The sequence below is a fragment of the Eurosta solidaginis genome, chromosome X (assembly GCF_040869045.1).
Source record: "Eurosta solidaginis isolate ZX-2024a chromosome X, ASM4086904v1, whole genome shotgun sequence".
Lineage (NCBI taxonomy): Eukaryota > Metazoa > Arthropoda > Insecta > Diptera > Tephritidae > Eurosta > Eurosta solidaginis.
This window is the reverse complement of record NC_090324.1, coordinates 44,201,027-44,345,205: the sequence shown is the minus strand read 5'-3', so window position 1 is coordinate 44,345,205 and position 144,179 is coordinate 44,201,027. Positions and strand designations below refer to the sequence as shown.

General features: G+C 38.8%; 1 long non-coding RNA gene and 1 pseudogene across 1 annotated transcript; both read left to right on the top strand.

Moving 5' to 3' along the window:
* Positions 1–34,270: 34,270 nt before the first annotated feature.
* Positions 34,271–140,015, top strand: LOC137234280 (uncharacterized). The gene is made up of 3 exons (XR_010947763.1): positions 34,271–35,578; positions 35,662–35,973; positions 139,789–140,015. It is a non-coding gene; the product is annotated as an uncharacterized lncRNA (long non-coding RNA).
* On the top strand, positions 100,981–111,521 carry LOC137234409 (tRNA-dihydrouridine(20a/20b) synthase [NAD(P)+]-like; annotated as a pseudogene).
* Positions 140,016–144,179: the final 4,164 nt, after the last annotated feature.

The following is a 144,179-nucleotide window of genomic DNA, read 5'->3' as shown; positions in this document are numbered from 1 at the left end:
GAGTGGGGGCTGAGGCGTAGGAGAAAAAGGGTTACAATGGGGGTCATACTATTGTAACGCTACGTTACAGTCCCCCTCCCACTTCGGTTGACGGAAAGCTGCTGTGAGGAAAAGGAGTGTCATGCCAGGCCTGGCCTAGCGGTTGTGTGTGTGTAGTTATGCCAGCTTTGCCGGTGTGTATGCGGGCATCGTTTTATTGACATTTTTTTCTTCATAAAATATACAGAGGCATTTCATTTATATCTAATTAAGTAAATGCTAACATTAGGGGGTTAATAAATTTAATTTTCCTTAAAACTAAGGGTGTATAAAAAGAAAGATTCCTGAGGTAATTTTTTTGTTGGGGCGGCGGAGAGTACTCAACTATTATCGTTTTCGTACTGTACCGCGTCCCCTTTACTGTGTGCCTTATGGCAAAAAAAATTCCTCTTCAACTCTTAGAGACCAACTGTACAGCGAAAAACGGGACATTCATATGGCTTAGCAGCTAAAGGCTTGCACTGATATGAATGTTGGAGATTCGAGTTCAACGTTCAGCTCCCGAAAAGCTAGCTGAGGAAGAAGTGAAATTCAGAAACATGTCCTAGTAACCATCGCCGTTTGTAAACTTACAATTTTTCTCTAATATCAATGTGGTAAGTAATTCAAAGATAATAATAATGTAACAGTATAAGGTAAGTAAATTATGGATCTTCTTCTGTTTTCGGTTGCTGCTTCTCGTCGTCGTCTGTATATTTTACTAGGCGTTTCATCCCCGCTATGGTCACCAGCGCGTGGTCTTCAGTTTTGCTTTTCACCCTCACTTGTTGGCCCTTCCACGCGAACGTACAAGTTTTGCTGCGTTCCTTGCGGCGCCGGCTTAGTTTCAGCTCCCGAAAGCATGTTTCTGGATCCGTCTTTTCTTTCCCTCTTTTTGTCTGGGTGTTTCTATATTTCGCGGTGTGCGTTCGCGTTCGGCTTGCATCGGCGTTTGTTCGTCGTTCTGCGGTTCTTTTATCGCCATTAAGGTGTCGACCAAGGGGCCCGTGGAAGATTTGTACCCGTTGTATTTTGGCCTTGTTGGGTGGCCATGGGGTTGCTTCAAATGAGGGGCGCCATGGGCGGATCGGTTTTGGCGAGTCTGGTGGGGCTTGTTGGCGGTTTTTTCTGCCCATGTTGTCGATTGTTTCGCGTTTCCTGGAAGTAATAAGAATGCGTAAGTACTGTATTTTAAAATTCGCAAGGCTTTAGATCTTGTAAGTGCGCGTGCACGGGTTGTTTGTGTAGTTCGGCATGGGCCAGTTTAACCGTATTTATTGAGATGTACTCTACCACCAGGTATGGGCCGGAAAATTTCGGTGCGAGTTTTTGGGCAAAGCTGTTTGCTGCTGAGGAGAGAGGGTGATCTCGTTTCATCACTCGGTCTCCTATCTTTGGCTTCCACGGCCTTCTGCGCAAATCGTAATATTTCTTCTGCTGACTTGAAGCTTCTTGCAGGTGGGTCTTTATTTCTTCCCATAGCTTGGTGATGGATATCGGTACTGTAGGTGGCTCCACTGGTTCAGCTCCCTTCGTTCGTATTTGCTGTGGTGCTGTTAGGTTCCGTCCGAAGTGGACTCGTGGCTTGCTGTATTCATTGCGAACGCGATTTGGGGAATCTCTTGATCCCATGTGCGGTGGTCTTCCTTGTAACGCTGCGCTTTCATTGTCTTGATGACCCGGTTGGTTCGCCCCGTCGGCTTCCCGTGAGGTGCGTATGCTGCGGTGAACTTATGTTCGATGCGGTGGTCGCTCAGGAATGACTTCAACGCTTTCCCTACGAACTGCTTCCCATTGTCAGTGGGGAAGATCTTCGGGCAACCAAATCGGTATATTATTCTTTCTTTCAGCGCTTTGATAACGCTGGCCGTTGTTGCTTAGCGTACTGGGATCATCTCTAACCATTTGGAAAACTTGTCCACCATGACGAGGAGGCACATGTTGCCTAATTTGGAACGCGGTAGTGGGCCGATGAAGTCGGCGGTTACGATCTCCCACGGTCGTGAACATTGCATCGTTGCCATCAATCCCGCCGGTCGTCTCTGTTCTACCTTGTATTCGGCGCGCTTGATGCATTTCCGTACATGTTTAAGTACATCGCGGAATATTCCAGGCGAGTAATAATTTTCTTGCGCTCTTTTGAGTGTTTTCTTCGCGCCAAGATGACCGCCGGCAGCGGCGTCGTGGACTTCTCGTAGGACGTCTTCTCGTCTATCGGTTTGGATACATAGTTTCCATTATGGCGCTCGCGATATTTGGTTTTTTTGTGGGAAGTGGCGGAAGAGGCCGTTCTCTATCACCTGGTAGTCTGGGTTGGCCTGCGGTTGCTGATTTACTTGTTTGGATTTCTTTCCATACCAGTCGCTCGCGTAGGTGTCTATTGTGTATAGTGTATCCGGGTCGGTAGATGACAGCGGGCACCGGGAAATCGCGTCGGCTACAACATTTTGTGCTCCCTTACGGTATTGTATGTAAAAATTCTATTGTTGTAGCCATTTTAGTGAATAGTGATCCGTGATAACAGTGAAACGGTATCTCTCCAGATATGGTCTCATTTTACGTATTCCCCACAGCACGGCTAGGCGTTCCTATTCGGTGGCCGAGTATCGTTTTTCAAGTTCCGTTAAGCTACGGCTGGCATAAGCTATTACGTTCTCTTGGTCGGAATGGCGTTGGTAGAGCACGACGCCGAGTCCTTCCCCGCTCGCGTTGGTTTGTAGAAAAAATGGCTTGCCGAAGTCGGGGCAGCAGAGTACGGGTGCATTGGTGAGCCGATCGAAACGGCGATACAACGAAGCGAGTCGAACGAAGCGGCGGAGTTCTTTGATGGTTCGCGGCCCCGGCATCTCTTGTACTGCCAATGTTTTCCCGGGATCGGTTTGGATTCCTTCGGCCCTGATGATGTGTCCCAGATACTGGAGTTGTTGCTGTACGAAGCTGCATTTGTCGAAATTCACCTGCATTTTATGTTTCTGGAGTCGCTCGAAAACTTCCTTCAACTTAGTCATATGCTCCTCGAAAGTGTCTCGCAAGACTATGATATCATCTAGGTAGGAGAATACTTTAGGTTGGGGTTCCGGTCCCAGTATTGAATCCAGAGCGCATTGGAATGTGGCCGGAGCAGAGTGTAGGCCAAATGGCATAACCTTCCATTGGAACAATCCCCTGCCAGGAACCGTGAATGCGGTGTATGGTCGCGATGCTTTGGCGACCGGAATCTGCCAATAGCCGTTCTTCAGGTCAATAGTAGAGATGAATTTCGCTTCCTTCAGCTGGTCGAGGATGGCTACAATTTGCGGTAGTGGATACGCATCCGGTTCGCTGGCGGCATTCAGTTGACGGTAATCTATGCACATCCTCCAAGTGCCCTGTTTTTTGCGGACTAGCACGATTGGCGAGCTGTATGCGCTTCGCGATGGCTCTATTCTTCCTCCCCTTAGTAACTCGTCCACCTCCTCGTTGATGACTTGTTGCATGGCCGGGTTGCGGGGTAGTGTCGTTGCTTCAGTGGGCGGTTGTGCTTGAGGAGAATCGTATGCTCGGCTGCTGTGCTTGGTCCGGTAATTTCGTCAAACCGCTCTTGGTGGTGTGCCACGAAGTTCCGCAGCTCCGTATCCTGATCGTCGCTCAAGTGTTCTCGTCTCGCTAAGGCGCATAGCGTGTCTAGTTCGGGTGCTCTCTTGGTCACGGTGACTTCCAATGGCTGGCCATCTAGCATAAGGATGATTCCCCTTTTCCGTAGGAAGTCCATTCCCAGGATTACCTGCTCAGCCAAGTTCGGGATGACGGAGAGCATTGTATCTGTTGTTCGTCCTTGATGCGCAATTTTTGCAGGGTAAGAGTTTGAGGTAAAGACGCCCGTCTGGTCTGCCAGCTGGATGCTTCGCTTGTTGGGGCACGCCTTAATGTTGTTCTTTTGCAGGTGTTTCCGTACGGTGTCGTTCACGTAGGATAGGGTGGCGTCAGTATCCACCAGTGCGCGTACGCTCATGCATTCGATGACCACTGGTATATAGAATCGGCCATCTACTTGTGCTTTTGCGGCTGGTTTGTTGGCGGGTGGTTCTTTGCGGTTTCCTTTAATAGCGTTGGGCGGCGTCCCGGAGGCGTTCTCGGTAATTGGGGTCATCGGTGGGCAGGGGCAGTCTCCGGAGAGGATATTGTCTTGGCCACATCGGGAGAAAAACTTCCTCCAGGAGGCCTTGCATCGGAAGCGGTGGTGTCCGCGTTCCTTGCAGCGCCAACAGCACTCCTTGCTGTCGTATTCCATGTGCAGGTGGTATAGGCTATGGGCCACCATCTTTCTCGGTTTTGCCTCCTCGCCTCTTAGCAGCTCATACTCCTCCGTTAGTTCCAAGAGTTCCTCGATCGTCCTAAACTGGCAGCGTTTGACGAAGAGGCGGTATTCCACGCGTAGACCGTCGTAGATCTGTTCTAGGTGGTTCTCCTCACACATCGTCGGGAGCTGGCGGATTAGTGTTTCTAGTGCGAGGATGTAGTCCTTGTCCTTTTCGCGGCCTTGTTGGTTGCGTTGTCGGATGGCGTCTTCCAGATGTCGTAAGTGACGCTTAGGTAAAAAAAATTCTGCACCTCTCTCCGAAAATCGTTCCAACGGTATATGTGTTGTTTGCGGAAGCGGTACCATTGTAGCGCTTTCCCCCGCAGAAGTTCCGGCAGCGTTGGGACGAGCCGATCGACGGGGATGCGGTAACACTCGGCGAGCTCCTTTATCCTCTCAAGAAACTCGTGCAGCGACTCTTCGCCCGCAAAACGCAAATCCCAGCGGCGAACGGTGTTCATCAGCTCACCGTCGCTCATTTCGTTCGTTTCTAATGGTGTGTTCGTCGAAACCGCCCCGGCAGTGTTGGTGGTTGTGGTGTTTGGTTTTCCACTGTCATCTGCGGAGGAGGGTCCCTGCTCGGGCGCCATTTATGAGGTGGGTTTTGTCGAAGGCTGAGGTAGCACTCAGTCAATCCAGGGTCAAGTAGAGGTCCCACAAACCACCACTTAATAAAAACACAGTTGTTATGCGTTAATGACGAATACACACACACACACACGGCTTGACGTATGGTGAGGGCAGCAGCTTTCCGTACAAAGATGGCGGGGACGGGTGGCGAGCGGCGGCTAACAGGCGTAGTAATAGCGGAGGGGTCGGTACGGTGGTTTAGCGGCGGGATCAGCGCGGCGGCCGGACGGCGGACAGTATTGGCGGACGGATTGGTACAGTGGTATGAGCGCAGTTGCTGGACGGCGGACAGTATTTGCGGACGGGTTGGCACAGCGGTATGTGCGCAGTGGCGGGATTAGCACGGAGGCTAGACGGCGGACAGTATTAGCGGACGGATGGTAGCGGTATAGACGTAGTGACGGCACCAGCGAACTGGATGGACGGTGATAAGGTGGCGGCGGCTAGCGGTCGTCGTAGCAGCGGTGCGACGGCGGTTGGGTAGCGGGCAGCGGGCAGCTGACGGTTGTCGTAGCAGAGGCGCAACGGCGGTAAGATAGCGGGCGGCTGACGGTAGCAGCGTAACTGCGGTAGGATAGCGGGCGGCTGACGGTTGTCGTAGCAGCGGCGCAACGGAGGTCAGATATCGGGCGGCTGACGGTATCAGCGCAACAGTGGAAGGACAGCGGGCGGCTGACGTTAGCAGCGCAACGGCGGTAGGATAGCGGTCGGCTGACGGTAGCAGCACAACGGCGGTAGGATAGCGACAACAACAAAGAGGCAACGGAGCGCGTACCAGTGGTGCGTTCAGGGCGAGGTGTCAGGACAACCTTTCCGCGTGATTACCTTCTCGGGGGGGTTTCCAATGGCGGCTGTTGCGGGTGGCTTCCGATACGGTCGCTGTCCCAGTGGCGGCGGTAGAAGGCTCCTGCGAGGAATGAATAGAGTTTGGGTTAGTGCCGGTCCGCCAGCTGGACACCACCGCCTCCATGCCCGCACAAGTGCAGGGCTGGACGCGGAGTTGTACCAGCAGGAATCCCGTCGGCCGATCCAGGAGCTGAGGGGGGAGTGCACCTTACGGCACAGCGGTAGCCAACCTGTAGCTACTGGACTGGTCGACGGCGCACCGGGGCGGAGGGAAAAGGGCCGGATGGTCATGAGGCGGCGAGCCACCCCCCCCACCTAGCTTGGACACGGGCGAGTAAACCATATTGGCGACAACCGCTGTCCCCGCAAGTGCGGGTGACCCGTTCCCTGACAGCGCCCCTTTCCACTCCGTGGTGTGGTTGGCTCGCTCGCTAGCTGGACACAACCGCCTCCATGCCTGCACGACGGCAGGGCTGGACGCGGAGTTGTACCAGCCGGGTGTTTGTAGGTCGATCCGTGGGCTGAGGGGAAGTGCGCCTTGGCGGCACAGCGGTAGCCCCTTTAGCCGACGGGTCGCTCTACTGCCTGATCCAGGACTGGGGGAAGGGATTTATTGGCCGAACGGCGGCGAGCCCCCCCCCCCCTTACCTGGATGGAACACGGGCGAGTAAACCGTAAGGCGACAACCCGTTGTCCCGCAAGCAAGGGGTGACCAGTGCCGTGGCGGCAACCCCTTTCCCTCTGGAAGGGGATTGGCTCAGTCGCTGGACATCGCCCACCCCGTGGTTGCACACTAAGGTAAGGTGCCGGGGGGCGGTGCACCAGCTCTGTTCTTGCCGGTTCGGTGGCTCCGAGGAGGGGACTGGGCCCGAAGGCACCACTCCACGCAGCTGCCGAACCGGGTCGGACGGAGCCTTAGCTGAGAGGGAGGGGCGGGGTAGGCCTAAGGCGGCGGGCCCCCCCCCCCCCCTTACTTAGCTGGGACACGGGCGAGTAAACCACGAAGGCGACAACCCGTTGTCCCCGCAAGCAAGTTGTGACCAGTGCCGAGGCCGCACCCCTTCCACTCAGCTAGTCAGAGGAGTGGCTGGGTTGCTTAATAAAGCAACCACTTCCTTTGACTAACCTGCGAGGAATGAAGTGACAACAGCCAATTCGTCCTCTTTTATACTGTTTTGAGTTGGCGTGCCGTGTACAAATTATTGTTATCGCCCAATGCTATTCGCATGCATTGGTACGTAACTGCTGATGTTGGCTACCTGTTAATGTGCTATGTATGTATACTCTCAGGCGTAGGTGAAAAAGGGTTAGAGTGGGGGTCTCAGGCGTAGGAGAAAAAAGGTTATAGTGGGGGTCATACTATTGTAACGCTACGTTACAATGTTGTGGAAATTAATGTAGATATTTCGTAATATTCAAATGAACTAAATTTGGAATATTGCTTACCTCACGTGGACGTTGGCAGGATGTTTTCGCTTAGACGGCTGGATCTAAAAGAGGCCGCGCGCTTGGCAGAGAAAAGCTATGAGCCCACTATACGGCCACTTTCATTGAGTTTCCCAGCCGAAAGTTGCTATATAGTCGGTCCATAGCAGTAAAGTAAAGAAAAGTTTAAAGTAATGTGTATAAGCTATTGTAGCTTATACATATGAATGTGGGTGTGTATTTGTGAACACACCTCTATGAATGCATTGGTTAACTAAGAACATTGCTACGAGGGAGGGCAGATATATTCGGCCTGTGGCCTAAACACCTGGTTTGTGACAATTAAGCTAGAACTGCCTCAGCATTTCGTTGTGCTCTTTAATTCCATTATGGAGATGGTGTTCGGGGGTCATAAGGAGACATCCGGTGGCAGTTCTGATTGCAGCATTTTGGCTGGTCAGTAGCCTTTTCCAGTGTGTATTTTTAAGACCAGGCGACCAGACTGGTGACGCGTAGCTCGTGAGCGGCTGAACAATTACTTTGTACGTGGTTAGCAACGTTTCTTTATCTATTCCTTATAGGATCCCTTTGTAGGATCGTGCCGATTTGTGGCGCTGTATGCCACCCAATCAATGAAGACCAAATGCGTTTCTTAGATGATTTTGTTCATATTTTATAGGAAAATATAAAATTTTACAGCAGTAGAAATAGGCTTTTTGGCCATTGTTTGCTTAGTGCAAAGTTAAATTAAAATCCGCTATTACGGCCCAACGTTTCGCTAAGCACCTTAGCTTCTTCAGGAGCGTAGCTGAATTTATTTAGTAATTTTTTTCACAAACAGGTAATTTTATCACAACAATAATGTACATAAAAGAAAGTTATTAAAAGAATTTTCGGTTAAAATTAAGCAAACAGATTATTTTAGTAAAAAACTTAATTATATAAATGTAGATTACATCGAAGGTGTCACAAATTACACAATCTTAGTATAAAGTATCCAAGTTATGCATGGAAATTATATGTATTAAAAATGGTACTAGTCATATGTAGTACACTTGTTATTAAACTGAACTTTGATCATCAAACATAATTGGTAAGTTTTCTTTACATATGTACGTATGTATGAAAGGGTGTATTTAAATGAATACATAAGAATATGACATATAAACAAAACCATATAAAAATAGAAGATACGCGGCGGAGATGTCAGCTGGGTCTTCCTTTCTATTGACAGTTCTCTCTCCATTTTGCATAATTTATAAGCTTTCTGTTGTGTATCTCACTTTTTCCCGTCTTTTTTTGTCCAATATTCTCGCTTTACGTAGATCAACAGAATGTCCGCTTTCCATTTTGTGTTGCGGTAGCGCTGTATTATTTTTCTTTTTATTTATATCCGACTCATGTTCTTTCAGTCGAATACCCAAGGTACGCTTTTTTGTACCTATATATATTTTATTACATTTTTCGTTCTCAGTTCCTTTACAAGGTATTTCGTCTACTATATTGTTGTGTTGTGAAAGGGGGATAGGGCTTTTGTTTTAGTGAAAATACTTTGTTGAGTTCGATTTAATTTATAAGCCAAGCATGGTTATTTTTGTTGTATGGTATATCAGAGCCGAAGTTCTCTGTTAATTTTGGTATGTAAGTCACACTGAAGAATTTCTTCGGTTGGCTTGCAATGTTTTTTGTTGAGAATCTGCTACTTTTGTTTTCTTTTTGTGCTATCTTCTGCTGTATAAGATTTTGTATTATGGTATGTGGGTAATTATTGTTTTTTAAAATCTCACGGATTTTATTTATGTATATTCCAAAATTGTTTATGGCTAATATTTAGTACTTTTTCGATTAAGTTGGATGCCGTGTTGACTTTATATTTGAACGGTTGGGCTGACAGAAAATTTATAAGGCGCCCCGATGATGTTGGTTTCGTATACCAGTCTAATATTAATTCTTTTTCCATTCTATGGATCCTTATGTCTAGAAAAGTAAAGTTGCCGTTCTGCTGTATTTCAGATGTGAATTTTAGCTTGTTATGGTATTTATTTAATGTGTCTAATATAATGTTCAAATCGTTTCTTTTAATTATTGCAAGGATATCATCCACGTATTTGACTATAAATTGTATATTAATGTTATATTTTTGCTTAAGTTCAGACATAGTCTCATTTAATAAGTCATTCATGACTATGTCGGCTTTGGTTGGATAGAGGGGATTACCCATGGGCATACTAGACGTTTGTGAATATAGTTTTTCATTTCAAATTTTGGAACTTAATGTTCAAAATATATAAAGCTTGTATTTTACAATCCAAGGTAAAAAAGGATAAGTATTTTTGTTTTCGTGATGGCAGCTGCGAGTTAAGGTTGTGATGACAGTTGCAATGGTGTTGCCACAGTATATGGGGAGAGTGGTGAATTTTATTATGAATAATTTTTACATGTAGATGGCGCGGCAACATCCCGCCGGCCTTGAGAGAACCCAGATTATCTCAACTTGATGACTGCTTACAGCAGGTATTATTATTTTCATTTAAGGTATTGTCCTGGACTGGGAGCGGGCATAGCTTTGAAAACGCTATTCGCATAATGCCCTTGCTCGTATTTATTGTTGCTAGCCACACTATCCTTTCCTGTTAATAAACTGACGATACGACCCATGCTCCATTTAAGTGGTGGAGCGTTGTCATCCTTTACTAGCGCCAGTGTTCCTACTGGGATGTCCTCATGCTTAAAGATGCTCCACGCGATATCAAATCGGCTGGATTTTGCTTGAATTTCACATGCGACCATGTTGCATGAGACGTAGCATCATTTACCTTGGCGACGCGATTTCAGACAAATGTTTTGAGCTGATGTGGAGGCATGCGCACCCATGACAAGACCATGGTGGAGTCGGTCCAAATTATTACTTTATCAAATTGAAGTTTTAATGATTTTGAAATTTTAACTAATAATCTCGTACCTACCATCGCCCCACATAATTCAGGTCTCGGTATGCTGATTGGTTATATGGAATCAACCTTGCTTTTAGCGCACATTAGTGAAGAAGAAGAACAAGACGGTCGTTTTGATACGTGCTCCGTGTTTTTATTAAACAAAAAAATAGTAAACAACATACAAAAGCGCTAAAAAAAAACGTACAACATCTAACAACAGGTGCGGGAAGCGGTATTCAAGTGGACAAATCTAAAAATATAGTTTGGGAGAGTGGAGTATTTAGGTGGTTAGTAATTTGCAAAAGCTATCTGCTGTGCTGCCATTACCACAGTCGGTGCGCTGCTAACATCGCCAAGCATACTTTCACACAAACGCCTGCTGATACGCTGAGTACGGGTGAGAACATCAACAACCTGTCAAGTCGCTTTGTTGCTATACTGTCGCTACTAATTGTGCTCTTTATTTTGTTTTTTTGACTTTTCTTTGCTATCATTAACTTAGCGCGAAAAATTAGCGCCTGATAAGCATTGAATTTGTTTACAAAGGTGAATGATAGAAAGGGCAAGTGGAAGACATAAAAGAGTGAAAAGTGTCAGCCTAAAACAGGGCTGCCATCACGGTAGAAAAATATATATTTATACATATTTTTTAGGTTATTTTTTCAAACTAGTCTTGCGAATATTTAAAGTTGTGTATCACAAAGTTGCCATGTAAAGTTGCATATCTTTTACATTGTCTTATAAAGATATACATTTACAATGCCAGCAGAGTGCAAAGAATGTACTGCGAAACTGCTTCAGGTAGATGAGATAGTAGCATGCTCTGGTGGGTTTGGCTATAGTTTCTGCTTGAAATGCAGTAATATTAAAAGAAATGAAAAAAAAAGATAATAGAAGATAATATGAACATAAAATGGTTCTGTAATGTATGTGCATTATCGGATACCAATACTAAATTTGTGGAAATTAAACATTTGATTAATAAATGTGAAGAAACAAAAATGAAAGCCGTTGATATTAAACAGATAGTCGAGCAGATATTTTGTAATAAATTTTCCCAGATTAAAAGTAGCATTATTACGGACTTCAACTCCCTTTTAGAGCATAATATAGAAGTAAAATTGATTGCAATGAAGAATGAGATAGTAAAATATTTATCTAATGAATTAAAAAAGAGCAATGAATTGCTTAGCGATTTACGCGTGGCAAATGATCAGCCAGAAAAACTATCTTATGCTCAGGTCGCTTCTGTAAATGAGAATAAAATTGTCATTAAACCGAAAAAGAAGGGCAAAAAAGCTAAGGAAACCAAGGAAGCTCTAAAAAAAGTTGTCGAACCTACCGAAGGCCTTGTTAAAAATGTTAAAGAAGTAAATAGTGGTGCCATTATTGTAGAATGTAAAAATAAAGACGCCTGTGAAAAAGTCCAGCTAAAGGTAAGAGAAGGTATTGGAAACGATTACGAAGCAGAGAAAACAAAAAATAAGGATGAAATAAAAAAGAAAATAAAAATTGTTGGTTTAACTGAAAAAGTTAGCAATGAGCGTTTGGTAGAATGCTTAACTAAGCAAAATGACTCATGTAACGGAAAGGATTTTAAAGTGTTAAAACTGTATGAAAATACCAATCGTAGAGAAGTAAGCTACATTGCGTTAGTGGAAACAGATGCAGTAACATTCGATAATGTGTTGCAACAAAAGAAACTATATATAGAGTGGGATACTTGTGTCGCTTACGAGCATATAAGTGTTTTGAGGTGTTTTAAATGTCTGGGATATAAGCACAAAGCAGCTGAGTGCACGAATAAAGTAGCTTGCAGCAAATGTGCTGGACCCCATGATAGCAAAGAGTGCACATCTAACATTGTTAAATGTGTAAACTGTAGCGAACTTGTTCAAAAAAAAGTTATTGACGTCGATGTTAGCCATTACGCTTTCAGCAAAGATTGTCCTGCGTATAAAAAATATTCGCAGCCAAGAAATAAGGCACGAGTTTAGCAACGAATACCAGAGGAGCTAAGTTGTATATATTTAAATATTTGTAGTATCGTCGCCAATAAAGCTGAACTAGAGCGTCTGATAGATGTACATAAACCACATTTAATATTTTGTTCGGAGACTTGTTCGACTGAAGAAATAACGAATCAAGAGCTACAGATACAAACATATAAACTTGTACGGTGCGATTCCCACAGCAGGCACACAGGCGGTGTGCTAATATATATAAATGAAACAATTGAATACTCAATAAGTTACAACAGAACATTAAACAAGAACATCTGGTGTATCATACTAAAAGTTAAAAATATTTTCCCCCAATATCAAATAGCTCTGATATATCACTCACCGAGCTCAAGTGATGCAGAATTTATAACGTACTTATACGACATTTTAAATAATAACTGCGTAACACAGGATAATATTATCTTCGTGGGCGATTTCAATATAAACGTTTACAAGAGCACAACTTATAGTAAACAGTTAGTTGACTTATTTCGATCCTTTGCTATGGAGCAAAAAATAGATTTTTATACACGAAAGGGCGATAAGACAGATACATTGATCGACTTGGTATTTACAGATAGTAGCTCTATATCATGTTTAAAATTAGAAGAGTTTCAGATTTCAGATCATGAAACGATTAAATTCAAAATCAAATTACATAAGCTATTTCAGATGAGAACGAAGAGAACAATAATTTCCTGGGAAAATTATACAAGCGACAGCCTTGTTAATGAATTACGACAGCTTAACTACACTGACTTTGAAAATCTGAGCATCGAAAATAAGGCAACATTCCTATGTAATACGCTATCAAGCGCAGTGACCACCCTGACATACTCTAAAGAAGTCAGTGTCAAACTTATGAACAAGTGGTATGATTTTGAGCTGGCTAACTTAAATAAACGTAAGCTAAATCTTTACAAGATCAGCCTATCCACTGGAGAATGGTGTGAATATTATATTCCGAAACGCCAATATAAACGGCTAATTAAGATAAAAAAAGCCAAGTACATGGAAAACAAAATCAACTATAGTGCTGGTGATAGTAAGGTCATGTGGAAAAACTTGAAAAATTCCATAAGCATGGCTAAAGAAAATAATGGTATTAAAAAAATTAAAATAAACGACCAACTCTACACAGAGGAAAATGAAATAGCGCAGTCTTTGAATGACTATTTCATTGATAGTATATTGGAGATTAGCATGAATATTCCTACTTCTTTTAGTAATGAAGGTACTATAGATGAGCAAAATGGCCGTAATGTTTTTAAGTTTCAGAAAGTTTCCACTTCAGAGATAGTTGATATAGTAAGTAAGTTTAAAAATAAAATTGGAGGGAAGAAACTTGTGTCGGAAGGAGTCGTTAAAGATTCCATAACGTATACAGGTTTTTTCTATTCTCAGCTTGTTAATGAGAGCTTAGATAAAGGTCTCGTTCCTAGTTTATGGAAATCTTCTATAGTTGTGCCATTAGAAAAAGTGAAAAATACCATCAAAGCTGAGGAGATAAGACCTATTAACACGTTACAATGTGATGAAAAAATTTTGGAAACAGTGGTAAAAAATCAGCTGGTAAAATATTTAGAAGATAATGTAATTATTATACCTCAACAATCTGGTTTTCGAAAAAAACATTCATGTGAAAGTGCTTTGAATTTGGTTTTAGCTAACTGGAAAGAAGACTTAAGCAGGAAAAAACACATATTACTGTGTTTTTGGATTTAAAGCGTGCATTCGAGACGATCGACCAAAAATTAATGCTGAAAAAGCTTTCTTGCATTGGCGTTTCTAGTATAGAACTAAAATGGTTTCAAGACTTCCTAATTAACAGATACGAAAGAACAGTGATTGGAACGTCCGTATCGGATAAATGGGAGGTACCTGTTGGTCTACCTCAAGGGTCTGTGCTGGCACCCATAATGTTCAATATATATATTAATGATATAACTAGCTCCATTAAGCACTGTGAAATAAAATTGTTTGCTGATGATACATTGCTGATGATAAGTGGGAACAATATTACTGAAATATATGCTAAGCTACAAGAAGATCTTAACAGCGTATATGGTTGGTTATGCGTAAACAGACTAAAAGTGAATGTCAATAAAACGAAATTTATGGTTATATCTAGACGCAATTTTCAAAACAATGAGCTACAAAACTTAAATATAAATAACGAACTAATTGAAAAAGTCAGCATTATAAAATACTTGGGAATAAAAATAGATGATAAGCTGAATTTCAACGAGCACGTGGATTATACGGTAGGAAAAATAGCGAAAAAGTTATATTTTACACAACGAACCTGCAAATATTTAAATAGAAGGTATAAAATCATCGTCTACAGATCTATAATCGAACCTAATTTTATTTATTGCCCAACTATATTTTTCATCTTGCGAGATAGTCAGATATACAAGCTACAAAAGCAACAGAACCGCGCTATGAGATTCATTCTCAAAAAACGGTATGACACACCTATCAGAGACATGCTATGCTCTCTTAATTGGCTTAGCATTAGACAGCAACTTTTTTATTATACCATAAAATTTATTAAAAACATAATAGAAGGAACTTTGCCTGCGTATTTGAGGACTAATATAAAATATGTAAAAGATGTGCACTCTGTAAATACTCGTAATCAAAATGATTTTAATCTGCCGGCTTATAAAACTGAAGCAGACAAATGTAATCTGTATTATAAAGGTCTTAAATCATATAATGAACTACCGATTGATATTAAATCATGTCATTCCAATAAATTTAAACAAAAATTGTACAATTATTGCAGAACACTACCAATTTAGTGCTGGACAGGCGGACTTCCATAGCATCGATAGAAGTGCAGCGAAACTATACTGCTGTGTAGCGCTAAGACTTCCAAGCTCTTGTGCGCATACAAAAAAGGTTGCCGAAGCACATACTGAAACGCATCACTCGATTAACTCAGTGCATCGCCGTGCAGATGTTGCCTTCGCGCTTTACTAACATGCGTAAAATGCCTACATACTACATAATCGCAAAGCTTTGTTCGCATGATCTGGAAGTCTCCCATCCATAGTACTCCAAGGTAGGACATAGATGTAACTATTCTAGATTGCATAGTCCAGAAGACAATTATAAACATGTAAAATAGATTTAAGTTAGGCTTAGGAAAGCCGTAATAAATAAATACATTATACATTATACATTATACACAACAACTTTACAGTAGGTTCGCCATCTCTGCTACATGTACGAATGTATGCGCAGGCTCCGTATGCTGCCTCACTGTCCTCACAAAATATATGAAGTTCTAATTTGGCATTGCCATAGCCCAGAACATGGCATAGAACCCTTGTTTCATGAAGATATGACAACGATTGAAGAAAAATTTTCCAAGTTGTGACTATATTATCTGGTACTGGGTCATCATAACTAATCTTACAGAGCCACGGGCTTTGCAATAATATCTTTCCAATTATAATTACGTGACTCAGTAGATCGAGAGGGTCATAAATTGGGAAACAATTGGCAAAATTGATCGTTTTGTTATGGTAGAGACATATTTCTCAATAAGTTTTGATCGAAAATTTTCGTTTAGAGACAGACTTTTTTAGCTGTTGGTACTTTCCATTACACCCTCGGAAATGTCAGGTAAATTAGAGGCCCATTTATGCAAAGGAAAGCATCCGGATAAGCAGATATTAGCTACATTTTTACACGTTTCCATAAGTGTCGATTTTGAATCCCTCCCGGTAATAAGGTCGTCTACATACAAATCCTCTAATATAATTCGGGCAACGTCTTGATTGTCGCATTCCATACCCAGTTGTTGAAGACACCGTATGCATAGATATGGAGCTGCTAACATACCATACGTTAAGACGTTGAGTCTGTATATATTAAGGGGGTCTTATTCATTCTCCCGCCATAATATTAATTGCAAGTTCCTCTGATCTTCCTGCACTAAGACTTGCCTGAACATTTTCTCGATGTCGGCACATACGACATACTTACACTGCCGAAAACGTAAAAGAATGCAAAATAAATCATTTTGTAAAGGCGTCCATATCATTTGCATATCGTTGAGTAATATGCCTGTGGATGTCTTTTCACTTGCATTAAAAACGACGCGCAAAGTTTTAGTGGTACTTTGTTGTCGGAAAACACCATGATGCGGTAGAAACATATACAGTTTCTCATAACTTTCGATTTTAGTCATGTGATCCAAGTTTGCGTATTCTAGCACAAGTGTGCTATACATATTTTTATACACAATGGAACGGCTTAGTCTGCGCTCTAACGATAGCAATCTAGATTTTGTAATTTCAAAGCTGTCACCTAACGCGTGAGCTAATTCTTTCAATCGAACGTGAACCGAAAAGCGTTCTTCGGGAGGATAGCAACTTCCTCAATTTCCAAAACCTTCTCAACTGATCGATAAGCTACATGGTTTGTACGAGATTACACTGAACCTTATTTTTACGTACATTATTGCACATGACACTTGAAATAATCCATCCTAAGATTGTATTCTGTAGATATGGACCCGTGCTTAAGAGCAATAAATCCCAGAATATGTCTGCACCTAAGAGGATATCGATTTCTGACGGCGAATAAAATGACGGATCTGCTAAAGCTACGTTTTGCGGGATGTTTAAAACTTTATAATTTGTGCTGCTTGAGGGCAGCGAAATAGCGATGCTATTCAAAACTAATCACTTTACGACTGTGTTGTAATTTTGATATCGCAAGACTCTGTTGTATGGTTGACTGAATGCCCTATCTCTGCGATGCGAAAAGTGGACTGTATCCATTAGGCGTTTATTTTACGACTTAAATCGTTTGTTACGATGCATTGTTGACTACCACTGTCTAACAAAGAGCGAACTAGTTAACGCCGTTAGAATAAACATATATACATACTACACACACATAATTATTGTTTGTAAACAAAAATATCAGTAAGCAATTATACATACATACATACATACCACACTCCCATAATTATTGTTTGCAAACAAAGATTTCTATAAGCAATAGCATATCAGTTGTTTGTCTCATAAGTAACAATAGCCATAAGATCACACTAAACACTTAAACAGTTTTAAGAACTTTGTCTATACAACAAACAATAGTAAACCCAAATAGCTATCTACAGTCGTAGGTAAACATTAAACAATTAACAAGGGGATAATTCCCTGCGATAAGAACCGACGTATATCAGTAGTATAAATATAACTAAGATTCATGTAAACAAGCAGTCTAAGAACATCAATAAAGAGCACGCACTTCGGCGTAGTGAAAATTATATTTTTTTTACTCATATCGTATAAGCGATATTAACTAGGGCTCGTCCGTTCTTTTCTGAACAAGCCATATCCTGCATTACAGGACAAAAAATAAAAAATTCCCCGTTCATAAAGAAGGAAAAAAACTAGATTCCTAAAAAATTGGGATAATACGGATAAGTCTTGAAATATAGATAATCCATCCAAGCAGCGCTATAAGTGAGATAAAGAGTGAATTCCGAAACCAACGGACAACACACTGGAGTTACGAAGAAAACGGCAAAAGTTTTTCCAATCATCACGTACATCGCTGAACATCGACTACGAAATGGCCGCACAGGAGATAGCAAACCTGGGGGCACATATATCTGCCTTGACCACAACCCTGAATGAAACCCAAGAGAGGATGAATTCTCTTGAAACCAATGGAACAGCACAGTCACAGATCAATACCAAGACTGTGTACCCAACATTACTGATGCGTCGCAAATTAACTTAGAAATTTTTAAATGCTGCCAACATTCACAGGCGATACGAACAATTATAGATCGTGGAGAAAACGTGCCTGGACACACATGGAAAACATCAAGAATTACGCCACTACACCCACGTATTACATGGCACTCTCGATTGTATATTCGAAAATTCAAGGAGATCCGGCCGATATTTTAATAAACCACGACACCAAATTAAATTTTTATTCTATAATAAATCGTCTGGATTATACTTATGCGGACCAGAGACCTCTGTATGTGTTACTCGAAGAAATGAAGAGAATAAGGCAGGGGAAAAGAACCCTGGCGGAGTTCCATAGCGAAGTTAGTAAATCGCTTAACCTTGCGCTCACTAAAGTCGAGATGGATAGCTCAGGGAATCCATTAGCCATGAAGGAGTATGTAAACCAGGAAGTTGTAAGAACATTCATTCTTGGCCTGAACAGCAAATATACCAGCGGCATCCTCTATAGCCGCAATCCAAAGAATTTAGAAACTGCTTATGCTATCGCAAGTACGATACGCCACGATAATGTGAACTCACAATTCGACGCTCTGCAATATAATCAGCACCGACAATATAATACATGGCAGTATCAAAACACAAGCAGAAGATATCACGAGGAACCAGAAAGATACAGACCTAACGTGCAGGTGCAATATAATCAAACTGCGCCAAGGCAACATCACCAACCAATGGACGTAGATCCATCAAATCAATACAAGAGACCACCACAACAAAACAGCTATAACCGTCAAATGCAAGGACTACCTCCAAATAATCCATTACGTGGAGATCCTCAAAAAAGAGAACGAAATCCGTCATCTCGCTATTTCAACGCACAAAAGAAGGTACAACGTGTTAACCAAACACGCGACGAAGAATTACAATCACTTGCACCGGAAGATGACGAATATGAAACAGGAAGTGTTTTTTTTAGGCGTATGAACGTTTTTCCGTGTCTGCAACGCCACTGCAGGGATACAGGCAAACTTATCAACATCCTGATCGACACCGGAGCAACAAATAATTATATAAGTGAAAAATGCAAAATCGGTAAGCCTATATTAATCAAGCCAGTAAAAGTAAAAACCCTTCATCGTTACTCAATAACTAAATCAAAATAAAACATAATAACATTATTAAAGCATAATCTCACATTTTTTGAAACAGATGCATTAGAAGAATTTGATATGCTTCTGGGTGAACAGGGACTTAGAAAAATCAAATCAGAGATCAATCTTTTCTAGTACAAGCTCAGTAATAACTACAGGGCCAAGAAAGAAAGCGAATCTGTGCAAAAAATTAATTATACTCTTAATAGTGAAAAATATAGGTCAGAAATCGAAGAAATTATGCAAAAAAACGAAAGAACAAATGAAGTGCTACCATATACTACCACGGTTCAAGCTTCCATTAGAACGAAATCAGAAGATCCTATTTGGACCAAGCAATATCCGTACCCCATATCGGATAATGACTTTATTCACAAAGAAATTAACAAACTTTTATAAAATGAAATAATTCAACCCAGCAAAAGTCCGTACAACTCTCCCATTTGGACAGTCGCTAAAAAACGTACCGATGAAAAAGGGAAACCTAAGCGCAGAATGGTCGTAGACTTTCAGAAGCTAAACGCTCAAACTATCACAGATAGATACCCCATACCCTATGTAGCTATGACCATACAGAATTTAGGTAAGGCAAAGGTATTTACTACTTTAGATTTAGAGTCTGGCTTCCATCTGACCCTTATTAATGAATCTGACAGGGGAAAACGGCCTTTAGTTTAAATGGGACTAAATACGAATTCCTTCGTATGCCGTTTGGCCTGAAAAATGCCCCATCCATTTTTCAAAGATGCGTGGATGATATCCTTAGACCATACATCGGGAAGTTTGCGTACGTTTATATAGACGATGTTCTCATTTATTCTTCCTCTCCCTAAGAACATATTGATCATATCCGCATAATAATAAACGTGCTTCACCAAGCGAATATGAAGATTTCCAAAGAGAAATCTCACTTTTTCAAAGATTCTGTGGAATACTTAGGGCATATAATTAAATACAACAGGATCACAGTTGACCCTACAAAAATACAAACTATTAAATATGTCCCCTTTCCCACAACACTGAAGTAACTCAGATCCTTCCTAGGTCTCGCTAGTTATTATAGAAAATTTGTACAGAATTTTGCAGCCATCGTCAAACCACTCACTACGTTCCTCAGAGAGAACGGTGGCATATCAAAGAATCAAAGCGCAAAAATAAAAATCACCTTAGGCGAACTTGCACTAGAAGCACTGAATAAAATAAAAGAGGAACTGCAAGCACAAGTTCAACTCTTCCAACCAAATTTTAACAAACCTTTCGAATTAACCACAGATGCTAGTAATTACGCTATAGGAGCCATATTATCTCAAAACCGAAATCCCGTATCATTTATTTCACGAACACTCAGCGAAACAGAACAAAATTACTCCACGAATGAGAAAGAGCTACTCGCAATTGTATGGTCACCACAGAAACTACGTAATTACTTGTACGGTATAGCAGATTTAACAATTTACACTGACCATCAATCTTTAATCTTCTCTATATCAGAAAAAAACCCCAATACAAAATTAAAAAGATGGAAAATTTCATTGAAGAATATGGGGCAAAACTCGTTTAGAAACCCGGACATCAGAACGTTGTCACTGATGCACTTTCTCGCCAGCAAATAAACAACACTGTAAACTCTGATGACTCACAGCATTCAGCACAAATCTCCCCAACACAAAAACTCAAACGAGTAAAACAACCACTAACCGAATTTAGAAATCAAATTATTGTAAGACAGTCAGATCAGAACCCCATCAAAATATCCTCACAAAACATATTTTCAAACAGCCGACATACAATTTTTTTAACACCAAAACTGAATTGCTAGATAGACTAAAAAATATAATTAGAACAAAGGTAACTAATGCCCTGCAAATAGACGAGAAAATATTATTTTATGTCGAAAAAGACATTATCGACACATTTCCAACCGTATCGATTGTACTAGCGCAAAAATTTGTTGACGAGATCATCGAAACCGAACAACAAGAACAAATCATACACAATATACAAATATCCTATCCTCGAAACTAAATGTAGCCTATTTAATGTATATCCTTTAGCACATAAGCATGGTAAAATTAATTTAGACCCTAAGATCGCAAAATGTAACAAATATCAAAGAATATCAAAATGTAGAAATTATATGAGTAACTTTATTTGTAAGTTCGAACCCTCTGATAATTATACTATGAAAATATTAGAAGACAAATCAGCACAATCCATGAAAATAATGCTCCACTCCGCATCCTAGAGACTGGATATATTTTTACAGATTACCAACACACTTGGAATAACATGCATACATATGTATATCAGGCCCTAAATTTATAGACTTCAATGAATCTACAACCATCGATAATATCACATATTACAATCATCAACGACAACTCAGAGAGCAAACAATTTGAAGTACTCCGCATTCTTTCCTCAAACTCAATCTAAAAATTCAGCAATATCCAAAAACTCTCAACATTTTTGATACCTATTGAAGTAAACCAATTACATTTTACGTTCTTTATCATAATGGGTTTCCTTACTTTAACAGTTATCACTTATGGTATGGTACATCTCTGCCGATACTATGAAAATAGAAGAACGCTTCACATACAAAGGCAAATTGACGAATTACGCTCCGTTTTAAGAGGGAGGAGAGTTAACGCCGCTAGTATAAACATACATACATACCTACAAACCTACATACTACACACACATAATTATTGTTTGTAAACAAAAATATCTGTAAAGGCGGTGGCACAATGACATTTTTCATATAGATTCGTTTAACACAAGCTTATGCATTCCAATAACATCGCCACAATCAACCAAGATGTTGCGTTTGTAAATATGAAGGAACTTCAGACTTGGCAATTGAAGTTTATTACGCCTTGCCCATTCACATACAAAATTTCGTGAAGCACTGTTGGAACATTCTCTCTATATAACAAAAATACTTGCTAACATTTTTTGTGTCGTATTCGATTGTAATATTGCAGGTTTTAATTGTGAAAAATGTTAGAAAATTTACCAACCAGTGGCAAAATAATTTCACTTGCAAAGTGTGCGCACACCCTTAGCCAAAGCAAATGTAAAATTCTTATTCTATGATCTGCTTGGAACAAAATTGGGGAGTTGGCTACTTTTCAATATCCGATGGCGCTAGTGTCGCTCATTCTAGCATTCTCCATAAAAATACATGCAATCTACTCATAATGCATAAGCATGTGTTAAACTCATCTATATGAAAAACTGCTTATGTGTCGGAGGTGTAAACAATTATACATACATACATACATACTCCACACACATAATTATTGTTTGTAAACAAAAATATCTGTAAGCAATTATACATACATACATACACACTACACACACATAATTATTGTTTGTAAACAAAGATTTCTGTAAGCAATAAAATACTCTTTGTTTTAAAATATCTATAAGCAATAGCATACCAGTTGTTTGTCTCATAAGTAACAACAGCCATGAGATAACACTACACTAAACACTTAAACAGTTTTAAGAACTTTATCTATACAACAAACAATAGTGAACCCTAATAGCTATCTACAGTCGTAGGTAAACATTAAACAATAAACAAGGGGATAATTCTCTGCGATAAGAACCGACGTATCTCAGTAGTATAAATATAACTAAGATTCATGTAAACAAGCAGTCTAAAGAATATCAATAAAGAGCACGCACTTCGGCGTAGTGAAAATTATATTTTTTTTACTCATATCGTAAAATCGATATTAACTAGCGCGACAACGAAAGAAAATTCTCATTCTTTGTGTGTGTACCAAAGATGAGTTGATACGCAACTCTCATTTTTTGCGCTCTCACGAGGAATTTATCTCAAATTTGAGCTGGCAACAGTCACATATAAATCCCTCGCGCCAGCTGAAGCGGCTGCCAGAACAAAAAATGTGCCAGTTAAAATGAAAAACGGGCCAAAAATTTCGGTAAACTTTAGTTTGACCTACAACTGTAGAAATGCGTTCAAAAATTATGGGAAAAAGGATAAAAAGACTTGTATTGTGTAAATATTAATAATTCGAAGGCGGAGGGTAAATATTACTTCCCATTCAAAAATTATCACTGAAAACAGGTTTTGTAAAAAAAAATACAATGTATTTAATTATATAAACCTTTTTCTTGCCATTGTGCGCATTAAAAATTTAATAAGAAATGATCTTGTCTTGTTGCTTGCTAATAAGCAAAGATGATTTGATACGCAACTCTCTCATTTTTTGCGCTCTCACGAGGGATTTATCTCAAATTTGAGATGGCAACAGTCACAGATAAATCCCTCGCGCCAGCTCGGCTGCCAGAACAAAAAATGTGCCAGCTAAAATGAAAAAAGGGCCAAAAATTTCGGTAAACTTTAGTTTGACCTACAACTGTAGAAAAACGTTCAAAAATTATGGGAAAAAGGATAAAAATACTTGTTTTGTGTAAATATTAGCCGTGTTTTTTAACACGCGCGTATACGTTTCGTTTGCGCGTGTTAAAAAACGCCTATCTTCGCTTAGATAATGCTTAGGAGACCCATCTAGCGGCTGTGGTAAAACAACTAGCTACAGCAACAGGGTGTAGCGAAAAGCGGAGACGCAACGCTCTGATGGCCATAGGGTATAACATATAGCTGAATCAGTTGCGATGAATTGTGGACACACATATAATACATAGAATTAGTGTACAGGGTGAAACAAAGACACATATTTCAGTTACATCTGAGTATAATGCGTATTGAAATTTAGTAGGACAAAATTTATGCGCAGCAATTTCAGAGGTGTATTTATAGTTTGTCTCTTAGCAGTCAATATAAAGTTTAAGGGTAAACGGATATACGCGTGTTAAAAAACACGGCTATTATTAATTCGAGGGCGGAGGGCAAATATTATTTCCCATTCAAAAATTATCACTAAAAAAAGGTTTTGTAAATCATTTTGATCACAGAACCTGGAACGTCAAACATTTAGGATAAGCCCTATCCATTAAATGATGTTAACTATTATATCGTAGGTCCGATTTACTGAAATTTCAAAAGAATATATGGTTTTCACTGTGAGTTAAATGCGTTACAATATTTGACTAATTAATTTAATCAAAATGTAAATTTTACTTAGATTTGTTTATATTTGACTCTAACTAGTCATATTATTGCAAAGTAAGTTTAAGGAAATGACTATTACGACTATCATTTTATTAAATGATTGAAACTATAATCGCCGAAATGTATGTCAAAAATCCCCATATTCAGATCTATTCATTTTTGTTTGGAGTGGCATCATTGACAAATGTTATAAAAAATGTGCATTTTGACAGCGCTCTCTCGAAACAAAGAGTTGGAAATCCATTCATCTATGGTGTGTACCATCGCTGGCCTGCCTTGTGTTTGCGCGATGGTTGTTGGGCCCAAAGATGACTTGATACGAAACCCTCTAATTTTTTGCGCTCTCACGAGGGGTGTATCTCAAATTTGAGCTGGCAACAATCACAGATAAATCCCTCGCGCAAGCTGAAGCGGGTGTCAGAACAAAAAATGTGCCAGCTAAAATGAAAAACGGGCCAAATATTTCGGTAAATTTTAGTTTGACCTACAACTGTAGAAACGCTTTAAAAATTATGAGGAAAAGGATAAAAATACCGCTTTTAGTGTAAATATTATTAGGTCGAAAGGGGGGGGGGGGGTAAATATTATTTCCCGTTCTACAGTTATCACTAGAAAAAAGTTTTGCAAATATGAAGTCCCGCTGCAACCAGTCCATTTATCCATCCATTAAATGATGTTAACTATTATATCATAGGTCCGATTTACTGAAATTTGAAAAGAATATATGGTTTTCACTGTGAGTTAAATGCGGTACAATATTTGACTAATTAATTTAATCTAAGCGTAAATTTTACTTAGTTTTGTTTACATTTGACTCTAGCTAGTCGTATTGTTGTAAAATAAGTATATAGAAATGAATATTTAAGACTATCATTTTATTAAATGATTGAAATTATAATCGCCGAAATGATTGTCAAAAATACCCATTTTCAGATCTATTAATTTTTGTTTGGAATGGCATCATTGACAAATGTTATAGAAAATGTATATTTTGACAGCGCTCTCTCGAAACAAAGAGTTGCAAATCCATTCATCTATGGTTGGGCCGGTATGTATGCAATTTGTGTATATATGTACGTCGGTATGTATGCATGGCTATCACCATGCACTGTGTTTGCACGGTAGGCCAGTAATATGCAGTGGGTACATATAATCCGTAGGATGGGCGTTGTATGAGGGATAGATATTGTAGTGTAGCATTTCCTACGTTACAAGGTATTGTTGAGCACACAATCACACCACAACAAATAAACACAAAACAATAAAGGCACCGAAGCAAGAAGCGCTCAAAGAAGGTGAAATGACTAGAATCACTGACTTGTGTTTGCCTCAGGCAGCCACACAATTCGATCAGTAAAAACCAAGCTCCCTTCTGAATGAACACACAGCACATACACATATATTAACCAGTAAGAGTAAAACCAATATGCTGGTAGTGGTTTAGTAGTTGATAAAAAAGCGATGAGGTAGGACGTATGCATGCATGTTTGCTAACACTCGAAAAATAATTTGTAAAATATCTGTTTGGAAAGCGAAATGAATAATAACTTCCTCTGTTATTGCTACTCTCCTTGTTCAGGAAATACTAAACGAAAGAAAATAATTACGTATGTGTATGCGCGCATAATTATTTCACTAGTTGACGACCACTGATATACACAAACATCCATTTTGACAATATCTTCTCATGTACCTACGAACTATAAATACAAGACAAACGACAACAATATATCAGAACAGAAATTGACACTGATGATGACACAACGCTAAAGCCGGGTTGTCTCGAAAACTAATTTGACAAGGGATGAGGGCAAACAGTTCCAATATATATCAAATAAACATTTAGTGGTATATTGCTTTGGTACTATTTCGAAAGCCACCATGTAATCATCGTCAGGCAATTTCATAATGTTATCGAAGCTTTCACCGAGCGTCGAGCATGGACTAACTCGGTAAAACTGCAGTTACCTTTAAAAATAGGTTCAAATTGTGTTGTTATTGTAAAAATGAGATTAACTGAAATAAGCAAGGAAACAAAGTCAAGCAGGATAGCATAATGGTTAAGGCAATTGCAGTTTCATTACGAAATTTTCTGAGAAAAATTATGTGGTCTTTTTCGAAATGGTACCATCGCATTATGTCAGTAAATGTATATTTGTTTTCAGTTTATTTTAAAAACAAAAACTTTTGTCAAACTAATTAATTCTTTAATAAGAATAAAAGCAAACTTGTTTTGAGATAAGTCAAAATAAGCTGTCTTAATGGACATGATTGCTGTCTGTTGGACTGAAACTTTAAGCTGTTAAAGCAATTTATAAATAACCGTTTATCTATAATATAATCTAACATATTGCAGAGACAATGTATTTCAATAATGAAGTTGATTTTTTGCTTTTCACTGCAACTAAATTTTTTAACTCGATAATTTTGTGCCGTATATTAAGCATCAGCCAGTCGCAAAGATCCTGAGCAAGATATATAATTGTGCAAGTAAATGAACAGCTGAGTATAAAAAGTTACACATTCAATCAAAATTTAATATGTGTTTTTTTTTAAGATATCACTGTAATCTTAGAACTAGTTCTCATTTTCGGAATCAGAATCTTCTGAAATTTTGGGTTCGGGTAAAACATCACGAACCTCACTGATGCCCTCTAGATTTATATAAAAATAATCATGTCGTAATAGTATATCCAGTTTTTGACACATTTTTATAAAGTCTTTTAGTTTTACCTCGGCGATAGGCAACGGCTTCGAATAAACCAGTTTGCCTTCAATTAAACGACGACGACATTTTTTTCGGATATTCAGCTATTGAAAATTCTTCATCAGTAGTTATAACTTTTTTTTGAAGAATACCTTATACCTTATCCTTTGTGTATCTCAACCAGCATGTATCGCGCATGGGTAGTTTTATAGCTCCCCATGTAAAATATATATTAATGAAAAAATCGTCTTACAATTGTGTGGGCATATCGAAAGGTTTTGATGAGTTACGAGCTCCTCTAATGATTTATGCCCTACCTTTAGGCACGCATACCGGAACATTCTTCGCCTTTCTTTCAATTTTGGATTGAATTGAACCACACTCCATTTCTGTGTGACCGGATTCAATAAATTTGTGGTCGATCGTTTTGATTGTTGGGTGATTTTGACACAGGGCCTTGCACATTGCCACAAATGTTTTTTAATTTTTTTGCTGCCCTCCACATTTATATGACATCATGCTTGTTTGCAACATTACGAATTTGTAAATATTGTTACGAATATTAGCAAAACTGAGGAGTGCTGCCATCTCCAGGCCGATGCTAAGCAGTGACGTGAATTCACATCAATAATTCAATCATTACGTATCTACATAAACGAATCAATAATTGCGTCTACACATATGTACACATTCCGACGAGCAACATTTACATACAAGGCAGCGAGAGATGAGATGTCACACACAGATGAATTTACTTATACGCTTATGTGTGTGTGGGAGACTGTAAACTACAAACTCACATATGTACATCTGAGAAGCGCTAAAAAGTAGACAATTGTAAACAAGTAGAAACTATATGAGAACTATACACACACGAATATAGTTGGTAAGTTCTGGAAATGGAAGAGCCTAGAAGTATGCAGCGTAAACTATAAAAGCGGGGCAGGCGAGTAAGAAGGAATTCAGTTTGATTTGAGTTGTCAAGCAGTTGCGATTAAGACGATATCTAGCGAGCAATAGCAGTATTATTTTGAATAGTAGAGTTTCATTTGAGCTATCAATCAGTTTGGTTGTTAAGCAAGCTAGTTGCAAAGTATAAGTGTTATTGTGAAGTACTTTAATAAAGGCCATTTTTCCATTTTTCAATATTGGAGTTATTTATTCAACGGTTTAGTGATTCGAACTTAGCAGAGGATTGCAAATAAGAGGATTTGCAAGCAAATTCGTTACAATTGGTGTCAGAAGAGGAATTGTTGAATAAATTCCAGAAGACAACAAGGACATGGCAAAGTTCAGTGAATTGAAGATCCAGCAACTAAAGAAGGAGTTGGAGAGCCGTGGATTGAATACAAGTGGCGTTAAACCCGAACTTCAGGCACGGCTACGAGAGGCAATGGAAGCAGAGGGAATTGATGTGGACGAGTATGTCTTTTATCCTGATGAGGACAAGACAACAGCAAAAATTGAAGAGAAAAATGAAACACCGCAGACAATGGCGAACACAGACTTGAATATGATATTGGCTGCAATATCGGCACAAATGTCCGAAATGTCATCACAAATATCCACCAACATGTCATCACAACTGGAAGAACAAAAGACAAATATAACATCCCAACTGGAATCACGTATAGCATCCCAACTGGAGTCGCAAGAGATATGTATAACATCTAAGATGGAAGCACAAGAGGAGCGCTTATCATTGCAGGTGGTGCAAATGTCTTCGCAGTTGGAAGCACAGGAAGCAAGGGTGACATCAAAGCTGGAAGCACAGGATACAAAAATTGTGCAGCTCGAGAACAAAATTGATGCTGAGATAGAAGCTGTGAGAGGTCGTATACAGGAGTTGCAGTTAAATCGCCCAACAGTTTCAGCGAGTAATCCAAAGGTAAAGACACCATCCTTTGACGGTTCTGTTCCTTTTCAGGTCTTTAAGCTACAGTTTGAGAAGACCGCAGCAGTGAACAACTGGAATGTGGAAGATAAAGTTGCCGCGCTCTTCGTAGCATTGAAAGGACCAGCTGCCGAAATCTTACAGACGATTCCAGAGTACGAACGGAACAGTTATGAAACATTGATGACTGCTGTAGAACGACGTTATGGAAGCGAACACAGGAAACAGATATTCCAAATTGAGTTGCAAAACCGTCACCAAAGAGCGAATGAGACTTTGCAGGAGTTTGCCTCGGATGTTGAAAGGTTAGCTCATCCCGCAAATGCGGACGCACCCGTGGAATACACCGAGAGGGTAAAAATCCAGAGTTTCATAAATGGCATACGGGACGTGGAAACGAAGCGGGCTACATACGCGAACCCAAAGCAAACATTTTCTGAAACGGTATCCCATGCATTGACTCAGGAAACGGCGTCATTATTGAGTAAACCAGCATACAAAGCTCGCCGTGTGGAAGTAGAAAGGCCAGAGTAGGTAGACGCAATATTGGAGACACTGAAAGGATCGCAAAAGCGAAGTGAAAAAGTTATCAAATGCTTCAAATGCGGGAAGTCCGGTCACATAGCACGTCATTGCGATCTTGGTCTTAATAGTTCCAACAATGTGGGTGGCCGTAAACGCAAAGCTGGAGGAGATGAGAAAGAGCGAGTAAGAGGTAGAGAGCTAGATCCAGCTATTGAATGCCCTGTGATATCTGTGTCGCAAATTGGTGGAAAATCGAGCAGTATTACCGTCAGAGGGAATGTGGATGGTAAAGAACGAGTACTGACTGTAGATACGGGCGCATCTCATTCCTTGATCCGATCTGACTTGGTCAACAGGAGAGTAAAACCGTTACCTGGAGCAAAGTTGCGTACGGTCACTGGCGAGTATAACCAAGTTCAAGGCGAAGTGGTATGTGAGGTATTAATTGGAAAAGTCATGGTTCTACACAAATTCGTTGTGGCGGAGATCGTTGATGAAGTCATATTGGGAGTGGACTTCTTGGTTGACCATGATGTCAGGATCGATATGCGAAGAAAAATTATGCGCTATAAGAACCAGGACATACCACTTAACTTTAGTTTGGAAAAAGGGTTCAGCAGTAATCGGGTACTGGTGGAAAAGACTCGACAAAGACCACGAAAGTCAAAGGCAAAGGTTGATAGATCGAATGGGCCAAATAAATCAAAATCAAAAGTACCTGCGAGAGAAACACTGGCATCGACAAAATCTAAAAGACGCAGGAAAACAAAGCAACGAATTTTCGAGAAAGAATGCGAGGGTAGTTTCAAGCCGGAGCGCACTACTGTTGTGAAATGTGGGAACGATACCGATTATGCAAAGAAAATCCGTCCAGCGCAAGCTCTACGAAGTGGTTCATTGACCAAACAACAGAGTGTGAAAGAACGGCCCAGGGAAACGAGCAGTAAGATGAAACACTGGCAGGACAAGAACTTCAATTCGTAAGGTTCCTTGGCGGGAGATTTGGTAGTGTTAAACAACCCTCACCGGCGGAAAGGTGTTCCAGCCAATTTACGGTGCAGTTGGGAAGGCCCGTACAAAGTTGTGAAGAAGATCAGTGATACCATTTACCGCATACAAACCACTGGGAAACCACGGATTAGAAGGGTGGTACATTTGGAGATGCTAGCGGCGTTTAGATTGGGAGATTTGTCTGATCGGGACGATCAGACTTAGGTGGAGGGCAGTGTTAGGAATATTAGCAAAACTGAGGAGTGCTGCCATCTCCAGGCCGATGCTAAGCAGTGACGTGAATTCACATCAATAATTCAATCATTACGTATCTACATAAACGAATCAATAATTGCGTCTACACATATGTACACATTCCGACGATCAACATTTACATACAAGGCAGCGAGAGATGAGATGTCACACACAGATGAATTTACTTATACGCTTATGCGTGTGCGGGAGACTGTAAACTACAAACTCACATATGTATATCTGAGAAGCATTAAAAAGTAGACAATTGTAAACAAGTAGAAACTATATGAGAACTATACACACACGAATATAGTTGGTAAGTTCTGGAAATGGAAGAGCCTAGAAGTATGCAGCGTAAACTATAAAAGCGGGGCAGGCGAGTAAGAAGGAATTCAGTTTGATTTGAGTTGTCAAGCAGTTGCAATTAAGACGATATCTAGCGAGCAATAGCAGTATTATTTTGAATAGTAGAGTTTCATTTGAGCTATCAATCAGTTTGGTTGTTAAGCAAGCTAGTTGCAAAGTATAAGTGTTATTGTGAAGTACTTTAATAAAGGCCATTTTTCCATTATTCAATATTGGAGTTATTTATTCAACGGTTTAGTGATTCGAACTTAGCAGAAGGGCAAATAAGAGGATTTGCAAGTAAATTCGTTATAATATGTACATGACGATATTTCCACACTACATCTTTTACCTTGAGTTTCATCCCACAGATAGCAGTGTCCTTCAGCGTTGCCTGCGTTATACACAGTTAAATATATGCGAATAACACCACAATTTGCTTTTATTTAATTGAATTAGAGGTTTACGCCGATCACTTAATCGGCGACGGCGGCGCAGGTTCTATTATATACCGGCGGCGGCGGCGTGTGCGGTGCGCCGGCGTACGCCGGTGTTCTTACTTTAAAATGCTTGATATTTCGATTTAAAAAATAGTATTTATGAAAAGGTTTGCTTGTATGTATTTAAGGAAATCAACGTGTTGGCCATTTCGGAAAGATCCGAGGTTTTTGCCTCAAGATCTAGCAGACTGTTCAAACATTTTCAGGAGTACCTCCTTGCGGAGGGATTGTCCCTCGTTCACTTGCTCCAGAGAGGCTTCGAACCTAGTTCCGGTCTTTGAAATTGGTACTGCTACGTCTGCTGAAAAGCAATAGAGATACATAAAATAGCCACACTTTTGTCTGCATAACCCGTGCAAAGCGTAGTTTCACCTAGAATTAACTCCTAATAATCGTCGTGAACACAAATTCTTTAATTCATTTGTGGCTCCTTGGCGGCCACGCACAAAGTTGACTTACGGTTACTATTAATGGTCTATTAATACTCATGAAACTCGTGGCACAGGGCGCCTCCAGTTTTTTCGGCTGTTTTTAAGAGTTACTATTCCCGATGGGCGAACAGTAGCAATCCCGATCACCAGTCGCTACCAGGCCTTCTGACCCTTACACCATATGCCAGCACAGAAGCTATAGGACTGCGACTTCGAACTCATACCTTCGTCGACGTCATTTTCCTAGCAGCTCTAGCTGTAGCTGCGAATACTTTCCAACGGATGCTTTTGCCGAGCTACACCAGCGAAACAAATTGAAAAGTTAGGGAGTTCGGCCAAGGATGCCGTCATTGCGTAATGGGTGAAAATCGTATAATCCTCGGCGCATCTATATAATTAAAATTTTTAAAATGTAGACCAGAGTTTGTAGACAATTGTGTTCACCTCATTGATTTCAATAGTCTTCGTTAAATCAAAACGATATTTTAGAATGAAAGTCGACCGATTTTAAGTTGAATGATGTTTACTGCTCTTTTCCGGCCTAATGATATAAGAGCTCATTATGGATGACCGCGTAGCTTCAGTTTTCAGACTAGTACGACTGTCCACTTCGTTAGGGTAGTAGCACACACGGTCATTTTTTCCCCTGTCTTGGGAAAGCCTTTGCTTCACCACTTTGAGTGTTCTTGCGAAGGACAAAGCGTCACCTGGTAAATATATGTGCCTACGTATTAACATTTGTAAAAGGAGCCGCAACGTGTAGGTGATATTTAAACTTGGTTGATAGGCTGTAATCAATGTAATTCACTCCTAGGGAATAGTTTTGAATAGGGCCGCCAACTTTATGTCAAACCGGGAGACTTGGGTGTTGAAGGATGAAGTGTTAAAATTAAAATTAACATTTCAAACGCTATTGTATAGTTTCGCAAATAAACAACAGATGTTTGAACGTAAGCCCAAGTGATTTTTCAAACCCTTCTCATACGTACATATATTCTCAAATTAAGTATGAGGTAGAAAACATTTCAAAGGAGTGTTTATGCCTCTAAAACCTACTAAAGGATTTTGCATCACTGATTTCGCTTATTCTTTCAACCAATCGCAATTTAAAATTTAAAAAAAAATCGGAAAAAATATGCAAAGTGATTATATAAATTTATTATATAACGTTTCTTTTAGTGTTTTGTTTTAATAACTTGGTGAATTGGGTGATGCCAATTCCGTGTTATGCTGACATCGAAAACGCTTGTTTTTTTATATAACTTTTGAACAGTTAGAAAGAGTTAAATTTCGCAATTAGTTTCTTATAACTGACAGTGATGCGCATCCGTTGATACCACCTTCGACCATATCCGACCAATTTTCGACTTGAACAATAAATGACTTAAACAGTCTTAAACGAATAGAAAATATAGTACCGCGCCGGACGCCGCCGCCGCGCCGATATTTTTGACATTCAGCGGCGACGTGCGAAAAAAGACCCTAATCGGCGGCGTATATCTCTAAATTGAATATATCCTACGAATAAAAAATTAATTACAGTTCATTGCCCTCCTTCGAGATGCCTCCGATATTCAATAGCGTTATTATAACACACAGCAAAGTAGTACCGAATACCATTTTTTTATTGTTATATAAATAATTAAACATTTTAAATAATTAAAATTATTAGTAAAATGGAGTACGAATGTGTGCTGTTCTTAATTTTTTCCAAATATTGTTGAGCCATATCAACATACGTGTCATATAAACAGGAACAGAATTACTTTGTTGCCAGCCAGAAACATGAATGTGCGACAAATTATTTTGTCTGCCTCAACTTTGTGTGATTGAACTATACATTCGTGAAAAGGGTCTCAAACACAAAATCGGAAAAATAGCACATTCATTCTTCTGGCTAGCGAGCGAAAATATAATCTAATGGCCTGAATTTGTTTTATGGCTTTATTTCAGACGGTGCAATTGCAATTGATTTTTAAATTCAAATTGGCCAAAATAAAACAATTTTTATAAACAGTAAACGTTCCAATAACATGTATGTACATTAGACTGGGTCGATTTATTAATCGATATCGCGCCAAAGTTCCACTACCATACCCAAAAGGAATAATTTTCGAGCCTGCGAAATTTCATTTTTTTTTACTTTTTTTCGACTTTGATTTTTAAGGTTTTTTTCATGACCTACCAAATAAATTTTCATTTCTTTGTAAATATTTAATTTTTTAAAAAGTAAAAAAAAAAATGAAATTTCGCAGCTCGAAAATTATTTTTTTGGGTATGCGTAGTGGAACTTTTTTTCCTGAGCCCAAATCCTATCGAAAAATCGATGGCGCGATATCGGTTAACTTTCGTCCATACAAATCGACCCGCCCTAATTTGCATAAACTAAAACACATTAAAAATCTAAAGTATACAAATTTCTTATAGGAAACAAAGAGGCCTTCAAAAGAGATGCAAGTAACTATAGCACGGCAATTAGGATTAGAGCCAACTACCGTGGGAAATTTCTTTATGAATGCACGCCGGCGGTCAATGGACAAATGGCGGGTTGATGATTTGAAAAAAAATATGGATATGCACTACCACGATAACGATAAAGGGGTTATCGCAGGAAGTTTAATAACCTACAATAGCAGTAGTAATAACAAAGATCTAAACGAAAATTGTCAGCACCACCAACAAAATCAGCGTCATTTATCAATTTCACCACAAATTAGGGGTATTGTTGAAGGTCCAGATATTGAATTGGACTTAGAACGTGATGATTTTGAGCTTGGAAGTGAACAAGATTTTGATCCTATTAATGACGATATGTTGTGACAGCATAGACAATTGATAAGCGACAGCAAATATCACCAGGAATCACGCAGCGAAAGTAAGCAAATAGCAAACATTAGGGAGTTCCAGCAACAAAAGCACCAGCCTAGAAAACGACGGCAAAAAAAAAATATATTTTCAGGCAGTACTACAAAACGCCATGCAAATGAATTTGGTAGGCAGAACAATAAACGTAGCAACGAAGGATCATATTGGAACGAAGCAACTTGGACTTTTAGCGAAATTCTGTTGAACAATAAAAAGTACTTAGGAATAGAAAAGCTTGAAAATGTCAAAAGAACTGCATTTTATAAAAACAGCGTTTGTTGTCATGACAAGATTTCATATAAGAATTGGTTGGATGGAATGCAACTTGATTACATATTGCAATATTTGGCATTAGATAACATTTGTTCTGAAAGCCATTTGCTCAATATTAGTCCAACTTTTATCGTTGACGACGACGTTTACTGCCAGCATGCATATATTTCATTGAATACCAAAAAAAAGGAAACATTTTTGACATCTGGTGGATCCAAGTGTGATAATTCTAATCAACGGCTGGTAGGAGTTGTGGGTGTGAGTAAAAGAAAGGAAGAGAACAGTTGTATTTTAATCATTATGAAATCCTCCTACAATGCAAAAATCAAAGCAGATGCGGTTGTTAAAAAACTGGCGAATAATTTTTGTTTTCAATCTATATTAAAAGACTACGATATAGGTGACTTAAACAATCACCATACAGCTAGATCTAATATTGTGGGCAGTAATTCAACTGAACAAGGTTTTTTTTACAACCTCAATCAGGTTCTCAAGTATTTCTTGAAGATATCAATCAAAAGCCGGTATTGCAAAAACATGAAGGGTCAAAAAAAACAAGGAAGTATTTTCTTACTTGAATATACCGTCTGGCGTGTTGTCACGGTAAATAATTTCACAAGTTACGCTTTTGATAAAAATTTAAAAAAATATTTACCTAACTGCGTTCTTCAATTGCATACATGCAGGTGCAACCAATTTATCAGTTGGGTTCAAATAGGAAGCATCGAAAAGTTACAAGGGTTAGAAACATATCTTCATCAAACGCAGTCACGAAGAAATCCGATGAAAGAGTCACAAAATTGTACAATTTACACAATTGCTTAGATGAAAAGATGATGGAGCAAAGTAAGAAACTCTAGCAGCTCCATGTCAATGTAATCAGCATTAATATAAGTGATGCCATCAAATATTTGAATGAAGACTTTGAAGACCTGAAAGTTACGTTATTCTGCCAGCTGCAGATCGCGAAAACTATTGAATTCAAAACCGAATAATATGTAAGTATTATGCATGAAAATCGATAGGCATCGCGTATATTTATTGAATTATCAGTAAAAATTTTAATGATTTTATGAGTATTCCGCACTGAGACTAGTATGGGATAATTGTCTGCAGAGTATCAGAATGTGTCGATGGTGTAATATATGTAACACATTTTTCCATAGTGTGGTTTTTTTTATACTCAGTTGAGCAGAGCTCACAGAGTATATTAACTTTGATTGGATAACGGTTGGTTGTACAGGTATAAAGGAATCGAGATTGATATAGACTTCCATATATCAAAATCATCAGGATCGAAAAAAATTTTGATTGAGCCATGTCCATGTCCGTCTGTCCGTTAACACGATAACTTGAGTAAATTTTGAGGTATCTTGATGAAATTTGGTATGTAGGTTCCTGAGCACTCATCTCAGATCGCTGTTTAAAATGAACAATATCGGACTATAACCACGCCCACTTTTTCGATATCGAAAATTTCGAAAAACCGAAAAAGCGCGATAATTCATTACCAAAGATGAATAAAGCGATGAAACTTGGTAGGTGAGTTGAACTGATGACGCTGAATAGCAAATTAGTAAAATTTTGGCCAATGGGCGTGGCGCCGCCCACTTTTAAAAGAAGGTACTTAAAAATTTTTGCAAGCTGTAATTTGAAGATATCATGATGAAATTTGGCAGGGACGTTACTCCTATTGCTACATGTATGCTTAATAAAAATTAGCACAAAAAAATTTTTTTTAAGTCCAATTTTAACATAAAATTTAATATCTTTACAGTATATAGGTAAATTATGTAAACATTCAACTCCATTAATGATATGGTGCAACAAAATGCAAAAATAAAATTCTATACCAAATAGGAAAAAAGGGATGAAACATGGTATTTGGATTGGTTTATTGACGCAAAATATAACTTTAGAAAAAAACTTTGTAAAATGGGTGTGACACCTACCATATTAAGTAGAATGAAATGAAAAAGTTCTGCAGGGCGAAATAAAAAACCCTTGAAATCTTAGCAGGAATACTGTTCGTGGTATTATATATATAAATAAATTAGCGGTATCCAACAAATGATGTTCTGGGTCACCCTGGTCCACATTTTGGTCGATATCTGGAAAACGCCTTCACATATACAACTACCACCACTCCCTTTTAAAAGCCCCATTAATACCTTTAATTTGATACCCATATCGTACAAACCCAATCTAGAGTCACCCCGGTCCACCTTTATGGCGATATATCGAAAAGGCGTCCACCTATAGAACTAAGCCCCATGCCCTTTTAAAATACTCATTAACACCTTTCGCTTGATAGTCATATTGAACAAACGCATTCTAGAGTCACCCCTGGTTCACCTTTATGGCGATATCTCGAAGAGTGGAACACCTATAGAACTAAGGCCCACTCTCTTTTAAAAAGACTCATTAACACCTTTCATTTGATACCCATATCGTACAAGCAAAGTCTAGAGTCACCCCTGGTCCACCTTTATGGCGATATCTCGAAAAGGCGACCACCTATACAACTACCACCACTCCCTTTTAAAACCCTCATTAATACGTTTAATTTGATACCGATATCGTACAAACACATTCTAAAGGCACCCCTGGTCCACCTTTATGGCGATATCTCGAAAAGGCGTCCACCTATAGAATTAAGCCCCACGTCCTTTTGAAATACTCATTAACACCTTTCGCTTGATAGTCATATTGTACAAACGCATTCTAGAGTCACCCCTGGTCCACCTTTATGCCGATATCCCGAAAAGGCGACCACCTATACAACTACCACCAATCCCTTTTAAAACCCTCACTAATAAGTTTAGTTTGATACCCATATCGTACAAACAAATTCTAGAGTCACCCCTGGTCCACCTTTATGGCGATATCTCGAAAAGGCGTCCACCTATAGAACTAAGCCCCACTCTCTTTTAAAATACTCATTAACACCTTTCGTTTTATACCCATATTGTACAAACGCATTCTAGAGTCACCCCCGGTCCACCTTTATGCCGATATCTCGAAAAGGCGACCACCTATACAACTACCACCACTCCCATTTAAAACCCTCATTAATACCTTTAATTTGATACCCATATCGTACAAACACATTCTAGAGTCACCCCGGTCCACCTTTATGGCGATATCTAGAAAAGGCTTCCACCTATAGAACTAAGCCCCACGCCCTTTTGAAATACTCATTAACACCTTTCGTTTGATACCCATATTGTAAAAAACGCATTCTAGAGTCACCCCTGGTCCACCTTTATGCCGATATCTCGAAAAGGCGACCACCTATACAACTACCACCACTCCCATTTAAAACCATCATTAATACCTTTAATTTGATACCCATATCGTACAAACCCAATCTAGAGTCACCCCGGTCCACCTTTATGGCGATATCTAGAAAAGGCTTCCACCTATAGAACTAAGACCCACGCCCTTTTAAAATACTCATTAACACCTTTCGTTTGATACCCATATTGTACAAACGCATTCTAGAGTCACCCCTGGTCCACCTTTATGGCGGTATTTCGAAAAGGCGTCCACCTATAGAACTAGGGCCCACTCACTTTTAACCCCTTTCATTTGATACCCATATCGTACAAACAAATTCTAGGGTCACCCCTGGTCCACCTTTATGGCGATATCTCCAAACGGCGTCCACCTATGGAGCTAAAGATCCCTCTCTTTTATAATACTCACTAACACCTTCACCCTGCCACCGTGGTGTGATGGTAGCGTGCTCCGCCTATCACACCGTATGCCCTGGGTTCAACTCCCGGGCAAAGCAACATCAAAATTTTAGAAATAAGGTTTTTCAATTAGAAGAAAATTTTTCTAAGCGGGGTCGCCCCTCGGCAGTGTTTGGCAAGCGCTCCGGGTGTATTTCTGCCATGAAAAGCTCTCAGTGAAAACTCATCTGCCTTGCAGATGCCGTTCGGAGTCGGCATAAAACATGTAGGTCCCGTCCGGCCAATTTGTAGGGAAAATCAAGAGGAGCACGACGCAAATTGGAAGAGAAGCTCGGCCTTAGATCTCTTCGGAGGTTATCGCGCCTTACATTTATTTTTTTTTAACACCTTTCATTTGATACCCATATTGTAGAAACAAATTCTAGAGTCAACCCTGATCCACCTTTGTGTCGATATCCCTAAATGGCGTCCACCTATAGAACTATGACCCACTCCCTCATAAAATACTCTTTAATACCTTTCATTTGATACACATGTCATACAAACACATTCCAGGATTACCCTCGGTTCATTTTCCTACATGGTTATTTTCCCTTATGTTGTCACCATAGCTCTCAACTGAGTATGTAATGTTCGGTTACACCCGAACTTAACATTCCTTACTTGTTTTCTTTAACATTAGTAGTATGTAAATGCCGGTTCCAGCTCAAATGGTGCAAGAAAAAGTATATACACGCCGACACACATATATATACAGCAAAACAATTTCGTTGAATACTGTTAGGCGCGCACGTTCTTAAGCTTAGAGCTTTTTGTTTCTGTTCTGGCCGATGTATAAGAGAAAGCTTAGAGCTTTTAGGTTTTAGCAGAGCTTTGCCGTTCAGGAGAGGATCGTTAAATGGGGGGCCCTACATTTTTAAATGGCCGCAAATTTTTAAATAATAACAATATTTCTAATGGGTCCTAGACTTCACCCGAGCGTTTTAAGTAGTCCCATAGATTTCTAATCGAGCGATCAATCCCCCCACCCCCCTCTTTTTTCTCGTCTACAAAAAGTAGCAGTTGGACACCTGTAGTATCGTTCAATCCCAAACCCCAACCCTCAACCTCCCATCCTCCAACCCCCAACCTCCCAACCACCAACCACCAACCCCAACCCCCATTTTTCTCGTCTACAAAAAGGAGTCGATGGGCACTTGTAGTACCGCACCCCCTTTTTTTCTCGTTTGCAAAACAGGCCTATCGGGCACCCGATCAGGGGCAGATTGTTAACTAAAGGTTATTTTATTATTGAACTCATGATTTTCCATTATTGAACATTTTATTTGTTTTTTATTAGGGTATAAGTTTGTATATACATACTTACACATATGATTGTTTGATTGTAAGTTTGTGTACACATGCTGATGCTGGTTTACATATATATGTATATGCATATATATATATGCATGTGAGAATTTCATAATTAACTTTTTAACATTTTTATTAATTTTTTAACACAATTGCTAAAAGTTCGTCATTAAAATCCATTTTTAGTATAATTAAAATGCCTAGTTCAGCATTTAATTTTTCATGTGAAGATGATGATGTTATTATTGTGGATTGCATTATTTCGGAAGGAATTGGAATTTTGTCTCCTTTTTTAAATCGAGGGTTGAGTGAACAATTGCGAAGGAATTGCATCAGAAAACAATGGAGGAATAACAATATTTGGGTATTTGATTTACAAAGACTTCGTGAAAGTTTTATACAACAATTACTTACAGAACAGATGAAATATCATTTTCATTAAATACTTATGGAACTTCTAGAAAATTTAAAAAGGAGACAACATTTGAAGGATTTGAAGTCAGTATATAAGCATTTAAGCTAGATGCACATTGTGCTACATATGCCACAAAATTTCTTGTTGCTGTAAATTTTGATGATTGTGTAGTAATAAAAGAAACGATATGGTTTTAAATATTTTTTATTTTAATTTTTTTATATTTCACATAAAATATATTATTTCAAATTATAGTATTTGTATATTTATAAATAAAACATTTGTTTTGACTAAATTTTATAAATCCATATAAACTTTTATGTGTCTAATACGAGCAAAACCAACGATACCTTTATATTTGAATACAATTTCTAAAAACTCATTAAGAAGTTTATCTTCAGAGATCCACTCAATATCACAACTAACATTATGTTTTTTAGTTGAAGTTCCAGTTGGTCATCGAACCACTGTTGTATTAAAAACTTAAATTTTTGAATATCTACATCAATTTTAAAATTAACTTCAAATGAAGGAATTTTTTCCATCTTATCATTTAAATTAATTTTTCCAACATTTAGTATCTAATATTGCAGTTATAGGAACAGTAGCTACTGTTGGCTCGCAAAAATCAATACAATTATTTACATTCTTGGGTATATCTTTTGGTTGGATGACTTTTTGTATAGAACCTTCAGTTAGTTTTATCTTTGAAGGTTGTTTTCTCTTGCGCTTATTCTGCTTATCAAATTCTTCTGCTAGTATTATCTTTGAAGGCTGTTTGCCCTTACGCTTATTTAATAAATTTAGTTTTTGAAGCTGCTCATCAAATTCTTCCGCTAGTATTATTTTTGAAGGCTGTTTCCTCCTACCCTTATTTAATATATGCGGCTCCACTTCAGTTGTACTTTGTAGGGATTGTATGGGCTCTTCTAGTTTTTGAAGCTGCTTATCAAATTCGTCTTCATAAAAACTTTTTAACACCTTATCGAATTCCCCTTGATCGATCACAAAATTAAACAATTGGTGTTCGTCATCAAAGTTTATTAATTTTCAGAATCTACGTTAATGTTATTTCCATAAAGATATAATTACAAATAGCTCATTACACTTTAAAATTCATATTTATATCTCCTCGAACAGTAGCAATTGTTACCATACTGATAACAACCATTGGGGGTCCTTAAACATGACAGCATATAAATTATATATATATATATATACATATATATATATAATATATATATACAAACCGCAAAATACATACCGACACAGACACAACCATCCATATACATACATTTAGATAAGGGCTACTTGTTTCAATGTATATAAGTTGGACATCTTTTAGTAAAAAAATTTAGTAAATTGTTTAAAGCCGCTAAGCACTCATCTATATTTCACGGATATACATTTGATAAGGATTTTCAGCCGTGTCTAACCAGGATCACTTCAATAAACAGTAATAAACTATACTACTTATACATCGTTACTTCTTTAACACCGTTGATTATTGTAGGCATATTCCACATTATGAATCAAGTTCTTAAGGATTTAAAAGCACTTTCAAAGAAAAAAAGCTCGAAAAAGCCAATTAATAAAAAAATAGAAATGTATCCATGTAGTTCTTGTGAAAAGATATATACTCGCAAGAGGAGTTTAGTTAGACATATTGCAAAGAAACATCAAGTTATAAAAAACCCGCCATTTTTTGCGAGCAGTGTAAAATTCAAGTGAAACAAAACACACTTGAGAACAAATATACATAAAAAGAATTGTATGTATAATGTAAATAGTAATGTTAAATGTATTAACGCTATGTTTAATAATCGTATTGAGACATACGTTTCGAAAACGATCAACCCAATGTTTTAATTGTTGAAAATTTTTTTGAAAAACATTGTAACGAATTACCTGCACTTTAACAGAAATCTATAGAAAAGCATGAAAGCATCAAACTTAACTTTGAGTTATTTTTATTATAACATTAATGACTGAATCATTTATGGAGAACAATAATGTTGGTGATATAATTAAGGAAAAGTTTAGTAAATTGATTGAAAAATGAAAACATTTCACGAGCGAGATTGTGGTTGGAGTCTAAGTGAAATTATCCATCTAGAAGTAAACATAAATAAATATCAACCAATTAGAGGCTCATTATATTGTAACGAATTTTACTTGCAAATCCTCTTATTTGCAATCCTCTGCTAAGTTCGAATCACTAAACTGTCGAATAAACAACTCCAATATTGAATAATGTAAAAATGGCCTTTATTAAAGTACTTCACAATGACACTTATACTTTGCTACTCGCTGGCTTAATAACCAAACTGATTGATAACTCAAATTGAACTCTACTACTGGCCGCCAGATCGCGTGCTTAATCAATAACTGATTGATTGCTCAACTCAAACTGTATTACAGCGCCTCTTCATCTGTTGCCTTTTATACCCTTTGGTTTCCTCGTTCGAATTTTTCCAGAATGTATTAGCATTGTCCATGAGCTCTCAAACTTCTCAGCTGTAACTAAAATTGCACAATTTTATACATCTTTTAGGCGCTTCCAGAATCTACTAGTCCAGTAGCTCTCAAACTTCTCAGATATATGCATGTGTTTGCGCATTGACTCTCCGCTGCTCGTATTCGTACATGGTACATATGTGTAGACGCAATATCGCTCTGCTGCAAACCTCGCAGTTCGCAATCCACTCAGTGACCGATTGACGGCAACCAACCCAATAGAATCTCTGTTTAATCTTCTCAAGCTTCTTCGTGATACCAAGATGACCTCCGCTTGGACAATTATGCAGCTCGCTGAGCACGTCAGGAATCCTCTTTTTGGGAACAACTATCAGTTTATTCTTGTATTTACCATCCTCACTCTCCCATACTCGATGAAGGCAACCAGATATCAATTCTAAACTGTCATCTCTTCTCTGTTTGGTCTTTCATTTTGTTCGAGCCCTTGCATAACACGTGACAGATCTGCATCTTCTAGCTGGCACTTTCTTAGCTGTTCCTTGTCCCATTCATCTGTACATGTTATATTCATTAGCCGGACATCTATAATGTCTTCTTTAGCCTCGGCTTTTGAACAGTGCTTGCATTCCAAACTACATGGTCTTCGTGACATTGCATCAGCATTTCCATGGGTACTACCTTTTCGATGCTCAATGGAAAAGTTGTAGTTTGTAGTCGCTCGATCCACCGTGCCAATTGTCCTTCCGGATTACGGAACTGCAGAAGCCATTTCAACGCTGCGTGATCTGTCCTGACACGGAATCGCCGGCCGTAGAGGTATTTGTGAAAATGTTTAATGCACTCTACCAATGCCAACAGCTCTCTCCGCGTAACACAGTAGTTCATCTCTGGTTTTCCAATCGAACGGCTGTAATATGCAACTACCTTCTCCTGTCCATCGACCAGTTGTGATAAAACGCCTCCTATAGCATATCCACTCGCATCTGTATCTAGAATAAATGTTGCTCCTGGAATCGGATATGCTAACATTGGGGCAGTGCATAAACGCTCCTTCAATGTTTGGAAAGCCACTTCTTGCTCCTTCTTCCATTCAAAAGCTTTGTTTTTTCTTGTAAGCTCATGGAGGCTATGGGCGACGCTGGAAAATTTTGGTACAAATCGGCGGTAATATGTGCACAGCCCTAGAAAACTTCTCAATTCATGTAGGTTCTGTGGTCTTGGCCAATCCTTTACTGCCTCTATCTTTTCATTCGCTGTACAGATACGTTCTGTAGTTACCTTGTGGCCCAAATAATTTACTTCCTTTTTAAACAGCGTACACTTTTTGGGACTTAACTGCAGACCAGCGCCAGCTATTCTCTGGAAAACTTCCTCCAAGTTCTTAAGATGTTCATCAAAACTCTTGCCCAATACGATGATGTCGTCCAGGTACACCAAGCATGTTTTCCAATGTAGTCCTTTCAGTACCTGGTCCATGAGTCTCTCAAAAGTAGCTGGTAAATTACAAAGTCCAAAAGGCATCACTGTAAATTGCCAAAGACCATCACCGACACTGAAGGCTGTTTTCTCTTTATCTTCCTCCTTTACCTCAACTTGCCAGTAGCCGCTTTTCAAGTCCAGTGTGGAAAACCATTTCGTACCAGATAGCGAGTCCCGAGTGTCGTCAATTCTTGGCAACGGGTAGCTATTCTTTTTCGTACCGTCATTCAACTTCCGGTAGTCCACGCAAAACCTCATTTTTCCATCCTTCTTCTTTACAAGTACTACCGGTGAGCTCCATGGACTAGCTAATGGTTCGATGTCGCCGCTGTCACTCATTTCTTGTATGATTTGACTCACAACTTCCCGCTTCGCTAGTGGAACACTAGGTGGAGATTGACGGATCGGCCTCGCATCTCCAGTGTCAATTTGATGTTTCACAACATTGGTGCGGCCTGGTTTGGAACCATCCTGGTCAAATATGTTCGCGTATTTTATGAGCAGTTGTTTTGCCTTACTCTGATAGGCTTCCTCTAGCCCATGTGTCCATGCCGTGATATCATTTGAAAGATCAGTATTACTAGATGAAACGTGTTCCTGGAGCTGTTCACAGTTAATAACTACTTCGGCCTCTTGGCATCTTCCCAAAATAGCTCCTTTGGTCAAATTGAATGGTGACTTGAACTCATTTAGTACTCTTACCGGAATCCGTCCATCTTGTTTTGTCATAGCCAGGGTTTTTCCTACAAGTATGTTCAGTGCTGATTTATTTGCTGCTTCGACAACCCACAATTTGTTTGTCTCACAATCTCCATCAACCTTTGCCCAGATGACTGCTTCTGATTTTGGTGGTATTTGCTGACTCTCTTCCACCAGCACTCGTTTACTACTGTAGCCTCTCTCGTAGCCGAAATTAAGTGCCACATCCATGTTCTTATATCGCATCGTCTTGCTTTGCATATAGATTTTGATGCCTTGGTTGATTAAGAAGTCCACTCCAATTATGATTTCATCAACAATACCTGCCACTATAAAATTGTGTAGTACCGTGACGTTCCCAATTGCTACTTCACATTCTACTTCTCCAATTACCTGGGTGTCTTCTCCAGTGGCTGTACGCAATATTGCTCCATGCAATGGTCTTATCTTCTTGTTGACTAAATCCGCTCGAATGATGGAATGAGATGCACCCGTATATACATTCAGTAAACGTTCTTTTCCATCCACATGTCCTCTGACAGTAAGATTGCTCGACCTTCTTCCAATTTGTGAGATAGAGATTATGGGGCATTCAATTGAGGGAGTCAGCTGTCGCCCCTTGCCGCTGACTCGCTTTAGTTTAACGATTGATTTGTCTTGGAGATTTGCTCATCTCCTTCTGCTCTGCGTTTACGACCACCCACATTGTTGGAACTGTTAGGGTTGGTGTTGCAATAACGCGCAATATGCCCTGGCTTTCCACACTTAAAGCATTTGACTGCATCATTATTCTTCTGCTGCGTACCCTTCAATGCTTCCAAAATTGCGTCTACCCAGTCTGGCTTTTCCACTTCCACGCGATGAGCTTTGTACGCTGGCTTACTCAAAAGTGAGTCTGTTTCCTGAGTCAGTGCATGCGATACCGTTTCAGCAAACGTTGGTTTTGGATTCGCATATGTAGCCCGCTTCGTTTCCACATCTCGTATGCCATAGTGTATTCCACGGGTGCGTCTGCATTTGCAAGATGAGCCAATCTTTCAATATCCGAAGCAAACTCCTGCAATGTCTCATTTGCTTTTTGGTAGCGGTTTTGCAACTCAATTTGGAATATCTGTTTCCTATGCTCGCTTCCGTAAAGTCTCTCTAAAGTGCTCATCAATGTTTCGTAGTGGTTCCGCTCGTACTCTGGGATGGTATGTAAGATTTCCGCGGCAGGCCCTTTCAGTGCCACGAACAGAGCTGCAACTTTATCTTCAGCATTCCATTGGTTCACTGCTGCGGTCTTCTCAAACTGTAGCTTAAAGACCTGAAAAGGAACAGAACCGTCAAAGGATGGTGTTTTTACCTTTGGATTACTCGCAGAAACAGCTGGGCGGTTTAGTTGTAACTGCTCCATACGAACTTTTAACGCTTCTATTTCGGCATAAATTTTGTCCTCGAGTTGTAAAATTTTTGCATCCTGCTCTTCCAGTTTCACAAAGAGCTGCGATGATACCTGTTCCGAAATTTATGCCGACATTTCAGATATACGTGCCTCTTGCGCTTCCAGTTGAGATGCCAAATATGTCTTCTGTTCTTCCAATTGTGATGTTATACAGGTTTCCTGCGATTCCAGTTGGGATACCATATACGTCTTCTGTTCTTCAAGTTGTGAAGAAATTTGTGTTTCCTGTGCTTCAATCTTCGATGTTATTCGGTTCTCCTGCGATTCTAGTTGTGATGCCATATATGTCAAAACAAAATTCAACACACAACTAACATCACAAAAGCAAAATTCCAACAAATACTTGATTTCTGCCTCAGAGAAAACAATTATTTCATATGCAATAACAAACTATACACTCAAACTTTTGGAATGCCCATGGAAAATCCGCTCTCACCAACAATAGCCGATATTGTCATGGACGACCTATTTGACAACACCATCTCGGAGCTAAAACAACAACATAGTATTGACATTAAATGTATCACCAAATTTGTAGACGAGATTTTTGCAATAGTGAAACGCAAAGACGTGAATATAATCCTCGAGACACTAAACAAATACCACCACAAACTACAATTCACAATAGAAATGGAAGAAAATGAGACCATCCCTTTTCTAGGTGTTCGCATACACAAAGCCAACAACAGTATTATTTTAAATTGGTACTCGAAGCCAACATCCTCTGGTCGCCTGATTAATTTTTTATCCTCCCAACCAAGAAAGTATAAAATTAATACAACGAAGAATCTGATACGAAAAATAATGACGATTAGCCACGAAAAATTCCATAAAACTAATATAGAAAAAATACAAACAATCTTGAAAAATAATAACTACCCCGACCACTTGATACATGAACTAATAAACCAGGAAATCATGAAAAATAGCAACTCCCACAATAAACCACAAAACGCAACAATAGAAGTAAAGAAATATTACAGCGTCACATATATCCCAAAGCTTAGTACAATAGACCACAACATACTAAAAGAACAAAACATCACCTTAGCCTACAAATCCAACAACACATTATGCGTTTATACATATACAATAATGTTTGTTATCTTTTATGAAAAATAAATAGTGTAGCCCCTGATGATGCTGGAATATTCAGCGAAACGTTGGGCAAGAAGGTAAAATAAAGCGTTTATTTGCACAAAACATAATTAGGTCTCACTAGCCTACGATCCTTACTAATATTTAATTAAAACTAACCGCAAAAACAACAAAAAAAAAATAAAAATAATATTGCTTTGAATTATATGGATACTGATTCATTCATATATGATATTCAAACTGATGACTTTTATAATGATATTCGTGATGATATTTCAATATCTTTTATTTGTAATGGGAAAATATTTTTAATTTTCCTCAGTTGAATAAGAAGATTCTAGGTATGATGAAGGATGAATGTAATGAGAAGCTAATAAAAGAGTTTAAAGGTTTAAGAGCAAAAATGTATTCATTTAAAATTGATAACGATATAAATGAAACTAAACAAATTAAGGGAATAAAAAATTGTGTAACTTCTACATTGAGTTTAAGTGATTTTAGAAAATGTCTGTTGGAAAATAAATTGTATAATGCATCAATGTATACATTTAGATCTAAATTACATACGGTTTGTACACAAAATATTTATAAAGTAGCTCTAAGCAATATGGATGATAAGCGAATAGTACTTTACTGTAATACATTTAAGAAAAACATTAATAAACAATTATTATTGTATTACATAAAAATTACTGTGTTGTATTTTTCTTTCTGCTCATAATTTTAATGTATTGGCGGCTTCAGATCATATAAATAGAGGTCGATATCGAAAGGTGTTCGATAATTTTATATAGCTATAAAAAATCTATAAAAGAAGTATACCCCACAAGATTCTTATCAGATACACACAACTAATAGGTAACAGATTTATCAGATTCTTATCAGATACACAACTGATAGGTAACAGATTTACCAGATTCTTTCAGATACACAACTGGTAGGTAACAGATTTACCAGATTCTTATCTGATACACAACTGATAGGTAACAGATGTTTTTCTTCGGCCACTCATTAAGAATCATATCAAATAATCATATGACTGTATTACCAAATCTTGTTAAGATCAGGAAAGTATTAAATGAAAAACTTAAAAGAATGAAATTGAGAGAATTGGATAGAATCAACTTGTTAGAGGATACAGACATTCTACTAATTAAGACTGCCTCGGACGTTTCATGTTCATAACGAAAACTGGTCCCGCAAACACTTTGTCAAATGTACTTCCCTTATCTTCCTTTTCTGAAAAGCAGACGCACACAATAGATTACATTTTTTCTTATCGCACGCACACAAAAAAATTTGTTTCACAATTTAAGCAGTTGATAACTCCACTGATTATTGTATGCTTATCCATAATAAAATGTATGAATATATTCGATCACATGTTGCAAGTAGATTAGGCATTGCTTACTATAATGAGATGTCATGTTAAAAGTAGATTACACATTTCTTATCGCACAAAAAAGGTACTTTATTGTTCTATTCTTCTACTATAAAAGCTCAGCTCAGATCCAATTTAAATTATTCAAAATTCAAACAGCAAACCCATAATATGATCAGCATATTAAACTCAAAAATAGTAATCTACAGCGCATACATTAGGAGGGATAATCTCCCTTTTAATGATTTTGCACGATAACGCCGTATTTTGGAGAATGACCAGCAGCGTGAAGAGTTGCTTGACGAAATCGTTGAGGGAATGCTGGAGTTTTAAAATTGCAGCCGGATTTTGTTAATTTTTCTAATTTATCAATGATTGTAACAAACATTGATTGAAGTGTCACTGAGGTGGGAAATTTTCTGTCTCAGTATCACTTTGCGAAAAAGATATGGGCGCTTTATTGTCCATAAGGGTGGGCGAAATTCGATTTATGGAGGGTGCCATAACACCCTCTTTAAATTATTAAAAAATACAAATTTTAAAATTTAAAATAAAAATTGTTTTTATTTATTTATTTAAAAGTTTTATTTGAAAAAGTAAGTATTTACAGGTAGAATTTACAACGAAGTTGATTATAAATTTTTGTACAAGTGTTTATAATTTTGTAGGCTTCGTCATCAAAACGCTCTAGGTGTGAGCAATTGCAAGTGTCTGGGCCATCTGTGCTATTAGAATTCGACCAAAAACAGTTTTCACAGTGTTCATCGAAATGATTTTTTATTTTACATAATTTATCTCTATACTCAATTTTTGAATGAATTTCGAAAAGTCTTTTCCTCTGCTCTTCAGGTAAAATATGTTTAAATTGTTTCAGAAAATTAATATATCTACTGCTGCTGACGACGACGATGACATGTTTGTGATTACTGAACCTTCATATTCGATAATAACGATCAACATGAATTATTGCTGGATTTATATCGTACGAAGTGTGCACATATAATTCTTCTCGCTTATGTAATGTCTTCGTATTGTCTTCCGGAATTTCAAAGCAATAGATATTTAAGGTACGTTGTATATAATTGCTGTAATAAGAGCATTTAATTCGTATTACACAATTATCGTAAACTATATTGAAATGTCTATAAAAAACCTTTGGGCTTTCAAGAATGCCTCCTATTCTCTTTTCCTTTTCAACTAGTAATTCTTTAAAATTGTCAATAGCCTCTAGAATTGTGTACTCACTTTTTTGACACCATGTGACTCACTCCTTAGATCGCGGATAGTTGGTCTAAAAGATCCACCAGGACTCTGCGTTGTTGTTGTTGTTGCTGTTGTTTTTAATAATGATGGGTTGAGCTAAGGAAAACTCTGAACTAACAATTGAATTGTTACATTTATTTTTAAACGTATTGAAGTATTTGGATTATTGTATTCAAAACTATTCTGTTTACTTTTTCAAAATTTTTAAAGCTGTTTATATTTTGTTCTTGATTCTTAAATTTATTATAGGGATAACTTGTTCCATAACTTAAGCCAAACAGGCAAATAAGTAAAATTTTTATTAAACTAGCTAATTTCATATGGTTTTTTTATTTTTATCTATACATGTGCGAATCACATTATACAATGATCATATTATATGTTTGTCTATAGTTTTCACATCAATTATTTCTATATGTGGTCTTTTGAATGAAGTATCCTGGGCTAAAATCTTTTCAATATCACCATTACTAAGAATTCGTTCAGTTTCAATTTCACGATATTCAAAGCACTTGATGCTCAACATTTTTTCCATGTATCTACTATCATAAGTACAACGAATTGGTAGATCAAAATTGTCATATTCCAATTTAAAATGTCGGTAAAATGCTTGTTTTGCCTCAATGATTCTTCCAATATCAGATTGCTTTTCAATGGGCTCTCTACGATATGCCTCTATAGCCTCATCTATAGTAAAAGTTCTCATTGGCTTCCCTTCCGTTGAAAAATCACCTTTAGACGATGGTTCGATTGTTGTGGTTGGTGAAAATAATAGAATCGTTGACAACACTTCAATTTCTTCTTCGTCATTCGTTAAAAGAGGCTCACTTTGTTTTAGTAATAATAATGAAATATTGATTGATAAAATATCATTAATATTGGGTAATGTTAAATTAAATTGAATACTTTTCGAGTTTTGGTTTATCGCAAGTGCATTACTATCTAGGTTTTCCCAAAATGGTGCTCCGTAAGTAGTTTTGAAAACAAATAATAATAGTAATGAGATATAAAATTTAAAATTCATTGTGATATATCCCTTTGTTTACGTCAATTTAAAATGAGGTTGATTTTAGAAAACAATGTATTTATATACTTACTTTTCTTCTTCTTCTTCTTCTTCTTCTTCTTCTAATTCCCACCCTTTTAAAATAAAAACACCAAAGGTTAAGATTTCTACTTCTATTTTATTTCATTATAAATTAAAATTACTACCCTATATGTACTTACTTACTTAATTGGCGCTTAACCGTCTAAACGGTTATGGCCGTCCAACAAGGCGCGCCAGTCGCTCCTTCGCTCCGCCAACCGGCGCCAATTGGTCACACCAAGGGAGTTTAAATCGTTTTCCACCTGGTGCTTCCAACGGAGTGGGGCCGCCCTCTACCTCTGATTCCATAGGCTGGTTCCGATAGAAACACTTTCTTGGCCGGAGCATCACCTTTCGTTCGCATAACATGGCCTAGTCAGCGCAGTCGCTGCGTTTTAATTCGCTGGACTATGTTGATGTCTGCGTATAGCTCGTACAGCTCATCATTAAATCTTCATCGCTACTCGCCATCGCCAACGCGTAGAGGTCCATAAATCTTTCGAAGAACTTTTCTCTCGAACACCCGATATGTATTTGAACAAAATATATGCTGATTTTAAAGCACAACGAATTTGTCGTTGGTTGATTTTCACATTACTATCAGTATGACAATGATAGCTTCGATAGGACCATAATAAATTATGGTGGTGCAACATTAACCAATTAGCTTGTCGTTGATTTTCCTTACTCAGATCCGTAAATTAAAATGGAGCTTTTATGTGGAAACAATGGAATTCTTCACTGTAGAGAACCACACCTATTTCCTTTACAATAAATTTATTATCGTATGATTTAAAGCCTTGAACATCTACTGTTGCAAACATTATAAAATTAATATAGAAATATCTTTGTAATGGTAGGCTTTTTATACGTTAAGCACAGACGGTGCCATGCCCATTGTCCAAAATTTTACTAGTTTTAATTCTACGTCATAAATTCAACTCACCTACCAAATTTCATCGCTTTATCTGTCTTTGGTAATGAATTATTGTACTTTCTCGGTTTTTCGAAATTTTCGATATCGACAAAGTGGGCGTGGTTATAGTCCGATATCGTTCATTTTAAATAGCGGTCTGCGATGAGTGCTCAGGAACCTACATACCAAATTTCATCAAGATACCTCAAAATTTACTCAAGTTATCGTGTTAACGGGGGAACGGACGGACGGACATGGCTCAATCAAATTTTTTTTTCGATCCTGATGATTTTGATATGTGGAAGTCTATATCTATCTCGATTCCTTTATACCTGTACAACCAACCGTTATGCAATCAAACTTAATATACTCTGTGAGCTCTGCTGTAATTTGGCAGTCGTTGAAGATGTCATGATGAAATTTGGCAGGAAAGTTACTCCTATTACTGTATGTGTGCTAAATAAAAATTTGCAAAATCGGAGAACGACCACGCCCACTTTTAAAAAAAATTTTAACAAAAATTTACAGTATATAAGTAAATTATGTCAACATTGAACTCCATTAATGATATGGTGCAACAAAATGCAAAAATAAAAGAAAATTTCAAAATGGGCGTGGCTCCGCCCTTTTTATTTAATTTTCTAGGATACTTTTAATGCCATAAGTCGAACAAAAATTTACCAATCCTTGTGAAATTTATTAGGGGCTTAGATTCTGGGACAATAACTTATTTCTGTGAAAAAGGGCGAAATCGGCTGAAGCCACGTCCAGTTTTTATATACAGTCGGCCGTCTGTCCTTCCGCTCGACCGTTAACACGATAACTTGAGCAAAAATCGATAAAATGAAAAAAATGCCATAATTCTATACCAAATAGGAAAAAAGAGATGAAACATGGTATTTGGATTGGTTTGTTGACGCAAAATATAACTTTAGAAAAAAACTTTGTAAAATGGGTGTGACACCTACCATATTAAGTAGAATGAAATGAAAAAGTTCTGCAGGGCGAAATAAAAAACCCTTCAAATCTTGGCAGGAATACTGTTCGTGGTATTATATATATAAATAAATTAGCGGTATCCAACAAATGATGTTCTGGGTCACCCTGGTCCACATTTTGGTCGATATCTGGAAAACGCCTTCACATATACAACTACCACCACTCCCTTTTAAAAGCCTCATTAATACCTTTAATTTGATACCCATATCGTACAAACCCAATCTAGAGTCACCCCGGTCCACCTTTATGGCGATACATCGAAAAGGCGTCCACCTATAGAACTAAGCCCCACGCCCTTTTAAAATACTCATTAACACCTTTCGCTTGATAGTCATATTGTACAAACGCATTCTAGAGTCACCCCTGGTTCACCTTTATGGCGATATCTCGAAGAGTGGAACACCTATAGAACTAAGGCCCACTCTCTTTTAAAAAGACTCATTAACACCTTTCATTTGATACCCATATCGTACAAGCAAAGTCTAGAGTCACCCCTGGTCCACCTTTATGGCGATATCTCGAAAAGGCGACCACCTATACAACTACCACCACTCCCTTTTAAAACCCTCATTAATACGTTTAATTTGATACCGATATAGTACAAACACATTCTAGAGGCACCCCTGGTCCACCTTTATGGCGATATCTCGAAAAGGCGTCCACCTGTAGAACTAAGCCCCACGCCCTTTTAAAATACTCATTAACACCTTTCATTTGATATCCATATCGTACAAACATATTCTAAAGTCACCCCTGGTCCACCTTTATGGCGATATCTCGAAAAGTCGACCACCTATAGAACTAGGGCCCACGCCCTTTTAAAAAAACCCATTCACACCTTTCATTTGATACCCATATCGTACAAACAAAGTCTAGAGTCACCCTTGGTCCACCTTTATGGCGATATCTCGAAAAGGCGTTAACCTATAGAACTAAGCCCTACGCCCTTTTAAAATACTCATTAACACCTTTCGTTTGATACCCATATTGTACAAACACATTCTAGAGTCACCCCTGGTCCACCTTTATGGCGATATCTCGAAAAGGCGTCCACCTATAGGACTAAGGCCCACTCCCTTTTAAAACCCTCATTAATACCTTTAATTTGATACCCATATCGTACAAACACATTCTAGAGTCACCCCTGGTCCACCTTTGTGGCGATATTTCGAAAAGGCGTCCACCTATAGAACTAAGGCCCACTCCTTTTAAAATACTCATTAACACCTTTCGTTTGATAGCCATATTGTACAAACGCATTCTAGAGTCACCCCTGGTCCACCTTTATGCCGATATCCCGAAAAAGATACCATTTCACTTCATCCGACCCAAATAGTATCCACCATGTATTTAATAAATAAAAAATAAATCTAAGGCGCCATAATCCCGAAGAGATTTTAAGCCGAGCTTCTCTTCCAATTTGCGTCGTGCTCCCTTTAGTTTTTCCTACAAATTGGCGGGACGGTACCCCTAATTTAGTTTATTGAAATTTACTATTTTCAATCAGCGAAACAAATTTGTGTGCGGAATGTCAAGCGCCGTCTTAACCTAACCTAACCTAACTGTTCAAAAGTTATTTAAAAAAACAGGTGCTTTCGATGTCAGCTTAACACGGACTTTGCATCACTCAATTCATCAAGTTATTAAAACAAAACACTAAAAGAAAAGTTATATAATAAACTTATATGCTCACTTTGCACATTTCAAAAAATTAAAAATGAACAATTCAAATAAAATGAACCGATGCGAACATGTTTTCAAATTGTCCTCAAATTCTTAAAAAAAGCAAATTACCCAAAAAAAGGTGCGGATTTAAAAAAAATGTATATTACGATTGGCTGAAAGAATAAGCGAAATCAGTGATGCAAAATCCTTTATCCTTAATCCTGATTCTTACCTCAGACGTAAGTTGAGGATATATTTATGTATGAGAAGGGTTTGAAAAATCACTTGGGCTTAAATTCAAACATCTGTTATTTATTTGCGAAACTATACAATAGCGTCTGAAATGTAAATTTAGATTTTCACACTTCATCCTTCAACACCCAAGTCTCGCGGGTTGACATTTCCTAAAGTTGGCGGTCCTATCCAAAACTAGTCCCTTGAAGTGAATCACATTGATTATAGCCTACCAACTCAGTTTAAATATCACCTACACGTTACGGCTCCTTTTACAAATGTGAATACGTAAGCACATATATTTACCAGGTGACGCTTTGTCCTTCGCAAGAACACTCAAAGTGGTGAAGCACAAAAGCTTTCCCAAGACAGTCGAACTAATGAGCGTGTGTGCTACTATAGAGTTCTTATTATTTTTATTTAACTTTGTATTTTAGTTACTTTGAACTTTTTAATATTTAAATGTATTATCAATATTTTAAGTTTCAATATTGATTTTTCAATTTTCAAAAATGTTCATTGTTGTGAAAAATGAAGAAAGAATTTGACGCATACTTTTAGGTGTTTTTAAAAAATATAATTTAAAGTTTTGTTAAAAAATAATACATGGTTTCAATTACTACATTGACGATCTCTGCCTATTTTAAAAAATTGTGTGTGTGATCATGCAAATATTTAAAAACGATTTTAAATATATAAATTATACGGAATCCTAAACGCAACTGTAGTTATTATGGAACATTCTTAAATTAAAATTTTGCAAAGTAGACGATTTTTCTTGTTCATTGCAGTAACTTGGTGTGGTGGAATTATCAAAAACGTTTATATTTTGAGGTCATATTTGACCAAGATAATTCAGACGGCTGTTCAATTCGATAAAAATCGCCATATAGTGCACACCGCCACAAATTATGCAATTTGTATTAAAAAAAACTAAATAAACAATATAACTCAATGAAAAGTAAATATATACTCAATTTAAGTCGTATCATAATCGACATTTGCTTCTAACACCTGCTATGCATTTTTGATTTGGAACCTATGAGTTCTTTGAGCAAAAGTCATTTATGCGTTTGTGCGAATGAAACGTTCTATTATAATATTTAACTTAATTAAATCACATAAAATTAACGAAAGTTATTAAAATGGAGGTCCACATTTGTCAAATTCAAATGCTTCAAAACAGTGAAACCAGCATCAATCAATCTGTCAGAGGCTCAATCCTTTCTAAAGCCATTGCATAATTTCATCAATCAATTTTAAAGCCATTGCACAATACATTGTCCAATTTCATCAATCAATTTTAAAGCCATTGCACAATATTAAAACCATCGTCAAATTTCATCAATCAACTTTAAAGCAATTACACAATTTAATAGGGAACAAAATTTTGGAAGAAGAATTTTGAGGTTGGTTTGTTCTAAGTTAAATATATATATATTGTTTATTTAAACAGTTATAATGAAATATAAATATTTTTTTTTTAATATTGATATTTAATATTTTACTAAATTTGTAAACTCCTTCTTCAATTGTTTCATTCTCCACGACACAATACACACACTTCTACACTCACACAAAATTTAAATGATTCGCTTATTGATTTACAGAATAATTCTTCTCAAGAAGAATTAGTAAATCCATATGCAAATCAAAATAATGCCGAAATTTGTGCTACATCTGTCAAACTTCCACAATTTTGGACTAGTTATCCAGAAGCGTGGTTTATACACGCTGAAACACAATTTAGCACCAAATATATAACTCAAGAGAATACCAAATACGAACACATTATAACAGCACTTCCACAAGACGTAATAGTAACAATTTTAGATTTTATCTAAAACCTTCCCCTCACTAACAAGTTTAGTTAACTCAAAAAAGTTTTAATAGAAAGACATTCTCTTAGTGAAAATTCAAAGCTTGACAAAATCTTAAATGATTCTGAAATGGGTGATCGCAAGCCCTCTGAATTTTATCGGTCATTAATTTTGTTAGCCGGTTTAAATTTTAGTGAAAATATTTGAAAGAGAATTTGGTTGATAAAACTTCCCAAAAATTTAAATGCAATTTTTGCTAGCTCAAGTTCTAATAATATTAATGAAATAGTAAAATTAGCGGATAACATTTTTGAAGTTATGAATAAAAAAGAAGTTTTCTCAGTAAATACAATATCAGATAAAAAAAGCTCAAAATTCAGTTATTGGAAATCTAGTTAAAACCACTCATTTAATGTGTGAAAGTTTTCAGAAACTTTCTTTGAAGTTAGCAGAAATTAAAACAGAAGTGTATAGGAATAAATCTAGTTCACGTTCTAATTCTAGGAATAATTTTAGAAATTCTTTTAGGCATCGTTCTAACTCGCGTAATAATCCAAATTGGTTGTGGATATTTCACTAAAATTTGGAAATAATGCTAGAAGTTGTGAACAACCTTGTTCTTATAACAAAAACAAAGATTCAACAAACTAAATTCTTCCGTTGTTGCAGCGACGAACAATGGAAATTTAGAATTTTCGACGCGTCGCTTATTTATTTTTGATAGAGAAAACAAACAAAATTTTTTAATTGATAGTGGAGCAGAAATTTCGGTATTACCCGCGTCTAAATTTCCTCATACGAAACGTTCAGACATAATTTTCACTGCAGCTATTGGCTCAACAATTGCCACTTACGGGAAAAGGCTTTTAAACGTAAATTTAGGTTTACGGCGTGAATTTCCCTTTATATTTTTGATTGCGGATATAGCCAAGCCAATAATTGGCGCTGATTTTCTTTGTAAATATGGTCTTCTTATAGACATTAAACATAAACGTTTAGTAGATCCAATCTCTCAGTTAATACAGTATCCTACTTTTGTGATATTCCATTACCTAAATTATTTGTGGTTGACAATAAATTTACAAAATTATTAAAAGAGTTTCCGTCACTTATTTCAGAGCCAGATTATACTAAACCTGTTAAACATACAACAGTACATCGCCTTGTAACAGAAGGTAGTGTTCCATTTTCTAAGCCCAGGCGCTTAGATCCGGTAAAATACAAAGTCGCGAAAACGGAGTTTGATTTCTTAGTTAAAACAGGCATTTGTCGGCCTTCAAATTCTTCAGTAGCATCACCACTTCACCTTGTACCTAAAAAAGAGATGAATGATTGGCGTCCATGTGGTGATTTTAGAAGATTGAATATATTAACGGTTCCTGATCGTTATCCCTTACCTCACATTCAGGATTTTAATATGAACCTTCATAATAAAAATATATTTTCAAAATTAGATTTAGTTAGGGCATATCACCAAATTCCTATGGCTGAAGAAGATATTTATAAAACTGTTATTACAACTCCTTTCGGTATGTTTGAATTCATGAGAATGCCTTTCGGACTTAGAAATTCTGCACAAACCTTTCAAAGATTTATAAATGAGGTAGTAGGTGACTTAGATTTTGTATATGCTTACATTGACGACTTACTTATTGCAAGTAAAGACGAAGAACAACATTTAAAAGATTTACGTATCCTTTTTCAACGCCTTACAGAGTAAGGTTTAAACATTAAACCAAGTAAATGTACTTTTGGTGTAACAAATATAGATTTTTTAGGACATAACATTTCTGGAACAGATATTCGAGCTTCCGATGAAAAGGTATCAGCTATTCGCAATTTCGAACGTCCAAAATCAGTTAAGCAGGCACAGAAATTTTTTGGTATGGTAAATTATTATCATAGATACATTCCAAAACTATTAGAATTTACAAACAAAATTTATGAGCTAATTAACAAAGTAAGTAAGAAACGTGACAAAACTTTGGTATGGGACGAGAATTCGAATGAAGCTTTTGAATGCATTAAAGATAAGTTTGCATCTACGATATTGTTAAATCATTTTAACAAAGATACTAAATTATCTTTAACAGTAGATGCATCTAACACAGCGATTGGGGGCATTATACAACAAAATTACAATAGTAAAATTGAACCCACTGCATTCTTTTCTAAAAAACTTTCTCCAACTGAAATTAAATATAGTGCTTTTGATAGGGAGTTATTGGCAATTTACTTAAATATAAAACATTTTAGATATATTTTGGAAGGACGACAATTTACAGTTTATACGGACCATAAACCTTTGACTACTGCTTTAAATTCAAAAACAGAACAAAGTCCTAGACAAACGACACACTTGGAATTTATAGCACAATTTACTGATGACATACAATACATTAAAGGAGAATCCAATGTTGTACCAGATACGCCATCTAGAGCTTTTGAGAACTGAATTTTAAAATTTTACAAACTGAGCAACAAAAAGATGATGACTTAAATCAACTTGTATCTGATTCTCAATATCTAAATTTAAAACTAATTAGGATTCCCATTTTAAATTTTAATATTTGGTGTGAAATTTCAGGAGAAACTCCTAGGCCATTTGTACCGAGTAATTTGCGAAAGACAGTATTTGATATTTTACATGAAATAGCACATCCGGGTACAAGAGCTACACGACGGCTCATAGTTAAAAAATATTATTGGCCTAATATGAATAAGGATATTAATATTTGGTCAAAAGAGTGTCTTCATTGTCAAAAATCTAAGATTTATCGTCATACAAAATCCTGTTGTCAAAATTCAAATTCCTAAGAATAGATGTGAACACATCCATTTAGATATAGTTGGACCATTACCTATTTCAAAAGGACATAGTTATATTTTAACGATTATTGAAAGATTTACCCGTTGGCCTGAGGCATATGCATTAAAAGATATTTCAGCAACTACAATTGCAAATAAATTTTTTAGAGAATATATTTCTCGGTTTGGAGTTCCCTTAAAAATAACAACTGATCAAGGTAGCCAATTTACATCGAAATTGTTTTCAGAGTTAACCAAATTACAACATCCGCATATCACCCTCAAGGAAATGGTATGGTTGAAAGGTTTCATAGACAACTAAAGACTACTATAATAGCTAGAGATGACACAAATAATTGGTATGACGAGTTACCGGTTATATTACTTGGTTTGCCATCTATTTACAAAGAAGATATTTCGGCTACACCAGCGGAAATGATTTTCGGTCAGAATTTACGTTTGCCAGGGGAACTGGTTGTGTCATCAGCTAAAAATTTCTCATCAACTGAAATTTTAAGTAATTTACGTGAACATTTTCGAAATGTTAGATCAAATTTAAGTCATCATAAAGATTCTGATACTGGAATTTACGTTCCAAAAGATCTTCAAAATTGTAAATTTGCATTTGTTAGAGTCATTAATAAACATTCATTACAACAACCATATGAAGGACCTTACAAAATTGTGGAAAAAGACCAAAAATGTTTTAAACTTGAAATAGATAATAATATTAAAACTATTCCTATTGATAGATTAAAACCTGCAATAATTGAAACGACAGACACAAACAACACCAAGAGTTTACATAAAAAGAAAATTACGCTCAATTTGTTTAATGATAAATTTTCTTGAAGGGGGAGTAATGTAGGGTTCTTATTATTTTTATTTAACTTTGTATTTTAGTTACTTTGAACTTTGTAATATTTAAATGTAATATCAATATTTTAAGTTTCAATATTGATTTTTCAATTTTCAAAAATTTTAATTGTTGTGAAAAATAAAGAAAGAATTTGACGCATATTTTTAAGCGTTTTTAAAAAATATAATTTAAAGTTTTGTTAAAAAATAATACGTGGTTTCAATTACTACAGCTACTACCCTAACGTAGTGGACAGCCCAACTAGTCTGAAAACTGAAGCTACGCGGTCATCCATAATGAGCTCTCATATCGTAAGGCCGGAAACCAGCAGCTAACATCTTTCAACTTAAAATCGGTCGACTTTCATTCTAAAATATCGTTTTGATTTAACGAAGACTATTGAAATCAAAGTTGTGAACAACCGTCTCTAAACGTTTGGTCTACATTTTAAAAATTTTATTCAGGATCCTTGTAAAGTTTTAATTATATAGATGCGCCGAGGATTATACGATTTTCACCCATGAGTTACGCAATGGCATCCACTTAGACTGCTAATGATTTCGAGGGCGGAATCCTTGGCCGAATAGTCACCCCCTAACGTTTCAAGGTGTTTCTGGTGTAGCTCGGCAGCATAGCGCGAGAAAAACCTCCGTTAGAAAGTCTTCGGAGCTACATCTAGAGCTTCTAGGAAAGTGACGTCGAGGAAGGAATAAGTTCGAAGTCGCAGTCCTATAGCTTCTGTGCTGGAATATGGTGTGAGGTTCAGGAGGCGTGGTAGCGACTGGTGGTCGGGATTGCTACTGTTCGCACATAGGGAATTGTAGCTCTTAAAAACAGCCGAAACAAGTAAGGAAGGTTAAGTTCAGGTGTAACCGAACATAACATACTCAGTTGAGAGCTATGGTGACAACATAAGGGAAAATAACCATGTAGGAAAATGAACCGAGGGTAATCCAGGAATGTGTTTGTTTGACATGTGTATCAAATGAAAGGTATTAAAGAGTATTTTATGAGGGAGTGGACCATAGTTCTATAGGTGGACGCCATTTAGGGATATCGCCATAAAGGTGGATCAGAGTTGACTCTAGAATTTGTTTGTACGATATGGGTATCAAATGAAAGGTGTTAATGAGTATTTTAAAAGGGAGTGATCCTTAGTTCCATAGGTGGACGCCGTTTCGAGATATCGCCATAAAGGTGGATCAGGGTTGAGGGTATCAAATGAAAGGTGTTAATAAGTATTTTAAAAGGGAGGGGGCCTTAGTTCTATAGGTGGACGCTTTTTCGAGATACCGCCATAAATGTAAACCAGGGGTGACTCTAGAATGTGCTTGTGCAATATGGGTATCAAATTAAAGGTATTAATGAGGGGTTTAAAAGGGAGTGGTGGCAGTTGTATAGGTGGTCGCCTTTTCGAGATATCGGCATAAAGGTGGACCAGGGGTGATTCTAGAATGCGTTTGTACAATATGGGTATCAAACAAAATGTGTTAATGAGTATTTTAAGAAGACGTGATGCTTAGTTCTATAGGTGGACGCCTTTTCGAGATATCGCCATAAAGGTAGACCAGAGGTGACTCTAGAATGTGTTTGTACGATATGGGTATCAAATTAAAGGTATTAATGAGGGTTTTAAAAGGGAGTGGTGGTACTTGTATAGGTGGTCGCCTTTTCGAGATATCGGCATAAAGGTGGACCAGGGGTGACTCTAGAATGCGTTTGTACAATATGGCTATCAAACGAAAGGTGTTAATTAGTATTTTAAAGGGAGTGGGCCTTAGTTCTATAGGTGGAAGCCTTTTCGAGATATCGCCATAAAGGTGGACCAGGGGTGACTCTAGAATGTGTTTGTACGATATGGGTACCAAATTAAAGGTATTAATGAGGGGTTTAAAAGGGAGTGGTGGTAGTTGTATAGGTGGTCGCCTTTTCGAGATATCGGCATAAAGGTGGACCAGGGGTGACTCTAGAATGCGTTTGTACAATATGGCTATCAAACGAAAGGTGTTAATGAGTATTTTAAAGGGAGTGGGCCTTAGTTCTATAGGTGGACGCCTTTTCAAGATATCGCCATAAAGGTGGACCAGGGGTGACTCTAGAATGTGTTTGTACAATATGGGTATCAAACGAAAGGTGTTAATGAGTATTTTAAAAGGGCGTGGGGCTTTGTTCTATAGGTTAATGCCTTTTCGAGATATCGCCATAAAGGTGGACCAGGGGTGACTCTAGAATGTGTTTGTACGATATGGGTATCAAATTAAAGATGTTAATGAGGGTTTTAAAAGGGAGTGGGCCTAGTTCTATAGGTGGACGCCTTTTCAAGATATCGCCATAAAGGTGGACCAGGGGTGACTCTAGAATGTGTTTGTACAATATGGGTATCAAACGAAAGTTGTTAATGGGTATTTTAAAAGGGCGTGGGGCTTAGTTCTATAGGTTAACGCCTTTTCGAGATACCGCCATAAAGGTGGACCAGGGGTGACCCTATAGTGCGTTTGTACAATATGGCTATCAAACGAAAGGTGTTAATGAGTATTTTAAAGGGAGTGGGCCTTAGTTCTATAGGTGGATGCCTTTTCGAGATATCGCCATAAAGGTGGACCAGGGGTGACTCTAGAATGTGTTTGTACAATATGGGTATCAAACGAAAGGTGTTAATGAGTATTTTAACAGGGCGTGGGGCTTAGTTATATAGGTTAACGCTTTTTCGAGATATCGCCATAAAGGCGGACCAGGGGTGACTCTAGAATGTGTGTGTACGATATGGGTATGAAACGAAAGGTGTTAATGAGTATTTTAAAAAGGCGTGGGGCTTAGTTCCATAAGTTAATGCCTTTTCGAGATATCGCCATAAAGGTGGACCAGGGGTGACTCTAGAATGTGTTTGTACAATATGGGTATCAAACGAAAGTTGTTAATGGGTATTTTAAAAGGGCGTGGGGCTTAGTTCTATAGGTTAACGCCTTTTCGAGATACCGCCATAAAGGTGGACCAGGGGTGACTCTATAGTGCGTTTGTACAATATGGGTATCAAATGAAAGGGGTTAATGAGCATTTTAAAAGGGAGTGGGCCTTAGTTCTATAGGTGGACGACTTTTCGAGATATCGCCATACAGGTGGACCCGGGGTGACTTTAGAATGCGTTTGTACAATATGGGTATCAAACGAAAGGTGTTAATGAGTATTTCAAAAGGGCGTGGGGCTATAGGTGCTTCCGGCCTAAACATGCCGCCCCCATTGCGATACGCAACAGCTCAGATTCCGCCCGAGCGGCCCGACCACGATTTGTCTTAAAACTAGATTCTAAATTAAACGGTGCGCGCCGGATGGCGCGACGGCATCCTCCTTGCCTTCGCCGTGACCTAGAGCTAGGACGATAGAAAAAAAAATTTATGGAAACCGTATCATATATTTCTTGCCATTCATATAAACTTCATTTATTTCGAGAAAAGTACAATTTACATGTATAAGCTTATCATCAGCTAACTGACTCTAAATAGCCATTGAGATATATCAGATCGGGTGGGTCCCCGAGAGTACCCACCCGAAGATCGTGCTTTGCGCGAGCAGCGATCCGAAGGATGGTGGCAATGTGCCCGACGTCATGATTTCGGCGTAGACGTCGCCGCCTAGAACGAGGCGAATTGGGGTGGACGTATAAAAGTGGGGTTTCGCAAGACGGAGGGGCCGCGCCGCTGGGGTCGACGTTGTAAGTTGGACAAAACAATTAAACGCGCATGATAATCGAAAAAATCACCATTAGCCACCTAATCGGTGGATACTCGTTGAGTAGTTGCTCCAATTGATTGAGATATGAATTGCGTAGTTTAGGTAATGTTATTTTATTTAAAAGTTCTTTGTATTGAGTGTGGTATGGATGATTTGGAACTTTGTAGACAAAGTAGCATATTTTTAACGATGTTTAATACAATTATGCGTTCGAGTGTGTAATAGCCCCATATGTCATCGAGTAGTTTGCTCGTATTATTTTCTGATGAAATGTGTGTGGCCAACGAGCTTGCTTAACCACGATATTAATTTGTTAGATAGCAACAGAGTATCTTCCAACATTGTTGCGATTCTAAATCCAACAGCTCTTGCAAGTTCTGCGTGAATGGCAGTAATTTCAGCTGTTTCCTCTCCTTCAACAAATCTTCTAATTTCACATTTGAAGCAGATTTTTTTTTTTGCGAAATTGTAGCACACCGTCTTGCATCTCCTTGGATACATTCAACAACTCTTCGCGCGCTGTGCTCTCTGGTGTCTCGTTGTGAGTGCCGGATACCAATTGCGACAGACCCTTCCAATCGGTGATAACACTTGGGGAGGAGCTCATTGCTTTATCTAAATATTTTTCAGACGTTTCTCTTATTTAATTGGAATTTCACTTAAAATTTGTAAAATAAAAACAAATTACATTCCTTGCATTGCCAACCGCACCTCAACTATGTGTAGAAGAGTGAAACGCGCTCGCCCCCTACATATGCTCTTAACAGCACGCGCATCTTTTCGGCACTGTTCCAGCATACTAATTTCCTGGTAACTTTGCTTTTTAAGACAATTATCGCATGCTGTATCTCTTCGTTCCAGACATTGTTCACTCGTAAAATGCTCACTAAAAATCTAGCTGTTGAACACGTCGACAATCTGTTACATTTTAACAGTATCTCTCTAGTTCTCTACATGTAGCTTCTTTACATCCATTGCAACCGTGTTATCCAAGTCCAATAATTTCTTCATACGCGTCATATCCGTGGTAATTATAGTAACGTAAACAGTGAGCTATTTCGCCATCACGACCTGCAAGTCCTGCTTCTTGGTAATAGCCCTCAATGGCTGTTGGTAACGAGTAGTGCAACACAAAACGTACGTCTGGGTTATAAATACCCATTCCGAAAGCTATTGTTGCGCAAAGCACACGCACTTTATCACTCAACCAATCCTTTGACGCGTCTCACGTAGAGTATCTGTAAACCAGCAGAAGGGCGAACCGCATGATACGCTAGCGATTTTATGCCAGCTGCATGTAATTTATTTGCCAGCTCTTCACATTCCTTACGCGATAAACTATAAATTATAACACTCCAATTAGATGGGCGTCCTCTTAGGAAGGCTTGTATATCCTCTAATGTACTAACACCCCGTGTCGGTAACACTGAAATTTATTTAAATTGCTACGATTAAACATGGGTAAAACCCATTTAGGATGTGCCCAATGCAATTGACGTAGGATATCAGTGCGTCCGCGGAGTGTAGCCGTAGCGGTTAGCGCCATGATTGGCACTTTAGGAAGCCGTTTGCGTAGTATGCCAAAACGCTTGTAATCTGGGCGAAGATCATTACCTTATAAAAATGTGAACGTAAACGGGAGTAGTTCTGGAGAATGCGAAGCCAGTTGTCGTAACTGTGCGCACCCAGTCCCATGCTGCTTCGCCAGATGAAGGAAAGGTGCCGAAGTGTCAACTTTGCGAGGTTGAGTCCATTCTTGGAGACAATTTACCGAAAACTAAATTCACTATTGTCAAAGTGCCGTACCATGCGACATGTAAGCAACAACTCGTGGAGTGGAAACCAGGAAAATTTGAAGAAGTAACACAAATTAAATTGCGGATGATTTTAGAGTCTGGATTCATTTTGATTATCAGCGAATTATCAATAATATCTGATCTGAGAAACCGATTCATAATCCCATGTAAAAAATATGTAAATTTAGTTTAGATTTTATATTGAGAGGAATATTTGTTTATTTTTTTTTTTTTTTGACTTACGCATGGACTATATATCATTATATTTAAGTGTTCCCTACAGTGCAATTGCCAAACTTTTTTAAGGATGTTCACAGCGCTGTATTACGGTTCTGGTGTCCTCGCTCGAAGCGAGCGAGTGAATTTTGGGTTTGATTTTTTAAGAATTAAAAAAAGTGTTTTGTGGCAGAGGGGGGATCTGCGTGAGGGCTTTTCTGGTATCCTCGTTATGGAATAACGATTGAATTTTGAGTTAGATTTTTTTTGAAAATTTAAAAATTGAATGGGCCGGATAATGCCTTTGGTCTCGGTGACAGAGGCGGATCTGAATGGGTGGTTGGTTGGCCTCGTTCCGGGTGAACGAGAGCTGGGGATGATTTTTATGAAAGGGGGATGTGGAGGAACGGAAGGATTGTTAAGAGGAGCTCGTGGTCCTCTCACAATCTATCTCCGTAGGAAGAAGGATCAGTTTGACCAAAGGTCGTCTGACTTGACCCTTCTCGGTTATGAGGTCAACCACACGTACTCGGTTATCTTCACCGGGGTGTACGTTGACGACTCTACCTAACCTCCATTCGGTGGTGATATAAGTTGTCCTCTTTGAGGACAACAAGATCTCCCACTTGTATATTTTGTGTGGGGTATTTCCACTTCACACGCTTTTGAAGTTCGGATAAATATTCGGCTTTCCATCGCCGGCAGAAGGTTTGATGGAGGGCCTTGAGCTTCTGCCATCTATTTATCATGGAGGCAGGACTTTATCTCGCCTCCGGTTCTGGCGGCGCCAGAAGATGGCTGCCAGTTAGGAAATGTCCTGGGGTTAGTGGCTCCAGGTCCGTTGGGTCATTGGACGCGGGGCTGAGAGGCCGTGAATTTAGGCATGCCTCGATCCGGCACAAAAGGGTTTGGAACTCCTCCATGGTATATTTATGGAGAGAAGCGACCTTTTTGAAGTGGCTTTTGAAGCTCTTCACTCCCGCTTCCCACAGGCATAAAATGCCAAGTTAATGCTTGATGGCTATACTTGCAGACTGTTTTGTTTCGGCTTTCTGCCAGGAAGGCATTGAATTCCGATCGTAGAGATCTGGAAGCTCCGACAGAGTTCGTACCATTGTCGGAGTAGATGTTTTTTGGACATCCTCTTCTCACGATAAAACGCGAAAAGGCTGCGAGGAAACATGGGGTGCTCAGGTCACTAGTGGCTTCTAGGTGGATGGCCTTGGTGGAGAAACAAAAAAAGAGGCATACGTAGCCTTTGGACAGCCGACATCCCCTACCGCGGTAGCTTTTGATGTCGAAAGGCCCCACGAAATCTACCCCGGTATTGGTGAACGCGCAAGTAAAAGTAGTACATTCGCAGGGAAGGGTACCCATAAGTTGGGACTGCGCCTGCTTCCTGTGAATAATGCAAGTTTTGCAATTGTGGATGATGGCCCTGATCATTGTTTTGACGTTCGGAATACAATACTGGGTGCGAATAAGGCGGAGCATGAGGTGGTTCTCGCCATGAAGGGTATCATGGTGAATCATCATGACTGCAAGGCGAGACAGCATGCAATTATAAGGCAAAATGATCGGATGCCGCTCGTTGTATGACATGTTTTTTGAAGCCCCTAGACGCCCTCCTGTTCTGATAATGTCATCTTTGTCGATGTATGGGTTGAGTGACAGGATTTCACTCTTCCGATCAATAGGTTCCCTATTCTTTAATTTTAAATATTCGGTACCGTAAAATTGTTTCTGGCAGACTCGTATTAATGCTTGAGTCGTTGCCTTAATCTCATCGGCTGAGATTATGCACGACTTTTCTTGGAACACTGCTTTGGTTTTAGGATGCGTTCTTTTATAGAATCTCCTAACATAAGATAAGACTTTTAAAGCTCGTGGCAAATCTGAAAATCGTTCAAGAATATCTGTATGATCTACCCTTGTCGTGGCATATGATTGTGCCCTCTTTTCCTCAACGGACCTGTTGTAATCGGCATCTTGTGCTGGCCAGTGAGAATTGTCTTCTTATAGCCAAGAAGGACCCTGCCACCACAACGAATTGTTGACCAAATCTGATGCTAGTAGTCCTCTGCTTCCTAAATCTGCTGGGTTAGATTCCGAGTCCACGTGAAGCCAGTCCTTGTTACCGACCATGTCGAGGATCTTGGTGATTCGTTGTGCGACGAAGGTTGACCAAGTACAGGGCGGCTTGCGTATCCATGCGAGTACGATGGTTGAATCCGTCCAGAGGTGAAATTTTGCTGGTCCCAAATGAATGTTTCGGAATATTGATTCCATCATTTCGGCGAGCAGCACGGCGCCGCAGAGTTCTAAACGTGGGAGCGAGATGGTTTTCACTGGAGCTACTCTGTTTTTTGCTAAGAGTAAGTGTATAAAACCGGATCGTCTCTTTTTACGCGCATATATACCGCTGCAGCATATGCTTTCTCGGACGCGTCACAGAAGCCGTGGATTTCTATTTCGCCTTCCGGGGAAAAATTTACCCACCGCGGTATCCGTATGTTATCTATTTCACCATAGTGTTGGGTGAAGGTTTTCCATCGTTCTGATGTATTTGGTGAGACCGGCTCGTCCCATCCGGTGCCTTCTAACCAAATATTCTGCATTAATATTTTTGCCACTATGACCATTGGGGCGAGCCACCCCAATGGGTCGAAAAGCTTGGCGATGGCTGACAATATTTCTCGCTTAGTTAAATTTTCCGGATCCTTCAATGGTCCTGCTTTAAATAAAAGAGATCGGAGTGCGCATTCCATCTTATGCCCAATGCCTTCACGGTACTGGTGTCTTCGAACGCCAGAAAGTCTTCGCTTAGTCGATCAGTTTTCGGGATGTCTTTTAGAACTGCCTCCGAGTTCGATGTCCATTTCCGAAGTGGAAAACCAGCTGACTGTAGTACCTGTCGTATTTCATCCCTTGCCTAAATGGTCGATGCAATGGTGTGTCCTCCTGCTAATACGTCGTCTACATACATGCATTCTCGCAGGATGCTCGATGCTGTTGGATGGCAATTTTCGACATCGTCAGCTAGCTGTAGAAGCGTTCTGATGGCCAGGTATGGAGCGCAGTTAACTCCGAACGTTACAGTCTTTAACTCGTAGAGGCCGATTGGTTCACTAATGTATTTTCGGAAAACAATCCTCTGAAATTTGGTATGGTTGGCATCCATCCAAATTTGCCTATACATTTTTTCTATATCGCTATTGAAGACATATCGATAGAGTCTCCAACGTAGAATAAGAATTGGGAGATCTGCTTGTAGTATTGGACCAGGTAGGAGAATGTCGTTTAGACTGGTGCCATTAGCCGTCGGGCTTGAGGCATTGAAAACGACTCGGTCTTTCGTCGTTATACTTTCTGCCATTACAACGGCGTGGTGTGGCAGAAAGTAATTATTTGTTTCATCTGCCGCGACGACACTGCTAATTTTTTTCATATGTCCAAGAGTCTCGTATTCTGAGAGTACCCTAATATATTCTTTCCCTAAGTCCGGATTTTTTATTAACCGGGACTCGTTTCGATAATATTGTGAGAATGCGCGCTTAAGGGATCCTCCTAAACTCAACTCTTCTGAGTAGCCTTGCTTGAATGGGAGGGATACTATGTACCTCCCATCTTCGTTTCTTCTTGTTGTTTCTTTATACAGTTTTTCGCAATATGCGTCATCTGCATTAATGCTTTTGCCTTTTGGCAAACTTTCTAACTCCCAGAAAGCTTTTAGTTGGTTGTCCAGCTCGACTTCGTTGTAAAACGACACTATGTTCTTTGTTGGATTCGGTGCTTCAATACGACCGGTTAGTATCCAACCGAACACTGTCTCTTGGGCTAGAAGTGTATTTAGTACATTCTTTTTTAGACCGCTTAGTATAATTTGGGGATATATGTCTCCACCAATTATGAGGTCTACATCTTCATTGACGTAGAACCTCTTGTCTGCCAAAACTAAGTGTGGGAATGCCTGCATAGTCATTGTTTCGATATGGAAGGATGGCAGATTCCCAGTTAGTTTGGCTAAAATTAGAACAGAAGTAGTCAAGCTAAAGCATGGGTCCACTGGTGAACGTAGCTCGATGGTGGATGCCTCTTTAACTTGAGCAGAGACTGCGTTGGCGATGCCTGAAACTTGGGCATGCATTTTCCTTGCCGGCAAATTGATTCTGCGTTTTAGTCTTTCTGTCATGAAAGAGCATTCAGACCCTGAATCAATTAGTGCCCGCGCGGAGAAGTCGGTGCCATTATGATGAATGTGTACGCGAGCAGTTCCTAATAGCACGCCTGTGCTGGAATTAGCATGACAGGATTTTACATTCTGGTTCGCAGAAGAATTTGGTTGCCCTGATTCCTGTCTTCTTTGTGCTTGTGCTGAAGTTGACGGGATATTATCCGTGTCTTTAAAAGGATTGCGCCTCGTAGTTTGCTGAATTGTATCCGCATGCAGGAGCGTGTTATGACGAGAGTGGCATTTAGCACAGTTGTACGAACTGGTGCACCTCGTCACTGTGTGTCCTGGGGATAAGCAGTTCAGGCATCCCCCCGTGGACTTGATGAAGTTGAGTCTCTCCACTGGGGTCAGATCACAGAATCGGGGACAATTCCGTAACCTGTGTTCAGCTTTGCACATTTTACAAAAAACCCTAGATGTTGATTTTGAAGTAGGTTTTGATACCTTCGTTTGGAAGGCATCAAGTCTTTTTATGGGGGTTTTGGTTGGATGCCGAGTATTTGATGGCTTTTGGCCCTTTTGGGCGTTAGTGCCAGTGAAGCTAGACACTGTTTCCAGTGTCTGAAACCTATTTGATAGAAATTTGTCCATATCTTCCCATTTAGATATGTACATTTTATGGTCTATGTTTTGTTCCCATAGAGCCAGGGTACTTTCCGGTAACTTTGTCGAACACAAATAAGTTAGTATTGCATCCCAATTGGATGTGTCGATTTTGTGACATTTGAGGGACGATAGACAATTGTTTATGTCGCTATGTAATTTCTTTAACGCGCTCTCACACTCACTATCTACCTTCTTTAAATTAAAAAGAATTTGCAATTGCGTGCTGACTAATATACGCTTGTTTTCATACCTTTCGCACAGGTTTTTCCAGGCCATATCGAACCCATCATTTGTTAGTGGGCATTTTTTTACAATATCTTTGGCCTCGCCCTGTGTCTTGTTGTTCAGATGGAACAGTTTTTCCACCCCATGTAGGTCGGAATTATTTATGTATATGGCCGTAAACAGGTCACGAAAGGTTGGCCATGATAAATAGTCACCTTTGAAAATCTCCGTGTCGAAAAGAGAGAGGCGGATCTTATGCCCGCGAGGTGCGGCTGGGGGTGCTTGCTCAGAGATAGCACTATTTTCTACCTTTTTAAATTTCTCTGCCTCAGCAGATACTGTGGATAAGCATCGCATATATATTGAGTAGGTAGACATATGTTTTTTCCGGATGGCCAACACACCATTTGCGTCGACATCGTCTGATCCCAGCAGTGAGTCAAACACAGACTTAACCTGCTTCAATAAGGAGCGCAACTCTTCTTGCTGTATCGCAAGATTGTTCTTATTATGGTTTTCCTCTGGAATAAGGCTGTACTGTTTCTCAAACTCTGTGATTACCTCAGCTGATCGGATATAATTTTTCATTTTCTCAAAAAATCTTTCCTGCCCAACTAAAACCAAACTAATTCTTTGAACAAAATGGAAAAAATGTTTTAAAGGTCGCTTTTATATATTTATGTATTACAGACTTGGCCGACTCGTCTGATATATATATATGTTTTTTTTTTTTTTCAAAGGGAAGAATAAGTAATGGTGTAACCTACTCGCCACCCGCACGCAAATTATGTATATATGTATATATTTATATTTATGGCTCTTAAATTATAAGGGTCAGACTTGGCCGATTCGTCTGGTTTTCCCACGAAAAGAGTAAAAACACAACAATGTGGCTTACTCGCCACCCGCACGTAAATTTATATGTATGTATGGGTGTGTGTGTTAATTTGTTTGTAAGGGGTTGTGGTTCAGATAAGGAACAAAGTGCAGAGTGCGCGATATAATAAACCGTCTCGGAATAGTGAAAATTACCAGTGCCAAAATTTGTGAAACTAAATTATTGTGTTCGTGAGTGGATATAAGTGCAGAGCCCGTGTAGTTGCTTTCAAGAAAATATTTGGAGCTTTTAAAAAGTGGGGTTATGGTACCCTTGTGTCTTAAATTGCCGTGGTCGTGGGATACTCCGGATCGACACACACGGTAGGGGGAAAGCAACTGCACAAAACAAATATTGAGGCACTATATCGCACATACTGGTCACTGACAATTTTCACTTTTCACTGTTTAGAGGTTCGGAGCACTCGCGGCACTTTTTTAAATTTAAATTAACCTCAAAAATGACCAAACAACCAAAAAAAAGTGGCAAGAAATATATAACTTACGTGGCTGCTGCGTGAAGGAGTGTTTGTTGTATATGCGGATGATGCAAGCTACCACCAGTATTGTATTACAAAGATGATTTTTTGAAAAACTTCTTGAATAGTGTGCGTATCACCACGAAACTGCAACAATACCACCAAGAGTGTAATACCACGAAGATATATATACTAAATGCTGTGTACCACCAGGATAATTATTGTTGAAATTTTGCGCAGTGTGGACTGTATCTTTTATAGGTGTTGGTTCCTTGTTACGGGGAGAAAGGACCATGTACAATTGTGGTGTGTCGCAAACTCGGCAACGGAGTGGGGGCACCACAATTGCGTTTGGGTTAAATTTAGCAAGAAAAGAAAAAGAGCGAGAGATATTTCTCGTTATAATAATTATTTTATTTGAAGTGAAAATTAAATTTAATACAATAATTTACCTTTTGTAATAAAATGTGGCGGGGCTCCTCGGACAGTGTTAGCTCTGGTTCTCTCAACGATCGCTGGAAAAGTAGACGGTTGCCTTGTCGAGGACAACCGTTGAACCGTGGAAAAAGTCTCCGGTTTTAAGGGGAAGCTTACCCACACAGTTGTACCGGCATGCATGTATATGTGTACGGACAACATAACCCTACCTATGTACACATATGCATGCATGTGGGCGAACTAGTGGTCGATAAAGGGGTGCTATTAGGGTGGCGCGAGTTGATATGAATTTAGGCTTCCGGTCTAAACAAGGCATCTAGATGTCGGACCGCAACAGCTATGGTGAGGTCTTTAGCTTGGAGGACACGTTTTTTTCATTAATGGTAGTCAGTATTTTGGACCAAATTGAGGACAGCAAGATAAATTCGAATTTGCTGATGTAATATCTCTGTATGTTTGTGCAGTCAAATTTAGCTAAATTAATGCGTTTATTGCTTGTGTTAATTTTGGAACATGGTTTGCGAATGGTCATGATTACCTCAATTCTAGCCGACCACCTAGTGTCCGTAATACTGGGAAGAGAGCTCGGTACATTTTTTTTTTTTTTGAGGATGTCCCGTGTTGTTGTTGTTCTAGCGATAAGGACACTCACAGAAGGCCTTGGAGAGTGTTATCAAGTAGATGCAGATTCGGTACGTTCCGGTACCAAGCCCGACCATCTGGGAAATGATTTGTTGCTCATAGTTAGAAAGTTTAGAAAGATATGTTAAACAAGACATATCTGAGGTTAGGATAAATAGGATTTATCCAAAAATTCCTACTTAGTGAAGAAACCCTATAATTATATGGTTGAGAAACCCGAAAAAAAGAGGGTTATTAAAAAGAAATCATACATAAAGCCATATTTTGTGTAAAGAAAAAATTATATACAGATATACCTAAAACATGAAAAAAAGAACAAATTTTGAATACTAAGGAAATACCAACGAAAAACAATTAAGCTAGTGCTCGTGGTTGAGAAAAAAAGAACAAAAGTAATATATAATGTATAAATATATATATATATATATATATATATATATATATATATATATATCTTTGACCTAATTTAAATTTTACGTAATAAATTAAATTATTCTTAAAAGAAAATCTGTTTTGAATTTGCGACATACAAATATTACGTTTTAGTTGAAAAGAAAACTTTGAAAATCTAAGTGTTTAAAGAATCATAAAATTTGACGGGTTGAGAAACGCTCAGGTCCCACTGTAAGCGATCTTACTTACCAACAACTAATTTCCACAGCTAGCAGCATCAAGAACGTTGGCAGGCCTTTCATCGCTGGAGTGCATCAGCAAACCTACATACAAAAATACAAACGAATATATGTAAGTAATATTGTTGTTGCTATACATTAATTTTCATAAATTCTTTTACGCTTTGATTTTCGCAAAAGTCAAATTAGTATACATATTAAATGTACAAACGCTTGTAGCTACCTATGTACATATTTTAAACATAAATATGTATGTACTGTTGTAAAATATAGGTGTAGATGAAAAGGTATACATAACTATGTATGTAAATCGGAGTTGGGCAAATGGATTTTTTGCTTTATTTTAAGTAAAAACCAACTAACTTTTCTTAAAACCTAATAGCTTCAAAAATTTCGTTTATTCAAAGAAGCTTACTCAAGGAAGGATAAAGTACTTTGCATAATGAAAATTAGAAAAGAAAAAGAATAACAATAAACAAAACCAATAACCAAACTGAAAAGTTGACAACTTAAATTATAATTATCATAAAATTATATTTAAATTATTTTATTGCCACTTGAGTAATTTGAACTAGTTTCGAGCCTAGTCAGCATAATCATATTAATGTAAATATAATGTTCATTTTCTTTTATTTTTTAAAGCTAATTATTTTAAGAACGCCCCACTCTAGTATCAACTTACATACATATATACATAAGTATACATGTGGATCGGTTTGAGTAAATCCCAAATAATCGAAAATAATTCGAAAAACAAAAACAAACCATATTCTATACATAATAAAGAAAAGTTTAAGAGTAGGTTAGTTGTTACTGATTTAGGATGCCCTGGCATTAAAATTAAAACCTCGTATCTTCATATATCGGTAATCTATAGTTTATGGGGATAAGAAATTGAATTAAAGATTCATGGTAATCAGAGTTTATTGAATTGTATTTAGTAGGAGATAATTAGCATATAGTGCGTCATGATCTTTGATAAAATTTAGGAAACCCATGAATTGTTATTAGTTTCTAAAAACTTGTTGTTAGCAATCAAAATGTTTATAAATAAAAGTTGAACTCATATACATACTTATATACCTAAAAATTAATAAGAAAATTTGTGGTATGTTCCTGGAGGCAAATGTGTTGGTAGCCTAAAAGGTAGGTTATCTGCTTTGGGATCTTTCAATCATATTCGCAGAAAGATCGTGGTAGGGAAGGGTAAAGAACGCGAGTGTCGATCACCACCTCTGACCTCGCCCCAATAAGCACCTATACATACCGACAGCTACATGAGATTTTGAATTTAGTATTTGTTATTTTGAACGATCCCGTTTTAGTTATCCAGTTTAGTTAAGGAGTGAAGCTCTCGATTTTAGTTTCAGTTTAGGAGTCCTAAAATTAAAGTTTATGTTATGTCGGTTGAGAGATGGCAAGAACCCATCCCATCTCGAAAGAGCTACGGTCCAGAGCACTCCCGCGTCATGACCTCTCAACTGCACCGAGTGAACAAAAAGAGGAAGACTTATTATTGTGTCTGCATACTTCCGCGCAGGGGATAGTATCCTCATATTTTTTGCCTGGGCCTGAGGAGACAATAAAAACATCAAACAAAAATGTGTTTCTCAGGGGGCCCGCGATTTAGAGGTACTAAGACATTTTTTTTTAATTCAGGAGAGTCTTTAGTTGTTCCATGTGCAAATTTTAAGCCGAATTTCAAAAGCAACGAGTATTGGTAATCATTTTTGCCTGGGCCTGAGGAGACAATAAAAACATCAAACAAAAATGTGTTTCTCAGGGGGCCCGCGGTTTAGAGGTACTAAGGCATTTTTTTTTTAATTCAGGAGAGTCTTTAGTTGTTCCATGTGCAAATTTTAAGCCGAATTTCAAAAGCAACCAATATTGATAATCATTTTTGCCTGGGCCTGAGGAGACAATAAAAACATCAAACAAAAATGTGTTTCTCAGGGAGCCCGCGATTTAGAGGTACTAAGACATTTTTTTTTTAATTCAGGAGAGTCTTTAGTTGTTCCATGTGCAAATTTTAAGCCGAATTTCAAAAGCAACCAATATTGATAATGATTTTTTGCCTCGGCCTGAGGAGACAATAAAAACATCAAACAAAAATGTGTTTTTCAGGGGGCCCGCGATTTAGAGGTACTAAGACATTTTTTTTAAATTATTAGAGCCTTTAGTTGTTCCATGTGCAAATTTTAAGCCGAGTTCTAAAGCAACAAATATTGATAATGATTTTTTTCCTGGGCCTGAGGAGATAATAAAAACATGAAAAAAAAAGGGTTTCTCAGGGGTCCGCGATTTAGAGGTACTAAGACATTATTTTTAATTTAGTAGAGTCTTTAGTTGTTCCATGTGCAAATTTTAAGCCGAGTTCCAAAGCAAGGAATATTGATAATGATTTTTTGTCTGGGCCTGAGGAGACAATAAAACACCAAACGACATGGTAGACAATAAAAAGCATTGCTACTGTCACTCCACACCAACCAGTCACGCTCCACTTTCTCTCCATTTGGCAAGATACTGTTTAACAACGAGGTAGAAAATGCCTCGTCATTACGAGCACGTCGATTGCGCGTGATATCAGCAGGCCCGACGAGAGGGGGGGGGGGGGGATTCCACGGGGCCGGGGTTTCTCAGGGGCCCCGCGAATTAGAGGTACTAAGACATTTTTTTTCATTCAGGGGAGTCTTTAGTTGTTCCATGTGCAAATTTTAAGCCGAATTTCAAAAGCAAAGAATATTGATAATGATTTTGCCTGGGCCTGAGGAGACAATAAAAATATCAAACGAAAATGTGTTTCTCAGGGGGCCCGCGATTTAGAGGTACTAAGGCATTTTTTTTAATTCAGGAGCGTCTTTAGTTGTTCCATGTGCAAATTTTAAGCCGAGTTTCAATAGCAACGAATATTGATAATGATTTTTTGCCTGGGCCTGAGGAGACAATAAACACATCAAACAAAAATGTGTTTCTCAGGGGGCGCGCGATTTAGAGGTACTAAGACATGTTTTTTAATTCAGGAGTGTCTTTAGTTGTTCCATGTGAAAATTTTAAGCCGAATTTCAAAAGCAACCAATATTGATAATGATTTTTTGTCTTGGCCTGAAGAGACAAGACAAACAACAAACAAAAATGTGTTTCTCAGGGGGCCCGCGATTTAGAGGTACTAAGACATTTTTTTTAATTCAGGAGAGTCTTTAGTTGTTCCATGTGCAAATTTTAAGCCGAATTTCAAAAGCAACGAATATTGATAATCATGTTTGCCTGGGCCTGAGGAGACAATAAAAACATCAAACAAAAATTTGTTTCTCAGGGGGCCCGCGATTTGGAGGTACTAAGGCATTTTTTTTAATTCAGGAGCGTCTTTAGTTGTTCCATGTGCAAATTTTAAGCCGAGTTTCAATAGCAACGAATATAGATAATGATTTTTTGCCTGGGCCTGAGGAGACAATAAACACATCAAACAAAAATGTGTTTCTCAGGGGGCCCGCGATTTAGAGGTACTAAGACATTTTTTTTTAATTCAGGAGAGTCTTTAGTTGTTCCATGTGCAAATTTTAAGCCGAATTTCAAAAGCAACGAATATTGATAATCATTTTTGCCTGAGCCTGAGGAGAAAATAAAAACATCAAACAAAAATGTGTTTCTCAGGGGGCCCGCGATTTAGAGGTACTAAGACTTTTTTTTAATTTAGTAGAGTCTTTAGTTGTTCCATGTGCAAATTTTAAGCCGAGTTCTAAAGCAACAAATATTGATAACGATTTTTTGCCTGGGCCTGAGGCGACAATAAAAACATGAAACAAAAATATATTTCTCAGGGGGTCCGAGATTTAGAGGTACTAAGACATTTTTTTTAAATTTAGTAGAGTCTTTAGTTATTCCATGTGCAAATTTTAAGCCGAGTTCCAAAGCAAGGAATATTGATAATGATTTTTTGTCTGGCCTGAGGAGACAATAAAACATCAAACAAACATATATGTTTACATGAATCCGAAATCGTAAAGTTTTCGTGGCGACACTGATCATCTTCAAAAGGCTTCCAACAATACCACCAACTCTGTAACAAAGTCCAGAATATTTAAACGACTTCGATATTGGTACCGTGAATAATAAGTTTTTGCGATCTGGGGAAGTCAACGAAATAATTCGTCGAGGTCATATAAAATGTCCTGTTATTTTTCCATGTGATTGTCATGACGAGGCATTTCCTACCGCGTTGTCAATCAGAATCTTGCCAAATGGAGAGAAAGTGGAGCGTGACTGGTTAGTGTGGAGTGCCAGTAGCAAAGCTTTTTATTGTCTACCATGTCGTCTGTTAAGCACCAATACTTTAAATCGACCTAAACTTTGTTGTCCTGGAGAATATTCGAAATTGCAGATGTGGAAGAAGCTATACGATAAACTGCCAGCACACGAATATACTCAAGATCACATTAAATTTTATATTCAATGGCGATCTTTACAAAATCTAATTCAAAAGGAAGCTACAATTTATACACTTATCAATGAACAGCTAATCACTGAAACTCAAAAGTGGAAAGAAATTTTATATAGAATTTTGGACACTATTTTATTTTTGGGTGAAAGAGGCCTAGCTTTCAAAGGCGAAGGTATATATCTTGGTGAACGAAACAATGGACATTTTTTGAGTATCTAAGATCTCATAAGCCATTATGATCCGATACTTAGAGATCATTTGGAGAAAGTTAGGATTTCACAACAGCAGCACAAACGTTTAAAGTTCACTATCTTCCCCCAGACATTCAGAACGAGTTTACAGAAATTTGTACAAAGCACGTGAGGGAAACTATATTAGATCAAGGCAAGAAAGCCAAGTATTTTGCTATTATCGTTGATGCTAGTCACGTGGACTACGTTCATTTTGTGCTAACTCCATTTCAATTAGAAAGCAACAAATTTTACAATTCAAGAACGGTTTTTGGCTTTCGTGAATTGTAACCAAAAAACTGTCGCTGATCTAATTTGCCATACTCTAGGTAAACATGAAATCCCATTAAAAGAATGTCGTACACAAGGGTATGATAACAGCGCCAATATGAAAGGAGCTTACAACGGAGCACTACGTCACATACTCGACAAAAACTCGAATGCTGATTACTCGCCTTGTGCAACCCATAGTCTCAATTTATGTGTTGTTGATGCTGCAGAATGTTGTACGGCTGCAATTACTTTCTTAGGAGTTGTACAAAAATGTTTTACTATTTTCAGCAGCACCCCACAACGATGTGACATCCTCAAAAATAATGTACCGGGCTATCTTCATAGTCTTTCAGCCAAAAGCCAAATTTGCCTGCACAAGCATACGGAGAAGTTACCGGCATTCTGAAGTACATCAGCAAGTTCGAATGTATCTTGCTGTCCTCAATTTGGTTCAAAATACTGACTACCATTAATGAAAGAAACGTGGTCCTCCAAGCTAGAGACGCCACCATAGATGTTGAGGTCCGACATCTAGATGCCTTATTAGCTGATTTAAAGTTGATCAGGAACCAATGGCAAACAATTTTAAACGAATGCAAAACAGTTGTTATTCAATTGAACATCTCGCCAAAGTTTCCGGACATTCGAAAGAGAAAACCCAAAAGACGTTCTGAAGATAATTTAAATGAGATGATTACGGATGATTCAGAGTCTGATTCAAAAAAAAAAAAAAAATTCCTGGTGATCGTTGATTCGGTAATCACTGGTATTACTGAACTATTTGCAACTATGAGAAATTTGAGCGAGACGTTTTCCTTTTTGTGGCAATTTGAAGAGATGGATGAAACAACGGTTCTGGCGAGCGCAGCAAAATTTGTCGAAAAATACAAGTCGGACATTTCTCTAAGCTTAAAATGCGATATAATTCACTTGAAACACATTTACCATAAAGGTCTGTCACCATTGGAATTGCCAAATGCCATCTATGTTCAAACTCTGTATACAATTTTTCCTAAGATTTGTGTTGATTTACTTATCTTTTGCACTATACCTGTCACTGTAGCTAGTGCAGAACGTTTCTTCACCGTCCTTTCAAGGATCAAAAACTTTCATAGATCGTGTTCATCTCAAGAGCGAGTTTTAGAACTTATCACGCTTTGTGTTGAATCCGTTTTGGCAAGACAGTTTAATTTTGATATTATTATAATAATTTTGCAGCAAAAAAAGCAAGAAAAGCCACTCTTTGATATCCGAATCTTCTATATTGAATAATTAAAATTTATAATCATCATTAAATTTATCAGAAATGTATTAAATAGTTACCAATTAACTAGAAAAGATTATTTGAAACAATATGTGGCTGTTAAAAGAGAATTTTATTTCTACGTTACAATAGATCAGTATAAATAGTAAATATTTTGTGTTAATTTTATTTTCAGCTCTTAGTCTAAAAATCAAATTTTTTTGATGTAATCCATCAATAATGATTCATGAATGAGACGTCATTAATTCAAGTTAATCAAATGTGTTAGTGGATTTTTTATAGGGGGCCCGTAAATTGTTTAGTCCCGGGCCCGGATATTCTCTCTACGGCCCTGGATATCAGAATAGGGTGCATTTACACAGTCACTTTAATTTAAATTAATCGATTGATTACAAATAACGGTAATTTTTATTTTCCGCTTAAAAAATATCAGTTGTTTTCGAGTTTTTTATTTCGCTTGGAAAATAACCTTTAGTTTCTAGTGAAATTAAAACGAAATGCAGATATTCGTTCCTTTTGAAATTCGGCTTAAAAATTGCACATGGAACAAGTAAAAACTCTCCTGAATTAAAAAAAAAATTCTTAGTACATCTAAATCGCGGGCCCCCTCAGAAACCCCGTGCCCGGGGGGAATCCCCCCATTCCCCTTCCCCTCTCGTCGGGCCTGCCTAGGACCTATCCAATTATTTTCTAGCTTTTAGTATTATTATTACTTCATGTAAGTATTGTTTTCAATAAAACCGTTTAACTTAAATATTTTTTTTTAAATTATTTTGTTAATACTAATTTCTTAACTACTTATGCAGGTATGTGTGAGTGTGCATATTCTTATCTTAATTGTGTGAATTCAATTCCAAGGTATTTATTGTAAGTATTGAAACGTAATGATATTTGTTTAGGTTAGCATTAATTAAAACAATGACTGATACGCTGTTGATGCCTGTGATGCCTTGGTATGCTGTTGTTTACATGTTATTCCAAATATTTTGTTTTTATGTCTTTTCTGTATCAACTAATATGTAATCTATATATTTTATTTAGATAAGCAATTTTGACCTATTCATGTTACAATTCTATTGCTTATCGTTGCATTTGATATTTAGTGGACTGTATAATTTTTGTTAACAACATATATAGATTTACTTATAGCTCCGTCTCATAAACAGGTTTCATATAGATGAGTTTAACACAAGCTTATGCATTATGAGTAGATTGAACGTATTTTTATGGAGATTGGTAGATTGAGCGACACTGGCGCTACCTGATATTGAAAAGTAGCACACTCTTAAATTTTGTTGCCAACAAATCATAAGAAGAAGAATTTGACATTTGTTTACAAGTTGAGCGTCGAAATGAGGAGAAATTGGAAAATGTAAATAAATGTTTATGTTCGTTCGTTTAATGGTGTGTTCAGTTTATACTTATATTTAAGAATTCATGAGCCTAACACCGGCTTATAAAAATTGAATTTCAATTATTATGTTTTCTAAGAGAAACTGAAAAGAAAGAAACATTTACTGGCATATTGCGATGGAACCATTTGGAAAACCGGCAACGTAATCATCCTCAGGCAATTTTGTAATGTTATCAAAGGTTTCACCGGGATTCGAACCGTGAATCACATGGTGAAACTGCAGTTGCCTTTAACCACTAGGCTATCCTGCTGGTATTTGTTTTCATGCTTAATTCAGTTTTTCTCATTTCTACACTAACAACACAATTGAGACCTTTTTTGTCTCTATATTAATTTGTGTGCCATGTAGATTTGTTTTTGTAAAGTTCTTCTTCGTTGCGAATGAGAAGCTTTGTAAACTCGGGCTCAGCTTTACATATTTATGTATGTTTGTTTAATGGTGTGTTCAGTTTATACTTATATTTAACCGGCTTTAACACCGGCTTATAATAATTGAATTTCAATTATTATGTTTTCTAATAGAAACTGAAAAGAAAGACACATTAACTGGCATATTGCGATGGAACCATTTCGCAAACCGCCAACGTAATCATCGTCAGGCAATTTTGTAATGTTATCAAAAGTTTCACCGGGATTCGAACCGTGAATCACATGGTGAAACTGCAGTTGCCTTTAACCACTAGGATATCCTGCTGGTATTTGTTTTCATGCTTAATTCAGTTTTTCTCATTTCTACACTAACAACACAATTGAGACATTTTTTTGTCTCTATATTAATTTGTGTGCAATTTAGATTTGTTTTTGTAAAGTTCTTCTTCGTTGCGAATGAGAAGCTTTGTAAACTCGGGCTCAGTTTTACTTATTTATGTATGTTTGTTTAATGGTGTGTCCAGTTTATACTTATATTTAAGAATTCATGAGCTTAATACCGGCTTATAATAATTGAATTTCAATTATTATGTTTTCTAAGAGAAACTGAAAACAATGAAACATTTACTGGCATATTGCGATGGAACATTTCGAAAACCGCCAACGTAATCATCATCAGGCAATTTTGTAATGTAATCAAAAGTTTCACCGGGATTCGAACCGTGAATCACATGGTGAAACTGCAGTTGCCTTTAACCACTAGGCTATCCTGCTGGTATTTGTTTTCATGCTTAATTCAGTTTTTCTCATTTCTACACTAACAACACAATTGAGACATTTTTTGTCTCTATATTAATTTGTGTGCAATTTGGATTTGTTTTTGTAAAGTTCTTCTTCGTTGCGAATAAGAAGCTTTGTAAACTCGGGCTCAGTTTTACTTATTTATGTATGTTTGTTTAATGGTGTGTTCAGTTTATACTTATATTTAAGAATTCATGAGCTTATCACCGGATTATAATAATTGCATTTCAATTATTATGTTTTCTAAGAGAAACTGAAAAGAAAGAAATATTTACTGGCATATTGCGATGGAGCCATTTCGAAAACCGCCAACGTAATCATCATCAGGCAATTTTGTAATGTTATCAAAGGTTTCACCGGGATTCGAACCGTGAATCACATGGTGAAACTGCAGTTGCCCTTAACACCTAGGCTATCCTGCTGGTATTTGTTTTCATGCTTAATTCAGTTTTTCTCATTTATACACTTAGAACACAATTGAGACATTTTTTGTCTCTATATTAATTTGTATGCCATGTAGATTTGTTTTTGTAAATTTCTTCTTCGTTGCGAATGAGAAGCTTTGTAAACTCGGGCTCAGTTTTACATATTTATGTATGTGTGTTTAATGGTGTGCTCAGTTTATACTTATATTTAAGAATTCACGAGCTTAACACCGGCTTATAATAATTCAATTTCAATTATTATGTTTTCTAAGAGAAACTGAAAGGCTTCGATTATCAGCCCTTACATGCATTCATATATACCGCGGGTGGCAACAAGCAAAAAATCTTAGGCTCAGTATCTCTACCGGTCACCTTCAAGAATACCACTGATTTTTGGAGAGCATTTGCATTAGCTCCCGAAATATTCCCAAGCATAGAGTGCATAGAGGTTAGGAATGAAAAAGACGACGAACTTAATCTCCATGATTTGTCACCAACCCGGAGAAGAGAATTGCAAAAGGTCATAGAGACGTTTCTTTCTTTCGAAAAGTTAGGCCTGGGGCAAACATAATTAGTGGATCATCACATTGATACCGGTGATGCCGTTCCTATAAAAAGCAAACATTTCTCTCTTTCGCCACCAAGGCAAGCCGAAGCTTTTAGCGAAATAGACAGGTTACTTGAACTGGGAGTTATAGAAGAATCAAACTCGCCGTGGTGTAGTCCTGTGGTACTGGTCCGGAAACCAGGCAAAGTTGGGTTGTGCATAGATTCCAGGAATGTCAACGCAGTGACTAAGAAAGACTCCTGCCCCCTGCCTCATATTAACGGCTTATTGAGCAGACTGAAAGATACGCACTTTACGCTGGTCGACGGCCAAAATTTACCAAAGACGCCGTTATGAAATTCGTATGTAAAACCACCCCCGGATTTCGAAAATCGAGTTCATTTTTGATTCTATGGTACCGTTTTTGAGATATTTGCAATTCACCGTTATTCGAAAAAACCAAAAAAAAATGGCCCTTTTAATTACATAAATCTCACGAACGGGTCAAGCAATTGCAAACAAGTTTACAGAATCGGAAAGGCGATAAAATTTGCTATAAATACATAATACATTGTTTTTTGCTCAACCATATAGTTTTCGAGATATTAGCTCATCATTTCAGATTTTTGTTCTTTTTTATGAAAAAACTTACTTTTTGCGAATGCAGCATTCCAAAACCACAACTTTTTTCCCAGGTATTTTTTTTTTTCAAATAATCGAATGCTTCGCCTTCTTTGTCCAAAGCCTTAACAAAGTTTTTAATGAGACCGAGCGTGATGTGTAAGGGTGGAAGTATGACTTTCTCTTTCTTGACAAGAGGGGTGTATTTGATGTTATCCACACTAACGGTAAACTCGACTCTTTCCTGCCAATCCTTTCTGATGCAGTGATCCTTACGAGCTCGGCTATCCCACTTGCAGAGGAAGCAGCTGTGCTTGGTGTAGCCACTTTGTAGACCGCATAGCATTGCAATGACTTTGATATCAGAACATATTTTCGAATCATGCTCTTCATATTTGATAAATTTGAGTAGTTTTTGCATTTCCTCGTAGGTTTCCTTTGTATTTTGGTACTGCATGTGCGATCGGGATAGAAGGCTTATTGTTACCAATATGCAATAATACAGCCTTCAAACTCAGTTTATTGCTGTCTATGAACAATCGCCACTATTTTGAATTATATGTTTGACCAAAATCTTTGAATAAAACAGGAATGTCGTTTGCAGTAGCTGTTACGGTCTGCTGTTATGGTCTACGGCTACGGTACACTTGGGAGCGTTTGCTTGCGAACACACCTAGTGACTGGTGATGGGGCGAAAGTTGCGATACAAAAGTATCGAAAAACAAGAAAGAAAGACCGGCGATCACTAGCGAAGAATTTGCCATGAGTTTCCGGCATGACAAAGCAAGAATAAGTCTGAAAAATTTTGAGAAACCACAACGAGCGAGAATTGCCATGAGTTTCCGGCAAGGAAGAAGAATTGTGATTTTTACTGCAGCCAAATTTGTGGCGGCCTGTCGATAAAAAAAAAGATCGTGTAACATCTGTTGGCGCAATTTCCAGCAAGGCACCAACTGCTTTAGTAGCACTATTGCTACATCAACTGCACATCCGCACGTATATTTAACTAATCGCCAAACACCCTAGCCGGCTGTGCACGTATTCAAGCGAGCATTGTGGAAGAACCAAAAGACTGCAACGAGGAATTGCAGGCCGATTCCTTAGCCCAACTACTAGAAGAACAAATAGGTGGTAGTAAACCTTATCACGGTGGTGTCGTGTTGACGCAAGCTCAACGTATATAATATCCAGTGAAGTAGGTCGGCGTTTCACAGTCACACTTAGTGAGGAAAGTTCTAGTGATTCCGATTCGGATTCGGACAGCTCTAAAGTAATTGTTGATGAGAACCATTGGTATCCGAGAATAAACCCTTTTCTCTACGTTTACGAGGTACACTTCCACCTTAGGAAAAAGCGTCTGACACCAATTCCGCCCCCAGGGCCAGCAGTACGCTGCCGCCTAATACAATTAACGCCAAAAGTACCAAGTCATCCAGATTGTAAAGGTCAGCACGAAGCTTTATCGCATATAAAATTGTTTTCTTCGTTCATATTTAGTTCATTAAATACACTACATACATACTACATGCAAGCATACTAGGTTGGAGTGGGAAGAAAAAAAATATACACATAAATGATTTCCACTATTTAAGTTTAGCCTGTATTAATTATCTAACCAAAATAATTATTACATGAACAGTTATGTTTTGCAACTTGACAAGATATTAAAGAATGCAACAACAGTTTAATATACAAAATTATTTACACATTTTAAAGGTTTGTTCACAAATAAACAGGCAGTTTTGTCTCAGCCAGGTTAAGCAGCAATTACCTGTTAGAACGCTGAAAACTAATTCAAACATACTCCGTTTATTTGAAAATGCATCTTATATACATTATATTGAACAAAACTCTTTAAATATAGCTAAAAATGTATTCAGCAATTTACGAGTATAATTCAATTTACATAATACCTACCTAAACATTAGCTTTACAAAAAGGGCATACATCTTTTTTTATCATTTTAATAATATATTTTGTCGCTTTGAAATGTTTGAAGTTAGCTCTATAAATTTTATTGATAATAAGCCGTCTTTATCACGTGAAACGTTTTAGTGATTCATTTTTGGATCTCAACCATAAATATAAGGAACATTTTTTTTTACGACTGCAGCCATTCGTCGATTATGCACGAATTGGCAAAAGGATTTCAATTTAATTTTTTTTCTTATATCATACAAATGCAATATATATATATATATATATATATATATATATATGTACATATGAATCCCTATTGCGGGCAATATCTTTCGAACAACAGGACGAAAGTAATATACGTGCACGTAATACATATTGCTATCGCAATTTCATCTTTATTGCTTTTGTAAACACTCTTCTTAGTACATATTAGGTATTATTATCATTATACTATGCGCATTAGCATTATACCAATTTAGTATTATGTTACACTCAAAAACAAGTTCTACTGTAACAACATAATAATTTTTGTAAGCGAAAAAAAAAGCAGATAATAAGTGATTATTGTAACAATGTACTTTAAGGGCAACCCCTTATGATAATAACCAAAACAGAACTTGATGTATATTTTTAGTTAACAAAATATAAGCAAATTAATTTGAATACCTTTTTTGTTAGAGAGTATAGTTTATGTTAGAAATTTAGCTAATAATCCAATGATTTTTCAAAGAAAAGGTTTAACAACAGTATATTAATAATGAATTTTGAATAAATTTTGTAATTTAAAATGGGAATGCTGACTATCGCAATCATTATAAGGCACGTAGGGTTAGAAGGTAAGGGGCCACCGAAAAATAGGTGCGTCGGTGGCCATGGAATTTGAGGGTGGGCATAGCACCGGGCATCGCAACACCACCCGCGGCGCCCCTCTATATATTCGGCCCTTTTCCCTTTCTTTAACTTTCCAGCTTTTTTTTTGTTCTTTTGAATTTCAGCTTTAGTAACCGGCCATGTCCGGTTCGGTAAATTTTTTTTTGCGTTTGATTTTTTTTTGAAGTTTAAATTTTTTGAATGTTAACGGTCTGTCCGTGACATCCGGTTCGGCCGGATGTTGTTTTATTTTGAATTATAAGCGTTTTGAGTCGTCTCTGCGCTTCTGTCGATATTTTTTGAATTTGACAGCTGTTAGTTTGATAGGCATGATAGGAATTTTTTTCTGTTTATGGCGCAGGAACATTAAGGTTGGCAAGGACCCGCCCCAACCGACAATGACTAGCCACTATGCACCACAACATCATGCCGACCGCCTTCCTTACTGCTTGCAACGATAATGCGTTTCCATAACATATACTGTCTTTCTTGGTATAGTGTTCGGAAAATTATTCGTGACGAGTTCTACAATATATCGCCTTAACACTGGATGACACAAATTTAAATTATTGCATACGAGAAGTGTGGATCTCGGCCTTTTCCTTGGATAGTTCCAAATCTCTTATCCAATCATTAAGTTGTGCTTGTGACAGAACGTTTCTCTCGTTTCCCATGCGAAATTCAGTACAACTTGATTCCCCGCACTCAGATATTACTGTTGGCAATGGAACTGGATCCACAACTGCCGTTGAATGTAGTACTGGTAATGTCACTGTAGATACGCTGGCATAGGTTACTCTTCTTGATCTTCCAACGCCAAGTACTTTTGTTTGACAAATATAACACTCCATTGAATGGTAAGTATGTTCTCTCCATATCATTGGTGTACCAAATTTTATTTGTTGTCCTGATTCCGACTGAATCAATTCTACTCGACACGATGTACACAAAGTGTTCGATGTCCATGGTTTTTCAGCATTTTTAGGCTCAATGCCAAAATACTTGGAGTATAAAGTTTTGATATGATCTGAGAACACTCGCCGTCGCCTTATGATAGTATATTGGACACACATGAAACACAACATATCTGGATCGTTATTACACTCAAATTCTCGCGTCCTTTTACTCATTTTATTTTTTTTTTAATAAATCACGGTTTTGAAATTTTATTTATAAACTGAACTATCTCCGGCAAGCCTTGCAGATGTTATGAAGTTTTAAGGCGCATTAACTCATATTTATACTCGGAACAAGAATAAAATTGAAAAAATCAAATCTTACCTAGAGAGAAAGGTTCCTTTTTATACGAAGCCGGGAAAAGAAAATACTACCTGCTTTAGATGTAGGCTTCAAAAATTTTCTGTGTCTTATAATTTCGAAAATCTACCTGCATTCTTACCCATAAGTGACGGAAATACATGTTCATAACTATACGCCTACAGCAGGTTTCTTACCCAAACACTCTTCCTTCGATGCAACTATTCTATATCCTATAAAACAATTTGGGTATTAAAAGTACTATTTGATTTATTTAAAGAAAAAGTATTATCATTGTTATGGTGTTATTCGTTTCTTCGGATAATATCCAGTTTGCACTTTATACCTTTAATATATGTATGTATATGTGGTGTCAACCACATAACCGGTTTGGCTTTCTTGTTGAGTCTCTGATGCACTCACCTAATTTGGCAAGTCATAAATTCTAAAAGAGTAAGTCTACGCACACGAGCTGACCGCTTAACATCGTTTTCGCAAATTAATAAATAATATATTTTGTTAAATTTAGTAAATATTTTAGTTATAATAAAGACTTAAAATTAAATTCGTGTGTAATTATTTGGACCCTAATTACCACATTGGTGACCCCGACCTGATCTTTTTTTAGTCCGAACCGCGTTTAAATACGTATGTATAAAAAAAACTGAAAAGGAAGAATATCGACGTGTTAAATCATACATTCAGCGCATCAACCAACCAACGCGTCCATAAAACATTTAATTGTGTCGTGTTTCTTTGCAAAATATTCAGAAAACTAAATTTCGTGCATATATAATTCCACATGCGGTTTGAACATTTTATGCAATTCTAATGCTGAAATTTTTTTTTTCAATTTCGGTTTTCTAAGGTCATTTCATTGTCATAGAATAGCGGTTGATACCTACCTGCAAAAAAAAAATTTTTAAAAAAAAAACAACTTTGAGCGGTAATTTTAGTAACTGGACAAATTACTAGCGCAACTAATCGCCTCTCTGGTAAAAAACACTCAATAATCGCGAGTCATAACTGAACTAAAAAATACCTTATTGGTTAGCACGTTGTGTTGGTATAATTGCGACGTTCTCCGTCGTTGACTCAAGTATTTCGTTTGTTATGCCTATTGATACTCCATCACAGAAACCGAACGTCGAGAAGATAATGAGCACTGCTACTCGTAACGTTAAGGCGCCTCCATTTAGCAGCGAGAAACCCTCTCTTTGGTTTGCTCAACTCGAGGCTCAATTCGTTAATCATGGTATCGAGACAGAAAAAGAAAAATTGTATCAAACCATTCCACTTATCGATATACGTTCTGCAGCGGAAGTAGAGGACCTGATTATCAACCCACCAGGCACTAATCCGTACCAGCACCTAAAAAGTACGCTGATTTCGCGATTCTCCAAGTCCAAGGAGGCCAAATTACTCCAACTTTTGGACAAAGAAAGTATGGGTGATCGAACGCCATCGCAACACTTACGCCATTTAAAAGCACTTGTACCCGATATTGATGAAGAGGTGCTTAAAACGCGTTGGCTTTCTCACCTTCCTCAACAAACTCGTGTGTGCCTTGTAATGCATAAAAATGTTGGCATAACAGAACTTGCAGATTATGCAGACAAACTTCATGAAGTTTATCATCCCCAAGACTGCGCCGCCGTATCGCGACCACCTGATTTGCGCGAAGATATCGCTGCTCTCATTAAACAAGTCGCGTCGTTAACAACCTCTATCTCAAACTTACAGTCAAGACAATCCAGATCTCGATCGCAAACTCCCTCCCTCCGATCGGGCCGTGCAATAAGTAAATCTTCAACGAAAAAGCTGTGCAATCAAACAGGCATTTGTTGGTATCATACCAAATTTCAATCGAACGCTCGTAAATGTCTACCAGGTTGCAAGTTTCAGGAAAACTCTCGGGAGAGTCGCTAAAGGTGGGTAACGACTCTCTTTCGTCCAACTCCTGCCGCTTGTTTGTCACAGACCAGGCAACGGGGGATAAATTTCTCATCGATACTGGCTCCGACATTTCCGTTTATCCATGCCGTATTCAAAGCAAACAACGTGTTCCACTTTCATACCATTTATTCGCCGCCAATGGCACTCCAATTAACACGTACGGTACTAAAATGTTGATATTAAATCTGGGACTACGTAGAGATCTCCCATGGCGTTTCGTCATTGCTGATGTCACCCGTCCTATCATCGGTGCTGATCTACTGAGCCATTTCGGCTTGTTAGTGGATCTTAAGAGAAAGAGCTTAACTGACGGTCTCACCGGAATTTCAACTGCTGTAACAACAAAAGATTTATTAAATGCACAGCTAGCAGACACCGAGCTGCAAAATATGCTGCTCAACCCAACATCGTCGCTTCACTTACGCCAGCTTCATTTTAACGACAACAGAATCAAAATATACTGTGACGTTTCGTCAGGTAGTGTCCCCAAAGTATTGCGCTTCAAAATTTTCAATGCGCTACACTCTCTTTCTCACCCAGGCCAACGCGCGTCCCGAAAACTAGTTGCTTCACGGTACGTGTGGCCAACGATGAATGCAGATATTGCTCGCTGGACTAAATGCTGTCTAAAATGTCAAGCCAATAAAATAACTCGTCACACGTCGTCTCCGACTTCAAATTTTGACTTACCAACGCAAAGATGCGAACATGTTCATATAGATTTGGTTACTTTACCAGTTTCGCGTGGATTCACACAATGCTTAACAATCGTAGACAGATTTACACGTTTCCCCCAGGCAATCGCAGTCGAAAGCGGTACAGCGCAAACAGTAGCGCGCAGTCTAGTGAACAGCTGGATTTCGTTGTTTGGCGTGCCGCTGAAAATTACTTCAGATCTTGGCAGACAATTTGAATCAGATTTGTTTTATCAACTAACTAAGATTCTGGGCAGTAAGCATTTGAAAACAACACCATACCATCCACAATCAAATGGCTTGGTAGAACGTCTGCACAGGCAGTTAAAATCCGCTTTATTATGTCATGGACAAGACTGGTACGACGCGTTACCCGTGGTGCTTCTCGGACTCAGAGCCGCTTCGAAAGAAGATATCGGTGCGACGTCAGCCGAGTTAGTGTTCGGTGAGCCAATTCGCTTGCCAGGTGAATTTTTGCATCCATCAAATACGAATTCATCAGCACACGAATTAATAGCATCACTCAGGCATTACTTTCACTCGCTAACTCCAGCACAGACATCCAGACATAGTCGCAAAAACATATTTGTTTTCAAAGATCTAGCCAGCAAGCTTATCTTTTTTCAAATTAAACAGAGCTTTACGTAAAGAAAAAATATCTGGAAAAAAGCTGTGGGTTTGGAATACTGCCCTCGTAAAAATATTTGTTTTCATATTTTTTCATAAAAAAAACCAAAATCTGAAATGATAAGCTAATATCTCGAAAACTATCTGGTTGAGCAAAAAACAATGTATGATGCATTTATAGAAAATTTTATCATCTTTCCGATTCTGTAAACTTCTTTGCCATTGCTTGACTCTTTCATGAGATATACTAATTAAAGGAGCCATCTTTTTGGTTTTTTCGAATAACGGTAAATTGCAAATATCTCAAAAACGGTACCATAGAATCAAAAATGAACTCAATTTTCGAAATCAGGGGGTGGCTTTACATACGAAACGGCGTTTCTGATGAAGATAAAAAGTTGAAATTCGTGGTACAGTTTTATTAGTGGCATTGATCTGAAAGACGCGTTCTTCCAGATCAAATTTACGGAGTCCTCCAAGGAAAAAACAGCATTCGCGGTTCCGGAGAGGCCCCTATACCACTTCAAAGTAATGCCCTTTGGCCTGTGCAATGGACCGCAGACTATGAGCAGGCTGATGGACAAGGCAATCCATTCGCGTCTGCGGGAGAATGTCTTTGTCTACCTGGACGACCTGATGGTATGAAGTACAAACAGAAAGAAATACGATAATTAGGGTACTTGATAGGCAGCGGGTGTTTGAAAGTTGATCCAGGGAAAATAGAAGCGATGCAAAACTTCCCGATCCCTAAATCCCCTCGGCAGGTGCGTAGATTTGTGGGCATGGCGAATTGGTACAGGGCATTTATTACCGATTTTGCTGACTTCGCAGGTCCCTTGACCGGCTGTTTCCGTAAGTCATAAGGCCCGTTCAAGCTTACCTCTGAAGCTATAGAGGCCTTCGAAAAACTAAAAGTAGCCTTGAGTTCCGCTCCTGTCTTGGCCCAACCTGATTTCTCAAAAGAATTTGTAGTCCAATGCGACGCTTCCAAAATAGGTGTTGGCGGAGTGTTGTTCCAGGTCGATGATGAGGGCGCTGAGCATCCAATCGCGTTCGTGTCGAAACAGCTGAATAATGCTCAACGCTTATTGTATAGCTGGAATGTCTCGCCGCTATAGTCAGCGTGAAGCGCTTCCCACCCTATGTCGAAGGATTACCGTTTCGGATTATCACGGACCACTCCAGTCTCAAGTTGTTGATGACGCAAAAGGATTTGAGCGGGAGGTTGGCGAGGTGGTCGCTCCTGCTGCAAAGATACGACTTTAAAATGGAACATCGTAAAGGTACTACATTCAGGTACCCGATGCGCTTTCGCGGTTTGATACCGATGAGTTGACTTTCACTACCACACCCGGGGGAAATATATTTAGTCTCTCCTGAATTTAGCAGTAACGAATATCTAGATTTGATTAGGACCGTCACCGAAAATGAGGAGTCTCTTCCGGACGTACGAGTGGTGGACGGTGTAATTTTCAAAAGGGTTAAATTTCGTAAGGGGATGGAAGGGGAAGAAGACTCGCTGTGGCGTTTATGGTTGCCAAAAGGGTTGACTGAGAAAGCAGTGAGATTAGCTCATGACGCTAACCGGAGTTACCATGGCGGGTAGCAGAAAACCTTAGAACGTGTTAGGCAAAAGTACTTATGGCCACAGCAGGCTAAGGACGTCGGACGCCGAGACCGCCTACAAAGAATACCTTTCCATCTGAGAGGCCATTTCAGCGATTATATTGCGACTTTCTAGGGCCTTATCAGAGATCTAAGCGGCGAAATCAATTTCTTTTTATAGTATTGGACCATCTTTCAAAATATGTTTGGCTAAAGCCCATGAAGAGAGCCACAACTGCTAACGTTACAAATTACTTCGCTTCAGAAATTTTTCCAGCTGTAGGGGTCCCTGAGTTTATTCATAGTGACAATGGTAAACAGTTTATATCGAAGGAAATGAGCCTATTTTTAGAAAATTATGGAGTGACACACGTGAGGACGGGGTTATATTCTCCTCAGGCGAACGCCTCCGAACGAGTCAATAGAGAAATTATTTCTAAAATAAGAATTACGATAGTGAGCAGGGCTGACAAGTTGACTAATATTCGCGACCTAATTTGTAGGAATTTAGACCAGGCAAAGGACAGGGGAATAAACACCTATAACAAGCGCTATAGGCAAGTCAACTACAACGAAGGTCAGGAAGTCTTCCGGAAAAACTTTGCTTTGAGTAACTTAAAACAGGGCATTAACGCCAGATTCCTGCCAAAATACCTTAAGTGTCGATTGCTCCGAAAAATACGCAATGCACTGTATGATCTCGAAGATCTAAACGGGAAATTGATAGGTCGCTTCCATGCTCCGGATTTTTTTTTTTAAACTTATAAATTTGATTTTTTTTACCCTGTCTTGGCGTTTTGGCGGTCGGGGACATCTCGCCCAGTATTCTCCCCGAGCAATGATAGCATAGGTTGTTCACACGCGTACTCACCGAGAACCGTGAACAGCCTGGCAGTCCAAACTTGGGTTGGACTAGCCTTACGGAGTTTGGACGAGTTCTCCTTTACCAAAATGTCTACATCTATATATTTTTTTTGCCTTTCTGTGGGGGCGATAACCGCTAGAACCATACGGAGTTTTGACGAGTTCTCCATAACAAATGTCTAATTGCCGCAAATCCCTTTAAACTAAGAAACAAAATTAATTCACTATTTGACTTAACTTTTTTTTTGATGGACCCTTGTTGCCCGGCTGGCTTCGCGGTAGAACTTTGAGATTCTTATCTTAGGGGTGAGTCGTTCCCCACGTTGCTTGGCATCGGAGGTTCCTGGAAGTGGCTTCCCACAGATGAACCGCTCTCCTGTTCGCTTCATCGTCAGGTCTTTAAAGCGAAGCAGGTTTGTTAGGATCGACTTGGGAGATTCAACCTTGGAACGTACCAGTTGGCTAGTGATAGGAAAAAAGGTAGGATTCACCCTCACTCTTGTCATGGGTGGTTAAGAAAACATTTTGTTAGTTTCGTGCGGGTGGTATCGCCAAAAATTCCCATGACATTGACGAATTTTCAATAACACCTGGCTCAATTGTGTAGGTGGCTCATCTCATCAGCTGATTTTATTCGTTTCATTGTACTGGCATAGAGATTGTCAAAAGGAGATGGCAAACGCAAAATGCATCCGATTCATGGGCAATTATGCACTGTCGTGGTGGTAAAATTTTACCTAATTTAGCGCACGACGTTCCCACAACACACAAAAGTTGCAAAGTTTTACGCTTTCTCTGCGTTCTATTCACCTAACATCAACACAAAGGTTTGACAGCCGGAACACGATATGTATAAGGCTGTAGGGATGAGCAAACCATAACAATAAACCAATCGATAATCGGCGCCACAGTTAGATATTTGCGTTTTTCCATCGCTGAATGGAAAAGAAAAACATTTTCTTCGAGACGATTAATTGCGCGGCCATTTTCTGGGGTAGAGAGAAAAAAAAAAAGAAAAAGCGAGCAATCACCAATCAAACCTGCTCCAATTATAATTAATTGATATCTTTAAAAGAAAATTTTGAAAATCTAAGGATTTATTGAAGAGTTTTTCTTGCCAATGGCACAATTTAATAGTTTTTCTAGCGACAACAAACGAAAGAAATAAAAGCCGTAGATACAGAATTGGAAGTGCAAAAACTTGCGAAAAGTTGTAAACCCACGATGGGAGATGAAAATTTTACATGGTACCAAAGTGTTAGCTGTCACGATTGTAATGTTATCCGAGAAAACCAGTAATCGAATCCCGAATTGGGTCACTGTGTCAATCTATTGGCAATACATATTTCTAAGTAAAGAAAGATCATTGATCCAAAGAAGAGCATTAATTTAAAAGAGAAAAGTCTGGCTTACTAAACAACCAGAGGATTTTCAAATTCACTCATAGACAACGAATTGGTAAGAAACTAGCAAATATTGCAAAGAGTTTCAAGATAGAGGAGCTCCAGTAGCAGCCATATTTCTGGCGGCCCACGTACTTGAAAAAAGGAGCTCAGCCACTAGTAATAGCCCACGGCCCCACGATACTTTCCACCACCATCAGCGCAAAGTTACGCGTCAAACGCCGCACGATCACTATAAACCGCGCCAACACCACGTGCTAATACTACCAGGCGCAACCACAAACATTTCGTCGCCCCACCCACGAGCGTAACCGCCGCCATCTCCGCCAACAACCAACGCCAGTGGCCCCAACCAACAATCGGAAGCGCCAACCAAGCGCGCAACATCCACCAGGCTTACCACCACCACCAGCTAACACAACAGCAAGGCCACTTCATATATGCCCACCCACGCAAGCCGGGCACAGCAACAAGCGCCGGCCACAACAACCCGAGAAGGGCCGCCAAGCCTAGGCCTGCTGCACCAGTACCGGTAACGGCAACCTATCAGCAAGGACAGTATATTGCCAACCTCAACAACCACCCAATTTACCAGCAACAAGCGGTGAGTTCGTTCCGTATTCGGAAACCAAAATTTTTTTTTCTACCTTTAAACCTAATCAATTTATGAAATAACACACTTAAATATACGCTTAAAATTGTGCATATACATGAGTTGTAAAGGGTGCTTTTAAATTTAATCAGTTAAGTTTGTTTTTTGGTTTCGGGTTTACAGTCCAATTAATCAGAAAAACGCCTTTTTTATTTTCTCGCCAACGTTTGGACCTTTTATTTTGGTCTTCTTTAGGGCCTAATGACAAAAAAATATAAAACTTAGTATAAAGGCCTTGCATTGCAAAAGAGGGTTAATAATTATTAATTACATATACACACAAAAGTACATATATAACACAATTATTGAAATCACAGATTCTTTCTCAAAATTACTGCGTTCTCCCTTGTCCAGTTGTTTTGTATAGATATTTTGTTTTCTGCATTGTGCAGAAATGGTCATATATAAAATTTTAAATAATAGGGCTTTGGGATTAGTATTTTATAAATTTGAATACAATTGAAAAGAAATAAGTAATAAAATGAACACAATGTAAATTCAAACAACAAACTATATATATACGTATTTGACATTTGTTGATATTTTGTCAGCTGGTTCGTGCTTGATGGACTATCTAGAGCAGCTGATGATTGTTGACATCTTTAGAAAATACACGTATAGATGTCGCTGATGTTTTTAGCTTCTACGCTTCTTTTATTAACGCAGCTTTTATCAGCTTTAATAAATATTTCTTCTAATAGGATTCTTTTTCCCCAACTTTTCACTCTAGCCAATGCTTTAGTTCCTTCGAAGTCAAATCTATGTCCAAAAGTAATAGCGTGGAGGGCGAGTGCACTTTTTTCTGTTTCTTTCTTCTCAACAGTTTTTCTATGTTGATTTAGGCGTTTGTATAAATGTTGAGATGTAGTGCCTATGTAACTTTTTCTTGGCAGGCAGTCGATACAGTCTATTTTGTATACAACGTTATTTTCTTTATTTGTTGGTATTTTGTCTTTAATCTTGTTGTACATTTTCCCAACATTGTTTTTATTATTGTACGCAAAACGGACGTTGGCAGTGAACTCTTTGAATTTGTTTGTAATATATTTTGTAACATACGGGAAATATGAAATTGTCATAGTTTTAATTTCTGCTAATTGTTGTTGGGCGTTGGTGCTCGTTAATATTGGGTCGGTGTTTTTGTTGTTGATGGGCATTTTATAAGGTTTTTTTAATCTTGAAACCAATTTTGGCGGATAATCATTCGCTTTGAGGATGCCTTTTATAATTAATTTGTTCTTGTTGTTGTATTTTTCATCACTTAAGTTAAGAACTCTGTTTATTAACCCTTTTGCTGCGCTGATTTTTTGGGTTAATGGATGTATTGACCTATAATTCAAGATAAGACCTGATGAGACTGGTTTATGGTACCAGTCCGTGTTAAAGATTCCATCCTGTGTGTTTCTGAAAATAACCATATCCAAGAATGGTAGCATATTTTGTTGTTCTTTTTCAAATGTGAACTCGATTCCTGGTTCTCTGGCATTGAATATTTTTAAGATCGATGGAAGGATGTGTTCAGGTAGTAGTAAGTATAGGTCGTCTACGTCTTTCTTAATTATGCTAATGTTGCATTCTAGTTCTTCTTTTACTCTCTGAATGGCTCGTTCTAAAACATTGTCCATTAGAATTTCTACTAGAATATAGCTGATGGGTGATCCCATTGGGCAGCCGAAATTCTGTGCATAGAACTGTTCGTTAAATTGAAAATAGCTATTTTTTGTGCAAAGAGTAATCATTTCGATAAATTCACTTTGCGAAAGATTTGTGATGGATTCAATTTCCCCCCACCTATCGTTTAAGATTCTTAAAATAGAATGAACTGACGCATTTGTAAATAGGCTTTTTACGTCAAATGATACCTGTATTTGGCCCGGTTCGTGTGTTTGTTGGGCGATGAATGCTTTAAATTCAAATGCATTGCGTATGTAGAACTGCGATTTTGGTATTTTGGCTAGAATCGCTGTTGCATATTTCGACAGTGCTGTTGTTGGTCCATCATAGTCGGCGGAGATCGGTCTAAGTGGCATTGGATTTTCGCTTTTGAGGTGTTTTGGTGCGAAGTATATCCTTGGTGGGTTTGCGTTGTACGTTGTAAGTTTCCGTTTAGTTAGGGAGTCTATTTTACCTCTATTGAATAGGGTTTTTACAAACAGATTATTTTTGATTTGTATTTTGTTTGTTGGGTCAGTTATGGCGTTGTATGTGTCAGTGTCGCTGAGCATCTCCTCTCCAAGTTTAAGTACGTCGTTTTTGTACATAAACACAGATTTATTTCCTTTATCCGATCTAGTGCATATTATTTCAGGATTGTTCTTAAAAAACTGTATGCAACTTTTTTCTTTTTGTAGTAGGAAGTTTTCTAAATTGGATTTTCTTGCTGTTGATTTGGCTTGTAATATTGTGCGTGTCACCGTTTGTCTGATTTCGTTTCTGTTTTGGGGATCTACGCAATTTTGCATAATGCACTCCACTTCTGCTATTACCTGTTTGGTTGGTAGCTTGTTAGGAGTTGTTGGTAGTCCAAGGTTTGGGCCTAAGCCCATTAAGAGCACAACGTCTTTTGGTAAATTTATAGTTGTTGCATTGTGTATAAAGCATGTTGTGTCAGATGTGATGTGTGTTCGTATTCGAGTTGATTCTAGTTTGTTGTACTTTGTGTTCAAGTTATTTATGGTTACTTCGTGTCTATTTTGATAGCTCATTTCTTGTGTTCGGAAAAAATCATTTTTGTTAGGTAAGCTTCTGGATTGGATAATTGATCTTAGATTATTGATTTATTGTTCTAGTCGATTGATCTTACAAAAGGAGATTTTTATTTCCAAGTTAAGTATTTTCCTTCGAAAATCTGAAATTAACTGGCCAATCTGTTTGTTGTATGGTGTGTCATCTTCCAAACTTTGGAAGGTGCAGCTTACGTTATTTATTATATGTTTTGGAATGATATTGTTTTTCCGACATTTGAGTAAAAAGAATTTCCGCGCCCTAAGTTTTGCTAATTTTATGTTGTTTGTTGCGAAAGCCTTCAATAAAGTTTTGGTTTCTTGGCCATATTGTATGGCAATCTTGTCAAAGAATGGATTTCCCTGTGTACCCGGCGTATTATTCATATTTTTTGTACTACCGACTGTTTTCTTTATTTATTGTAAATTTGTTTTTTGGTTTCGGGTTTACAGTCCAATTAATCAGAAAAACGCCTTTTTTATTTTATTTAAGGTTTTCGCAACAAACAACATAAAATTAGCAAAACTTAGGGCGCGGAAATTCTTTTTACTCAAATGTCGGAAAAACAATATCATTCCAAAACATATAATAAATAACGTAAGCTGCACCTTCCAAAGTTTGGAAGATGACACACCATACAACAAACAGATTGGCCAGTTAATTTCAGATTTTCGAAGGAAAATACTTAACTTGGAAATATAAATCTCCTTTTGGAAGATCAATAGACTAGAACAACAAATCAATAATCTAAGATCAATTATCCAATCCAGAAGCTTACCTAACACGAATGATTTTTTCCGAACACAAGAAATTAGCTATCAAAATAGACACGAAGTAACCATAAATAACTTGAACACAAAGTACAACAAACTAGAATCAACTCAAATACGAACACACATCACATCTGACACAACATGCTTTATACACAATGCAACAACTATAAATTTACCAAAAGACGTTATGCTCTTAATGGGCTTAGGCCCAAACTTTGGACTACCAACAACTCCTAACAAGCTGCCAACCAAACAGATAATATCGAAGTGGAGTGCATTATGCAAAATTGCGTAGATCCCCAAAACAGAAACGAAATCAGACAAACGGTGATACGCACAATATTACAAGCCAAATCAACAGCAAGAAAATCCAATTTAGAAAACTTCCTACTACAAAAAGAAAAAAGTTGCATACAGTTTTTTTAGAACAATCCTGAAATAATATGACCTAGATCGGATAAAGGAAATAAATCTGTGTTTATGTACAAAAACGACGTACTTAAACTTGGAGAGGAGATGCTCAGCGACACTGACACATACAACGCCATAACTGACCCAACAAACAAAATACAAATCAAAAATAATCTGTTTGTAAAAACCCTATTCAATAGAGGTAAAATAGACTCCCTAACTAAACGGAAACTTACAACGTACAACGCAAACCCACCAAGGATATACTTCGCACCAAAACACCACAAAAGCGAAAATCCAATGCCACTTAGACCGATCTCCGCCGACTATGATGGACCAACAACAGCACTGTCGAAATATGCAACAGCGATTCTAGCCAAAATACCAAAATTGCAGTTCTACATACGCAATCCATTTGAATTTAAAGCATTCATCGCCCAACAAACACACGAACCGGGCCAAATACAAGTATCATTTGACGTAAAAAGCATATTTACAAATGCGTCAATTCATTCTATTTTAAGAATCTTAAACGAGAGGTGGAGGGAAATTGAATCCATCACAAATCTTTCGCAAAGTGAATTTATTGAAATGATTACTCTTTGCACAAAAAACAGCTATTTTCAATTTAACGAACAGTTCTATGCACAGAATTTCGGTTGCCCAATGGGATCACCCATCAGCTGTATTCTAGTAGAAATTCTAATGGTCAACGTTTTAGAACGAGCCATTCAGAGAGTAAAAGAAGAACTAGAATTCAACATTAGCATAATTAAGAAATACGTAGACGACCTATACTTACTACTACCTGAACACATCCTTCCATCGATCTTAAAAATATTCAATGCCATAGAACCAGGAATCGAGTTCACATTTGAAAAAGAACAACAAAATATGCTACCATTCTTGGATATGGTTATTTTCAGAAACACACAGGATGGAACCTTTAACACGGACTGGTACCGTAAACCAGTCTCATCAGGTCGTATCTTGAATTATAGGTCAATACATCCATTAACCCAAAAAATCAGCACCGCAAAAGGGTTAATAAACAGAGTTCCTAACTTAAGTGATGAAAAATACCACAACAAGAACAAATTAATTATAAAAGGCATCCTCAAAGCGAATGATTCTCCGCCAAAATTGGTTTCAAGATTAATAAATCATTATAAAATGCCCATCAACAACAAAAACACCGACCCAATATTAACGAGCACCAACGCCCAACAACAATTAGCAGAAATTAAAACTATGACAATTTCATATTTCCCGTATGTTACAAAATATATTACAAACAAATTCAAAGAGTTCACTGCCAACGTCCGTTTTGCGTACAAAAATAAAGACAATGTTGGGAAAATGTACAACAAGATTAAAGACAAAATACCAACAAATAAACAAGAGAACGTTGTATACAAAATATACTGTATCGACTGCCAGCGAAGAAAAAGTTACATAGGCACTACATCTCAACATTTATACAAACGCCTAAATCAACATAGAAAAACTGTTGAGAAGAAAGAATTAGAAAAAAGTGCACTCGCCCTCCACGCTATTACTTTTGGACATAGATTTGACTTCGAAGGAAAAGTATTGGCTATAGAGAAAAGTTGGGGAAAAAGAATCCTATTAGAAGAAATATTTATTAAAGCTGATAAAAGCTGCGTTAATAAAAGAAGCGTAGAAGCTAAAAACATCAGCGACATCTATACGTGTATTTTCTAACAATGTCAACAATCATCAGCTGCTCTACATAGTCCATCAAGCACGAACCGGTTGACAAAATATCAACAAACATCAAATACGTATATATATAGTTTGTTGTTTGAATTTACATTGTATTCATTTTATTACTTATTTCTTTTCAATTTTATTCAAATTTATAAAATACTAATCCCAAAGCCCTATTATTAAAAATTTTATATATGACCATTTCTGCACAATGCAGAAAACAAAATATCTATACAAAACAACTGGACAAGGAAGAACGCAGTAATTTTGAGTAAGAATCTGTGATTTAAATAATTGTGTTATATATGTACTTTTGTGTGTATATGTAATTGATAATTATTAACACTCTTTTGCAATGCAAGGCCTTATATACTAAGTTTTATATTTTTTTGTCATTAGACCTTGAAGAAGACCAAAATAAAAGGTCGAAACGTTGGCGAGAAAATAAAAAAGGCGTTTTTCTGATTAATTGGACTGTAAACCCGAAACCAAAAAACAAATTTACAATAAATAAAGAAAACAGTCGGTAGTACAAAAAATATTAATCAGTTAAGGTTAGATTCGTGAAATAATACACTTTAAATATATACTTACAATCATGTATGTACATAAGCTGTAAGGGGGCTTTTTAATGTAATCAGTTTAGGCTAGATTCATGAAATAATCCAATTTAAAATACGCTTAAAATTATGCATATACATAAGTGTAAAAGCGGCTTTTAAATTTACTCAATTTTTGATAAATTCATGACCTAATACAATTTAAAAATGCGCCTATACATAAGCTGTAACCGGGGCTTTTAAATTTAATCAATTTATGCTATATTCATGACATACTACTATTTAAAATATGCTTAAAAATATGTATATAAATAAGTTTTAAAAGGGGGCCTTTAAATTTAATCAGTTTAGGTTAGATTCATGAAATAATCTAATTTAACATATGCTTAAAATTATGCATTTACATAAGCTGTAAAGCGGGGCTTTTACATTTAATTAATTTATGTTAGATTCATGAAATATGAAATAATTTAATTTAAAATATGCTTGAAAATATGCATATACCTGAGTGGTAAAAAGGGGGGAAATACTTGATATCTATATTAGAGTTGGGTCGTTTCATTCTGAATTTTTCAATTGACCGAGTTTCTCAACTGAACAAGTGGACTAGATCTTCGATCGCGATTCTAATTGTTCTTTTGGTTCATTTGTTCCCTTTAGTTCGTTTTATCTGAGGTTATACTTTCTTACAATCTAAGTCCTCAATACATAATCCTTCCAAAGACTTTACTCGACTCTGCGCCACGTATGCTTGTGCCTCTTCCAACTCCAAAATATTTTGATGTCACTTCTACCGGACTTGTTCCAAATATGAGCCATAGCGAACATCATAGGTCGCTTTCTATTCATGTATGTATTATGTGTTCCAAACATGGACCAAATCGGACCACAAATACGATTTTTTTGAATACCTCGATCTTTGCGCCACCTAGCGGCGCTTTTTTTCATAGGTCGCTTTCTATACTTGTATGTATTATGTGTTCCAAATATGAGCCAAATCGGACCACAAATACGATTTTTGTGAATATCTCGATCCTTGCGCTACCTAGCGTCGATTTTTTTCTTATTATTGCATTGTCATCGGGTTCTGAACTATATTCTAAGTTTCAAGCTTGTTGGTTATCGGGAAGTTACTTAAATTTCAATTACAAAATTCGTTCAAAACGGCCGTGCACGCGGCCGTGCGGCCTGCCTGTCAAGTCAAGCTAAATAAAACCGTTTAAAAAGGCGCGTGATAATGAATTTACGACAAGTATAGAGGGCATTCCTTGTACATCACAAATCGCTGCGTGCGATGCGTATGAATTCTCCTTAACAGCCCAGTTAATATATAACCATATTGTAACGAATTTGCTGCAAATCCTCTTATTTGCCCTTTTGCTAGGTTCGTATCGCTAAACTGTTGAATAAATAACTCCAATATTGAATAATGGAAAAATGGCCTTTATTAAAATACTTCACAATAACACTCAAACTGTTCAACGAATAGCTTAATAACCAAACTGATAGCTTAAATGAAACTGACTTTCAAAGTAATACTGCTATTGCTCGCTAGATATCGTCTTAGTCGTAACTGCTTTGATTTTAACATTCGCATCTTCTAGGCGCTTCCAGAATCTACTAGTCCATTAGCTCTCAAACATCTCAGCTGTAACTACAATTGCACAATTTTATAGTTTTTCTCATTGCATACTTATAGGAATATCTCAGATATATGCATGTGTTTGCGCATTGACTCTCCGCTGCTCGTATACTTATATGGTACATATGTGTAGACGCACTTATTTATTCGTTTATGTAGATACATAATGATTGAATTATTGATGTGAATGTTTGTAGTTTACAGTCTCTCGCGCATACATTGGCGTATAAGTAAATGCATCTGTGTGTGACATCTCGCGGCTGCTTTATATATGTGTATACATGATTTGATTATTGACGTAAATATCGCTTAGCATGGCCTTAGCATCGCCTTAGTGATGGTATAGCTTAGTGATGCTAATATCCGTGATACTGCCCTCCACCTAAGTCTGATCGTCCCGATCAGACAAATCTCTCCATCTAAACGCTGCTAATCTCTCCAAATGAACCACTTTCATTTTGCTTCGTGGTTTGGTAGTGGTTTGTATGCGGTACACTACATCGTTGATCCGTTTTACAACTTTGTATGGGCCTTCCCAGTTACACTGCAATTTCGGGGACAAACCTTTTTTTCGTTGTGGGTTTTATAGCAGCACCAAATCTCCTTCCTGAAACCCTTCCGAATTAATTGCTTTATCGTACCTTGCTTTCATCTTGTCACTCATAATCTTTGCTCGTTGCCTTACCAGATCGTGTATCTCTCTCAGCCTTCTTCCAAGACACCAGTGGATTTCTTGGCATTCCTCTCCGCATCCGCATCTATCCCATACTTCAAATCAGCTGGCAGTCGAAGGTCATTGCCAAAAATTTCCTTTGCGGGAGTTTGGCCCGTTGTATCATGTACTGCCGATCGGTAGGCCATCAAGAATAATGATATGTGTGTATCCCAGTCCTTATGGTACTTGTCTACTACTTTCCTTAAATGCTTCTCCAATGTTCTATTGAAACGTTCCACCATACCATCGGACTGAGGATGCAATGCAGTTTTCCATGTTTTTCGAATGCCCAACTTCTTGCACATTTCTTGGAACACAGCTGATTCAAAATTCCTGCCTTGGTTAGAATGTAACTCCATTGGTACACCATACCTTGCAACCCATTCGGTTTTAACCACTTCTGCTACTGTTTCTGCTTCTTGGTTTGGGATTGGGTATACCTCTGGCCATTTGCTGAAATAATCCATAAATACCAGTACGTATTTGTTTCCGCGGTTTCTAGTAAGAAATGGACATGCGACATCCATGGCGATCCTTTCAAATGGTGCACCTGAAATATACTGCTTCATCTTGCCATGACTTCGGGTTTTGGGCCCTTCCGCTCTGTTGCATACCTCGCAATAGAATCTCTGCTTAATTTTCTCGAGTGTCTTCGTGATTCCAAGATGACCTCCACTTGGACCATTGTGCAGCTCGCTGAGGACGTCAGGAATCCTCTTTATGGGAACAACTATCAGTTTCTTCTTGCATTGACCATCCTCACTCTCCCATACTCGATGCAAGCAACCGGATATCAATTCTAAACTGTTCTACTGTGCCCAATATGACTTCGCAATGGGACTCTCTGCTGACATCGCCTCTCTGCTTGGTCTTTCGTTTCGTTCGAGCCCTTGCATAACATAAGACGGATCTGTATCTTCCAGCTGACACTTTCTTAGTTGTTCCTTGTCCCATTCATCCGTACACGTTATAGTCATTAGCCGGATATCTATAATGTTTTCTTTAGCCTCGGCCTTTGAACAGTGCTTGCATTCCATGGCCTTCGTGACATTGCATCGGCATTTCCATGGGTACTACCTTTTCGATGCTCAATGGAAAAGTCATAGCTTTGTAGTCGCTCGATCCACCGTGCCAATTGTCCTTCCGGATTACGGAACTGCAGAAGCCATTTCAACGCTACGTGATCTGTCCTGACACGGAATCGCTGGCCGTAGAGGTATTTGTGAAAATATTTAATGCACTCTACCAATGCCAACAGCTCTCTCCGCGTAACACAGTAGTTCCTCTCTGGTTTTCCAATCGAACGGCTGTAATATGCAACTACCTTCTCCTGTCCATCGACCAGTTGTGATAAAACGCCTCCTATAGCATATCCACTCGCATCTGTATCTAGAATAAACGTTGCTCCTGGAATCGGATATGCCAACATTGGGGCAGTGTACAAACGCTCTTTCAATGTTTGGAAAGCCACTTCTTGCTCCTTCTTCCATTCAAAAGCTTTATTTTTTCTTGTAAGCTCATGGAGGCTATGGGCTACGCTGGAAAAATTTGGTACAAATCGGTGGTAATATGTGCACAGCCCAAGGAAACTTCTTAATTCATGTAGGTTCTGTGGTCTCGGGCAATCATTTACAGCCTCTATCTTTTCGTTCGCAGTGCAGATGCCCTCTGTCGTTACCTTGTGACCCAAATAATTTACTTCCTTTTTAAACAGCGCACACTTTTTGGGACTTAACTTCAGACCAGCGCCAGCTATTCTTTGGAAAACTTCCTCCAAATTCCTAAGATGTTCATCAAAATTCTTGCCCAATACGATGATGTCGTCCAGGTACACCAAGCATGTTTTCCAATGTAGTCCTTTCAGTACCTGGTCCATGAGTCTCTCAAAAGTAGCTGGTGCATTACAAAGTCCAAAAGTCATCACTGTAAATTGCCAAAGACCATCACCGACGATGAAGGCTGTTTTCTCTTTATCTTCCTCCTTCACCTCCACTTGCCAGTAGCCTCTTTTCAAGTCCAGCGTGGAAAACCATTTCGTACCAGATAGCGAGTCCAGAGTGTCGTCAATGGCAATGGGTAGCTATCCTTTTTCGTTACGTCATTCAACTTCCGGTAGTCAACGCAAAACCTCATTTTTCCATCCTTCTTCTTTACAAGTACTACCGGTGAGCTCCATGGACTGGATGATGGTTCGATGACGCCGCTGTCGCTCATTTCTTTAATGATTTGACTCACAACTTCCCGCTTCGCCAGTGGAACACTACGTGGAGCTTGACGGATCGGCCTCGCATTTCCAGTGTCAATTTCATGTTTCACAACGTTGGTGCGGCCTGGTTTAGAATCATCCTGGTCAAATATGTTCGCGTAATTTAGGAGCAGTTGTTTTGCCTTACTCTGATATGCTTCCTCTAGCCCCTGCGTCCATGCCGTGATGTCATTTGAAATATCAGTATTACTAGCTGAAACGTGTTCCTGGAGCTGTTCACAGTTAATAACTACTTCAGCCTCTTGGTATCTTCCCAAAATAGCTCCTTTAGTCAGTTTGAGTGATGACTTGAACTCATTGAGTACTCTTACCGGAATACGTCCATCTTGTTTTGTCATAGCCAGGGTTTTTCCTACAAGTATGTTTAGTGCTGATTTGTTTGCTGCTTCGACAACCCACAATTTGTTTGTCCCACAATCTCCATCAACCTTTTCCCAGATGACTGCTTCGGATTTGGTGGTATTTGCTGACTCTCTTCCACCAGCACTCGTTTACTGCTGTAGCCTCTCTCGTAGCCGAAATTACGTGGTACATCCATGTTTTTATATCGCATCGTCTTGCTTTGCATGTCGATCTTGATGCACTGGTCGATTAAGAAGTCCACTCCAATTATGATTTCATCAACTATTTCTGCCACTATAAAATTGTGTACTACCGTGACGTTCCCAATTGCGACTTCACATTCTACTTCTCCAATTACCTGGGTGTCCTCTCCCGTGGCTGTACGTAATCTTGCTCCAAGCAATGGTCTTATCTTTTTGTTGACTAAGTCCGCTCGATTGATGGAATGAGATGCACCCGTATCTACAGTCAGTAAACGTTCCTTTCCGTCCACATGTCCTCCAACAGTAAGATTGCTCGATCTTCTTCCAATCTGCGAGATAGAGATTATGGGGCATTCAATTGCGGGAGCCAGCTGTCGCCCCTTGCGGCTGACTTGATTTAGTTTAACGATTGAGTGGTCTTGGGGATTTGCTCATCACCTTCTGATCTGCGTTTACGACCACCCACATTGTTGGAGCTATTGGGACCGCTGCTGCAATGTAGTGCAATATGACCTTGGTTGCCGCACTTGAAACATTTAATAACCCCGGAATTTTTCTGTTGTGATCCCTTCACTTCTTCCAAAATTGTGTCTACACAATCTGGTCTTTCCACTTCCACACGATGAGCTTTGTATGCTGGTTTACTCAATAGTGAGGGCGTTTCCTGAGTCAATTCATGCGATACCGTTTCAGCAAATGTCAGCTTTGGGTTTGCGCTCGAGCTCGCTTGGTTTCCACATCCCGTACGCCATTTATGAAACTCTGGATTTTTACCCTTTTAGTGTATTCCACGGGTGCGTCCGCATTTGCAAGATGAGCCAATCTTTCAATATCTGAAGCAAACTCCTGCAATGTCTCATTTGCTTTTTGGTAGCGTTTTTGCAACTCAATTTGGGATATCTGTTTTCTATGCTCGCTTCCATAACGTCGTTCTACAGCAGTCATCAATGCTTCATAATTGTTCCGCTCTCCTTCGGGAATCGTCTGTAGGATTTCCGCTGCTGGCCACTTCAATGCCACGAACAGTGCAGCAACTTTATCATCCGCATTCCAGTTGTTCACTGCTGTGGTCTTCCCAAACTGTAAAAGATGGAGTTTTTACCTTCGTATTACTAGCTGAAGCAGCCGGCCGATTAAGTTGCAATTCCTGTATACGACCTCTCAACGCATCCACCTTTGCCTCGAATTTTTCTTCAAACTGCATTCTTTTTTCGTCCATGCGCGCTTAGAGTTTTGTTGATATACGCGCCTCTTGTACTTCTAGTTGTACTGTTATGCGTGTCTCTTGTTCTTTCAGTTGGGTTGCCATATATGTATTTTGTTCTTCCAGCTGTGATGACATATTTGTGGATATTTGTGATGACATTTCTGTTATACGTGCCTCTTGTGCTTCAATCTTCGCTGTTATACGTTCTCCTGCGATTCCAGCTGAGTTTCCATCTTGGATGTAATATCTGTATTTTGCGATTCCAGTTGAGATGACATGTTGGTGGATATTTGTGATGACATTTCGGACATTTGTGCCGATATTGCAGCCAATATCATGTTCAGGTCTGTGTTCGCCATTGTCTGCGGTGTTTCTTCCATTTTTGTTATTTCCTCGACATCAAGATGAAAGTCATACTCTTCCACATCAATTCCTTCTGCTTCCATTGCCTCTCGTAGCCGTGCCTGAAGTTCAAGTTTAACGCCGTTTGTATTCAATCCACGGCTCTCCAACCCCTTCTTTAGTTGCTGGATCTTCAATTCACTGAACTTTGCCAAGTCCTTGTTGTCCTCTGGAATTTATTCAACAATTCCTCTTCTGACACCAATTGTAACGAATTTGCTGCAAATCCTCTTATTTTCCCTTTTGCTAGGTTCGTATCGCTAAACTGTTGAATAAATAACTCCAATATTGAATAATGGAAAAGTGGCCTTTATTAAAATAATTCACAATAACACTCAAACTGTGCAACGAATAGCTTAATAACCAAACTGATAACTTAAATGAAACTGACTTTCAAAATAATGCTGCTATTGCTTGCTAGATATCGTCTTAGTCGCAAATGCTTGACAACTCAAATCAAACTGAATTCCAGCGCCTCTACATCTGTCTCCTTTTATACTCTTTGATTTAAACATTCGCATTTTCTAGGCGCTTCCTGAATCTACCAGTCCATTAGCTATCAAACATCTCAGCTGTAACTACAATTGCACAATTTTATAGTTTTTCTCATTGCATACTTATAGGAGTATCTCAGATATATGCATGTGTTTGCGCATTGACTCTCCACTGCTCGTATACGTACATGGTACATATGTGTTGACGCATTTATTTATTCGTTTATGTAGATACATAATGATTGAATTATTGATGTGAATGTTTGTAGTTTATAGTCTCTCGCGCACACATAGGCGTATAAGCAAATGCATCTGTGTGTGACATCTCTCGGCTGCCTTATATATGTGTATACATGATTTGATTATTGACGTAAATATCACTTAGCATGGCCTTAGCATCGCCTTAGTGATGGTATAGCTTAGTGATGCTAATATCCGTGACAATATGTTGATGGCATGGATTTGAGTTGTGGCTGTCCGCAATCGTGGGCAATTTCTAAAGCATATGCTTGTAGTCTGCTGAGACATCCAGAACTGGTGAAAGATATTGTAGAAACTAAAAGGCGTGTGCTACCAAACAACTTTAGCAAATCGATAAAATTACGCTGATTAAATGGCAGTGGACAGCAATCAGTACGATCATCAGTGGAACTGGCACGTCAACTAGAAAAATATGGTGCCACATTTTTGACATTACATGGACGAAACATTTGGCAGAAGGCGTCAGATCCTCTTCATATTAACGCTATTTCTGAATTAAAGAAATTCATCAAAGAACCACTTATTGTTAATGGCAATGTTCGCACTTGGCAAGACGCTAAGAATTTGCATGCACAAACAGAGGATGATGGTGTAATGGCAGCACGAGTTTTACTTTCAAACCCTACGCTTTCTAACGAACACTGCGGGGAAGCCGGAACATCGATGGAGTGTGTGCAGCAATGGTTGGATATTGCCACACGTTCTGGTGACCACATACATATTCAATGTTTTCATCACCATCATTATGTGGAGCAGTTATATGAAAAGGAAGCTGAGCTTGGATTTCAACAATTTTACGATCAAGCAACAAATATTTGAATTTTTTGAGGAACGTTATGGCTTAAAGCCCCGCACAGAATCGCAGTCCCTTGGAATATACTAAGTGTATATATCCTCAACTAAAATATGACGGGGTGTAAGTTAATGAATAATCAGATGCGCTCACTTGGAATGAGAAACGGATGGTAAATTTTTCAATGAATTCAAAGATAGGGTGTCGGCACCTAGACGAAAATGATTTTGAATTAGAAGACAGCTTTTTCACACTACTATACTGTTAATTACTTAATGAATTGGGCGAATAAAAATATGTATAAAAGAGGTGCTAAACTTGTGTAAAAAATAAATATCGAGTAAAATAAAGTTTTTTACAGAACCTGTCTCTGTCTTAAATTTAATGACTCACCATTAGGTTTGGTTTAGCTGATGGTGTCAATTGTGTTACAAACGTTTGTTCTAATCTGAAAAATCACCTTGAAAATTATGACCTATATTATTGGCCCCTAAGGAGTAGAAGGTTCAATGTGGTTGTTGTTGTCGTAGTAGCAGTGCTTCGTGGTGTTCTGGGGACGTAGCGGTTCTGAGGGAAGTATTTTGGCAAGCCTGTATTTTCTTCGAGTGAGTAAGCTTTAGGCTTGGCGATCATATCGGGACGCGTAGAATGCAATATGCCGGCCAATTGCTTTGTAAGTAGTAATGAGCGTTTTTTTGTCTTCACCCCAAGTGATGCGGGCAAGAGATTAGAGAATTTTTTTACGGCTCTGGATTTTAGGTACAATTGTGTGCACGAATGGCTTCAAGTATCTTGGATACTGGCGATAGGAGAGATATCGGACGATAAGAATCTCTACTGTTAAGTGGCTTCCCAGGCCGTATGCCGCCGGGCCTACTTCTTTAGATGGTGTAGCATGAACTATGGCATCTTCAACCTCTTTGGCTGTGATGGTAATTGGGGACACCCAGGGTTTATACTTCTGTACGCGTCTGTTGACTCGCCGTCTGAATTTGTCAACCATAGAATGCATTACTTATTGTCGTCAGAAAGCGCTCGCGCATTTTTTCGAAACTAACAGCACTTTATCGCCGAATGCGACGGATAGTTTGTCGTTGTGCTAAGTTGGGTTCAATAGGGACCTTACGGTAGACCATAGCTTACCCACGCCGGCAGAGAGGTTACAATTCTCATCTCGCCCGCTCGTGTTAATACTTTTTGTAGATAAACAAATTTACACATTTATCGAAAATAAATATCACCTGACTTTTGTTTACAAATACGCCATCTTGCATCATTGATTTTGGCGCTGTTACTGTCACGCATAAGCTTGTGTTAAACGCATCTGTATGAAAAATGTCATTGTGTCACGGTCTTTATGCCTACGCACTATACATTTCTAAACTCTTATCTCTATGGCGGCAGAGTTTCATGTTCGTATTTTTATGAACAATAGACTTTGTCATTGTACTTCTAAGCCAGATTTTTATTCGCCGCACGTAAGCGAAATACGTTTAAGCACAAGCTGTTGTAGCCGGAATGTGCCAAATACAATATAAACACTTAAAAAAATTTTTTTGGGAATTTTTGCAATAGGCAAAGACATTTTTCTTCAATTTACTAAACGAATTTTTATAATAATTATGAAAATTTCTATGCATATTAGAAAGGTTTTTCGTGGACTCGGGCTCAAATCCAGCCGATATGGCTAGCAGAGGACTCCCAGCACATGAACTGATCTACAACGAATGCCATGCAATCATCCAACCTTACAAATTCAAATGGTTTCGCCTTTTAGTTCAGTTTATCCCCGAAATTCCTTAGCATGTTTAAACTTATTAGATCCCAACACTCGACTCCTAGGGCTAAAAATATGATACAGTCCATTTTTCAGCTGCAAGGTCTGCACGATCTATAAGAAATGGGTACAAACCTAAATCATCCTCAGGTACGTACCATACTTCCCCCACCCGAAACAAATTCCAATCAAAATCCTGTCTCCATAGTCAAAAGGTGGCAAAAGATGGAAAAGAGAGTATCTCTTAGATTTGCAAAAGCGGTTTAAATTGAAGCACCCGAAAGCCAATGAATTTGATTAGGGGATCTGGATCTGAATGGTGACTTGGACTTGTGGTCAAACTACACCCCGGATCAGACGACCTTGTTAGAGCAATCGACACCTCGACGGAAAAAGGTCAAAAGGCATTTGACCACACTGACCTTCTTCAAAACAAGTTGTTCCCCAATAAGATCATTAATATTCTACAAAAAATTTGAACAAAAATAAACAGCAACAAATTATTACTATACCCGTTCGCACACGGGTATAATTAGTGGATGGCAAGCCGATATAATTAAAACTACTCAAGTACAAATAGTGCCTTGCATTGAATCTTATCAAATGGTTCCAAGCCATTTTTAAAATACACTAACAAATCCTATAGATACTTATGCATTTAATACGTTAATGCAAATACACAAAATCCAAATTGATAAATGCATTTATTTTTGCAAAGCGGTATTATATTTTTCAGCTTAAGTGCTGTTCCTTATTTCTTATAATACCTTACAACATTTTTTGTAGGGTGTTTGCGACAAGAAAAAGCATTATAAAAAACAAGATTGCAATTAACTTTGCCCAAATCTACCTAATTTGCATAACCTGAAAAGATTATTACATTGATTAATTTATTCTAAATTATACAATTTTACAACTTTTCATTACTTACCATCAGCACGTTTACTATGTAATGACATTATACTCAGCTGTACTTGTACACAGGGTATTATAACTTTGATTGGATATCTGTTGGTTGTACAGGTATAAAGGAATCGAGATAGATATAGACTTCCATATATCAAAATCATCAGTATCGAAAAAAATTTTATTGAGCAATATCCGTCCGTCCGTCCGTCTGTCCGTTAACACGATAACTTGAGTAAATATTGAGATATCTTCACCATATTTGGTGCACGAACTTATCTGGACCCAGAATAGATTGGTATTGAAAATGAGTGAAATAGGACGAAAACCACGCCCACTTTTTATATATATAACATTTTGGAAAAACAAAAAACCTGATTATTTAGTAACTAATACACATAGAGTGTTGAAATTTGGCGTGTGGACTGATATTGAGACTCTTGATAAAGATTTGAAAAACAATTTTAAAACGGGCGTGGCACCGCCCACTTGTGATAAAACCAATTTTACCAACATTATTAATCATAAATCAAAAATCGTTGGAATTATCCTAACAAAATTTGACAGAGAGGTTGCCTTTACTATAATGAATGTTTTGAAGAAAAATTAACGAAATCGGTTAAGGACCACGCCCACTTTTATATAAAAGAATTTTAAAAGATTTTTAAAAGGGTCGTGGACGAAAATTATAAGATATATCTTAGCGAAAAAGAGCTTTGTATCAATAAAATTTTACTTCCTAAATTGAATTATAACATTAAATTGGAAAACACTAAAATTTTTGAAAATGGATGTGCACCGCCCCTTTTTTGCCTAAGCAATTTTCAATGTTTCGGGACCCCTAACTCGAAGAAAAATTTACATATCGTAACAAAATTGGGTAAATATATTTTCCTTATAGCAGGAAATATTTCTAGTAAAAATGGATAAGATTGGTGAATTACCACCCCACTTTTATATAAATGACTTTAAAAGGGGTCGTAGGCAAAAATAATAAGTTAAATCTTAGCGAGCCTCCCAGAGAGGTGTTATGGCTGAGTAGACGAGTTTTTTTTAGCGCTGCCGGTTTTGTCACCTTTTCGTTTGTTTTTATACTCAGTTGAGCAGAGCTCACAGAGTATATTAAGTTTGATTGGATAACGGTTGGTTGTACATATATAAAGGAATCGAGATAGATATAGACTTCCATATATCAAAATAATCAGGATCCAGAAAAAATTTGATTGAGCCATGTCCGTCCGTCCGTCCGTCCGTCCGTCCGTCCGTCCGTCCGTCCGTCCGTCCGTCCGTCCGTTAACACGATAACTTGAGTAAATTTTGAGGTATCTTGATGAAATTTGGTATGTAGGTTCCTGAGCACTCATCTCAGATCGCTATTTAAAATGAACGATATCGGACTATAACCACGCCCACTTTTTCGATATCGAAAATTTCGAAAAACCGAAAAAATGCGATAATTCATTGCCAAAGGCGGTTAAAGCGATGAAACTTGGTAGATGGGTTGACGTTATGACGCAGAATAGAAAATTAGTAAGATTTTGGACAATGGGCGTGGCACCGCCCACTTTTACAAGAAGGTAATTTAAAAGTTTTGCAAGCTGTAATTTGGCAGTCGTTGAAGATATCATGATGAAATTTGGCAGGAACGTTACTACTATTACTATATATGTGCTAAATAAAAATTAGCAAAATTGGATGAAGAACACGCCCACTTTTTAAAAAAAAATTTTTTTTAATTCAAATTTTAACAAAAAATTTAATATCTTTACTGTATATAAGTAAATTAAGTCAAAATTCAACTCCAGTAATGATATGATGCAACAAAATACAAAAATAAAAGAAAATTTCAAAATGGGCGTGGCTCCGCCCATTTTCATTTAGTGTGTCTAGAATACTTTTAATGCCATAAGTCGAACAAAAATTAACCAATCCTTTTGAAATTTGGTAGGAGCATAGATTCTATGACGTTAACTGTTCTCTGTGAAAATGGGCGAAATCGGTGGAAGCCACGCCCAGTTTTTATACACAGTCCACCGTCTGTCCTTCCGCTCGGCCGTTAACACAATAACTTGAGCAAAAACCGATATATCTTTACTAAACTTAGCCCACGTACTTATCTGAACTCACTTTATCTTGGTATAAAAAATGGCCGAAATCCGACCATAACCACGCCCACTTTATCGATATCGAAAATTACGAAAAATTAAAAAAATGCCATAATTCTATACCAAATACGAAAAAAGGGATGAAACATGGTAACTGGATTGGTTTATTGACGCAAAATATAACTTTGGAAAAAACTTTGTAAAATGGGTGTGACACCTACCATATTAAGTAGAAGAAAATGAAAAAGTTCTACAAGGCGAAATCAACAGCCCTTGGAATCTTGGCAGGAATACTGTTAGTGTTATTGAATATATAAATAAATTAGCAGTACCCGACAGATGATTTTCTGGATCACCTGATCCACATTTGGTCGATATCGCGAGAACGCCTTCACACATACATCTAAGGGCCACTCGCTTTTAAAACCCTCATCAATACCTTTAATTTGATATCCATATCGTACAAACACATTCTAGAGTCAACCCTGGTCCACCCTAATGGCGATATCTCGAAAAGGCGTGCACCTATAGACCTAATGCCCACTCCCTCTTAAAATGCTCAGTAACACCTTTCGTTTGATACCCATATCGTAAAAACATTATAGAGTCACCCCTGGCCCACCCTAATGGCGATATCTCGAAAAGGCGTCCACCTATAGACCTAATGTCCACTCCCTCTTAAAATGCTCAGTAACACCTTTCCTTTGATACCCATATCGTACAAACATTCTAGAGTCACCCCTGGCCCACCCTAATGGCGATATCTCGAAAAGGCGTCCACCTATAGACCTAATGCCCACTCCCTCTTAAAATGCTCAGTAACACCTTTCGTTTGATACCCATATCGTACAAATATTCTAGAGTCACCCCTGGCCTACCCTAATGGCGATATCTCGAAAAGGCGTCCACCTATAGACCTAGTGCCCACTCCCTCTTAAAATGCTCAGTAACACCTTTCGTTTGATACCCATATCGTACAAACATTCTAGAGTCACCCTTGGTCAACCTTTATGGCGATATCTCGAAAAGGCGTCCACCTATAGAACTAAAGCCCATTCCCTTTTAAAATACTCATTATCACCTTTCATTTGATACCCATATCGTACAAACACATTCTAGAGTCAACCCTGGTCCACCTTTATGGCGATATCCCTAAATGGCGTCCATCCATAGAACTATGGCCTACTCTCTCTTAAAATACTCTTTAATACCTTCCATTTGATACACATGTCATACAACCACATTCCAGGGTTACCCTAGGTTCATTTTCCTACATGGTGATTTTCCTTATTTTGTCTCCATAGCTCTCAACTGAGTATGTAATGTTCGGTTACACCCGAACTTAGCCTTCCTTACTTGTTAAATAATAAAACTCGTTGTGTTAAGCGTTTTTGGCTGCCTATATTTGCATTTACTTTGTGTATCGCGTTTAAACATTGCAATAAATTGATATAGAAATAAATAAATATACATAAAGAACAATTACAAAAACGAACAATTGCAAAATATCTTTAAATCTTTGTGTTCCCGCAAAGAGTCAATACCGCTCTCCAAAGTAAAGGTAGAGATGCTGAGATCGCGATAACTGCACACCTGATACAGCAGTTTGAGGTGAAAATTGAGAAGCAGAATCAGAGCATGGTTGAAAATCTGAGTAGTGACGTTAAGTGAAGAGAGGCTGATGCAAAAAATTGATGCGATCTCAGCTGAGCTGCTATCTATTAAGAACAGCATAAAATATTTGGATGTTATGTTGACACCTGATCTAATTTTAAGCGACATACCTAATGCTGTTAATGAGAAGTGTGTGGAATCTTCGCTAACATTTGTAAAGCTGCACACTTAGGGGCCTGCTGTTAGAGAAGTTTTTCGAATACCCGCCAACAAATCCGAACAAACGAGCAGCAAATCTGCTTCTTCTTCAGCAATTATCGTCAAACTGTTCCCCTTACATGCTCGAGGTCGTTTTCTCAAAGCTGTTGTTAGTTATTGTAAAACCAACAAAAAAGCTCTGATTGTCAGCGAAATCTCAATTGAAGGCTCTGCTCGAATTTACAAACGTGAAAGCCTTTCGAGAGCGAACTGCGAGATAATGCAATATGCAGCTCAGCTAAAGCGTCAAAAACTCTTAGTAGCAGCTTTTTTGTGCGAGAGCAAGTGATGGTTCGAAAAAGAGATGGCGAAGAAGCAACTAGGGTAAATGATAAGATAGATATTGTTGAAATTGTTGGCAGAGCGTAAAACTATAAAACTTTATAATTTTGAACATAATATTATTTAAGCTTTTTAATTTTAAGAGTATAACAGAATTTCTAAATGTAAGATACAATGATTTTTTTTCCTTTCTCTTTCCGTGTTCTACTTGTATACTCTCTATTGTTTTCTTTCTACTCTTCTCCCTTCTTTGTCAAAGATATGCGTTTTGTAATAATGCAATGATGTCTCTATGTCAGCCCACATTATTTAATTTAACATAACTGTTAAATCAACTACCGGCGCTAATGGTAATCATAGCGGTTTTTGAATATTTTGTGTAAACTATCTGTTGGTCTTAACATGGTTCATTTTAATGCACGCAGCTTAAGCTCTGATAAAATGGATTATGTTAGATATATTTTTGAGGAATCGTTGGTTGATATTATTTGTGTAAGCGAAACATGGTTTAGTGAAAATACCTTTGATCTGCATTCGTGTATTAGTAGCTATAACGTCATTCGGAATGACAGGAAACATAAGAAGGGGGGTGGTGTGGCGATCTATATCTGTCGACTCAGATGTTGAGTTTATCATTTCTGAGGTCTCTGATGGTGTAAAAAAAGCTTTAGTTTCTTGTGTTTACATTCCGCCTAAATGTTGAACGTAAGATTGTTTTTTTTACTGCGCTGTCCGTGTATCTAAGTGTTTATGAATGTTGCGTCATTAGTGGCGATTTCAATGTCAATTTACTTGTAAATGACTCGTATAGTAAAAAGCTGTGTGATCAAGTTTCAACAACTGGTTTAGCCACAGTAAATCACACAATAACTATGAGGTATGCCGACAACTCCAATCCCAGCTTATTAGACTATTTTATGATATCTAACTTGACATATATTCTTAATTTGACCAGCTTTGTTTTGTATCAGACCATGACCTAATTTTTTGTACTGTTAACGTTGGATTTAATCGTCCTGAGCCATATGTTTATGTATATCGTGATTTCCGTTCTGTGGATACCAAAGTGTTGCTCAGTGATTGTTCTTGTATTCCTTGGAATGATTGTTGGTATTTAGATACGGTAGATAAGTGTTTAGGCCAATGGCCTAATTAATTTCCTACCGGGTAGCCACCCTCGACTTAAAGCCGGAGTCATTGGTGCGTCGTATCGCTTTATCCGTATCCCTAACGTAATCAGCTGTTGATCGTTACGACGGTAAACCAAAACCCAAGTGGTTGGCTACGATACGGTTACGACCTTATCGGCACCAATAATCGATTGTATTGATTCTCATAAGGTTCGTCGAATCAGCTGTTATAAGGTTACCGATACGGTTACCGATAAAGCACCAATGTCTCCAGCTTTACTATTTTTTCGTTTGTCAGCAAGCAACGTCTAACTTCCAATCGTCCTCTTAATCCAGCATTATCTTTCGTTAAGAGAGAAAATTCGGGGTTCGGTGGCGATTTGGAAGTTGCCGTCGGCTCTGATTTAGTTTGTAAGTCAACAAGTCACCATTTGTTCCTGCGTTTGCCGAGTTTTTTCGTCGTTGGATATTCAAATTACAAACAAAACGTAAGTTGCTAAAATCCTCTAATTGTGATAATCCATATTGACGAAATAAAGACTGATTTTAATTATTATACAGATTTCTATGTATAAATACTAACTATCGTGTTTTTATTTCTTTCATGCAAAACACAGTTGGTTTCATTCCCGCCAATTGTGTTCATGGTCTTTCGTAGCCGTTCTACGAACAAGCAGTTTACCATGCAAATAAAGGGAAAAAAATAGAGTTTTGAATTCAAGGAAACAGGTGCCGAACATTTACCTTCTTCACACACCAAAAACAAAAAACAAAAAAAAATTACGGGTGAGTTTTTCTGTTTATCGTGGTAAATAATAAATTCACAAAAAGCATATGCAAGTGATCGAGTGATTTTCGCGGAGTTTCGAAAGAAAAAAGAAAATTTTTAATTATAATAATAATTTTTTTTCTTTGTGCGCGAGTAATTTTTTTCTTTTTCTTTTCCAATATTTGGAAAACTCTTCGGCTCGCTCCATCTTTGTATTGTCCGTCCGAACGGACATAAACAAAACAAAAAGTGATAAATTAATTATTGTGCAGTGAGTCCTTTTAATTTTTTCGAAATTAATCTTTTTAAATTCGTGAACAGGTGTCCAAATTGGGAATTTCCTTGCATTTTCACCGTCCGGCTTCAAAGTGCTATTATTCTTGTTCATCGGTGGCACAAATATACGGCCAAAATTGCCCATTTGACACTGTTTTTTTCCTTTAAATTAATCACAACACAGCACTGCACTACAAATTCAATTTAAATAATTAATTATCACATAATTTGTACGAATACAAAATCACTCGCGCCGCGTTTATTTCGACAATTATAATAGTTTTCATTTATAAAAGTCATAATATAGCGACATATTAATAGCGATTTGCGATCGCATTATTAAACACAAGTGCAAGAAAAACGAATTAAAAGAAGGAAACGAATCAAGGCGAATTTGCGTATCTACATGCATTATAGTGGTGGGTGATGAGCAACTTCGATATAGGAGTGCAAATCCCGAAATTAGTACTGCGAATCCCGAAACCTCAAAAAGGAAGTTTAAATATACATTTTTACTGATATTTATTTTAAATAAAGTGTGCAATTATTTTTCAAATATTTTGTTATCATTTTTGAAATAATAAATAAATATTTTTGTATCTAAATTTCGAGTTTTTTCACTTTTCTCCTCAATTATTTAGTTGTATTATACTAAAATTTCTAGATTTTGGTGAGTTATTTCGGGATTTTGGTTGGTGTTCTTACTGAAATTTATAGGTTCTTTCAAACTTATAAAAAATGGCAAGTTTCAATCAATTGGTTGAGGCTTTGATAGATCTCGAGTCGAACTTTCATGAATTCGAAAAACCCAATCAATCAGTCATCGAAACCCAAAGGGCGGAGGCTAAAGAGCTGTGGAACAAAATAAAACGCAGCTATAGTGAGTTTCAGGGGTCAGATGCTGCAACATCTTCCAAAGATGCTAGTGCAGCGAAGAAAAAGTATAAGCTAGCGCACAAGACTTATATGAGTTGATAGGTGACCTAGCTTCAAAGCAAAAATATAAAGCCTCTGAAAAACCAAGCGACGACTCAGTTAGGGAACGCAATATTAGGCTTCCGCCTTGTGAAACCGAAGTTTTTAAGGTAGATTATTTGTCATTGCCAACATTCCATGACTAAATGGCCTTGAACCATTTACATAAAGAATCAAGGGCTCGCCTCAGTAGAAAAATTATGCCATTTAATAAAAAAACTCAGGGCGAAGTAAGAGAAATAGTAAGCAAATGTCCCATTACAAATGAATGTTTTAAAACACGTGGAAAAACCTGACCAATCGTTACGAAAATAAACAAATTCTGGTTAATAGCCAGTTGAAGATCCTCTGCTTCCTTGTGGGAGCAATCGGTTCAAGATAAAACCAAGATCCCAAAGTGGAGTGACATGGACAAATTTCTGGCAATTCGGTTCCAGACTGAAAACTGTTTTTGATTTGCGAAGCTCACAGCCGACCAAATCTCAACCCTTCAAATCACATAACGAAGGGAACAGCAAAAATTTTTATACTTTTCAGGAAAGCGTATCAAATGCGAAATGCAAACTCTGCAGTCGTGACGCTCACCACATTCGATCCTGCTCACGCTATCTAAAGATGACTCCGTCTGATCGCAGTAAGCATGTGAGGAGGAACAATTTGTGTCTGAACTGTTTGTCTTCCGGACATGGTGTGGCGAAACGCAACAGCGCCTACAACTGTTCAACTTGCCACGCGCGACATGACACTCTCCTGCATTTGAATCCAGTTCACGCAACCTTTTCGTCCAAACAGACTCTTCGAGTTCCACGCCGGTATTAACGGAACTACTTCCAAATGGACCACTTCGGAACATAGTCGCACTCAGAGCAACAGTGACTCTACGAGTCAAGTCCAATCGTGTTTTTGAACACAGATAAAGGGATCCTACTGGGAACTGCTCAAATCCACCTGCGATATAGTGATACCATATACTCGGCCCGAGCTTTAATAGAATCCGGCTCCGAGTGTTCATTTATTACGGAACGGCTTCGTCGACGTATCGGGCTTCCAGCCAAAAAATTGAGCACGACAGTGTCAGGTATCAACATTACGGTGTCTGCTAATTCCACCCTAGCTTGCCCTATCCATATAAGCTCACCACTTGACACAACGGTATCCATCAGCACGACGGCTTTAGTGTTACAGCAATTGACAGTCAATCTTCCAACATTCGATATTGACCCTACTATCCAACAGAACTTCCCGGAAATTAAACCAGCGGACAGCCGATTCTTCGCGAACGAACAAGTTGATCTTGTGCTTGGAGGTGATGTCTATCCTCAAATCATGTTGGAGGGTATTCGGAAGGACTTTACGAGTAATCTTCTCGCCCAGGAGACGGTATTCGGATGGACACTTACGGGACGGACCAACCCCAACAAAGAGGCGACATTCTGTGTCTCTGTCTGCAATGAAATCTCTTTAGATCAACAACTGGCAGCATTTTGGGAATTGGAAGATATCCCAAGGAACGCGATCCGTACGGCCGATGAGGAACACTGCGAGGAGATTTACCAAGCAACTACGACGCGAACGGATACGAGGATAGGGTCTCTCTACCCTTTCGAAAGAATTTCCCAGCAGATATATCCTTAGGGTGTTCACGTAAAACTGGGTTCTCGCAATATTTTCGTTGTGAAGGTAGGCTAGCCAAAAACCCTCTTTACGAGAGGAGTATTCGAGAGTTCTTAAAGAATATGATCAGCTAGGTCACATTCCTGAAATCCGACCAAGCCTGTCCGAAAATCCGTCCGAGTCCTACTACCTACCTCATCATGCGGTAAGCAAGCCAGAAAGCACTTCTATGAAGGTGAGTGTTGTGTTTAATGCTTCGTGTCCATCGGACAATGGTGTGAGTTTGAACGACACTCTGCTTCCAGGTCCCATCCTTCAAAGTGATCTTACGACCTTGATTCTTAGATGGAGACTGTTTAAATTCGTCTTTAGTAGAGACACCGAGAAGATATATCGCCAAATATTTGTCCATCCTAAACAGACGAAATTTCAAAGGATTCTTTTTCCCGAGTCCACAGATGAACCTATCCGTCAATTCCAATTAAATACGGTCACTTTTGGCGTAAACTCCGCTGCCTACCTAGCAATAAGAACATTGCTTCAATTGGGGGACGATGTTCAAGACTCACATCCGGTCGCCTCCACCATTTTTACGCGACATATGTACGCCGGTGACGTACTTGCAGGTGGGCACGACTTAGAATCCACCATCAATGCGCGGAATGAAATTTCCGTGGCTTTAAGTTCGGCAGGTTTCCCACTCAGAAAGTGGACTGCAAATTGCAAGCAAGTTTTGCCCGACATTCCTGTTGCCCACTTACTTAACCACAATTTTTTGGATTTCGAAAATGCAAGCAGCGTTAAAGCCCTTGGCAGCCGGTGGAATGCCTGTTCAGACCAGTTCTACTTCACCGCTATAGACGTCGATCAATGCCAAGAAGTGACAAAACGTAAGATGCTGTCGGCCATCGCGAAATTATTCGATCCTCTCGGATGGCTAGCTCCAATAGCGAAAATCTTGATGCAAAATGTCAGGTTAGAAGGAACAGGGTGGGATGAACAAGTGTCTTCGACCACATTAGAGTGTTGGCGTAAATTCTCCATGGATTATTCTGTAATTGACAACATCCGTATCCCACGATGGGTTAAGTTTTCTCCAGCCTACAAAATGGAACTCCAGGGGTTTTGTGACACCTCTGAAAAGGCCTACGCGGCAGCCATTTATATGCTCGTGGAAGAAGGCGAGGAGGTCCAGATAAATCTGCTGCTATCCAAGACTCGAGTAGCTCCAGTGAATCGATATCTCTTCCGTGCTTGGAATTGTGGGGAGCAGTACTCTTGGCCGAAATGATGGAATCAGTCGTCACTAAACTCGATCTTCGATGCCTGCAGTTTTATCTCTGAACTAACTCCACTATCGTGCTCGCTTGGCTGAGAAAACTACCATGCTCCTGGTCAACCTTCTTGTCGACATGGTGCGGCAGCATCACTGGTATCACGTGGACTCATCCTCGAATCCAGCAGATTTAGCCAGCCGTGGAGTAACACTCCAACGCTTCACTTCGCTTCCAAGGGCTTTACGAGTTCTATTGTACGTCTTTCGTTTCATCCAAAGGACCCACCCCATTCAGAAATCAATGTTCCAAGCAGCTTCTGTATCAATACCTCCGGAGGAAATAAAAGGTACAACCGAGCGAATAATTGTCCTCTGTCAGCAACAACATTTTTATCGGAGGTTTCGAAGTTAAAATCTGGGCTTGAGATAAGCGCTAAAAGCGAAATTCTAACCTTAAACCCACTTATCGACTCAAGCGAAGTTCTAAAAATCGGAGGTCGTCTCGAAGCGTCGCGAGACCTCAGTTACAAAGAAAAGCACCCAATACTTCTGGCGTATAACTGCCATTACTCGCGCTTGTTAGCGAAGTTTATCCATGAAATGTCAATTCATGGAGAACATCAGTTATTGTTGCGCATTATTCGAGCACAATACTGGATCCCTCGGATCAAAGTTATGATCAAGTCAGTCATCCACAATTGCAAGGTATGCACTATATACAAAAAGCAAACGCAATCTCAAATCATGGCTTCCCTACCTTCAGAATGAACGAATTTCTCTAGGTCCTTCACAAATGCTTGCATTATTACTAAGGGTTACATTTGTCTTTTCGTCTGTTTCGCAACGAAGGCCATTCATCTAGAATCTACAAATGACCTTAGCACAGCCACCTTTCTAGCAGCTTTTTCTAGATTTATTTCGCGTAGGGGATGTCCTAAAAATATATACTCAGACAACGGAACTAATTTCGTTGGAGCTTCGAGATCCCTAAGGGCTGAATTTAAGGCTTTTCTATCTATCAAGTACTTCTATCAAGAGCTTTCTTGGCATTTCATATCCGCATCTGCTCCTCACATGGGGGGCTTATGGTAGGCTGGCGAGAAGAGCTTTAAAAACCATTTTCGGAAAGTAGCATCTGGACTCAAATATACGTTTGAGGAGTTTCAACACTTTTATGTAGAATTGAGGCTTTTATTAATTCAAGACCCCTTATTCCCGCTTCAAATGACCAATCGAGCTTAGAACCATTGACTCCAGAACACTTTCTTATAGGCGCTCCTCTGTTATCTCCCCCGGAGATTGAGGTTAGCGAGAATCCAGCATCAGTGATCAATCGATGGCAAAAGATAAAAGCATTGCATCATTCATTCTGTCAACGATGGAAGAACAAATACCTTACGGAGATGCAGAAGAGGACTAAGTGGAAGCTACAGCAGCCGGACATGAAAGTGGATGATCTCGTCGTAATCCGTGAAGATAACGTGCCTCCAAACGAATGGCGACTTGGCCGAGTCGTCGATATACATCGCGGTTCGGACAATCGCGTCCGAGTAGTGAAAGTTCGGACCGAGAAACGTCTAGTCACCAGATCAATCGTGAAACTTGTCCGATTACCACCGAACGAATTCGGAGATTAGTTTACAAAATCCTTCGCCTCCATGCTCATGACCCACCAGTCGCCTCGACTTTCAAATTCATTTTGTACTCGATTAAACCGACTTCTTTTCATTACAGAAGGTCTCGCTTTGTCGTAGCACGCAAGAGGTCCGAAAATGGTTCGGACGCATTTCCAATACCATGCCGCATCTGCAGCAAAAATCACGGCATCAGTCTTTGCCCCCGATACCGAGCAAAGCTACCAGAAGAAAGATTGCGTGTGGTATTGACCCAGAAGTACTGCCCGAATTGTCTGTCGCCCTTCCACCGTATGGAGATCCGTTCGAGCTCCGCTCGCTGCCGTTATTGTGGTGAGAAACATCACACCACGCTACATATAGAGGGTGAAACCGGTACCATATCAGCTCCAACGGAGCAGTCAAACCGCCACGATGACAACGACGACGAGTCCGATGACGCACTGTCGATACATTTCACCGAGGAGACCAAATAGTGGGCTCAACAGGTTGAAGAAGAAGAACTGGAGCAAAATGAGGCAGTTGGCGTTCTTCCAATAGAAGGCAGTGACGCGGCTGCTCCAACACCAAAGGCGGTCGCGCGACTTGACAATAAATACTTGCCAATCGCCGATTCCACGAAGCTTTACAGGTAGAGACTTTCGCACACCAGTCCATCAAAGTTTGGGAAGCTCAGTACCTCGTCCCGCAGGGCGACAGGACTGCTCGGCATCGAACACTTTCCGACCGTCCAAACGTCGCAATCATTACAGACCCCTAACACCAGCACACCGTATACGAGGAAAGAGCCTAATCAAGCTGAGGAGAGAAGCCTGCTATTGCAACAGATCATATTCGGTTTGGTCATTTCCGGTGCCACGACAGGCTAGCAGCAACAACATCTTTCATTTCTTGTCATTTTAAGTTGTCAATTTAAATTGTCATTTTAAATTTGTTATTTAAATTTACAATACTTATGTAAATATGTACAAATTTTAGTTGGCTATTTTCTTAAGTCAAGTTTTTTCAAATTTTCAAATTGCTAAATTTTAATTTATTCAAATGTTCATTTCATAACTTCTTATGGCATATTTTTCCTTTTTTTCAATTTAATGTTCATTGCATAATTTCAAGTCAAACGTTGAACCGGCTGGTGTTGGCATATCTAATATTGCCCATGGCAAGGGGCCGGCAAGAGAGAAAATTCGGGGTTCGGTGGCGATTTGGAAGTTGGCCTCGGCTCTGATTTAGTTTGCAACTCAACAAGTCACCAGCTGTTCCTGCGTTGCCGAGTTTTTTCATCGTTGGATATTCAAATTACAATTAAAATGTAAGTTCTTAAAATCCTCTAATTGTGATAATCCATATTGACGAAATAAAGACTGATTTTAATTATTATACATATTTCTATGTTTAAATGCTAACTATCGTGTTTTTATTTCTTTCATGCAAAACACAATTGGTTTCATTCCCGCCAACTGTGTTCAATAAGAAACTGGAACATCTTAACCAAAACATAAATGTCGTGTTTGATCGTCATGTCCCTACATGTACTGCTCATGTTTTAAATATGATGGGCCTTAGTTCTATAGGTGGACGCCTTTTCGAGATATCGCCATAAAGGTGGACCAGGGGCAACTCTAGAATTTGTTTGTACGATATGGGTATCAAATGAAAGGTGCTAATGAGTATTTTAAAAAGGAATGGGCCTTCATTCTATGTGTGGACGCCTTTTCGAGATATCGCCATAAACGTGGACCAGGGGTGACTCTAGAATTTGTTTATACGATATGGGTATCAAATGAAAGGTGTTAATGAGTATTTTAAAAGGGAGTGGGCCTTAGTTCTATAGGTGGATGCCTTTTCGAGATATCGCCATAAAGGTGGGCCAGGGGTGACTCTAGAATTTTTTTGTACGATATGAGTATCAAATGAAACGTGTTAATGAGAATTTTAAAAAGGCGTGGGCCTTAGTTCTATAGGTGGACGCCTTTTCGAGATATCGACATAAAGGTGGACCAGGGGTGACTCTAGAATCTGTTTGTACGATATGGGTATCAAATGAAAGGTATTAATGAGGGTTTTAAAAGGGAGTGGCCCTTAGTTGTATATGTTAACTAGTAAAGAAAAACGAACGTCTTCTCTGATTCACGCCTCTCCGTATAATAATTTTATTTGCAAAATCTCCAGTACATAGTTGTCCACATATATATATATGTATGTGCGTATATACATAGGTTCATATAGGATACAGCTAAGGTTATTGTTTTATAAATAAGTACATAAGTACAGTTTGAGAAGTAGCAAATAGTAGCACAAAGGAAAACAAGCAAGAATGCCAAGGGCTGATAGGGTTGCCGTGAGACTTCAAATACTTAACATTCCGCCCACCTCGTCCGAAACTGGGACGAAATCATGTTAACACAGACCGCCCACCGTGTGCTGTACTCTTTGCAATAGGTAAGATCGAGAGTTTGGTGATTGGTCGTTTAAGGGTGGTTGATTTTGTTTTGACAGTAGCGACTCGAGCGATGCCGTCTGACCCCGGGTGGATATCCACTATTCTACCCAACGGCCATTGCGTAGGTGGCAACCGTTCATCTCGTATCAACACGAGTTGTCCGATGGCTATTTCACTTTGTTGGTGCTGCCATTTGTTTCTCGCTTGAAGCCCTTGTAAATATTCGCTCGACCACCGTGCCCAGAAATCGTGGTACATTTGTGTTAATTGTTTCCACCTGCTTACATGAGTCATCTTGGCGTTGAGCGAACACGCCTCTGGGTTGCTGGTTAAGGCTCTGCCGATTAAAAAGTGGCTCGGAGTCAACGTCGTGAGATCGTTGGGATCGTCGGTTATGGCAGTTAATGGCCGCGAATTCAAACAGGCCTCGTTTTGTTTTAAGACTGTGTAAAACTCCTCAAATGTCAATGTAGTGGTCCCAACTACTCGCTTCAGATGCACCTTCATGCTTTTCACCGCCGCCTCCCAAAGCCCCCCAAAGTTTGGAGCAGCAGGTGGTATAAAGTGCCAGTTAATTTCGCGACGCGATGTGTATGATGCAGCTGCTCTAAGTTGTGCTTGCAGAGCCTTTCGTTCGCTGACCAAAAGGGTGTTTGCGCCTATGAAGGTGGTACAATTATCGCTGTACATGTCGGTGCAGAGTCCCCTCGTAGCAATGAATCGGTTCAGCGCAGCGATAAATGCTTCGGTTGTCATGTCGCTGACAAGCTCTAGATGGCAGGCCTTTGTTGCTAGACAGACCAGTACGACTACATATCCTTTGTATGCACGATGCCCTCTCCCCTTGGTAGTACGGATATGAAATGGACCTGCGTAATCCACACCGGTGTGCCCAAATGGTACGGAAATATTGCATCTAGGAGCGGGTAATTGGCCCATCAGCTGCGTCTGTGGTTTACAGGACTGTCGGAAACAAGGCAGGTAATTCCTGATTATACCTTTGACTGCATCGCGGCCGTTTATCACCCAGAATCGTCGTCTGATGTGACTCAGTGTCGCTTGCGTTCCAGCGTGGAGTAATTGTTTGTGTGCATGTTTAATGAGTAAAACAGTTAAGCTGCTGTTTTTTGGTAATATCATTGGGTGTCGCTCGTTTAATGATAAATGAGCGTTTTTGAGCCGCCCACCAACACGTAATATACCTTCTGAGTCCAGAAAGGGATCTAGGCTAACCAGTTTGCTCTTTTTCTCTATGCTCTTGCTAGCACGTAGCTGTCGCACTTCAATGGTATACTCTTCTTGCTGTACTCGTTTGATCCATGACTTCAGGGCGGCATAGCGTTCAGTCCATAGGCTGTATGGTGTTGTGGAGTGTGGCCACCCAAGAGTAATAGCAATGAAACGCTGACACCAGGCCGTTATAACAAGCACCTTATCAAGATCCGAATACCTTTCGAGAATGGACACATCAGCCGGTTGCGTGTTTAGCACTTTAACAGATTTAGTTTCTGGTAGTGTATTAGGAGTTCCTTCGATGCAGTTGTGGCCATCCGTCTTCAGGTAAGCGTAGCCATGGTGGACCAGTCCACCAGAGTGTATGGTTTATTAGCTGATTCGGCGATATTCCCCTCGATGCGCAGTCAGCTGGGTTGTCATCTGTGCACACATATCTCCACTGTTCATTAGACGTGATTTCATGGATTTGAGTTACCCTGTTGCACACAAACTCTTTCAGGTTGCCGGGATCGGATCTGATCCAGCCAAGTGCCGTGGTTTAGTCGGACCAAAGATATGTGGCGAATTTTTGAAGTTTAAATACTTCCTGAACCTTCGCGATAAGCTTGGATGCCAGAAGGGCAGCGCAGAGTTCAAGCCTTGGTATGGTCATCCTTTTAAGTGGTGCTACTTTAGTTTTAGCTATAAGCAGTGTTATGTGTATGCCAAGTTCCGAAACCACCTTTAAGTACACCACCGCGGCAAAGGCTTGTGTCGATGCATCTGCAAATGCATGGTATTCCAGCGCTGTGGCATTGCCAGATGTGTGTATCCAGCGTGGAATTCTTAGAGTGCGTAAGTTTGTTAGTTCTTTGCGAAGCGACTCCCATTCGCTTTGGATTGAAATAGGCAATTCCTCATCCCATTCGATTCCAAGGGTCCAAAGATGTTGAAATAATATTTTCCCTTTGATAAGCACTGGAGACAGAAACTCCAGCGGATCAAATAACTTAGCGATATCCGAGAGGAATTCTCGTTTGGTGACCCGCCGATCGACAGGGTTGAGTTTTATGCTGTAAGTGAAGCTATCAGCGTGTGTCATCCAAACAATTCCTAGTGCCTTGGATTCAGTTTCCGTACCAAGCTCATGGGAGCCCTTCTCCTCCCGATCGGTAGGGTCAATTTCATAAAGAACGCCAGGACAATTTGAGTTAAACTTACGAAGCATGAATCCTCCAGCTAACAAAAGTTGTTGTAATTCGCTCCTGAGTTGATTGACGCCTGCTATGGTTTCACCACCAGACAGAACGTCGTCGACATAGAATTCTTGTCGTAGAGTATTGCAAGCGAGAGGGAACCTATGTTCTTCGTCTTTGGCGAGCGTCTGCAGCACTTTCATCGCAAGGAATGGCGCACAATTGGTGCCATAAGTAACCGTTAACAAGCGAAAGGTTGAAGCTGGCTCCCGGTCGTCAAATCTCCATAAAATGCGTTGCAGGTCAACATCGTCGGCATGAACCTGTATTTGCCTGTACATTTTTTCAATATCCGCTGTGAATGCGATACGGTACCTTCGCCAGTTCAAAACAATAGAGGCGAGATCACCTTGTAATTTTGCACCGGTGTACAGACAATCGTTCAATGACAGTCCTGACTCACTGCGCTTGGATGCGTTAAACACTACGCATAGCTTAGTTGTTGTGCTGGAGTCTTTTAGCACACTATGATGGGGGAGATAATTGACGCGCCCGGTTGTCGTAGCATCCTTAGCGAGTTCCATATGACCAAGTGAATAATATTCCGACATAAAATCATGATACAACTTTCGCACTGTAGCATCACGATGCAAACGACGTTCCATCGTGTTCAAAAGGGATAGTGCAGCTCCTTGAGTTGATGCGAGTTCAGTGAGATGCGACTCATTTTTGACAGGAAGTCGTACCACATACCGACCTCTTGCAGTGCGTTGGGTGGTTGACTCAAAGATGGCAATGCAAAGTGTTTCATCTTTGGTGAGGGTTTGTTGAACCGTTACCTCTTCTTGCTCCCAGAACCGACGAATAAGCTCGTCAAGCTCTAAACTAATGGAGTAACAATCATAAGCGGGTTTGAGGAAAGGACTGTCTTGTGGTGGCAATCTACCAAAGATGACCCATCCTAATTGTGTTTTTTGCGCGATTATGTTTGAGTTGGGACAATGCTTTATATCGTTAAGTATGATACCAGCATAGTCACCTGCACTTAGAATTACGTCTATAGCTCCAGACTTATGGAAGTTAGGATCAGCAAGCTCAAAAGGTTGTGAATTGCTCGGGAGGTCTGCTGACGGATGGACATGGGTTTCCCACGCGTGGTAATACAAGCGCATGGCAACGCTTTTCAAATGTAGATGTAGTCGAGTGTAGCGTGAACTCAACCGAGCCAGTCGTTGTGGTCAATCTTTCGCCATTTGCACCATTTAATGGTATGCGCAGCGGCGACTTTAGTAACCTCAATTGGGTTACAGCGTACTCGCTGATAAACGTTGCTTCGGCTCCGCTATCTAGCAAGGCACGGAGCACCATTGTGTGACCGCTGTCAGAACTTACTTCAATTAATGCTGTGCCGAGTAGCACTGAAGGAATATCATATGCAGTCGCCTTGGCGATTGATGCGTTGTGTGTAGATATCGGCCGTTGGTTTGAGTCAGCTGGCATAGAGCTGAACTGATTTGAAGAGGTATTCGTGTAATACTCATGTAGCATTGTGTGATGAGTCAAATTACACTTTTGGCAACGGCCGGTTGAAGGGCATTGTTGGCACTTATGATTCGGTCGTAAGCAGTTTGAGCATAGTTTCGACTGTTGTACTACCTTGTAGCGCTGTTGTGGCGTTTGGTTTCGAAAACTTGTACAGAAAAGGATGTAATGCTTGCCCGCACAGCAAGGACAGTTTGATGTGGTGGTGTGATACGTCTTCACACCCGGCTGTTTCGATTTCGGATCGTCCTTAGATGTTAGACTGTTTGGCTTAGAGTCCGAAAAACTTTGCATAACTTCTAATGATTTGGTTTGGTTTTCGATGAATTGGCAAAACTCCTCAAAAGTTGGGAGTGTTTTCTTGGCAGAAATAGATAGCTCCCAAGCACGCACCGAGGCACTGTCCAATTTGTGTACAACCGTGTAGATCAACCAATCGTCCCAATGTGCAATTGGACGCCCAAGTTGTTCCAATGCACGCAACGATGCAGTGACTTTGTCAATTAATGATCGCAAACTCGCAGCTGATTCCTTTCGAATTGGTGTCAGTGTCATTATTTCGGTGAGATGTGCATTGATAATGATCCGCTTGTTGTCAAACTTGCGTTCTAGGAGCTCCCAAGCTACAGCAAAGTTAGCGTCTGTTGTTGCGATATTATCCAATGAGGTTTTAGCTTCACCGGTGAGACTGTCCCTTAGGTACTGTAAGCGCTGCGTGTTGGATAGGTTTCGACTTTGGATAACAATTGATGTAAACAAATCCTTGAAAGGATACCAACGTAGAAACGAGCCGTCAAACGGTGGGATTTTGATTGGTGGTAGTCTTTGACTTAACTGCACGTCAAGTGGCGTGGTTGTTGTCGCATTCTGTGACTCTGAAATGGTAGAAGAATTAGTAGCTGCCTCAATCATGTCGTTCAACTCTCCTAATGTTTCCATGTAAATACGCTCGATTTCAGTGTAAGCATCCAAAATCGGATGAGCCAGCTCACTGGTTGTGGCGTCTTCAGCAGCACTTGATACGTCATCGTACCCCTTTACATATTTTTGCAAACCAAAGGCTTCTTAATCGGTCGTCGTTCGCTGCTTTGCCAATACTGGGAAAAATATGTAAAGGGGTACGATGACGTATCAAGTGCTGCTGAAGACGCCACAACCAGTGAGCTGGCTCATCCGATTTGCTTGGTTTTGGCTGTTTTGCGTAAATTTGCCATGAAATTCATGATTAAATTTGCAACACATGTTTGTTGCTTTATTAAAGTCTTCATGGTGCTATGTACCGCTTTGTGGACGTGCAAAAAATTACCAAAATACCGGCGTAGAGCTGAAATATTGCTTCAAGTTGAAGTATAAAAATATCCAGTTAGAATCACGTGATATTTCCACAGTATGGATCCGTTATGTGTAGAGCAGCAATTATCGCATTGTTGGAATGTACGTAGCTTGCGTAGAGCAAAACGTAGATACCTGCGAATAATCTGCGTATAATATACACAAGACTCGTGGACCAGGGTGATCCAGAACATCATCTGTCGGGTACCGCTAGTTTATTTATATATGTAATACCACGTACAGTATGCCTTCCAAGATTCAAAGGGCTTTTGATTTCGCCCTGCAAAACTTTTTCATTTTCTTCTACTTAATATGGTAGGTGTCACACCCATTTTACGAAGTTTTTTTCTAAAGTTATATTTTGCGTCAATAGACCAATACAATTACCATGTTTCATCCATTTTTTCGTATTTGGTATATAATTATGGCATTTTTTTTATTTTTCGTAATTTTCGATATCGAAAAAGTGGGCGTGGTCATAGTCGGATTTCGGCCATTTTTTATACCAATACAAAGTGAGTTCAGATAAGTACGTGAACTGAGTTTAGTAAAGATATATCGATTTATGCTCAAGTTATCGTGTTAACGGCCGAGCGGAAGGACAGGCGGTCGACTGTGTATGAAAACTGGGCGTGGCTTCAACCGATTTCGACCTTTTTCACAGAAAACAGTTATCGTCCTAGAAGCTAAGCCTCTACGAAATTTCACAAGGATTTGTTAATTTTTGTTCGACCTATGGCATTACAAGCATCCTCGACAAATTAAATGAAAAAGGGCGAAGCCACGCCCATTTTGAAATTTTATTTTATTTTTGTATTTTTTTGCACCATATAATTACTGGAGTTGAATGTTGGCATAATTTACTTATATGCTGTAAAGATATTAACTTTTCGTTTAAAATTTGAATTTAAAAAAAATTTTTTTTAAAAAGTGGGCGTGGTCGTTCTCCGATTTTGCTAATTTTTATTAAGCAGACATAAAGTAATAAGAGTAACGTTCCTGCCAAATTTCATCATGATATCTTCAACGACTGCCAAATTACAGCTTGCAAAACTTCTAAATTACCTTCATTTAAAAGTGGGCGGTGCCACGCCCATTGTCCAAAATTTTACTAGTTTTCTATTCTGCGTCATAAGCTCCACTCACCTACCAAGTTTCATCGCTTAATGCGTATTTGGTAATGAATTATCGCACTTTTTCGATTTTTATAAATTTTCGATATCGAAAAAGTGGGAGTGTTTATTGTCCGATATCGTTCATTTTAAATAGCGATTTGAGATGACTGCGCAGGAACCTACGTACCAACTTTCATCAAGATACCTCAAAATTTACTCAAGTTATAGTGTTAACGGGCAGACGGACGGACGGACGGACGGATATGGCTCAATCGAATTTTTTTTCGATACTGATGATTTTGATATATGGAAGTCTATATCTATCTCGATTCCTTTATACCTGTACAACCAACCGTTATCCAATCAAAGTATATATACTCTGTGAGCTCTGCTCAACTGAGTATAAAAAGATTAATTTCGAAAAAAGATAAAAGAACTTACTGCACAATAATTAATTTATCACTTTTTGTTGTGTTTATGTCTGTTCGGACGGACAATACAAAGATGGAACGAGCCGAAGAGTTTTCCAAGTATTGGAAAAGAAAAAGAAGAAAATGCAAAATTACTCGCACACAAACAAAAAAAAATTATTATTATTAAAAATTTTCTTTTTTCTTTCGAAACTCCGCGAAAATCACTCGATCACTTGCATATAATTTTTCTGAATTTATTATTTAGCACGATAAACAGAAAAACTCACCGGTAATTATTTTTTTGCTTTTTGTCTTTGGTGTGTGAAGAAGGTGAATATGTAGGTATGTATGTATATATATATGTTAATGTTCGGCACCTGTTTCCTTGATATCAACGCTCTATTTTTTCTTTCCTTTATTTGTATGGTAAACTGCTTGTTCATAGAACGGCTACGAAGGACCATGAACACAATTGGCGGGAATGAAACCAATTGTGTTTTGCATGAAAGAAATAAAAACACGATAGTTAGTATTTATACATAGAAATATGTATAATAATTAAAATCAGTCTTTATTTCGTCAATATGGATTATCACAATTAGAGGATTTTAGTAACTTACGTTTTGATTGTAATTTGAATATCCAACGATGAAAAAACTCGACAAACGCAGGAACAGCTGGTGACTTGTTGACTTGCAAACTAAATCAGAGCCGACGGTAACTTCCAAATCGCCACCGAACCCCGGATTTTCTCTCTTAACGAAAGAAAATGCTGGATCAAGAGGACGATTGGAAGTTAGCCGTTGCTTGCTGACAAACGAAAAAATAGTTAAGTCGAGGGTGGCTACCCGGTAGGAAATCTTCCGTATCTAAATCCCGATATAGATAAACATATGGCTCAGGACGATTAAACCCAACGCTAACAGTACAAAAAAATGGTCTGATACAAAACAAAGCTGGTCAAATTAAGAATATATGTCAAGTCAGATATCATAAAATAGTCTAATAAGCTGTGATTGGAGTTGTTGACATACCTCTTAGTTATTGTGTCATTTACTGTGGCTAAACAAGCTGTTGAAACTTGACCACACAGCTTTTTATACTCAGCTGAGCAAAGCTCACAGAGTATATTAACTTTGTTCGCATAACGGTAATCCGTAACGGCATAAACTAATCGAGATAGATATAGACTTCTACATATCAAAACAAGTAAGGAAGGTTAAGTTCGGGTATAACCGAACATTACATACTCAGTTGAGAGCTATGGTGACAACATAAGGGAAAATATACATGTAGGAAAATGAACCGAGGGAAACCCTTGAATGTGTTTGTATGACATGTGTATCAAATGAAAGGCATTAAAGAGTATTTTATGAGGGAGTGGGCCATAGTTCTATAGGTGGATGCCATTTAGGGATATCGCTATAAAGGTGGATCAGGGTTGGCTCTAGAATTTGTTTGTACGATATGGGTATCAAATGAAAGGTGTTAATGAGTATTTTAAAAGGGAGTAATCCTTAGTTCCATAGGTGAACGCCGTTTCGAGATATCTCCATAAAGGTGGACAAGGGGTGACCCTAGAATTTTTTTGTACAATATGGGTATCACAAAAAAGGGGCTAATGAGTATTTTAAAAGGGAGTGATCCTTAGTTCCATAGGTGGACGCCGTTTCGAGATATCACCATAAAGGTGGACCAGGAGTGACCCTAGAATTTGCTTGTACGATATGGATATCAAATTACCTAAAGGTATTAATGAGGGTTTTAAAATGGAGTGGTGGTAGTTGTATAGGTGGTCGCTTTTTCGAGATATCATCATAAAGGTGGACCAGGGGTGACTCTAGAATGCGTTTGTACAATATGGGTATCAAACGAATGGTGCTAATGAGTATTTTAAAAGGGAGTGGGCCTTAGCTCTATAGGTGGACGTCTTTTCGAGATATCGCCATAAAGGTGGACCAGGGGTGACTCTAGAATACGTTTGTACAATATGGGTACCAAACGAAGGTGTTAATGAGTATTTTAAAAGGGAGTGGGCCTTAGTTCTATACGCCTTTTCGAGGTATCGCAATAAAGGTGGACCAGGGGTGACTCTAGAATTTGTCTGTACGATACGGGAATCAAATGAAAGGTGTTAATGAGTATTTTTAAAAGGGAGTGGGCCTTAGTTCTATAGGTGGCCGCCTTTTCGAGATATCGCCATAAAGGTGGACCAGGGGTGACTTTAGAATATGTTTGTACGATATGGGTATCAAATGAAATGTGTTAATGAGTATTTTAAAAGGGCGTGGGGCTTAGTTCTATAGGTGGACGCCTTTTCGAGATATCGCCATAAAGGTGGACCAGGGGTGATTCTAGAATGTGTTTGTACGATAATGGTATCAAATTAAAGGTATTAATGAGAGTTTTAAAAGGGAGTGGGAGTAGTTGTATATGTGAAGGCGTTTTCCAGATATCGACCAAAATGTGGACCAGGGTGACCCAGAACATCATCTGTTGGAGACCGCTAATTTATTTATATATGTAATACCTGCAAAGATTTCAAGGGTTTTTTATTTCGCCCTGCAGAACTTTTTCATTTTCTTCTACTTAATATGGTAGGTGTCACAACAATTTTACAAAGTTTTTTCCAAAGTTATATTTTGCGTCAATAAATCAATCCAATTACCATGTTTCATCGCTTTTTTCGTATTTGGTATAGAATTATGGCATTTTTTTCATTTTTCGTAATTTTCGATATCGAAAAAGTGGGCGTTGTCATAGTCGGATTTCGTTCATTTTTTATACAAATATAAAGTGCATTCAGATAAGTACGTGAACTAAGTTCAGTAAAGATATGTCGATTTTTGCTGTAGTTATCGTGTTAACGGCCATGCGGAAGGACAGACAGACGACCGTGTAAAAAAACTGGGCGTGACTTCAACCGATTTCGCCCATTTTCACAGAAAATAGTTAGCGTCATAAAATCTATGCCCCTACCAAATTTCAAAAGGATTGGTAAATTTTTGTTCGAATTATGGCATTAAAAGTATCCTAGACAAATTAAACGAAAAAGGGCGGAGCCACGCCCATTTGGAAATTTTGTTTTATTTTTCTATTTGGTTGCACCATATAATTACTGGAGTTGAATGTTGACATAATTTACTTATATACTGTAAAGATATTAAATTTTTTTGTTAAAATTATACTTTAAAAATTTTTTTTTAAAGTGGGCGTGGTCATTCTCCGATTTTGCTAATTTTTATTAGGCGTACATATAGTAATAGGATTAACGTTCCTGCCAAATTTCATCATGATATCTTCAACGACCGCCAAATTACAGCTTGCAAAATTTTAAATTACCTACTTTTAAAAGTGAGTGGTGCCACGCCCATTGTCCAAAGTTTTACTAACGTTCAACTCTACGTCATAAACACCGCCTGCTTCTTCATGCAGAAATGCGGTTAATGCTCCAAATGGTGAGGCAAGAGTACTACGTACCAAAACTAAAGCCTCTTATAAAGAAATGCTTTTTCCAAAGCAAGTCTTGCACGCTTTTAAACAGAAAACGCTAACGCAAATAATGGCAGCTCTACCACCTGAGCGCTGCAATTTCTCACTCCCCTTTTCCACAACAGGAGTAGACTTTGTAGGTCCATTCCAAATAAAAGCATCGGTTCTGAGGTCGACCACTATCATAAAAGGGTACGTGGCTGTATTCGTCTGTTTTTCCACAAAGGCAGTACACCTCGAGCTATGCTCCGACCTTACCACCGAAGCCTTTCGCGCAGCATTCGCCCGATTCGTTAGCAGATGAGGTTATCCCTCAAAAATGATGAGCGACAATGGTAAAACGTTCATTGGCGCTCAACGCCCACTTGAACGCGACTTCGTTAAATTTTTTAACGAATGCTCCGCGGACATTGTCAGAAATATGCCCCCCAGGGAATAAACTGGCAGTATATTCCACCCAGCGCCCCTCATATGGGCGGCTTGTGGGAATCCGCAGTAAAAAGTTTTAAACCCCACTTCAAAAAAACCGCTGCATCCCACAAGTTTACATTCGAAGAATTTACGACGCTGTTGGTGCGTATTGAAGCAGTTCTCAATTCGAGGCCTCTAACCTCACTATCCCAGGACCCAGCTGACTTCACAGCGCTCACTCCGGGTCACTTCCTTCGAGGTGCACCGCTATTAGCCATTCCTGAGCAAAACGCGGAAGACCTCACCTGGGTAAATCGATGGGAAAAACTCAAATCGCTTCATCACCAATTCAGTCGACGCTGGAAAGAGGATTATCTAAAAGACCTTCAGAAGCGCTATAAATGGCAAACGTCACAGCGAAATCCCCAACCAGGCGACCTCGTCGTAGTTAAAGAAGATTCGCTCCCACCCACCGAGTGGCGTCTAGGACGAATCGAGAACGTTCGCCTCGGACCTGACAACCATGTTCGGGTTGTAGAGGTCCGCACCCAAAATGGGCTTGTTATATGCCCCTTAGTTAAACTGTGCTTCCTTCGAATGGAGCACTCTTCGAGCACAGCGCTCTAACTTATATACGTTTCCCCTGTATAATTAAATTTCCGTTTATCATCCGCTGTATCCAGCTACTACTCGTTTCTCTGTCTGCTCTTATACTTCCAGGACGACATCCATCTGGCTCTCACGGCAGATACCGACAACTGCCTTCAGTTTCGGCTCTGCCTCCACTACCACGCGCAGCGGACCGATCGAAGAAACCAGCGGCAACCCCCAAATCGGAACATATGGCCAAGCGCACGATCACGCGCACCCCACGAGGCCTTCACAAGCACTGCCATCGTCAGCAACGATCCTTTTTTCAACAAGTTAGTAAAGCATTATTACTCGGCAACCGCAGACGCGCTCCTTTTGGATATCTTTGAATACCAACCGTGTCTATACATATATTTAGTTTGCATATACATATGTATATTGAAGTTACTTTTGTTTTGAATACTGTCAGTCTTAAAAGGTGAAGGTTCAAAGGTTGAAGTCAAATCATTAAATAATTTTGCATTATTAATAAATTACAAAGTGAATTTATAACGTTTTAAGAGAAAAAGTCTTTTAACTGAAGAAAGAATTCATGCAGAGTGAAGCGAAGAAAGGCCAGGTGAGAATTGTTCATTTATTATAAATAAAATGTGCAATTATTTTTCAAATATTTTGTGATCATTTTTGAAATAATAAATAAATGTTGATGCAAAATGTCTGGTTAGAAGGAAGAGGTTGGGATGAACAAGTGTCTTCGACCACATTAGAGTGTTGACGTAAATTCTCCACGGATTATTCTGCAATTGACAACATTCGTATCCCACGATGGGTTAAGTTTTCTCCAGCCTAAAAAATGGAACTCCAGGGGTTTTGTGACGCCACTGAAAAGGCCTACGCGGCAGCAATTTATATGCGCGTGAAAGAAGGCGAGGAGGTCCACATAAATCTGCTGTTAGCCAAGAATCGAGTAGCTTCAGTGAAACGATATCTCTACCGCGCTTGGAATTGTGTGGAGCAGTACTCTTGGCCGAAATGATGGAATAAGTCGTCACTAACCTCGATCTTCGATCCCTGTAGGTTTATTTTTGTACTGACTCCACTATCGTGCTCGCTTGGCTGAGAAAACCACCATGCTCCTGGTCAACTTTCGTGTACCACAGGGTTACCAAAATCATCGACAAGGTGGAGCAGCATCACTGGTATAACGTGGACTCATCCTCGAATCCAGCTGATTTAGCCAGCCGTGGAGTAACAGCTCCGGATTTAATTGACAATTCTTTGTGGTGGCAGGGCCTTTCTTGGCTGCAAGAAAGAAAGTCAGAATGATCAAAACAAGAGTCGGTCTTCTAAACCGACGAAGAGGGAAAGCGCGCGCTCTTCCACGCAACGAAAGTCGTTGAAGTTTCGGATATACTCCAACGCTTCTCTTCGCTTCCAAGAGCTTTACGAGTTCTATCGTACGTCTTTCGCTTCATCCAAAGGACCCACCCACTCAGAAATCCATGTTCCAAGCAACTTCTGTATCAATCCCTCCGGAGGAAATATAAGTTACAACCGAGCGAATAATTGTCCTCTGCCAGCAACAGCATTTTTCAGCGGAGGTTTCGAAGTTATAAACCAAACTTGCGATAGTTCTAAGAATCGGAGGTCGTCTCGGAGCGTCTCGAGACCTCAGTTACAAAGAAAAGCACCCAACCCTTCTGCCGTATAAATGCCATTACTCGCGCTTGTTAGTGAAGTTTATCCATGAAATATCAATTCATGGAGAACATCAGTTATTGTTGCGCATCATTCGAGCACAATATTGGATCCCTCGCATCAAAGTTATGATCAAGTCAGTCATCCACAATTGCAAGGTATGCACTATATACAAAAAGCAAACGCAATCTCAAATCATGGCTTCCCTACCTTCTGAACGAACGAATTTCTCTAGGGCCTTCACACATGCTTGCATTATTACTAAGGGTTACGTTTGTCTTTTCGTCTGTTTCGCAACGAAGGCCATTCATCTAGAACCTACAAATGTCCTTAGCACTGCCACCTTTCTAGCAGCCTTTTCTAGATTTATTTTGCATAGGGGATGCCCTAGAAACATATATTCAGGCAACGGAAATAATTTCGTTGGAGCTTCTATATCCCTAAAGGCTGAATTTAAGGCTTTTCTATCTGATTCTCGTTCTGCACTTCTTTCCAAGTACTTCTATCAAGAGCTTTCTTGGCATTTCATACCCGCATCAGCTCCTCACATGGGGGACTTATGGGAGGCTGGCGTGAAGAGCTTTAAACCCCATTTTTGAAAAGTAGCATCTGGACTCAAATATACGTTTGAGGAGTTTTCGACACTTTTATGTAGAATTGAAGCTTGTCTTAACTCAAGACCCTTTAGTCCCGCTTCAAATGACCCATTGAGCTTAGAACCATTGACACTTTCTTATAGGCGCTCCTCGGTTATCTCCCCCGGAGATTGAGGTTACCGAGAATCCAGCACCAGTGATCAACCGATGGCAAAGATGAAAGCATTGCATCATTCATTCTCTCAACGATGGGAGAACGAATACCTTACGGAGCTGCAGAAGAGGACTAAGTGGAAGCGATAGCAGCCGGACATGAAAGCGGATAATCTCGTCGTAATCCGTGAAGATAACGTGCTTCCAAACGAATGGCGACTTGGCCGAGTCGTCGATATACATTGCGGTTCGGACAATCGCGTCCGAGAAGGGAAAGTTCGGACCGAGAAAGGACTAGTCACCAGACCAATCGTGAAACTGGTCCGATTACCACCGAACGAATCCGGAGATTAGTTTACAAAATCCTTCGCCTCCATGCTCATAACCCACCCGTCGCCTCGACCTTCAAATTCATTTTGTACTCGATTAAAACGACTTCTTTTCATTACAGAATGTCTCCCTATGTCGTAGCACGCAAGAGGTCCTAAAATGGTTCGGACGCATTTCCAATACCATGCCGCATCTGCAGCAACAATCGCGGTATCAGTCTTTGCCCCCGATACCGAGCAAAGCTACCAGAAGAAAGATTGCGTGTGGTATTGACCCAGAAGTACTGCCCGAATTGTCTGTCGCCCTTCCACCGTATGGAGATCCGTTCGAGCTCCGCTCGCTGCCGTTATTGTGGTGAGAAACATCACACCACGCTACATATAGAGGGTGAAACGGGTACCATATCGGCTCTAACGGAGCAGTCAAACCGCCACGACGACAACGACGATGAGTCCGATGACGCACTGTCGATACATTTCACCGAGGAGACCAATTCGTAGGCTCAACAGGTTGAGGAAGAAGAACTGAAACAAAATGAGGGAGTTGGCGTTCTTCCAAAGAAGGCAGTGGCGCGGCATTGAATACTTTCCGCCCGCTGCTCCAACACGAAAGGCGGTCGCGCGACTTGACATTAAATACTTGCCAATCGCCGATTCCACGAAGCCTTACAGGTAGAGACTTTCGCAGACCAGTCCATCAAAGTTTGGGAAGCTCAGTATCTCGTCCTGCTCCGCAGAAAAATTGGCGACAGGGCGGCTCGGCATCGAATACTTTCCGATCGTCCAAACGTCGCAATCATTACAGAGCCCTAACACTAGCACATCGTATACGAGGAAAGAGCCTAATAAAGCTGAGGAGAGAAGCAGGCCCGACGAGAGGGAGGGGGGAATGGGGGATTCCACCGGGCCCGGGGTTTCTGAGGGGGCCCGCGATTTAGAGGTACTAAGATATAGTTAAATCAGGAGAGTCTTTAGTTGTTCCATGTTCAATTTTTAAACCGAATTTCAAAAGCAACGAATATCTGCATTTCGTTTTAATATTATAGTGAAGTGTGAAAAACATTTTGAAAAGTTCTTTTCCTTAAAACTTAAGAATAAATATTTCATTTGGCAGATGGCTCACGCTTTATAAAGTGCAGAAAACCTGAGGGAAACTATATTAGATCAACGCAAGAAAGCCAAGTATTTTGCTATTATCGTTGATGCTATGCCTGGTGCTGGTCACGTTGACTACGTTCATTTTGCGCTAACTCCATTTCAATTCGAAAGCAACAAATTTTACAATTCAGGAACGGTTTTTGGCTTTCGTGGATTTTAACTAGAGCTTACGATTTCTTCACGAACACAAGCGAGTACTCGTCTTTTCGCGAGATTCTCGCATCTCGAAATACTCGTAAAACTCGCGAGCTTCTCGACTTTCAATTAAGTCGCTGCATTTGCAGCGTTCTATACATTTCAGTGTTTTTTACTTGTAGTTTTGTGGACATTTTCGCATGTGCTCCAGAAGAAGGCGAGACTAGCGAAAAATTTCTTTTCGAACAAGTTCGAGAAATCGTAAACTTTAATTGTAACCAAAAACCTGGTCCGGAAATCGCTGATTTTATTTGCCATACTCTAGCTAAACATGAAATCCCATTAAAATATTGTCGTGCACAAGGTTACGAGAACGGCGGCAATATGAAAGGAGCTTCCAACGGAGCACAACGTCACATTCTCGACAAAAACTCGAATACTGATTACTCAC